The sequence below is a fragment of the Caretta caretta genome, chromosome 28 (assembly GCF_965140235.1).
Source record: "Caretta caretta isolate rCarCar2 chromosome 28, rCarCar1.hap1, whole genome shotgun sequence".
Lineage (NCBI taxonomy): Eukaryota > Metazoa > Chordata > Testudines > Cheloniidae > Caretta > Caretta caretta.
This window is the reverse complement of record NC_134233.1, coordinates 14,616,744-14,732,537: the sequence shown is the minus strand read 5'-3', so window position 1 is coordinate 14,732,537 and position 115,794 is coordinate 14,616,744. Positions and strand designations below refer to the sequence as shown.

General features: G+C 50.4%; 3 protein-coding genes across 14 annotated transcripts; 1 reads left to right on the top strand and 2 right to left on the bottom strand.

Annotated features, from left to right (window-relative positions):
* Nucleotides 1-10,844: 10,844 nt before the first annotated feature.
* Nucleotides 10,845-32,609, bottom strand: LOC142070326 (uncharacterized). Of its 7 annotated transcripts, none has more exons than XM_075124005.1 (5): nt 32,419-32,609; nt 30,695-30,751; nt 30,024-30,162; nt 29,062-29,174; nt 10,845-17,051 (listed from the first exon to the last, which is right to left on the bottom strand). In XM_075124005.1, exons 4-5 carry the CDS (start codon nt 29,093-29,095, stop codon nt 15,697-15,699), a joined length of 1,389 nt encoding a protein of 462 aa, XP_074980106.1. In that variant the 5' UTR covers nt 29,096-29,174; nt 30,024-30,162; nt 30,695-30,751; nt 32,419-32,609; the 3' UTR covers nt 10,845-15,696. The 7 variants fall into 7 exon arrangements, with proteins under 7 accessions (XP_074980106.1, XP_074980111.1, XP_074980108.1 ...); XM_075124010.1 differs by having other exon boundaries at nt 10,845-17,048; nt 32,419-32,608; XM_075124007.1 differs by lacking the exon at nt 30,024-30,162.
* Nucleotides 32,610-37,866: 5,257 nt separating this feature from the next.
* Nucleotides 37,867-62,068, top strand: LOC142068415 (uncharacterized). Its single transcript, XM_075124016.1, has 10 exons — nt 37,867-37,911; nt 39,580-39,666; nt 40,178-40,396; nt 41,020-41,042; nt 42,727-42,842; nt 43,144-43,176; nt 50,280-50,359; nt 51,025-51,151; nt 59,544-59,657; nt 61,861-62,068. The coding sequence occupies exons 1-10, from the start codon at nt 37,882-37,884 to the stop codon at nt 61,863-61,865; spliced, it is 834 nt and encodes a 277-aa protein (XP_074980117.1). The 5' UTR covers nt 37,867-37,881; the 3' UTR covers nt 61,866-62,068.
* A 2,040-nt stretch (nt 62,069-64,108) lies between these two features.
* On the bottom strand, nt 64,109-112,882 carry LOC142070325 (uncharacterized). 6 transcript variants are annotated; one of them, XM_075123992.1, is made up of 7 exons: nt 112,081-112,274; nt 110,354-110,410; nt 109,684-109,822; nt 108,722-108,834; nt 95,398-96,711; nt 66,951-66,965; nt 64,109-66,373 (listed from the first exon to the last, which is right to left on the bottom strand). In XM_075123992.1, the coding sequence occupies exons 4-7, from the start codon at nt 108,753-108,755 to the stop codon at nt 65,355-65,357; spliced, it is 2,382 nt and encodes a 793-aa protein (XP_074980093.1). In that variant the 5' UTR covers nt 108,756-108,834; nt 109,684-109,822; nt 110,354-110,410; nt 112,081-112,274; the 3' UTR covers nt 64,109-65,354. The 6 variants fall into 6 exon arrangements, with proteins under 6 accessions (XP_074980093.1, XP_074980088.1, XP_074980089.1 ...); XM_075123988.1 differs by lacking the exons at nt 64,109-66,373; nt 66,951-66,965 and having other exon boundaries at nt 90,504-96,708; nt 112,081-112,272; XM_075123990.1 differs by lacking the exons at nt 64,109-66,373; nt 66,951-66,965; nt 109,684-109,822 and having other exon boundaries at nt 90,504-96,708; nt 112,081-112,272.
* Between the last annotated feature and the right edge of the window lie 2,912 nt (nt 112,883-115,794).

Below are 115,794 nucleotides of genomic sequence, written 5' to 3'. Positions count from 1 at the left end.
GCGGGTCACCAAAGGGGCTCCTAAAAACGCCGAGAAGGCCACTCTGTGTCCCCGAAAGTGAACAGTAACCAGAGGGGCAAGTGCCCCAGATCATCTCACTGAGAGTGAAGATGAAAGGCCTAGCGAGGAGGGGATCAGAGTATAAAAGGGGACAGCTCAGCTTAGTCTGGGCTGACCGGTGACGGGAGCAGATACGTGTTGCAGGTTCCCAATGGGAGGTGGCTGAAGCTCCAGGACATGGAAGCCAGCTGGGTTGAGACTCCAGCTGACCGCCCGTGGAGGCAAGACAGTGAAAGACGTCAGACTACCAGTGCTGGAAGGCAGGGTATGAAGCGGGCCAGGGAACGGGACTGGAGTATCGGGTGCCCGAGACTGATGAGAGAACCATTGGTTTCCAGGGACCCGGGGGCTGCGCAGTGGGGATGGGAGAAACGCCTGGTGGTGAAGCACTGGAATGGGTTCCCTAGGGAGGTGGTGGAATCTCCTTCCTTAGATATTTTTAAGGTCAGGCTTGACAAAGCCCTGGCTGGGATGATTTAGTTGGGGATCAGTCCTGCTTTGAGCAGGGGGTTGGACTAGATACCTCCTGAGGTCCCTTCCACCCCTGATCTTCTACGATTTTATGATTAGCAGAATATGGTTTGTCACCACCTGAATAGCCAGGAGATAAAGCCACAATAAAACAGTCACTTATCTGCCAGAGAAATGCTCCAGGCAAGCTCCACACCGGTTGATAAATTGTAACTTCATGTAAAGGTCCTATAAACCTCATTCTTGGCCATTACCTATCAGTTTATGTAATTTATTTATTTTTGCGTGCTTTTAAAAAAATGGCTAAAACAGTATTTCACTGGCCCTGGCTTACCACTGCATAAGAGACCAATTACTTGGATCAGCTGGCAGAAATGTTCTTACGTTGAGGTTAGTCACTGGGTCAACATAACACTGTCCCTCAACGACAACTGTGCTCCCAATTCAGAAGGAAGAGCAGGTGTGAAGCATTAAGTGTCAGCCTGAAGGAGTGAGCCTTTCCCATTTACCGACGGCAAAGGAACCGGCTCTAGGTAAGACGAATAAAGTTAAGACAAATTCTGATGCTAAACGAGTGTATTTCGGTGGAGCGCCCCTTGGGAAAACGACGGGGTCTGATTGTTCCCGCGTGAAACCCTCATTAGGGTGAACGTCAGCTGTGCGTACACTTTTGTTGAAATTTACCCAGGAACATAAATGGCCACAGAAAGTCCCCCAGGGCCGCAGAACCATCACGGTTACATGACGTGAATGGGTACAGTGTGCCAGAATCACAGGGTCTGGGACAGCAACTGCAAAGAGGGTACGTATCTGCTCTGGCCACGGGTTGGGGTGTTTATTCTGTACACACACCCCCGCACCATGCCTCAGTTTCCCCATTTCCCAGATGGAAATAATGACCTTGACCTTCTTCTGTAAAACACTTTGAGATTTATAAATAAGCACTAAATATGGCTGGCTTTTTGAGTTGTGTGTTAAAAGGAAATTAGCCAAACTAGGACGAACGGAAACGTTTTTGTGACCGGTGTGGTCTGACTTCCAATGGCAACAATTCCCTGCTGTGCATTTGAACCTCCCCACACGGTGTTTGCAAAAGCTTTTTGAGGGCAGAGGGACCTATCTAGGGGCCTATCTATGGAGCGGTTATGCGAGTGGCCTTCTGGAAAGAAGCCCGGGGGGGACGGGGACGTCAAGCCAAATGAAGGTTTGCCTGAGCCCATGTGTTTGTAAAGTCTGCCCAGCGTGGGCAGTGAACCACACAATGACGGGGTCCAAATTAACTGTTACCGCTCAAGAAAGAGATCGCGGGGCCGTTGTGGCGAGTTCTCTGCAAACATCCATTCGACGTGCCGCGGCCGTCAAAAAGCGAACAGAAAGTTGGAAATCATTAAGAAAGGGATAGAAAATAGGACAGAAAATATCCTATTGCCTCTATATAAATCCATGGTACCCCTACATCTTGAATACTGCGTGCCGATCTGGTCGCCCCACCTCAAAAGAGATATATTGGAATTGGGAAAGGTTCAGGGAAAGGGCGACAAAAATGATGAGGGGTCTGGAACAGCTTCCGTATGTGGAAAGATTAATAAGACTGGGACTTTTCAGCTTGGAAAAGAGACGGCTAAGGGGAGATACGATAGAGGTCTATAAAATCATGACTGGTGTGGAGACAGTAGATAAGGCAGTGTTGTTTGCTACTTCTCATAACACAAGAACAAGGGGTCACCCAATGAAATTATTAGGCAGCAGGTTTAAAACAAAGAAAAGGAAGCATTTCTTCACACAACGCACACTCAACCTGGGGAACTCCTTGCCAGAGGATGTTGTGAAGGCCAAGACCATAACAGGGTTCAAAAAAGAACTAGATAAATTCATGGAGGTTAGGTCCATCAATGGCTATTAGCCGGGATGGGCAGGGATGGTGTCCCTAGCCTCTGTTTGCCAGAAGCTGGGAATGGGAGAGAGAGGACGGATCACTTGATGATTCCCTGTTCTGTCCATTCCCTCTGGGGCAACTGGCCCTGGCCACTGTCAGAAGACACTGGGCTAGCTGGGCCTTTGGTCTGACCCAGTAGGGCCGTTCTTCTGTTCTTAATGGATCATTGTATGTGTGCGTGAGACTCTGAAGGGGAACTGGACAGACCTACCTTAATTATCCAAGCCGATCCAGTGAAAAAATATAAACAACATGAAGGTTGAATAATCTATAGGATTTTCAAAGTGCTTTGTACTGTTAATACAAGAGGACGGGAAGATGAGTGTTTTTTAAAACTACCGTGAGCCTTAGTGTCCTGATTTAAAAAGAAACACTGACTTTGATTTCGAAATTGCGGTGTTATATTTACAGTCAGATGAGACCGTCACAGATGCAGCCCTGTCTGAACATTAAATCACTCAAGCATTTGGCATAAGAGGAAAAGATTCTTCCTATCCAAAATTCCCCTGCTCTTTCCAAAGAGGTGGCTGCATTTCCGCAGTGCATTTATACGTAGCGTGTGCGAAAGCAAAGTGCACTGATCCTGGCGGAAGGAGGGAGCGGGAATGAACCGCTAAGTCCTGCGGAGGTCACCTGAAGACAGACCTTCTCTGGGAGCCGTAGGAGGCTGGGAGCTCTTGGCGGGGTCCCGCTGGTTGGGGTCCGGCCAGTGAGATGGAGCCGCGGAGAGGTGTTCTGGAAGCGATGGTTCCCCCACTGCCCGGCCACCCACATGGGCAGGGGAAGCGAAGGGCAGGCAGTGAAGCCCAAAGTTCGTGTGGGCCCAGCAGCAGGGGTGGGGAGCTGCCTTGGGCAGCTGGGGGGAAGCCTAGACTGGGTGACCGGGGGCTGGTCAGTCTACGTAGGGGGAGCACGGCCCTCTTTTCCCCCTCCTGTGCCCCTGCCCTGTTGCTGGCAGAGAACGGGCACGCCTTCCCCACCCCAGAAGCAGCCGCACCCCACAACTGCCTTGCTATTTAGCGAAGGAGTGGGCGCACCGATTGGCCACCTAAACCGGGGTGTGTGTGTGTGTGTGTGTGTGTGTGTGTGTGTGTGTGTGCGGGGGGGAGGGAGGGGAACACACTTGCAGATCTTTTGTCGATTTGAAAGGGCCAGTGCAGAGAAACCGGAGGCAAATCTGGGGCAGGCTGGCGAGGGAAAGGCGGGGAATAGACACGGAGTTTATAGCTTTCATGGGGAAGAAAAAGGCCAAAACTTGGGGGGGGGGGGTGTTCAGAGAAGACAGGCAAGATCTGCTGGAACTTGACCCCCCCTTTACAGGCAAATCCCCTGCAATTCACAGTCTCCCCCCCCCCCTCTCCACCGGAGTGTTTATCTCTCCCCTTCCAGACACAGACACGGGGTGGGGGGGACCCCCCCCCCCTCCATACCTCACTTTCCTACGGTCACTTTCCCACGGTCTCTGTCTCACTTTCCCTCTGGCTCCGGGCTGGTCCCAGCGGGAGAAAGTCCCCGGCCGGGCAGGGAGGGGTTAATGAGGGGATTCCCCCCCCCCCCCCCAGCACGGACCCCGGGGGGAGCCGCAGCTGCTCGCCCAGCGTCTGATGATCTTGTTCTTTGTTCTCCCTGATTCCTGCCTCCTTCCTCCCGGCACCCACCGCTCCCGGCTGCTCCAGCCCCTTCCTGTGCCCGGCAAACCCCCGCCCCGTCCCGGGCTGGGGGGTGTCTGCGGGGGCTGGGGTCTGCCCTCGGGGACCGGGACAGGGGGAAAGAGGAGAGAGAGCGAGACCCTGGGCAAGGGCCTGCAGCTGCAGAGGGCATCAGTGGGGAGAGAGATTCCCGCCTCCCCACATCTGCCCCTCCCCTCCATTTGCTGCCCCATCCCTGGGCTGAGGACAAGTACCCCCCCCCCGCCCCCCAGCGCCGAGGGCCTCAGAGATCCCCCCTCTCCCTCCAGGACGTGCCCTGTGAGCCCAGACCCTTGCCTCGCTGAATAATAATTGCATGAATTCATAGCCTCATAGATTAGGGTTCATAGAAGATCAGGGTTGGAAGGGACCCCAGGAGGTATCTAGTCCAACCCCCTGCTCGAAGCAGGACCGATCCCCAATTAAATCATCCCAGCCAGGACTTTGTCAAGCCAGGTCTTAAAAACCTCTAAGGAAGGAGATTCCACCACCTCCCTAGGGAACCCATCCCAGTGTTTCACCCCCCTCCTTGTGAGATAAACGCTCTTGCAAGCTGTTAAATAATAACCTCTGCTGCCACTCTTGTTATTATATTACCTTACTGAGGCCAGTGTGGCCCCACGGCTGAGCGAGAGATGTCCTGGGCCTTGCACCTTTGGAGGAGAAATAGCGAGCAGACTCTAGGCTAATTCTAAGTATGATTTGTTGTTGTTCAAATACACCTGCCTTGGAGCGGAGAAACAGCCCAGGGGAAGCCTGCTCCTCCAGAAATCTCAGCCCATCCCGACGCCTGGTTCCCAGGTTGTTGCTTTGGGTGACAAATTGCCTCTGAATTCAGAGAACAAAGCCGGAGCCAACTCGGCTGTCTGCCATGACTTCTCTCCAAGGACAACTGATGCCCTAAATACACCGGGACACATTGTCTCCCAAAGGCTAAACATTTGCTCGCGTGCTCAGGAAAAGAACCTGGGGTCAGCCTGGATAGCAAGCAGAGCCACCTGTTACCTCCCACCATAACAGTTCCTGGTGGAAAGGAGCCACAAGGTCTATCCAATTCATAGAATATCAGGGTTGGAAGGTGAGGCGATCACCTAGTCCAACCCCCTTGCTCAAAGCAGGACCAATCCCCAGTTTTTGACCCAGATCCCTAAATGGCCCCCTTGAGGATTGAACTCACAACCCTGGGTTTAGCAGGCCAATGCTCAAACCAGTCTAGTCGGGTAGGAGGGGAATTCAGCCTTGTGATGTCTCAGAGCTCTGAGACCAGATGGGGTGGGGCCTTCCTCAGTGTTGTCAACTCTCATGACGATTATTGTTTTCCGTAAAGCCCCAGCTCCTGGAGTCAAGTGGACATTTTTTCGCTCTGAAAGAAAAAAGTAAGTTTCTAGCCCTCGTGGCTACAGAGAAAGCTTCAAAATGTGACCCCCGTGCGCCCTGAAGACTCAGAAAGCAGAAGGCAAATAAAAAGAAGCCCAAATGTCTTTTGACACAGTCACATAATTGTAAAGACATGTTCATGATTTTGGGTGAGCCTGCCTCAGGGTTTCTGAGCCTTTGGGGTTGGCAATTCAGCAGAACACCGGAGTGACGAACACGCTGGGAACGGAGGACGTTCGTACCTCTGAACGAAACGTTCTGGTTGTTCTTTCCAAAGTTTACACCTGAACATGGCTGGGGGGCTCTGAAACTTTACTATGCAGAAGAAAATGGCTGCTATCCCTTTATTTTCTGTCAAATACATTTCACGCAATACTGTACTGTGTCTGAATTTGGATTTTTTGGTCTTTGCGGCTGCTGGATCACGTATGTCCGGTTCCAGAGGAGGTGTGTGGTTGACTGGTCAGTTTGTAACTCTGGTGTTTGGATCTCTGAGGTTCTCCAAAGCCTCTCAATACTTGAGGATTTAGATGTGGCATCTGTAAGTGTCCTGCCCCTTCCCACCACTCCCCGGCAGGGAAGCATGACAGGGTTTCTGAAGTCAAGTGACTTAGGGAGAAGGTTTTTCCTTCTATTGAGGCCCTGAGTTGACGTGAAACCACTCAGTGAGAACGGGGGATGGAGAAGCTAACACCCTTGCTGTCTAGGGTGACCGTATTTCCCAAAGGCTGGGGCTTGCATCTCTGCTCGCCCATGCCCTGCCTCCCCCCTGCTTTGGACTGGCATCACCACTCAGCGACAAATGCCCACTTTGGCCAAAAAAGTCGGGATGGCCGGGACAGGGCTGAAGAAAGGGATTGCCCTGCTGTCTCTCTGATGCCTGGCCAGGGATCCTGGCGTTGCCACAGTGGTCCGTATACAGAACTTTTCCCCCAGTGGCATGCACCAGGTTGAGTGGGGCTGGGACTGGGGGAGGGAGAGGGAAGATCCCACAAATCCGCCAGAATCCAGACGTCACGTTCAATGCTAGGCGTGTCTGGAGAACGTCCTGGAGTTTGCACCCTGCGGAGCTCAGAGACCAAGCCTCTGTTCCTCAGCATCCCTGCCCGCAACCCTCCCACCCAGAGAGACCACGGCTGGTGACACTGGCATGAGCAGGAACGGCTGGGCCCATCGCAGGGTCACTGAGGCACGAATGAGCTTTGGTAGAGCTAACATTCCTCATCCCGCTCTCCGGGTGCAGATGCTGATCCGCTGGGCTTAAACCATGTCACGCCTAGGGTGATGGTCGGGTAACGGCCCCACTCAGATCGCGCTCTGCTGTCTGAAGTGAGGGACCCATCTCCCCTTTCCTGAGCCAGTAACTGTCTCTGGAAATTTCTTTCCCCAGCTCTCTGGCCGTGCCCAGATTTGTCAGAAATCTCCCAACCCGGGTCAGTGAGAGAGGAGAAGGGGGTCACCCTGAACGGCAGGGGGGGTTTACCCTGAAGAGCTGAGTGTGGCCTGGCTCCGGAGGGGCTGGGAGCTGGGGTAGCTGTCACCCTACAGCACTCTCCGGAGTATACGAATCCTGTTCTGTTTCAGGGTGGGTGTGTTTGGCATGGAAGCGCCTCGGGGCAGGGTCCCCTTTCGCTGCACCTGCCGAGCAGTCAGAGGTGTGAAGTTCTGGCATGGCCTTCCAAGGGGAGCAGTGGGGGGCAAAAAAACGAACTGGCTTCAAGACTGAGCTGGATACATTTACGGAGGGGATGGGATGAGGAGACTGCCTACAATGGCCTGTGGCCCATCGGCGACTGCCCATAGCAAAACTCCGCAACGGCCGGAGACGGGGCATTAGATGGGGAGGGCTCTGAGTTACTACAGAGATTTCTTTCCCTGGTATCTGCCTGGCAGGTCTTGCCCACATGCTCAGAGTCTACTTGATCGCCTTATTTGGGGTTGGAAAGGAATTTTCCACCAGGATAGATTGGCAGAGACCCCGGGGTTTTTTCCACCTACCTCTGCAGTGTGGGGCATAGGTCACTTGCGGGTTTAAACTAGCATAAACGGTGGGTTCTCTGTAACTCGGAAGTCTTTAAACCAGTGGTTCTGAGCCTTTCCAGACTATTGTACCCCTTCCAGGAGTCTGATCTGTCTTGTGTATCCCCCGCAAGCTTCACCTCACTTAAAAACGACTTGCTTACAAAATTAGACAGCAACGTACAGAAGTGTCACGGCGCGCACTTACTGAAAAATTGCTTCCTTTCCATTTTTACCAGCTCATTATAAATCAATTGGAATATCAATATTGCACTTACATTTCAGTGTGTCATCTATCGAGAGGCATAAACAAGTCATTGTCTGTATGAAATTGTCGTTTTGTCCTGACTTTGGCAGTGCTTTTTGTGTTACCCGTTGTAAAACTAGACAAATATCGAGATGAGTTGATGGACCCCTCGTGGAAGACCTCTGTGTACCCCAGGGGTACGTGTACCCTTGGTCGAGAACCACTGCTTTAAACCTTGATTTGAGGACTTCCCTAACTCAGCCAGTGGTTAGGGGGTCTATTACAGGAGTGGGTGAGTGAGGTTCTGTGGCCTGTGACGTGCAGGAAATCGGACTAGATGGTCATGATGGTCTTTTCTGACCTTAAGGCCTAGGAGTAGTCAAGTTGAAGGAATAGGAAGGGGACACTTTCTTGAACCCCCCCCCCCCCACACACACACACGCTGGGACAAAACCACACGTCCTTTCTGCAGACACTTGCCCAGGCCATGCTTGGCTGTGACCCTGAGACTATTATTGTCCTGGAAGGGGGTTTCAACGGCAATGTAGATTAGGTTTTGGACAGGAACCATGAGGAGCCACACGCTCCATCAGCCGGGGGACTGTATTGTCTCCTGCAGACCTTTGGATTAGTAGCTGTCTGGCAGTTCTCCCATCCCACTGCTAGGCAGTACCCTTGCCTGAAGGCTACTCCCAACCAGGTCTTAGGGGCTATCATTTTTATACCACGAAGGCAAGTGTGAATATATTTGTTCAGTCTTCTAGGTCTCCCAGAAACAACGAGGAGTCTGGTGGCACCTTAAAGACTAACAGATTTATTTGGGCATAAGCTTTTGTGGGTAAAAAACCCCACTTCTTCAGATGTATGAAGTGAAAATTACAGATACATGGCTGGGATGATTTAGATGGGGTTGGTCCTGCTTTGAGCAGGGGATTGGACTGGATGACCTCCTGAGGTCTCTTCTAACCCTGATAGTCTATGATTCTATGAAATATACTGGCACATGAAGAGAGGGAAGTCACCTTACCAGTGGAGAACCAGTGATGTCCAGGCCAATTCAGTCAGGGTGGATGTGGTCCACTCCCAATAATTGTTTAGGAGGTGTCAATACCAAGAGAGGAAAAATTGCTTTTGTAGTGAGCCAGCCACTCCCAGTCCCTACTCAAGCCCAAATTAACAAACCCCGTTGCCTACTCTGTCCCATATCTACTCTAGTGACACCATCAGAGGACCCAACCACATCAGCCACACCATCAGAGGCTCGTTCACCTGCACGTCTACCAATGTGATATATGCCATCATGTGCCAACAATGCCCCGCTGCCATGTACATTCGCCAAACCGGACAGTCTCTATGCAAAAGGTGAAATGGACACAAATCGGACATCGGGAATGGTAAGATACAAAAGCCAGTCGGAGAACACTTCAATCGCCCTGGACACTCAATTACAGATTGAAAAGTAGCTATCCTTCAACAAAAAACTTCAAAAACAGACTTCAAAGAGAAACTGCAGAGCTCCAATTCATTTGCAAATTTAACACCCTCAATTTGGGCTTGAACAGGGACTGGGCGTGGCTGGCTCACTACAAAAGAAAAGACGACTGAAGTGATCCTGATAACAGTCTTCAAATATGTTACGGTCTGTTATCAAGAGGACAGTGATCAATTGTTCGCCACGGAGCAGCAGGATAGTACAAGCAATAATAGGCTGGATCAGCAGCCAGGGAGGTTTAGGATGGATATTAGGAAAACCTTTCCAACTATAGGGATAGATAATTACTGGACTAGGTTACCAAGGCCTTGTCTACATGGGAAAGTCGATCTAAGCTAGGCAATTTGAGTTACATGAATAGCATAACTCAAGTCAACGTAGCTTAGATCAACTTACCGCGGGGTCCACGCTACGCTGGGTCATTGGGAGACGCTCTCCCGTGGACTCCCCTTACTCTTCTCATTCTGGTGGAGTACAGAAGTTGACGGGAAAGTGATCTGTGGTTGATTTAGTGGGACTTCACTAGATCCGCTAAATCCACCACCACTGCATCGATCCCCCGGTAAGTGTAGACAAGCCCCAAGAGAGGTTGTGGAATAGCGATCACTGGAGGTGTTTAAATAAATACCCGTGAGGGATGTTACATTCGATTCTGCCTCAGGATGGACCAGCTGACTTTGTGAGATTTATTTTAGTCCTATTTTTGTATGATTTTAGGGTTCATTGTCCTAGTCCTTCACTTTGACCATGTCTCCCTGTGGAGAATGTGGGAATTTTTGTAATCTCATAACACAAGAACGAGGGGTCACCCAATGAAATTAATAGGCAGCAGGTTTAAAACAAATGAAAGGAAGTATTTCTTCACACAACACACAGTCAACCTGTGGAACTCATTGCCAGAGAATGGTGTGAAGTCCAAGACTATAACAGGGTTCAAAAAAGAACTAGATAAGTTCATGGAGGATCGGTCCATCAATGGCTATTAGCCAGGATGGGCAGGGAGGGTGTCCCTAGCCTCTGTTTTCCCGAAGCTGGGAATAGGTGACAGGAGATAGATCATCTGATGATGACCTGTTCTGTTCATTCCTGCTGAAGCACCTGGCATTGGTCACTGTCGGAAGACAGGACACTGGGCTAGATGGACCTTTGGTCTGACCCAGTATGGCCGTTGTTTTAATTTTTTTAAAGAAACATGCATCACTCCATTTCCCCTCTCACTTTGCATTGGGAACTACTGGGTGTGAGGAAGTTAATTCCTTCTCTGGAACAGGGGAAGTCATGGTTCTTGGTGTACCATTGTCCCATCCAGGCTGGCATGGATACACCGTCAAGAACGGTCCACATACAAATGGAGCCCCCTGGTCAGGCAATGGAAGATCCATCTGTCACAGTTCAGGGCAACTGGACCTGCGTTTCCTTCAGTGGCCCAGCAAAGGCTTTGGGGGAGACATGCCTCTGTCTACCTTCTGATGGGGGTATTTTCAGAATGGATAGTGACTTCCCTTTGTAATTCCCAGCACAGACAGGTTGCTATGGATAGACGTTACCACAGAGTTCCTTCTAAGCAAACCGACTTTATTCTTAAGGTAAAAACCATGGGAGAAAAAACATATCACAAACAATAGAAGCTACACACATGCTAAGACGCTTACCAGGGTTCATCCCAGCTCTCACACGGGCTCTGAGAAGTGCAGTCTTTTATGACCCATCTGTAGGAGCACCCTCGTCATAATAAGTTCATTAGCACTTCTGCTCAGAACAAACACAGTCTTACGAAGCCCCCATGGGCCAATCCACCCCTAAGGACAGGGGCCCTCTGTAGACCAGGGAATCCACCACAATGCTTGGTGAATTGTTCCCGTGGTGAATTACCCTCACTATTTAAAAACATACACCCGATTAACACTCTTCATTTTTTAGCTTTAACCCTCAGTCCCTGGATCCAGTTAGACCTTCCTCGGCTGGATTCAAGAGACCTTTAAGATTTGTTCCCCACGAGATACTTATGGACTGTAATCAAGGCACCCCTTAACTGTCTCTTTGTTCACCTAAATAGATTGAACTCCTTGACTCTACCACTGCAAGACAAGTTTTCTAATCCTTTAATCATTCTTATGGCTCTTCTCCGACTCCTCTCCAATTTATCAACATCCTTCTTGAATGGTGGGCATCAGAATTGGACACGGTATTCCAGCAGTGGTTTCACGAGAAGTAAAATAATCACCCTATTACTACTCAAGAGTCCCCTATTTATGCAATGCACATTCACATTATAAAGTTCGCGGACGATACCTCGCCGAGAAGGGTTGCAAGTGCTTTGGAGGACCGGATTAAAATTCAAAATGATCTGGACAAACTGGAGAAATGGTCTGAAGCCAATAGGATGAAATTCAATAAGGACAAATGCACAATACTCCACTTAGGAAGGAACAACCAATTGCACACATACAAAATGGGAAATGACAGCCTAGGAAGGAGCACTGCAGAAAGGGATCTGGGGGTCATAGTGGATCACAAGCTAAATATGAGTCAACGGTGTAATGCTGTTGCAAAAAAAAAGCGAACCTCATTCTGGGAGGTATTAGCAGGAGTGTTGTAAGCAAGACACGAGAAGTAATTCTTCCGCTCCACTCCACGCTGATTAGGCCTCAACTGGAGGATTGTGTCCAGTTCTGGGCGTCACATTTCAGGAAACATGTGGACAAACTGGAGAGAGTCCAGAGAAGAGCAACAAAAACGATTGAAGGTCTAGAAACCATGACCTAGGAGGGAAGATTGAAAAAACTGGGTTTGTTTAGTCTGGAAAAGAAAAGATTGAGAGGGGCCAGGATAACAGTTTTCAAGTACATAAAAGGCTGTTACAAGGAGGAGGGAGAAAAATTGTTCTTCTTAACCTCTGTGGATAGGACAAGACGCAATGGACTTAAATTGCAGGAAAGGCGGTTTAGTTTGGACATTAGGAAAAACTTCCTAACTGTCAGGGTAGTTAAGCACCGAAATAAATTGCCTAGTGAGGTTGTGGAATCTCCGTCATTTTGAGATTTTTAAGAGCAGGTTGGACAAACACCTGTCAGGGATGGTCTAGATAATACTTCGTCCTGTCTTGTGTGCAGGGGACTGGACTAGATGTCCTCTCGAGGTCCCTTCCAGTTCTATAATTCTATCATTAGCTCTTTTGGCCATGGCATCACACCACGACCCCCAAATCTCTTCCAGAATCACTGCTTCCCAGGATAGAGTCCCTCATTCTGTATGTATGGCCTACATTCACATGTAGCTGTATTAAAACACACATTGTTTGCTTGGGCCCTGTTTACTCAGTAATCCAGATCGCTCTGAATCAGGGACCTGTCCTTTTCAGTATTTACCACTCCCCCCTATTCTTTGTCATCGGCAAACTTCATCGTGATGATTCTCTGTTTTCTTCCAGCTCACTGATAAAAATGTTAATCAGTATTCAGCCGACAAGACATCCATGTTGGGCCCCTTTGGAAACAGACCCAATTGATGGCGATTCCCCTTTTACAATGACATGTTGGGACCTATCTGTTAGCTTGTTTTTAATCCATGTAATACGTGCCTGTGACATTATTGACATAATCTCTACCTGTATAGATCACTGTTGCAACCACTGTTATATATTTGCAGCAAATACAGTACACAGGTTGTCGTTTAAAGTGTCTATGGAAAGGTGATGGTTTGCTGGTTATGATTCTGCTATCTGGATGCATGTATCATTTTTGTAGTTGAAGTTAGGAATATTGGCTCTGTACTGTCTGTAATTCAAACTTGTGCTGTGCTTCTGGGGGACACCCCAGACAAGTTGGTGTCATCTCTGCCTAGCCTGCTGGATGGCCCATTAAGGACCATCAGCAATACAATTGAGAGAAGGCAAGGGATACACCTTGTGACTCAGCAAAGTGTGCAGGGACTTGCCCATGTGGCTCCAAACTCCATTTTGCTGGAATTTTCCACAGTAAGAACAAAGAGGGGTTCTTACACCTGGAAAAGACTATAAAAGGCTGATGCCTCATCTCCACCTTGTCTTCAGTCCTGCTTCTTGCTTCTGGAGGGACTTTACTATAAACTGAAGTTCTGAACAAAGGACTGAAAGACCCATCCCAGCTGGGGATGTTCTCCAGAGACTGGATTTGAACCTGCAGTTTATTCCACCACTGCTACAAGAACTTGGCCATGACTGGATGGAATTGAGTCCATGTAACCAATTCTGGCTCTCATCTCTATCTTTTTCCTTTTATGAATGAACCTTTAGATTTTAGATTCTAAAGGATTGGCCAGAGCGTGATTTGTGGGTAAGATCTGATTTGTATATTGACCTGGGTCTGGGGCTTGGTCCTTTGGGATCGAGGGAACCTTTTTTCTTTTACTGGGATATTGGTTTTCATAACCATTTGTCCCCATGACGAGTGGCCCTGGTGGAGATACGGGGAAACTGGAGTGTCTAAGGGAATTGCTAGTGTGACTTGTGGTTAGCCAGTGGGTTAAAATCAAAGTCTTCTCTGTCTGGCTGGTTGGGTTTGCCTTGGTGTGCACAGAAACCCCAGCCTTGGGCTGTGACTGCCCTGCTTGAAGCAATGTGTCTTGAACTGTCACTCTCAGTGGGGTCCCACCAGAACCAGTCTCATTACAATGCCATGTTCATTTTATAGCATTCTAGTTTTTTAATCAAAATACCTTGTGGTATCAAGTCAAATGCCCTATAGAAGTTAAGTAGTTTATATTAATACTATTATCTTCATCAATCAAACTTGTAACCTCAACAAAAAAGATACCAAGTTTCATAGAATCATAGAAGATCAGGGTTGGAAGGGCCCTCAGGAGGTCATCTAGTCCAACCCCCTGCTCAAAGCAGGACAAGTTTGTTTGACAGGATCTATTTTCCATAAACTCACGCTGATTGGCATTAATGACAACCATGTTACTCAATTATCTTGAACTGTGGACTGAATTGCACTTGAGCTTCTTCCATATCATCATGAAGGAGCAGGGGAAAAGCAAAAATAAAGTAAGAAACGACAATTTTAGTACATGGTTCTTTGTCTCAAGGTCCCCAAATCTGAGCTACATCCTGGCAACCAAAACTAACATACAGTTACGTGACTGAATGGGCTTCAGGCAGGAGAGAAAAATCCACATCACAGACAAATGTGCTGGAGTTCACATAAAATGAAATTCCAAAGCAGGTTACCTATGTGAACTCCAGAATCAGGAGAACAGATTCCTGCACTGCATTCTCCTCTCACCCATTCAAACCTGCTTCAGTCCGCCCCACTTCATTATTATTGAGTCAAGTTATTTACAAAAGGTTTTCCCCGTTTCGATGATGCTAGAACATCCAGTCTTCTCATCTGGAAACAATCCCAGCTCAGCAGCAAAAAGCCCAGGAAAAGCTTTGCCAATAGATGGAGAAAGGGATGAAAACACTGAACCATCACGGAGTGGTTTTGTGATCCTCTCAACTCCCCCTCCAGGCCTCTGACACGTTCATCTCCAGCCCTAGTGAGTCTGATTTAAGATCCAGTTGTGATTCCTAAGCACGGAGAGCTGAGAAGACTGGATCATGTCGCACTTTGGGAGGCGGAAGGATAAAATGGGGAGAGGGTAAGCTCCATTGCGGCTCCCACAGACGCTAACTCTGCTGGGTTGAGGGGGGGTTGAACGGTGATGGAAAAGGAGGGAATCCATCAAGCTCACCCTATTGCCTTCCGGTGTCAATGGTGGCTGAAAGGACACTTTAATCCCATCCCTGCTCCAGATGTTCGTTATATTTAAGTATATTTTTAAATGAGAAAAATGGTAGGAACTATAGCTTCTGTTTAATACAACCCAGAACAGCCGGGAGCGAGACAATCTCTCACCAAAGGGGGAACTCAGTGACTCCGCCAATCACCCGGCTAATGGGAGTAAAAAGTAGAAATGTGGTGCTCAGAGTTTTGTCTAGACTAGAAAAGGCGTGTAGATTAGGACAGGTCAAGGGGCAATGTGTTCGTTAACCCTGACCATTATACCTGTGAGAGGGCAGTACTGCAAATATACTTGTCTTTTTACATGAGGATCGCTACCTCAAGCTAGCTAGCCCCTGGGAAAATCCCAGGGGAGACGAGGTAGATTTTACCTCAGTGTAGCAAGGTGATGGCATCCCATCTCCCCTACCTGGGGCTGATGGACATTCCCGGTAGGAGGGACCTACATTCTCATGACTCAGGACAAAGGAGCGGATAGAAAGGACCAAAGAAGAGCAAGCTGCAAAAATCAACAGTGTGCTACTCATCTGGGGTGGGGGGAGTTGCGGGACCCACAGTGAGGCAAACACCGCAAAGAGCCTTAAAGGTCACGATGTGGGAATTAGAAAAGCATCCAAAAACTTTTTTTTTTTTTGACAGCCTTAGACAAGCTTTTTGTGGTGTTGCTCTCCCTTGTGGAGACTCTGATGTCTAACCAGGTGTGAGCTCTGATTAAAGCTTCTCCCACACTCCGAGCATCGATAGGGTCTTTCCCCCGTGTGGATTCGCTGATGTATGATAAGGGTTGAGCTCACACTGAAGCTTTTCCCGCACTCGGAGCATTCATAGGGTCTCTCCCCCGTGTGGAGTCTCTGATGCGCAACAAGGGCAGAGCTCACGCTGAAGTGTTTCCCGCACTCACAGCATTCATAGGGTCGCTCTCCTGTGTGGATCCTCTGATGTGCAATAAGAGCCGAGCTCTGAGGGAAGCTTTTCCCACACTCAGAGCATCTATAGGGGGTCTCTCCCATGTGTATTCTCTGATGCTGAGTAAGGTTGGAACGGTCAGTGAAACTTTTCCCGCAGTCGGAACACGTAAAGGGTCTATGTCCCGTGTGAATTCTCCAGTGTGTGATAAGGTTTGAGCTCACGCTGAAGTTTTTCCCGCATTCGCAGCACTTATAGGGCGTCTCTCCCGTGTGGATCCTCTGATGTCGAATAAGGGTTGAGCTCCGACTAAAGCTTTTCCCGCACTCGCGGCATTCATAGGGTCTCTCTCCCGTGTGGGTTCGCTGATGCCGGATAAGATCGGAGCTGTCCGTGAAGCTTTTCCCGCACTCACAGCACTCATAGGGTCTCTCCCCCGTGTGGGTTCGCTGATGCCTGGTAAGGTTTGAGCTGTCCGTGAAGCTTTTCCCGCATTCTGAGCACGTAAAGGGCTTATTTCCCATGTGAATTCTCCAGTGCGTAATAAGGTTTGAGTGTCGATTGAAGCTCTTCCCACACTCAGAGCACGAAAAGGGTCGATTTCCTGTGTGGATGGTCTGATGTGCGATCAGGTTGGAGCTCACGCTGAAGCTTTCCCCACATTCCAAGCACTTAAACGGTCGGTTTCCTGTGTGGATTCTCTGATGCCGAATAAGGTGCGAGTTCCGATGGAAGGTTTTCCCACATTCACCGCATTCATAGGGTGGCTCTCCAGCGCGGATTCTCTCCGGCTGAAGAAGAGCCGAATGGCTACTGATGTTTTCTCCCCACTCAGGGCACGTGGGCTCTCTCTCACTTGTGGGGATGCTCTGCTGGGCTGTGGTTTCCTTGAGGTCCTCGTGACAATGACCCACTTTCTCCCTTGGCTCATTTCCCCGCTCCCGCTCTGGCCTGTGCTGACTCTCACAACCTTTTCCCTGCTTCCAGCTCCTGGACACATCCCCTTTAGATCTTTGTGATAACGCCACATGTGATTCCCCGTGCTCAGCATCTTCCTGCTCCTCATTCTCACTCACCGTCCCATCACCTGCTGGGACAGAGAGAGAAACCTCAGAAACAGGAGTGGAAAAAGGGGAGAGGGTGACGCTAAGCACCCGTGTCTTTTAATGCAATGATATTAGTGCAATAATATGTGTTGTTCATTTTCAAATGATATCCCAGTATATGCCTTGTGGGGTATCATTTGAAAATGACCACCCCACGACGAACACACATTATTGCAAACTAAGCGGCAGTTCTGCAGAAAGGGGCCTGGGGGTGACAGTGGATGAGAAGCTGGATACGAGTCAGCAGTGTGCCCTTGTTGCCAAGAAGGTTGGAGGGAAAAGGGAAGAAGGAGGATCCTGGGAACTACAGGCCAGTCAGCCTCACCTCTGTCCCTGGAAAAATCATGGAGCAGGTCCTCAAAGAATCAATCCTGATGCACTTGCATGAGAGGAAAGTGATCAGGAACAGCCAGCATGGATTCACCAAGGGAAGGTCGTGCCTGACTAATCTAATCGCCTTTTATGATGAGATTACTGGCTCTGTGGATGAAGGGAAAGCAGTGGATGTATTGTTTCTTGACTTTAGCAAAGCTTTTGACGCGGTCTCCCACAGTATTCTTGTCAGCAAGTTAAGGAAGTATGGGCTGGATGAATGCACTACAAGGTGGGTAGAAAGCTGGCTAGATTGTCGGGCTCAACGGGTAGTGATCAATGGCTCCATGTCTAGTTGGCAGCCGGTATCAAGTGGAGTGCCCCAGGGGTCAGTCCTGGGGCCGGTTTTGTTCAATATCTTCATAAATGATCTGGAGGATGGTGTGGATTGCACTCTCAGCAAATTTGCGGATGATGCTAAACTGGGAGGAGTGGTAGATATGCTGGAGGGGAGGGATAGGATACAGAAGGACCTAGACAAATTGGAGGATTGGGCCAAGAGAAATCTGATGAGGTTCAATAAGGATAAGTGCAGGGTCTTGCACTTAGGACGGAAGAACCCAATGCACAGCTACAGACTAGGGACCGAATGGCTAGGCAGCAGTTCTGCGGAAAAGGACCTAGGGGTGACAGTGGACGAGAAGCTGGATATGAGCCAGCAGTGTGCCCTTGTTGCCAAGAAGGCCAATGGCATTTTGGGATGTATAAGTAGGGGCATAGCGAGCAGATCGAGGGACGTGATCGTTCCCCTCTATTCGACACTGGTGAGGCCTCATCTGGAGTACTGTGTCCAGTTTTGGGCCCCACACTACAAGAAGGATGTGGATAAATTGGAGAGAGTCCAGCGAAGGGCAACAAAAATGATTAGGGGTCTGGAACACATGAGTTATGAGGAGAGGCTGAGGGAGCTGGGATTGTTTAGCCTGCAGAAGAGAAGAATGAGGGGGGATTTGATAGCTGCTTTCAACTACCTGAAAGGGGGTTCCAAAGAGGATGGCTCTAGACTGTTCTCAGTGGTAGCGGATGACAGAACAAGGAGTAATGGTCTCCAATTGCAGTGGGGGAGATTTAGGTTGGATATCAGGAAAAACTTTTTCACGAGGAGGGTGGTGACGCACTGGAATGGGTTCCCTAGGGAGGTGGTGGAATCTCCTTCCTTAGAAGTTTTTAAGGCCCGGCTTGACAAAGCCCTGGCTGGGATGATTTAGTTGGGGTTGGTCCTGCTTTGAGCAGGGGGTTGGACTAGATAGCTCCTGAGGTCCCTTCCAAGCCTCATCTTCTATGATAATAATGCAGCATGTGAAATTATACACACTCCCAAAATTTGTGCTTTGAAGTCTATGACGAACAGGCATTTAAACTAGGCATGTCAGTGTGAACGGATCTCTCAGAGTAGGGTTATTGGGTTGTAATTTAAAATACATCCAAAGGTCACCCCCTCTCCAACCCTGCTGCCAAGACTTAGTAACGTTTCAGCACGGCGGTGGCGGTGGAATGTTTCTGGTAGGGGCGTGTTACACTGGGGTAAAAGATTATTTAAGGGTAGCTGAGATAGGACAACTTGTTGTCCAAAACAATACCATGGGGATTTTATTTAAACTAGAATAAATGGAACTTGATTCTACAGTAACGTTAAATAGATGAATATATATAATAAAAAGGTACACACACACTATAAAACTTACTACTGAGTGTACTTAACTATAACCCTCTAAATAAAGAAACAGATCTCTCTCGGTATGCACAGGTTATTAACTCTTAGGTCGTGGTGGTTTATCTCACAGGTGGTGGTGGTGGTGATTATTTTAGTTCAACGTAGTTATTTCCCCAAATATCTCACTGGGTGCTGTATGACACCCAAGTCAGTCTTTGAGCCTCGAGTGCCCCTTGTGACTTCCTGAAGGGATAGACTCAACTCGGAGGGGTGAACACTATTTATCTCTCTCCGTTCTGAGAACTGACCATTTATTCCTACCCTTTGTTTCCTATCAGTCCAGGAGAGCCCCTTCCCTCTTATCCCACGACAGCTTACTTTGCTTAAGAGTCCTTGGTGCTTAAGACCTCTCCCTCTTTTGTGGCACCCCACGAGCACCAGCTCCCCATCATCTTCTTGCCTCCCACTGCTCCCTGCCCTCCCTTCTCCCAAGGACTCCTGGAGAGGAACCTCACACGGTCTCCTGTCAGTGGATGGCCCCACCTGACTGTCACACCCTCCATGCACTTGGGGGGTTGTTATAGCAGATGACCAGTTCTGTTATAGTTCGGCTTGGAAAGATGAAATTTTTACCAGTACATGCTGATGAACACTGACCGCACCGTACATTCACATACGGATGGGAAAATATTTCTATCGATAGCCATCTGTATTTCCAGATAGGCAAAATAAGAAAAATACTGCTTGAGAACTTATTAGGGTTGGATGTCAGGTGACTTACTTGGTATATTTTGACGTGTGACGTTGACGACTTGTGTTTTAACCGTTATAAAGCATTCACTTTTTCAACGTCGACATCTGGGGTCATAAAATAATTGTCTGGCCTCTCCCCGCCCCTGCATAATTTCCTGAAACTGTGAACATTTAAATCATAAAAGATCAGGGTTGGAAGGGACCTCAGGAGGTCATCTAGTCCAACCCCCTGCTCAAAGCAGGACCAATCCCCAACTAAATCATCCCAGCCAGGGCTTCGTCAAGCCTTAAAAACCTCTAAGGAAGGAGATTCCACCACCTCCCTAGGGAACCATTTAAAATCATTTAAAGTCCTGGACCTCCATGGCAGTATTCTCTGAAATGGTTCCTCTGTTCCATGCGCAGGGCTGGTAAGAGAGCAGAACTGAAAGCTCTTGATGTGCGGGTGAGGCGACGGTGTAGGGAGGAGGGATTTCAGTTTATTAGCAACTGGGGAAGAACTCCAACGAAACCAGAACGGAACCAGATTGCTGCCACACAAAATTCAGAGAAGATAGTAGAGGGTTTTTTTTTTGTTTGTTTTTGTTTTTGGTTTTTTTTTACAAGTATGGGGTGAGGGAAAGCCAAGAGGTGTGGAGGCGCACATGGTTCAGACAAAGACATCTCTTAGGGATGAGTTTAATTAAAGGGGGACGTCTATATCTCAGTAAAGAAGACAGGAAAGAAGTCCAGATAGGAGGTAGTGAGGAACAGTCAAATGAAACAGAATCCCATTTAAATAGAACACATGAAGGAAAGCACTGACAAAATTTAGAAAGACTGGTATACAAACACAAGAAGTAGAAATAATACAATGGTTGAAACGGAGTGCCTGACATGCCATGAGGGTATTGATAGAATAGGCATCATGGAAACTTGGTGGAGAGAGACTAATCAGTGGGACATGGTAATACAATGTTTTGTTCAATATCTTCATAAATGATCTGGAGGATGGTGTGGATTGCACCCTCAGCAAGTTTGCAGATGACACTAAACTGGGAGGAGAGGTAGATACGCTGGAGGGCAGGGATAGGATACAGAGGGACCTAGATAAATTGGAGGATTGCGGCCAAAAGAAATCTGATGAGGTAACAAGGACAAGTGCAGAGCCCTGCACTTAGGACGGAAGAACCCAATGCACCGCTACAGACTAGGGACCGAATGGCTCGGCAGCAGTTCTGCGGAAAAGGACCTAGGGGTGACAGTGGACGAGAAGCTGGAGATGAGTCAGCAGTGTGCCCTTGTTGCCAAGAAGGCCAATGGCATTTTGGGATGTATAAGTAGGGGCATAGCGAGCAGATCGAGGGACGTGATTGTTCCCCTCTATTCGACATTGGTGAGGCCTCATCTGGAGTACTGTGTCCAGTTTTGGGCCCCACACTACAAGAAGGATGTGGAAAAATTGGAAAGAGTCCAATGGAGGGCAACAAAAATGATGAGGGGACTGGAACACATGACTTACGAGGAGAGGCTGAGGGAACTGGGGATGTTTAGTCTGCGGAAGAGAAGAATGAGGGGGGATTTGATAGCTGCTTTCAACTACCTGAGAGGGGGTTCCAAAGAGGATGGATCTAGACTGTTCTCAGTGGTAGCAGATGACAGAACAAGGAGAGTGGGGGAGATTTAGGTTGGATATTAGGAAAAACTTTTTCACTAGGAGGGTGGTGAAACACTGGAATGGGTTCCCTAGGGAGGTGGTGGAATCTCCTTCCTTAGAGGTTTTTAAGGTCCGGCTTGACAAAGCCCTGGCTGGGATGATTTAATTGGGGATTGGTCCTGGTTTGAGCAGGGGGTTGGACTTGATACCCCCTGGGGTCCCTTCCAACCCTGATATTCTATTCTAATACCAGGGTACAAAATATAAAGGAACGACAAAGTAGGTCATACTGGTTGGGGAGTGGCACCATCTGGTAAAGAAAGCAGAGAGTCAAATAAAATAAAATAAAAAATTAGATGAAACAAGCTGCACCGTAGAATATCTATGGATAGAAATTCCGAGCTTGAATAAAAAGAATACAGCAGTAGGGATATAACACCACCCACCAGATCAGGACTGTGAAACGCTGCAGAAGTTTACAGAGTCTACAAAACCAGAAAGAACAAATAATACTGATGTGAACTACCCTCATGTTGACTGGGTAAATGTCACCTCAGGGGGTGAGCAGAGGTGAAACTTTTAGATGCCATTCATAGCTTCTTCTTGGAGCAGCTGGTTCTGGAACCCACCCGGGGAGAGGCGATTCTTGATTTCGTCCTAAGTGGACACGGGATTCGGTCCGCACAGCCCAGTAAGTGTGACCATAATGTAATTAAATTTAACGTCTTTGTGGGGAGGGGACAATACCGTGGTAACCTTTAGCTTTAAAAAGGGGAACTACACCAAAATGAGACGGAAATTTAAAAGAGCGGTCACAAGGGTTAAACGCCTGAAAGCAGTACGGGGAACATCGAAAACTGCCCCAGTATGGGTTCAGACTAACTGTATAACCCAAATTGGAAAAGGCAAGAGAGTGTCTCAAACTGGGGGTTCCTGACCCAAAAGGGGGGTGATGGTATGGCCACCCATATTTCTGCACTGCCTTCAGAGCTGGGCAGCCGGAGAGCAATGACTGCTGGCCGGGCACCCAGCTCTGAAGGCAGCATCGCCACCAGCAGCCGTGCAGAAGTCAGGGTGGCATGGAGGGGAGGGGGGACGATCATCACAGCACGAAGTATTTTCGAAGCTGGTCCCAGCAAAAACAAACAAACAAACAAAAAACTTGAGAACCTCTACAGTAAGAGGACCAAAACAAGGCCACTATAGCTAAACAACAGAGCTACGGAGGCCATTCAAGGTATGCTGTAAAATCTGGACGTTAAATGCTGGTGAAGTGAATAGGAACACGCACAAACTCTGATACGCTGATGCAGGGCAAGAAGGGAATTTGAGAAGCCACTTGCTAAAGATGCAAAAACGAACAGATTTATTTTTAAGTATACTGGAAGCAGAAGGCCTGCCAGATAGCCAGTGGAGACACAAGACAACCAAGGCGTTGAAGAGCTCCGTTTAAGCTTGAAAGCTGGTGTCTCTCACCAACAGATATTGGTCCAACAACCAAAATACCACCTCACCCACCGCATCTCTCTAATATCCTGAGACCAATTTGACTAGAACACCACGGTCTAAAATGGAGCACTCAAGGAAGACAAGGCCATTTTGGAGAAGCTAAATGAACGCTTCCCACCAGTCGGCACTGCAGCGGATGTGGGAGAAATAGCTCTGGTGGTGGGGGGGGGTCGTTTTTGGGTGAGAGATCTGAAGTCCTGTTCCACACTGACGTGTAAACAGAAGAGGCTTTCGAATAAACTGATACATTTAACAGTACTAAGTCACCAGGACCAGAGGGTATTCGCCCAAGGGTTCAGGAGGAACTCAAAGGTGAAATTGCAGAACTACTAACCATGGTCTGTAATCTATCACTGAAGCAAGCCTCTGTTCCGGACTATTGGAAGATCGCTAATGTTTAAGGCTACGTTCTAGTCGCGGGTATTTTTAATAGTCATGGACAGGTCACGGGCGGTAAACATGTCAAACCCCCACCCCGAGGTAAATCATCCCCCCTGACTGCCTCCCACACACCCGAATGGCTGCTGTTTCAGAACTCACGGAAAGTCATGGAATCTGTGACCGATTTTTAACCTTCCTGATGTCACCCCAAGTTTTAAAAAGTATCCCAGGAGCGACCCTGAGAATTACAGGCTGGTGAGCTTCACTTCCCTTCTGGGCAAATTGGTAACAATGGCAGTAAAGAACAGAATGATCAGACGCAGAGATAAACACGATTTGTTGGGGAAGAGCCAATTCTGCTTTTGTGAAGGGAAATCAGGCCTCACCAATCTATTAGAACTCTTTGAGGGTGTCAACAAGCATGTGAATAAGGATGATCCAGAGAATATAGGGCACTTGGACTTTCAGAAAGCCTTTGACAAGGTCCCTTACCAAAGGCTCTTAAGCAAAGTAAGCAGCCATGGGATAAGAGGGAAGGTCCTCTTGTGGATTGGTAACTGGTTAAAAGACAGAAAATCAAAGGGTAGAAATAAATAGATTTCACAATGGGGAGAGTTAAATGGTGGGGTTCCCCAAGGATCTGCACGAGCTGTTCAACATATCCATAAATGATCTGGGAAAAGGGGTACACAGTGAGGTGGCAGATACAAAATGACCCAAAGCAGACAGCAAAGAGTTACAAAGGGATCTCACAAACCTGGGTGACTGGGCAACAAAATGGCAGATGAAATTCAAAATTGGTAAGTGCCAAGTGATGCACGTTGAAAACAATAATCCCAGCTCTACATATACAGTGATGGGGTCTAAGTTAGCTGTTACCACCCAAGAAGGAGATCTTGGAGTCATGGTGGCTAGTTCTCTGAAATCATCCACTCCATGTGCAGCGGCCGTCAAAAAACCGAACAGAACATTGGGAACCGTTCGGAAAGGGATAGATAATAAGACAGAAAACATCATATTGCCTCTCTATAAATCCATGGCATGCCCACATCTTGAATACTGCACGCAGATGGGGTCACCCCATCTCAAAAGAGAGATCTTGGAACTGGGAAAGGTTCAGAAAAGGGCAACAAAGATGATCAAGGGCATAGAAAAGCTTCTGTAGGAGGGGAAACTAAAATATATATTTCTGAGCTGTTCGGTTTAGGGCTGGTCTACACAAATTTAAGGCCAGCTTAATGACGTCACTGAAGCCTGTGAAAATATCACACCCCGTGCAATGTAATTAAGCTGACTTAAGCCCCAGTGTAGACACTGCTGGGTCTATGGAAGAATTCTTTCAACTAAGATACCACTTCTCCATCACTGTAGTGTGTGCAAAAATAACGCCTACCCTTAAAGAAGAGAGGTGACTAAGGGGGGATATGATAGAGGTCTATGCAACCATGAATGGTGTGGAGAAAGTGAACAGGGAAGCTCCATCACTGGGGATTTTTAAGAGCAGGTTAGACAAACCATATCTAGTTGGCAGCCGGTATCAAGTGGAGTACCCCAAGGGTCGGTCCTGGGGCCGGTTTTGTTCAATATCTTCATAAATGATCTGGAGGATGGTGTGGATTGCACTCTCAGCAAATTTGCGGATGATACTAAACTGGGAGGAGTGGTAGATACGCTGGAGGGGAGGGATAGGATACAGAAAGACCTAGACAAATTGGAGGATTGGGCCAAAAGAAATCTGATGAGGTTCAATAAGGATAAGTGCAGGGTCCTGCACTTAGGACGGAAGAACCCAATGCACAGCTACAGACTAGGGACTGAATGGCTCGGCAGCAGTTCTGCGGAAAAGGACCTAGGGGTGACAGTGGACGAGAAGCTGGATATGAGTCAGCAGTGTGCCCTTGCTGCCAAGAAGGCCAATGGCATTTTGGGATGTATAAGTAGGGGCATAGCGAGCAGATCGAGGGACGTGATCGTTCCCCTCTATTCGACATTGGTGAGGCCTCATCTGGAGTACTGTGTCCAGTTTTGGGCCCCACACTTCAGGAAGGATGTGGATAAATTGGAGAGAGTCCAGCGAAGGGCAACAAAAATGATTAGGGGACTGGAACACATGAGTTATGAGGAGAGGCTGAGGGAGCTGGGATTGTTTAGCCTGCAGAAGAGAAGAATGAGGGGGGATTTGATAGCTGCTTTCAACTACCTGAAAGGGGGTTCCAAAGAGGATGGCTCTAGACTGTTCTCAATGGTAGCAGATGACAGAACGAGGAGTAATGGTCTCAAGTTGCAGTGGGGGAGGTTTAAATTGGATATTAGGAAAAACTTTTTCACTAAGAGGGTGGTGAAACACTGGAATGCGTTACCTAGGGAGGTGGTAGAATCTCCTTCCTTAGAGGTTTTTAAGGTCAGGCTTGACAAAGCCCTGGCTGGGATGATTTAACTGGGAATTGGTCCTGCTTTGAGCAGGGGGTTGGACTAGATGACCTTCCGGGGTCCCTTCCAACCCTGATATTCTATGATTCTAAACACCTGTCAGGGCCAGTCTAGATAATACCTAGTCCTGCCATGAGTGCAGGGGACGGGCCTCGATGAGCTCTCGAGGTCCCTTCCAGTCCTATGAGTCTAAGTGTTATTTACCCTTTCCTGCAATACCAAAACCAGAGGTCACCTGATGAAATGAATAGGAAGCAGGTTTAATACAAACAAAAGTATTCTTTTCCCCCCCACACAATTAACCTGTGGAGCTCGTTGTTGTAGGATGTTGAGTTGGCCAAAAGTATAACTGGCTTTAAAAAAGAACTAGATAAGTTCATGGAGGATAGGTCCATCAATGGCTATTCCACAAGATGGTCAGCGATACAACCCCATGCAGGAAGCAACCCTAAACTTCTGACTGGCAGAAGCCAGGAGGGGAAGATGTGTCGATCACTCCAACTGTCCTGTACACTCCCTCTCAAGCTCTGGTACAGGCCACAGTTGGCAGACAGGATACTGGGCTAGATGGGCCATGGGTCTGACCGGTAAGGCTGTTCTTATGATAAAAACGGCACACACCAAAAACGCTTAAAACCCACCGTTTTGAGCAACTGTGAAACATTACATTGATAAAAATCGGGGGGAAAAGAAGCTTAAAAACAAACATGGATATTATCCATCAAAAGTATAAAAATAAAATAAAAATCGAATTCTGCCTAGCCTAGCTATAGTTATTTACGTTCAGCATTACTTTCTGTTTAAAAGTCAAATATTCTAACAACTCTCAAATCCAGATGCTTACTCAGATTGTCTTGAAATTCTTCGGGATAGCAGCGTTGAAAGAGTTTGTAACTGTACAGATTGAACTTTCAGACTGACGAGGAAACGTGAGGCATCAAAAGGACGGACACGCCCATGAAGTGCGGCGAGATTAAGGCTCTGTTAATAGCCAGAGGTTTCCGGCAATCCACTGTCACAAAGACTGGCTTGCTCAAGGGAGTATGCTGTAAAGTCTGAGCCATACCACTGTCAACTTCCAGACAATATGTGATATGCAGGAGTTTCTTCTTGACGTTTTGCCCCAACTTCGAAATTTCCAGATTAAAAGCAATACTTTAAAGTTCTCTGAAACCCACATGCAGACCCACACCCCTAACCGATGCAGGTATGCCGGCCGATCTCTCGTATAGACACAGTTAACAGGGGCAAGACCATTAAAAACCCTAAATGCCCATACCTGCATTAATGCAGAGTTAAGGTTGCCGAATGCTACCGTAACCCACACGCCCACGTAGTGGCGCCGAGACCACTTAAAGAGGGAGATTAAGGAATTTCCTCTACAGCCTTAGCTAACAGCCAGTTGGCTTTCAGCTCATGCACTAAGCTCCAGAGGTTCCCGGTTCGATCCCACCCACCAACAACTGGGGTCCCGCGTGTGGACGGTGGCTGAACGAAAACCAGGAGATGAAAAGTACACAACACCTCTTCCATGCAACCTTAACTCTGCCCCCACCCACTAGCACTGCAGCTGGCAAGAGCTACTCAGAAGAGTTCAGTAAGGGCGGTGCAAAGGTTAACAAACTACCAGGGAAGAAGAGATGGATTCTCCAGCTATTGAAATCTTCAGGACGATTTAGTCCGTGTCATAAATATAAAGGGAAGGGTAAACCCCTTTAAAATCCCTCCTGGCCAGAGGAAAAATCCTCTCACCTGTAAAGGGTTAAGAAGCTAAAGGCAACCTTGCTGGCACCTGACCAAAATGACCAATGAGGAGACAAGATACTTTCAAAAGCTGGGAGGAGGGAGAGAAACAAAGGGTCTGTGTCTGTCTGTACGCTGCTTTTGCCGGGGATAGACCAGGAATGGAGTCTTAGAACTTTTAGTAAGTAATCTAGCTAGGTATGTGTTAGATTATGATTTCTTTAAATGGCTGAGAAAAGAACTGTGCTGAATAGAATGACTATTTCTGTCTGTGTGTCTTTTTTGTAACTTAAGGTTTTGCCTAGAGGGATTCTGTATGTTTTGAATCTAATTACCCTGTAACATATCTACCATCCTGATTTTTCAGAGGTGATTTCTTTACTTCTATTTCTATTAAAAGTCTTCTTGTAAGAAAACTGATGCTTTTTCATTGTTCTCAGATCGAAGGGTTTGGGTCTGTGGTCACCTATGCAAATTGGTGAGGATTTTTACCAAACCTTTCCCAGGAAGTGGGGTGCAAGGGTTGGGAGGATTTTGGGGGGAAAGACGTGTCCAAACTACGTTTCCCAGTAAACCCAGTTAGAGTTTGGTGGTGGCAGTGGATATTCCAAGGACAAAGGATAAAATTAATTTGTACCTTGGGGAAGTTTTAACCTAAGCTGGTAAAAGTAAGCTCAGGAGGTTTTCATGCAGGTCCCCACATCTGTACCCTAGAGTTCAGAGCGGGGGAGGAACCTTGACAGTCCGACACAAGGTATTCAGCTGAATGCTGCCGTAACTGGACAAAATTCGAAGGCCTGTGTTACCCAGGAGACCAGACTATATGACCTCATCCCTTCAGGCTTTAAATTCCATGAATCTGTCATAAATATGAGGACGGACTAAGAGAACATGTCACCATCTGTCTTGTGCTCTACAGACGGGAATCCCAGCATTTATCGGCATGCCCTCCGGCTGCGTGCACTGGGTCAGCTGTAATCAGATGGGGGAGGGATCAGTTGGAGCAGCTTGGCGGAGCTGTGACTGTGACATGAAGGGACGCGCACATGAAACTTGAGGGACTGAGTCTGCCCCATTTCAGGGTTGTAGGTTGTGTCACCAGGGGGAGTTCTGGCCAGGGGGATCGTCAGCAGTGTGGTGGCATACGGGCTTGGTGGTCTCGAGGGCTAAGTGACGGCAACGACTCACCTGAGGCTGACGGGCTCCGTACCATTTTGCAAGTCTGGGACAGCCTGTGTGCGGTAGATTACAGGCCAGGGGTAGGAAGTTTCTATTCACGACCCTTGCACCTAAGCCTACGTTTTGCCTTAGCAAAGAGAAGACGTTCGACTTTGCCCTGTACTGTTCCCGGGCTCTGTTCCCCGCAGCGTTCTGCAACAGGAGAGGGCAGAGCCCTCGAGCGTGTGACAGTGGCACGTTGCTGAAACAGGGCAGAGTTAAGGTTACATGATGGGGGTGACGTGAACCTTAACTCTGCACTTCCCCTTCCAAGAACCGAGGGGACGGGAATCCTTACCCAGCGAGGTCACATTCTCGTAGTTCTCCTGCATGACGTCTCTGAGCGGGGTCCAGCAGAGCCCACTCTTCCCTGGTGAAATACACAGCCACCTCCTCGAAGGTCACCGGCCCCTGAAAGAGCAAGAGTCCAACCCTCAGGACCTGCTGCCCCACTCACAGCCCCACCATTCGTGGGGCAGAGGAGCCAATCAAGTGGAAGCTCCGGGAGGCTCCCGGTGAACAAAGCCCCACTCCCACCCTGCGGAGATCAGGCGTGGGGAGAAAGAGAGAGCCCCTGGTCTCTCCCAGCAGAGAAACAGGGGCAAACCCACTAGCCTCCTACAGTGGCTAGAGGCCCCAGCAGAGTCCACGGAAAGCCCCCTGGTACGAATTCCACTGTCAGCAGCTGGATATGAGGGGAGGGGGAATCTCCCCTAAGCCTCACTGCTGGGTGCCCCCTTCATATCTCACAGCAGCTGCTGGTTAGTCGGGTCAGGCTCCAGCATGGGCAGCCTGGTCCGTTTTCCCTACCGAGTCCAGGGGTCCTGTTTCCTCTTCCACAAATTAGGGACTATTTCCCCTGACACTGTCCCCAGGGCAGTGCACCACACACCCCCAGCAGCGGGGGACAGGGAGAACCAGGGACTGGCTTTTCCCCTCTCTCTGCTCCACACCTTGTTCACAGAAGGCGGATCTGCCCAGGGAGGCTGTAAGAAGTGTGTCTGGGCAGGCCAGTCGGCCAACCGCTCTCCCCACTTATTTCTCCCACTGCCCCCCTTCAGTCTCCCTCCTCTTTCCCCATCGCGCTCCCTCTGGCCGGGAAAGTCCCGTTTTGGAGTTGTCTGCTCTCCCGTGGCTGGATCGGCTCCCGCAATCGCTAATGGGAGGAGAGACGAGAGGCCGTTGGGGCAGACCCAGGACTTTCCCTGAGGTCTCTCTGGTTCAGGAGTTAGGAGCAACGGGGCTGGAGAATGTCCTCACCTTGGCTGGCGCAGAGGGGGCTTTACTGAAGGTCTCTCCTCGGCACCGATCCCACTTGGGGAGCAGCAGCTGCTCAGCCTGGTCTCCCACATCACAGTGGAGGCTGCAGGGTCTGACCAGGAAGCTGAACCCCCATATCCTGAGCAGAGGGGGGCAGAGGGTCTGAGCCGCCTTCCCTCCTTTAGGTACAACCGGAGCTCCGTGGTGCGGGCAGCTAATGACAACACCTCCCCACAGGGACAGGTGCTGATCTCATTTATCCCGTGTTAATCTGGAGTCACTCTTTGTCCTTCCTAGCAGTAACTCTGGATTAACACGTGTCTGAAGGTTCGTCTACACCCCACCAATTTATGTAGGTTATTGGAGACTGCGGGGGGGGGGGGGCTCTTGGAAGTCCAGGAGCTCTGGGCTGTCGGTCCCGTGCTGCCCGGGGTCCCTCGGGACAGCTCTGTCCGACATTAGGGATTTTTTTCCCCCCCGAGAACCCCCTGAAACATTTCGCGAACCCCCAGGGCACCCTGTCACCACAGCGACTGTCACTCAGGGAGCGGGGAGTACCTACGCCACCAGGAGAAACACCTGGCGTTCCTACAGTTTTGAAGGGGGAAGAGAAGCAAAAACGGTGGCGATTTCATATCAGACTTTGTAAGTGGATAGAAAGTTATCCTCACCCCTTGCAGGCCATTCATACAGGCAGAGAGAGCGTCTTTAACAGGAGAATGGAAGGCCTGGAGGAACCAAAAAATATTTAAGAAATTTCCATGTCCCGTCACTGGCCAAGAATGGCCACCAGGCAACCACCCCAGAAGTGGCTGCATCTCGGTGCTGGGGGAAGGAACCCCCGAGGGGAGACCGTTCATCACCTGGCGGGTGGGGGTACCTCTGGTGAAAATGGTGAGGAGAACGTGAGGGTAGCTTGGAGATGCTCGGGCACTGGATGGGGCCGCAAGGACCCAGTTACACCCAGGGCAGCCCACTGAGGAGCAAACTCCTCGGCTTGTGCCATCTGGGGAAAAGCAGAGGATGCAGCCCACGGTCTGGTTAGCAGCTGGGAGACCCTGATCCCCTTTCCAAGAGGGGCAGCCCCTGGCTTTAATGCCTATTACATATGGGGCCAGTCTCTTTCATCGACCCTTTTAAATGATTCTCCAATGAGAAGCAAGTTGATCAGGGGACAATTTAACCCCCTGCATCCGGAAACTGTCTCAGGGCGACAGAAAAGGAGGACTTGTGGCACCTTAGAGACGAACAAATTTATTCGAGCATAAGCTTTCGTGAGCTGCAGCCCACTTCATCGGATGCATGCAGTGGAAAATACAAAGTGGGGAGATTTTATGTACACAGAGAACATGAAACAATGGGTGTTACCCTACACACTGTAACCAGAGTGATCAGGTAAGGTGAGCAATTACCAGCAGGAGAGAAAAAAACCTTTTCTAGTGATAATCAAGGTGGGCCATTTCCAGCAGTTGACAAGCACCTCTGAGGAACAGCGGCGGGGGAAGGTGGGGGAATAAACATGGGGAAATAGTTTTACTTTGTGTAATGACCCATCCACTCCCAGTCTCTATTCAAGCCTAAGTTAACTGGATCCAGTTTGCAAATTAATTCCAATTCAGCCCTCTCTCGTTGGAGTCTGTGAGGTTTTTGATAAAATGCTGATGACGCCAGAGGGAAAACCACCAAAATCGGAGGGGATTTTATATCCAGATTAAAGGGGGGGGGGGAAGTGGGCTCCTTTGAAGGGATTTTTAGATGAATGTTCAGTAAACGGTCCTGGATTCCCCCCCCCCCATATGGGCAGCAAGGTGCCCTTTGAAAAGCCGCTTTAAGAGGGCAGCCAGAGGGGTTGGAGCACGAAGGGCTACCTGAGGGCAGGGATGGGGTGGCAACAGGTGACTGGCAGCTGGCGGGGGGGGTGGGGGGGGGACTTGAGACTACAGCAGCTGTGACTGGGTCACCTGGGGCTAGGCACATGGAGGGGGGGGGACACTTGCTCCTCCCTTTCCCTCCTGTGCCCCTTCCCTGCCCTGTTGCTGGCAGAGAACAGCCCCCTCGTCTCCACCCCAGAGCCAGCCGCAAAGCTGCGCCCACTAAGCCCCTTCTCATTTGGGGAATGACTCAGGGCAAGAGTTTCCCACCTAAGCCAGGTCAATGAGCATTGAGAAGGTGGAGGGGAGGGGGGGGAACCCTCCCCCCCAATTTTGAGATGTTAAATTGATATTTGAGAACTAGGGGACCTCTTTCCCCACCAGGAGCAGATCCTGCCCCACAACTTCATTAGCCGCAAGGGAGCAGATTCGGGGCGGGGGGGGGAGATTTAATGCCCCCAGGTCCCCTTGGGCAGAGGGTCTCACTTTCCCACGGTCACTTTCCCACGGTCTCTGTCAATTACCTGCCGTCTCTGGCTCCCGGCTGGCCCCAGCTGGAGAAAGCGCCCCCCGGCCGGGCAGGGAGGGGTTAATGGGGGGATTCCCTCCCCCCCCCCCAGCACGGACCCCGGGGGGAGCAGCAGCTGCTCGCCCAGCGTCTGATGCTCTCGGGGCTTTGTTCTCCCGGATTCCTGCCTCCTTCCTCCCGGCTGCTCCAGCCCCTTCCTGTGCCCTGCAAATCCCGTCCCGCGGCTGCAGCGCTGGCTGGGGGGGGGCTGGCCCCAGGGGTGCTCGCCCCCCTCAGCCCGGGCAGGGGCTGGGGCTGGGGCTAGCCCGGGATGCCCGGAGCTCCTCTCCGCACCGCGGAGTTTTGTCCGGCGAGATCCAAACCCTGCAGGGCTCGGGCGCCGCCGGAGCGTGTCCACACCTGGTGCCCTGGCGCGGAGCGTGAGCGCAGGGCACGGGGCGGGGGGCGCTACACAGGCCCCGGCGTCCCTGGGGGTGCTCAAGCCCCGCACCCCCGCTCTGCCCCCAAACCATCCAACCTCTTTCCCCCCCCCCCCCACGCGACCCCTTCCCACCTCTTCTGCCCCACCCCACCCGAGCCCTTCCCACCCCTGCTCTGCGCCCACCCCAGCACATCTCTGCCCTTACAGGAGGGGACTGTCCCTGGCTTTATCCCTTCATTTAATGACTGTGAAAAAGCAAACAGCAAGAGAAGGAGTTCCTGTTTCCCAGCTGGCCGAAAGGAAGGCAGGCTGAGTGATTTCCAGGGCAGTGGGCAATAAAAGCCAAGCTAGCAGAGGATGGTTTCGATCCATCGACCTCTGGGTTATGGGCCCAGCACGCTTCTGCTGCGCCACTCTGCTGGGTGATTTTGTCCCTCTGCCACGCTGGGCAGACTGCTCCTTGTGGGGCCGAGCGTGTGACTTGGGCGCTGGGGAGAGGGAGCAGGCACAAGGGACTGTTACAGTCATTGAAGAAGCTCATTTTGCCCGTGTCCTTTTCAACTATAAAAGAACGAACTGAAATCTGAGCGCTGCATTCTTCTCCGCTGTTCGCCTTGGGGTAAGAATTGGGCAAAAACATCCTCTCCCCCTCCACCCCCCGGCTTTTTTTCAGTCCGTTTGCTGAAAACCTGGTGCTGAAAACGTTAATAGTTTTGATGTCATTTATTATGACCCATTTAACATTTGTTCTCCATCTCACATGTATTAGAACCAACTCTAGCTTCTAAAAATGAATTCCAAAATCCAGTCTGCCCTCAAAACTTGGTGGCCAAATTTCCAAACCTCTCTGAGCAAGAGAGATCCGAGCACTTTACATAGGCCCGTATATTTTTCAAAGGCAGTTTTGTTCAGTGAAATGCAGGCCCGGAGAGTCTATTAAACTGAGAGGGGAATGGAGCTCACTGCTTATTTTATTTGTTTCCCAATGGGCAATGCCAGGTTTCTAAATCAGCTGGAATATTTTAAGATTGCGAATAATTTAGGGCAGGGTCCTGGCTCCCTGGAAGGTCGGGGAAGATGTGAGCTTCGTTAGCCAGTGAAATCTGCAGCGTGCCTATCACAATCGGCCAGTGCGGCGTGGTCCCGGGAGGTTGAGGACTGTATTTATTCGCCTCCCTTTTAAGAACGGGTGGAAGGGCGAGCGGTGTCTCACAGATCCTGCACCCCCCCAGGGAGCTGGGGTGGGGGGCAAGCAAGGGGCAATACCAAGCGGTCCGTGCGTCCACGTCACTTTCCCCACCTGGGCTGGGCAGCTTCTTGCTCACCCCTCTGGGGGTGCGGAGGAACGTGGGGTGAGGGGACGGACGGGGAAGCAAGCCCCAGGTCAGTTTCCCCATGGGGGCGTGGGAGGGGGGGTGCAGGGCTTAGGAGCCCGGGAAGAGACTGCAGCACGCAGTAAGTGTGGCAATATACACCTCTTCAATCCAGATTAAACACTGTGGGGAGGCAGTGTTGCCCTGGGGGGGGTGGGGAGCCCGCGGGAGCCAGGGGCAATGCGGGGTCAGGGGCCACCATGCGGGCTCCAAAATACAACTTTGCCCAGGGCTCCATTTCCCCTAAGACCAGCCCTGGTTGAGATGGTGGCAGAGGGCAAAACCCCGGCACCGGGAGGGGCAGACGGGATAAAAGTTACCCTGGATGGGCTGAACCCTGGTTGCAAAAAGTGGGGGGGAGTGAAGGGGCTTTTCCGTTTCCCCCACTCGCCGGAGAGGATGTCTCAAGCCCTGCGTCCCAGGGCTGGGTCTGGAAAGGCACCAGGCATCCCCATGCCGAGGCCAGTTTTCATTTGCGGACCCCTAAAAAATTGTGAAGGTAGGCGCGGAGCCCTTTGGAAAGCTTAGACCTTGTCGGCAGATCCCCTGCAGACCACAGGTTGAAAACCGTGGTAACGACAACCTTCGGTGGACCCTTCCAAGGTAGTCTGGAGACCCCCAGGACAAAGCAGCTCTTCCCTATCTATGGCCAGCTGTACTCTGCAAAGCGTCTTCACGAAAGGGTTGTGTCCCTGTCTCCTCCAGAAGGCCGCTTCCGGTGAAGGAAGCCGCCTTCTCCACCGAGGTAATCATTCCATATCCACAAGAGACGTCCAAACTCTCAAAACCGACTTAACTACCCCCCGGGTTTGTTTACCAAAACCATCCCTCGGGCTTCCGAGTCTTTCATCCAAAAATGCATCCTGAAGGAAAAATCTATGCCTCAAAGAGAACATCCTAATGGCTGAGCTGTACAAACCAGAACTGTTCACGATAGCAGCCCTGTTCCGCAAGGGAGTCGAAATCCTACATCTTTCCGTAAACTCACTCTTTCACAATAGGAGATGTGGGCTATGTCGATGAGGAGCGATTGCACGGGTGTAATGCTGAATTAAAAATGGTTACCCATGCCGCAACGCTCGCAGGCCTTTGTGTTAACAACCCGTGTGGTTAACGTTCTTAAATGTTTACATCAGACGCGTTCGTTAAAATGTGTAAACGTGTGTTTACGTACTATGGTGTAATTTTAAGCATATAACAGGCTAGTCTATCCATTCTTTACGTGGATTTTCCCCTATTAAAAAAATAGAGAAAATAACAGGTTTAAGACATCTTAAAACACGCAACACTCCTTAACTCTTGGTTTTGCAGAGGTCTCAGGTCAGGACGGGAGAAGACCTATCGTATGTGTTGCAATAGTTAAGGGTAACAGGTCCAGTTTAAGAAAAGAGTGGGGGACAAGGGAAAAATGGTGAACGCTGATTTTCAATTGTGCGATTCCATTCTGAATCTCCATGATTGGGGAGTTTTAAGAGCAGGCTGGACAAACCTGTCAGGGACGGTGTAGATAACACCTAGTCCCACTGTGAGTGCAGGGGACTGGAGTCGATGGCCCCGCGATGTCCCTTCCAGTCCTGCGGTTGTACGGGAGTGGAGTCCTAGGACGGAGGGGACCGTCTGTGGCTTTGTCCCTTGGTTTCATGACGGTGAAAAGTGAAATAGCCAGAGAAGGAGTTCCTGTTCTGGACGTGGCTGAAAGGAAGGCAGGCTGAGTGATTTCCAGGGCAGTCGGCAATAAAAGCCAAGCTAGCAGAGGATGGTTTCGATCCATCGACCTCTGGGTTATGGGCCCAGCACGCTTCCGCTGCGCCACTCTGCTGGGTGATTTTGTCCCTCTGCCACGCTGGGCAGACTGCTCCTTGTGGGGCCGAGCGTGTGACTTGGGCGCTGGGGAGAGGGAGCGGGCACAAGGGACTGTTACAGTCATTGAAGAAGCTCATTTTGCCTGTGTCCTTTTCAACTATAAAAGAACGAACTGAAATCTGAGCGCTGCATTCTTCTCCGCTGTTCGCCTTGGGGTAAGAATTGGGCAAAAACATCCTCTCCCCCTCCACCCCCCGGCTTTTTTTCAGTCCGTTTGCTGAAAACCTGGTGCTGAAAACGTTAATAGTTTTGATGTCATTTATTATGACCCATTTAACATTTGTTCTCCATCTCACATGTATTAGAACCAACTCTAGCTTCTAAAAATGAATTCCAAAATCCAGTCTGCCCTCAAAACTTGGTGGCCAAATTTCCAAACCTCTCTGAGCAAGAGAGATCCGAGCACTTTACATAGGCCCGTATATTTTTCAAAGGCAGTTTTGTTCAGTGAAATGCAGGCCCAGAGAGTCTATTAAACTGAGAGGGGAATGGAGCTCACTGCTTATTTTATTTGTTTCCCAATGGGCAATGCCAGGTTTCTAAATCAGCTGGAATATTTTAAGATTGCGAATAATTTAGGGCAGGGTCCTGGCTCCCTGGAAGGTCGGGGAAGATGTGAGCTTCGTTAGCCAGTGAAATCTGCAGCGTGCCTATCACAATCGGCCAGTGCGGCGTGGTCCCGGGAGGTTGAGGACTGTATTTATTCGCCTCCCTTTTCTGAAAACCTGGATTGAAAAGCAGAGGTGCACACTGTGAGGGGAGTGTCCGTTCCCGATGTTGATTGCAATATCAAACGTCTCTCTCGTTGACGAAGCCACCCTCTTGCAATAAAGCCAGGGCTGGGTAAGGATCAGACTTGAAAGCGAGTATAAATGTCCGTGGAAAGAAAGGAGAAGGGGGACGGGGGACGAGAAGAAGTCCATTATTGTTGTGGTCAGGGTCCGGGTTCCAGAGAACCATCTTTCGCCCCGCAAACGTCCCTGTTCGACAAACACAAACCCGCCCAGGGCCTCCTGGTTACACTTTTTGCCCGTGACGTGAAAAATCAAACCAAACCGCCGTCTCACCGGAACATGGCCTCCCAGCAAGATGTAATAAATGACATCGAAGGCCACGTCTACACATGGCCGCGCCCTGCTGTCCACTCCGGGGCTTTGGTTGGTATAACTAGGGCGACTAGACGGCAAGTGTGAAAAATCGGGACGGGGGGGGGGTGTAATTGGCACTGATATAAGCAAAAGCCCCAAATATCGGGAATGTCCCTATAAAATCGGGACATCTGGTCACTTTACGCTTTACGTCTTCCCAGGAACAACCCCCCCCCCCCCGCCCCACACATGTGCATTCAGCCAAAGAACCGTGACTCGCCAAGGGGGTTAAAGCCCCGGGCATGGGGGGCTGGAAATGTCACTTCATACGGGGGTAGAAATGGAAAATAAAAATCCCTGCAAAGCATGGATCATTCACAGACCCCCCGCAGCACCGGTGGGGAAAAGCGACGGCCAGGTCCTCGGCCGGACAAGGGCCTTGGAGGGGGTTCAGGGGAGGCAAGACCCCCCCCCCATGGCTTCTCACCCTTCTCCCCAGCTGCCCCCCACAACTCCCCCACTGCAGCTGCCCCCCCCCCATTGCATCCCGGCCTGATCCTGCAGGCTCGGGGGGGGGGGGTTCCCCGATTCCCCGCGTGTCCCAAACACCCTTCGTGGGGCCCGGAGGGGCAGGGCCAGGCCCGGGCAGGAGCCGCCCCTTCCTGCCCCCCCCCGGGCCCGGGAGCCCTGTGTGAGTCCGCCGCGGCGGGGCCATGGCCGGGGCCGGGGCCGGGAGCGGCGCGGTGGGGCCGGGGGCGGCGCGGAGCGGGCGGGGACACGCGTGGGGCGGACACGCTCCTGCCGGGGGGGGCCCGGAGCCCGGCTCGGCCCGGGAGCGCGGGGGGCGGGGCGGGGGAGGGTGTATCGGGGGGGGGGCTGCTGGGGATGGGGGGCTGTTTGGAGCGGGGAGTTTGGGGGTGTCAGTGGGGAGGGAAGAGCGGGGAGTTTGGGGGGGTGTCCGTGGGGGAGGGAAGAGCGGGGAGTTTCGGGGGATGTCAGTGGGGGGAAGAGCGGGGAGTTTGGGGGGGTGTCAGTGGGGGGGAAGAGCGGGGAGTTTGGGGGGGTGTCAGTGGGGGGGAAGAGCGGGGAGTTTGGGGGGGTGTCAGTGGGGGGGAAGAGCAGGGAGTTTGGGGGGGTGTCAGTGGGGGGGAAGAGCGGGGAGTTTGGGGGGGTGTCCGTGGGGGGAGGGAAGAGAGGGGAGTTTGGGGGTGTCTGGGGGGAAGAGCGGGGAGTTTGGGGGGGTGTCCGTGGGGGGAGGGAAGAGAGGGGAGTTTGGGGGGTGTCCGTGGGGGGAGGTAAGAGAGGGGAGTTTGGGGGTGTCCGTGGGGGAGGGAAGAGCGGGGAGTTTGGGGGGGTGTCCGTGGGGGGAGGGAAGAGAGGGGAGTTTGGGGGGGTGTCAGTGGGGGGGAAAGAGTGGTGAGTTTGGGGGAGTGTCAGTGGGGGGAAGAGCAGGGAGTTTGGGGGGGTGTCCGTGGGGGGAGGGAAGAGCAGGGAGTTTGGGGGGTGTCAGTGGGGGGGGAAGAATGGGGAGTTTGGGGATGTCAGTGGGGGGGAAAGAGTGGTGAGTTTGGGGGAGTGTCAGTGGGGGGAAGAGCAGGGAGTTTGGGGGGGTGTCCGTGGGGGGAGGGAAGAGCAGGGAGTTTGGGGGGTGTCAGTGGGGGGGGAAGAATGGGGAGTTTGGGGATGTCAGTGGGGGGGAAAGAGTGGTTAGTTTGGGGGAGTGTCAGTAAGGGGGAAGAGCAGGGAGTTTGGGGGGGTGTCCGTGGGGGGAGGGAAGAGAGGGGAGTTTGGGGGGATGTCAGTGGGGGGAAGAGCGGGGAGTTTCAGGGGGTGTCCGTGGGGGGAGGGAAGAGAGGGGAGTTTGGGGGGGTGTCAGTGGGGGGGAAGAGCGGGGAGTTTGGGGGGGTTTCCGTGGGGGGAGGGAAGAGTGGGGAGTTTGGGGATGTCAGTGGGGGGGAAGAGCGGCGAGTTTGGGGGGTGTCAGTGGGCAGGGGGCAGACGGGGAGTTTGGGGATGTCAGAGGGAGGGGAAGAGCGGCGAGTTTGGGGGGGTACTCGATGGGGGGGCTTCATGTTCAGATCGGCACTTGGGGGCTGCGTGGGGGGGTTGGAATTGGGGGAATGTCTGAAGTTGTTGCTTAGGGTGTGGGTAGAGTCACCTGATATTCAAAGCTGGGGGGGCGGGCGGGGGGAGTGGGGGTTGGGCTGCCCCCTGTCACTTCAGCATGGGGTTCTGTGTTCCCCCCCCCCTTCACCATCTCCTCCCCCGTCACCCTCGCTGAGGTTGAACGAGGCCGGGGGAAAAAGTCTCCTTGAGTCCCAGGGGCTCGGCAGGGCAGGACGGGCCCTGAAATCGGGCCGTTGTGAGGCCGTTTGCAGCGGTTTGTAACCCCCCTCCCCTGCTTCTTCCAGGAGCCCCCCCGAGAGCGTCGGGCCCCTCTGGGAAAAGAGAGAGAAGCCGCCGAAGCCGAGGAGCCGCGGCAAAGCCAGGAGCTGCTGGTAGGTGCCCAGGGCCCAGGTTCGCCAGGGATCCCGGTGCCCCGAGTGACGGCGAATGCAGGGCCCGGCCTGCCAGCCTCAGCCAGGGACCCGTCCCCACCGGAGCCCAGGGTCCGACACGGGGGTGGCATGGTGCCCGTAGGGTGCGGGAGGCTGCTGGGCAGGAGCGGGTCAGTCTGTGTGAGCCCAGAGCCCCTGCCCACGGGCTGTCTGCGTGTCACAGTGACCGGGGAGCCTTTCCCGCACCTGGGGGAATGGGGAGGAAATGCCGGCTGCAGAGATGGAGGGTTTGGCCCAGGGCAATTGGATGAGGTTTTGGGGAGAACAGTCCCCCCCCATGAGCGATGTACAGCTCACTCCTGCCCTGATCCGTCCCCCTTGCTGGGGTAAATAACCTTCCCGTCCCCCAGCGCAAGAGATCCCGCGCTCTGGGAAATAACTCCCCCACCCGCCGGGAGGGGCATTTATGGGTCTCCCCCGGTACCCACCCGCCCTCTCCCTGTGGCTGCAGAGCCGGACGGCAGCCGAGAGGCAGAAGATGGTCTGGGAGTGGCGGGATCTGCGAGGGTTTCTGGCGGAGCAGGAGCAGCGGCTGCTGTCCCGGCTGGAAGAGCTAGAGAGAGCCATTGCCCAGAGAAGGGATGCGGGCGTCTGCCGAGTGTCCCGGGAGATTTCCCTGCTCGGGGAGCGGGGAGGAGAGAAGGGGCAGCTGCTGAGCCCACCCCTGCAGGTCAGGCTGTCGTTGCAATGATCACACGCAGCGTTCCTGTAGGAGCGTCTGCCCCAGACCCCAAAGCACTTTACAAAGGGGGGACAGGGGTAATTATCACCCTATGGGAGAAAGGGGGAAACTGAGGCACAGAGAGGGGCAGAGCGCTGCCCGAGGTCACATACTGAGTCTGTGGCAGCACCAGGGATGGGTCCTGGGTGCTGCAACCCCGAGACCTTCTCTCCTCCGCTGTAAATGTCTGTAAATCCCCTCCCCCGTGCAGAGGTCCCGAGCCAGGCCTAAAATCCCACTCTCACCAGGTTAATGGGTTACTGGGGCCAGAGGGCTTGCGGGGCTCTCGGCACTGGGAGGAATTTGACTCTCAAGGCAGAGAAACATTTTCTGCCTCTAAAGTGGCCGGGGAGAAACTTTCCACCTCCCAGCAGGGATTGCTGGGGCTGCTGAGAGCAACCGTCCCTGCTGGTGGGGACGGGGGGGAGACGGCAGCTGGTCTCTGAACCAGAACCTGAGGGTCTGAAATTCCCCTAAATACCAGAGGCTCCCATGGTGATTCCCTGCGGAGCAGGAGGCTTCCCCAGCCTGGGACACCCCCTCTGACGGCCTCTCCTTTCTCTCCTCTCCAGGGTGCTGGGAGCTCTGGGGGCAGGTAAGTCCTGGGCTCTGTCTCCCTCCCCCCATGGCGTGTTAGGTCTGCTAACCGCACTGAATACAGGGCGTCCCCCTGCCCCGGCAGCGTGACACGCCGGCTTAGAGCCTGTGATTCTGTGTCCCCTCGTGGCTGCCTCAGCAAGGGGAAGAGCCTGTTAGTCTCTGACGGCTGATACGTCCCACCAGGGCTGTGAGACATATGGGCCAGGGGCCAGACCCAGGCTGTCTGACGTATTTATGGGGCCACGTCACGTATTCAGAGTGTGCAGAATCTCAGCTTTCGATTTTTTTTTTTAAAGTAAGTTTCTAGTTCCAAAGAAACCCTCCCAAATGGACACGGAGACAATGTTGCCTTCCTGAGTCTGCAGACAGCCTGAAACAGCGGCTCAGAGGGGTGTGAATGCCCTTGGCCTGTGTCAGCATAGACACTGACTTCCTTTATTCCCCTTGGGGTGCTTGATCCTGGAGTCTCCCCTTTGTGCCTGGGTGTCCCACTGAAAGCCGTTGGTGTCCTGCTGTGAATGGAGGTGGGGTGCAGAGTCTTAAATTGATGCCCTGCCTCACTGACCGTACCGGAAAGTGGAAGACAGCCCTGTCTGCCAAATGAGTTGGACACCCTAGGGTTACTGGTTTAGCTGAAGGGCTCAGGGCTTTTGGTGTTAAGGGCCCACGTTCATTCCCTGCTGAAGACCTGGGCTCTGTCTGTGTCCACAGTGACATGTGGGAACACACCCACTCTTCGGTCTGTGTCTCCTCCCTTTCCACGTAATCCCAGTGCTGGTGCCCCTTGTTACTGGAATTTCCCAATGTGGGAGGTGGCTGTGAACATAACAACGGCCACACTGGGTCAGACCAAACTGTCCATCTAGCCCAGTGTCCTGTCTTCTGGCAGTGACCAATGCCAGGTGCCCCAGAGGGAATGAACAGAACAGGGAATCATCAAGTGATCCATCCCCTGTCGCCCATTCCCAGCTTCTGGCAAACAGAGGCTAGAGACGCCATCCTTGCCCATCCTGGCTAATAGCCACTGTTGGACCTATCCTCCATGTGCTTCTCTAGTTCTTTTTTGAACCCTGTTGTAGTCTTGGCCTTCACAACATCCTCTGGCAAGGAGTTCCACAGGTTGTGTGAAGAAATATTTTCTTTTTTTTTAAACTTGCTGCTTATTCATTTCATTGGGTGACCCCTAGTTCTTGTGTTATGTGAAGGAGTAAAAGACACTTTTTTACTTACTTTCTGCACGCCAGTCATGCTTTTATAGACCTCTATGATATTCCCCCTTAGTCGTCTTTTCCAAGCTGAAAAGTCCCAATCTTATTAATCTCTCCTCATATGGAAGCTGTTCCAGACCCCTCATCATTTCTGTGGCCCTTTTCTGTATTTTTTCCAATTCTAATATATATTTTTTTGAGATGGGGCAACCACATCTGGACATATAGAACCCATAGAACCAGGGCGTCTCAGAGAAAGCTCCTAAACTTGTCTTTGTTCCTTGCCCCAGTGTTTCCCCGTGTCCCACCTCTCTGGGCCCGTGGCCGGCACAGGGCTGAAGGCAGGTGACTCACTAGAACAGTGCCCATCCCGGGCTGCAAAACACAGATCCAGGTTTGCTGGAGTTTGGGGGTTGCTGGGCTCAGGATCTGGGGATCCAGGCCCATTTCTCACCCCCCCTCTTTCCCCAGCAGGGAGGACGGGACGTTTCGGAAGCCGGAGCCGGGGTTTGCGGAGCTGGAGAGGAGGCTCAGCGATTTCTCTCTGACAAGTGCCGTCCTGCAGCAGGTCCTGCGGGGATTCAAAGGTGAGTGGGAGTCTGGGGGTGGCGTCTCCTCTGGTTAGAGCGACCCTGGCCCTGGGGAGGAGTCGGGGACTCTCGAGATGTCACTGACCCCAGGCTCCATCTCGCAGCCCCAGCTCCGCGAGTCGCCCTTCCCCATGAGAGTCGCCCTGTGGGGCTGGCTCTGTCTGCAGCAACTGCATTGTGGGCCTCGGTCTGTGTCACCATCCCGTAGTTTAGAGCAGTTACATTAATAACCAATGGGGATTTCTCTATGAACGCGAGGGACTGAATCCTCCTCTCTCCCGTCCTCTCCTTCCCCTAGAGACGCTGCGACGGGAGCTGGGGAGTGACACAGGTACGTGTCTGTCTCTGATGGACCGGGGGGAGATTTCAGACCAATAACCATGTTCGCGACAGGGCTTCACGGCCTCCAGCCCCGATGTGCACCTGGGAAGGGTGGAACAATGGGAAGCCGGGTGAGCCCCCTGACTGATTCCCTCCTGATGTGATGTCTGATGGACCCTGTTACGGTCTTGGCCTTCACAACATCCTCTGGCAAGGAGTTCCCCAGGTTGACTGTGCATTGTGTGAAGAAATGACACTTTCTTTCTGACTTTCTGCATGCCAGTCATGCTTTCATAGACCTCTATGATATCCCTTCTTAGTCGTCTGTTTTCCAAGCTGAAAAGTCCCAGTCTTATTAATCTCTCCTCATATGGAAGATGTTCCATACCCCTTATCATTTTTGTGGCCCTTTTCTGTACTTTTTCCAATTCCAATATATCTTTTTTGAGATGGGGCGACCACATCCGCACACAGTCAGAATCCACAGAACCAGGGCGTCGCAGAGAAAGCTCCTAAACTTGTCTCTGTTCCGTGCCCCAGCATTTCCGCATTTTATTTCTGAAAATCTAAGTACACTATATCTACTGGATCCCCCTTGTCCACATACTTGTTGACCCCCTCAAGGAATTCTAGTAGATTGGTGAGGCATGATTTCCGTTGACAAAAACCATGTTGACTTTTTCCCAACAAATTATGTTCATCTCTGTGTCTGACAATTCTATGCTTTACTATAATTTCAACCAGTTTGCCCGGTATTGAAGTCAGGTTTACTGGGACCTTTAATTGCTGGGATCACCTCTGGAGCCCTTTTTAAAAATTGGCGTTCTCCGTTTGGTACAGAAGCTGATTTAAATGGTAGGTTACCGACTCGTTAGTAGTTCTGCAGTTTCATATCGGAGTTCCTTCCGAACTCTTGGGTGAATCCCATCTGGTCCTGGTGAGTTATTACTGTTTAATGTATCAGTTTGTTCCAAAACCAACTCTAATGACACCTCAGTCTGGGACAGTTCCTCACATTTGTCACCTAAAAAGAATGGCTCAGGTTTGGGACTCTCCCTCACGTCCTCAGCCGTGAAGAACGATGCAAAGAATTCATTTAGTTTCTCCTCAATGGCCTTATCGTCCTTGAGGGCTCCTTCAGCATCCTTCAGTGGCCCCACTGGTGGTTTGGCCGGCTTCCTGCTTCTGATGTATTTAAACAAAAAAAATTGCTCTTTCTCTTTGAGTCTTTGGCTGACTGTTCTTCAAAATTATTTTTTGGCCTTCCTAATTATATTTGTACACTTCATTTGCCAGAGTTTATGCTCCTTTCTATTTTCCTCACTAGGGTTTAACTTCCACTTTGTAAAGGATGCCTTTTTGCCTCTCACTGCTTCTTTTATTTTGTTGTTTAGCCACAATGGCTCTTTTCTTCGGTTCTCTTACTATGGTTTTTAATTTGGGGTATACATTTAAATGGAGTTTGCAGGGATTTCACTTTTGGCGCTGTACCTTTCAATTTCTGCTCAACTCACGTCCTCATTTCTGTGTCGTCCCCCTTTCTGAAATTAAATGCCACAGTGTTTGGCTGCTGTGGTGTTTTCCCTGCCACGGGGACGTTAAATTTAGTGATATTATGGCCACTATTACCAAGCGGTCCAGCTCTATGCACCTCTTGGACCTGATCCTGTGCCCCACTTCGGACTAAATCAGGAATTGCCTCCCCTCTGGTGGGTTCCAGGACCAGCTGCTCCAAGAAGCCGTCATTTAAGGTGTCAAGAAACTTTATCTCTGCATCCCGTCCTGAGGTGACATGTACCCAGTCAATATTGGGATGGTTGAAACCCCCCCCTTATTATGGAGTTTTTTTCATGTAATGGTCTTTCTAATCTCTCTGAGCATTTCACAGTCACTATCCCCATCCTGGTCAGGTGGTCGGTAATAGATCCCTCCTGCTACGTTCTTCTTATTAGCGCATGGAATTACTACTGTCCATGGAGAGTCTATGGCACAGTTTGGTTCAGTTCAGATTTTTACTTCATTGGATTCGACGCTTTCTGTCCCATATAGTGCCACTCCCCCACCAGCATGACCTGTTCTGTCCTTCCGATATATTTTGTGCCCTGGTGTTACTGTCTCCCATTGATTAGCCTCATTCCACCAAGTTTCTGTGATGCCTATTATATCAATAGCCTCATTTAATACGTGGCACTCTAGTTCACCCATCTTTTTATTTAGACTTCCAGCACTGGTATATAAGCACTTTAAAACGTGTCACTTTTTAGCTGTCTGCCATTATATGATGCAATTGAAGGGGACTCTTTTTTTCATTTGACTCTCTCTCATCAGATCTTACCTGTATTTTATTACCTTCCATCCTCTCCTCCTTACTAGGACATAGAGAATCTCTAGTAGAACTTCCCCTAAGGGATGTCTCTGTCCAAACCACGTGCACCTGTCGGCTTCCCCCCCAGCCCTTAGTTTCAAAACTCCTCTGTGACCTTTTTAATTTTAATATCAGGAACAGCATCCTAAAAAACTGGAACCTGGATTGGGGTCCCCTCCGTTACCCCTCTCTCTATCCCCGAGAGGTCAGCTGTGTGACTGCTCCACTCTGGAAGGGCAGTTGGAAAGTTCCCTCTCAAAGCCTGGGTGCCCAGATGCTGAATCAGCCATCCTGTCCTGGGCATCCTCTCCCAAGTGACCAGTGAGGAGACATTCCTGTACGCCCACTATTCCTTCCCCAGTTTCTTCCTCTGGGCCCTCCTCTCTAGAGTGAGATCTGTCCCTTGTTCAGCTGCAAAACTCTGCCAGCTAACAACTGGGACAGTTCTCTCACTGACATCAGGCAATAATTTCTCCCTCCCTCCCTGAGCAGACGCTGCAGAGCAGGAGCTGGTCTCAACCGCCTTCACCCCTGGAAGCACGCGGCTTCCCCCTGCTGCACAGTAATCAAGGAGGCTGTCTCCTATTCCGTCAGTAATTCCTGGGACTTTACCCTTTCCCTCTGGGGTCCCAGCATAATACTCCTTGTTGCAGGTAAACCCCTTAATAGCCTGAGCTACAAGGAAAAAATCACGTCCAATTAACATGTCAACGGGATTATCGTCCACCACCCCCACTGTTAATAAACTTTCTAAACCACCAGTTTCTATGCACATTTTTGCCAAAGGCACAAGAATCCTGTCACCTCCTGCTCATAAAAGCTCCGCCGTCTGACCTGGCCGTATGTCACCTTGAATTATCCTCCACTTGATCACAGAGATTTCTGCACCTCTGTCTTCCCACCTGAGGTATTCCCTGCCACTAATCCTGACAAAATGTGCTTCGTGTCTGGCTCTGCAGAGGCTACTCCCTCAAAAACAAGGTGATAAGTCTCAATCGCTTGAGAGGTTTCTGTGTTGAGGGCCGCAGAACTAACATGAGCAATTTGTTGCCTGCTTCTTCCCAGCAGAGGGCATTTATTCCTCAGGTGATCAGTGGAATTACAGGTTTCAAAGGGGTAGCCGTGTTAGTCTGTATCAGCAAAAAGAACGAGGAGTCCTTGTGGCACCTTAGAGACGAACAAATTTATTTGGGCATAAGCTTTATCTAACAATGTGATACCCAGCAATGCCCCTCTGCCACGTACATTGGCCAAACCGGACAGTCTCTATGCAAAAGAATAAATGGACAAAAATCAGACATCAAGAATTGTAACATTCAAAAACCAGTCAGAGAGAACTTCAATCTCCCTGGACACTCAATAATAGACTTAAAAGTGGCCATTCTTCAACAAACAAACTTCAAAACCAGACTTCAACTAGAAACTGCAGAACTGGAATTAATTTGCAAACTGGACACCATCAAATTAGGTCTGAATAAAGACTGGGAGTGGATGGGTTACTACAAAAAGTAATTTTCCCTCTGCTGATACTCACACCTTCTCGTCAACTGTTGGGAATGGGCCACATCCACCTTAGAATCATAGAATTCTAGAATCATAGAATATCGGGGTTGGAAGGGACCTCAGGAGGTATCTAGTCCAACCCCCTGCTCAAAGCAGGACCGATCCCCAACTAAATCATCCCAGCCAGGGCTTTGTCAAGCCGGGCCTTAAAAACTTCTAAGGAAGGAGATTCCACCACCTCCCTAGGTAACGCATTCCAGTGCTTCACCACCCTCCTAGTGAAAAAGTTTTTCCTAATATCCAACCTAGACCTCCCCCATTGGAACTTGAGACCATGACTCCTCGTCCTGTCCTCTGCTCCCACTGAGAACAGTCTAAAGCCATCCTCTTTGGAACCCCCTTTCAGGTAGTTGAAAGCAGCTATCAAATCCCCCCTCATTCTTCTCTTCCGCAGACTAAACAATCCCAGTTCCCTCAGCCTCTCCTCGTAAGTCATGTGTTCCTTGATTGAACCTTGATTGCACTGGCCTTTTTAGCACTACAAAAGGAATTTTCTCTCTCTTGATATTCACCCCTTCTTGTCAACCGTTGAGACTAGGCCACGTCCACATTAATTGAAATGGCCTCGTTAGCACTGACCCCCGCCCCCACTTGGTAAGGCAATTCCCATCTTTTCATGTGCTGTAATATATATTCGGCCTACTGTATTTTCCACTCCATGTATCTGATGAAGTGGGTTTTAGCCCCCAAAAGCTTCTGCCCAAATAAATGTGTTAGTCTTTAAGGTGCCACAAGGACTCCTTGTTGTTTTTAGTGGAATTACAGAGATCGCACCTTTTGGGCTCTTCTGGTTTCCCAGGGGATTTGGGATGGGGATTAGAGGAATGGTTTTGGGGAGGTGCGTGCCCAGCATCCCAGCCACCCTTTTTCTTCTCCAGGAGGGAAACAGTAACCCTGCTTCCCACCAGGTTTAAACCCCTCTTTCTCTGGTTTATTCACAATAGATGCCTAGGTCTGCTGAAAGACACCAGCCGCTAGAGAAGCCATCTCTTCCACAGTCGTTACATGTTTATCCCATGAACACTGCTTTACACCATCTTTACGTATATTTAAGGACTGTTCTTGAGCAAACATTTGTTCAAAACTTTCCACCCCTTTGCCGCTCACCCACTTGCCCAGTCAATCTTTCATTCTGTATAAATATTCACTCAAACCAGCACCCCTCTTAAAATTTCTAAATTTCACTCTTTATGTATCAGGGGTAATTTGAAACCATTGCAAACCAGTTTGTTTGTTTGTTTTTTTAAAATTTAAATGTCCAGGAGTCTAAAGCATCTTCAATTTGTATTCCATTGAATACAGTTTCAGCTTTACCAGTTAGTTTTGCAATCAGGGTCGGAACTTTCTTGGCATCTGGGATTTCATGCACTGCACATAGCCTTTCAAGTGTGGAAAGAGATTCAGTAGTATCATCTGTCTTGTTGGATGCAGGACATGGGTGGTCCCAATTGTGGATTTTTGCAGAGATGAGACTCGGAGGTGTGTGTAGGAGGGTGATGGTTCTCCTTTTCTAGCAGTTCCAGTTGGTGTTTCCGCTCTCTTTCCTCGGATTCCTTGTGCCATGGCCTCTATCTGTTTGAGGTCTAAGGTTCGCTGAGGTGCTTCTTTTTTCCCTTTTATCTCCAGTTCTTCCATTCTCAGCGGATGCTCATAGTCTCTCTTTTTCTGCCGCCTCCAACTTTTCAATTGCTTCACTGCTTTCACTCATCTTTAAGCTTCCCTTTCCCGAAATAAGCAAATAGAAAACAACAAACCGGTAACCTGCTCTCAGCCACCACACTTCAAATCTTTACCCCAATGTCTGAAGTGCAAATCTCCCTCAGAACAACAAGCGGTGCATTTCATCCTGCTTGCTGCACCACTGTGATGGGATCCCCAGTGTACACCCTGGAACTGGGGTACCACAGTGACCCATTAACCCTCCAGCCTAGGTTGACTCTCACAATGCTTTGCTAGTGGCAAGCAGCAAACCCCTCCAGGTGCTGTTACCACTCAGCACAACAGCATGTGGAGCCCCCCACCCAGCTAGATTGCATGAATGCTCCCAAAGCCTCTCATGAATTGCAAAAAGAAAGGCACCAGCCAATTGCCCCCAGTGCCCCAGCCTTGCACCCCAGAGCTGTACCGTCTTGCCCTGGTCAGAAGCCTGACCAGTGTAAGTTTGTTACCCAATCTCCCCTTCCTTAATGTGGAGAGGGCATGCAGCAGCCTTTGTAAACCGAGTTGAGATTTCCCAAGCACTTTAAGCAAAATACACGGTTTTAGGGAAAGTATAAAACAGATTTATTAACTACAGAAAGATAGGTTATAAGTGGGAGGCATAAAAGGTCAGAGATAGTTATCAAAGAAAATAAAAGATAAGTGCACAATCTAAATCGTAAACCTTATTACACTAGGCAGTATTTCAATCAAGCAATTTTCTCACCCCACTGGATGTTACAGTTCTTAATACACAGACTTCTCCCTTAAGCCTGGGACCAGTCCCCTCAGATGAAGTTTTTGTGTTCTCAACGTTCTTGTTGCTTCTGGCATAGGTGGGGGAGGAGAAAGGTCAAGGCATGATGCCACTGTCCTGTATTTTCTACCCTCAGTCCATGTGCCTGGAAAATACTAGCCCAGACATGTCCGGGTGGGCTTTGCTGGGTCACAGGGTTGAGCAATCCCCCCCGGTGTGGTCTTGAGCAACTGAGTCATAGAGCGGTGCAGTCCCCATTGAGTGGTGCTCCTTGACTCCTAATCCCTTGATGACAGCTCTCCTGCTGATTAATGGTCACTGAGCACCCGCCTGGGCGGAGATCACTACCCTTTATAGCAGAGATGCTGAAACTTACGACGTTTTTCTGTAACAAAATCTCATAACTTCCTACACACTAACAATATATCTATTTGGACAGGACAGCGTGTTTCAGCAGATCATGAACTTTCATATGATAACTTACATGGCCTGCTTTGTATGAAATATCACAGCCATATATGAATTGTGAATCTGGGGTTTACAGGGTGCGACTTTGAGGTACAGTGTGTGTCAGTGGGTTTAATCCTAGTAGGAGGGGATGGGTCTGCACTGCACTGAGCATTTTCCCATCATGAGAGTCGATGTCTATACAGAGGAAAAGCCAGTGAGAATGTGAAATGACCTAAAGACTGGTCTGAATTCCCCCCAATAACCCTTCTGTCCCTGACAGGCTGCAGAACATCCCCGGGTGACTCCAGATTCTCCCAGCCTGCCTGGAGAAGGGAAATGGGCATGGCAGAGCTGGCTCAGGTAGGGATGCTGAGGAAATGCTGGAGGGTTCCTGCAGGAGCCGGTGGGACAGTGAATACACAGGAAGGGGGGGGTTGATCTAGGGGTGGGAGGGTGCAGGAAGGGCACAGGGTGGAGAAAGGGAGGGGGGCAAGGTGCGATGAACCTGCTGGGACTCGATAAATCGGGGTCTCGGTTGTAGGAATAGAGCCATGGGGGTTGGGTGTGGAAATTCCCCTCTTTGTGGAACAGGAAACAAACTCGCTTGGGCTGGGAAAACTTCCCAGACTCCCAGTGTTGGAGCGTGAACCCACTAACCAGCGGTTGCTATGCTATGAAGGAGGCTCCCACCACTGAGGCTTAGGGAAGATGCCCCATCCCCTGACCTCCAGCTGCTGACAGTGGGGAGGGTGTTGGGATTCCTACAAGGAGGGTCTTTATCTCCAGTTCAGCCTCTGGGAAGTTGTTGAGTGGGATGAAAGGGAAGACCCTTCCCCCTCTATCTGCTGGGAAGGACGAGGGGATCTCTCTATCTCCCGTCTCCACAATGCCTCCTGGATGCACCGAGCAGGTGGTGGGTGGGACTCCTCCGACTCTGTATCCGTTTGATTGGCCCTGCTACCCCATGAATAGTGGGGCCGTGAGTGGGGCAGCAGGTCCTGAGTGTGCGGCTCTGGCTCTTTCAGGGGCCGGTGACCTTCGAGGAGGTGGCTGTGTATTTCACCAGGGAAGAGTGGGCCCTGCTGGACCCCGCTCAGAGAGCCCTCTACAGAGACGTCATGCAGGAGAACTACGAGAACGTGACCTCGCTGGGTAAGGATTCCCGTCCCCGTGGTTCTGAGAAGGGGAAATGCAGAGATAAGGTTCACGTCTCCCCCCACAATGCCACTTCTCCTCTGTCCTGATTCAGCATCACCCCGACATGCAGATGACACACCACTAGGGCTCTGCCCTCTTCACTACACAACACTCGGGGAACAGAGCACAGGGGCAGTATACCACAAAGTCTGCAATCTTCTCTTGGCTATGGTAAAACTTGGGTTTCGGTCCAGCCTAACGAAGAGAAGCTTCCAACGCCTGGCCAGCCCTCAGATGGAGCCTACGCCACACAAACCATCACAGACTTGCAAAATATTACCATGCTTTTGCCCTCTCCTAGAGGATTCCTTCTGAGTCGTTGCCCTCACTTGCCCCTCTCTAAGCCCAGGAGACATCTAGCGTGTGTGCCACCAGAGTCCCGACAATGCTCATGGCAAAAACACACCCTTGTGCACGTTTATCGTCCACTAATCCCTCCACCCTCTCTTATGGACCGCAGCCTTGTCGCGGTGGGGAGTCTTGCGTAGGCTTAAAGACCCTCAGAGCTACATCGTTCTGAGCTTTCATACTCCTTGTAGGATCCCCCTTGGCAAGCAGGTCTGAGACGAGGCTCCTGACTAACTGTGGTCCAAACTTCGCAAGACCCCAATGGTGGGTCGGGCCCATATAGAAGATCTTCTTGTACTCTGTGGCTGTGAAGGCGGATGAGGGCTGCAGCAGCAGGGAGGCCGCTGGTTCATAGAATCATAGAATATAAGGGTTGGAAGGGACCCCAGAAGGTCATCTAGTCCAACCCCCTGCTCGAAGCAGGACCAATTCCCAGTTAAATCATCCCAGCCAGGGCTTTGTCAAGCCTGACCTTAAAAACCTCTAAGGAAGGAGATTCTACCACCTCCCTAGGTAACGCATTCCAGTGTTTCACCACCCTCTTAGTGAAAAAGTTTTTCCTAATATCCAATCTAAACCTGTCTGGGTTGTCTGGGATCTCCTTGCCACTGCATCAGGGTTTTCCTCCTGTCAAGTCTCGTGTGGTTTTTGTGGGATTAGCATCTGCATGAGCCGTGATCTCTGGCAGTCTTTAGTCACAAATCTGCTTGCCGGCGACAATGGCCGTCTTGCGCTTGGATGAGACAGAAGTGTCTTTCGGCACCGGTGGCTCTGACAGAGCAGGCCTCTTTTAGGATCTCTTCTGCTCGCCCCAAACGGGGAGGGGGGCTAGAAAAGGTGCCCCAAACATAGGCTGTCTCACACACTTCCAACTGGAAGGCCGCATCCAGTGGGATCACTCAGCTCCGAGGCCAAAACAAGAGATAGAAGACAATGAATTTTGTCACCTGGAACGTCCGCACCCTTATGGACTCTCAAGCACAGTGAATGCCCAGGAAGAAGAACTCCCAGACTTGCCAGAGAAGGGGCAAGACTCACCGTTGACATGGAGGCTCTTCGTGAGACCCGCCGGGCTGATGAGGGCCAATTAAAAGGGGATGGAGGTGGCTACACCTTCTTTTGGAAAGGAAAGCCACCTGAAGGGAGTCACGGGATTGGCTTTGCCATCAAAAATAAGATCGCCAGTCAGCAACCAGTGGGGATCAATGAGCATCTCATGACTCTTCGGCTCAAGCTCAGCGACAACCAATATGCCACCGTCATCCGCGCTTACGCCCGAACACTCGATGGTAAGGAGGACAACAAGGAGGAGTTTTATAGCGCTCGCGATGCGGTCCTCACAGCCACACCTAAGGTAGGCAAACTCATCCTCCTGGGAGATTTCAATGCCAGAGTCGGGTGGGACTGCCAGCTCTGGAGAGGCACGATAGGCAAAGAAGTGGTGGGAAATGTGAACCCCAATGGTATTCTCCTCCTCAGCAAATGTGTGGCGCGTGACCTGCTCATCACAAATACCACCTTCAGGCAGAGTAACAAATTTAAGACCATCAGGAAACATCCTCAGTCCAAAAACTGGCACCCCCTTGACTATGTTATAGTCAGAGCCCGAGAATACGCCGACGTCCGTGTAATATGAGACACGAGAGGTACGGATCACTGTTGGACAGACCATCGATTAGTGAGGTCAGTCATGTACCTGCAGCTTGCTCCGTGACGCCGCGAACACCCAAAGACTAAGCGAAAGTGGTAGAACGTCAGAGCACTTAACGACCAAGCCAGCTGCGAGATGTTGCAGTAACGCCTGTCAGGAATTCTCTAACTTGCTTGATAACACCATTGACATGGAAGAGCACTGGGATCAACTTAAAAATACCGTCCACAATGCATGTGCTGAAACCATAGGGTATGCCGCTCATCGGCACCGAGACTGGTTTGACGAAAACAATGAGGACATCCTAGCATTCGTTCAACAGAAAAGAAATGCATTCTGTAACTGGCAAAATGACTTCTCTAACCAGTGAAAATATGAGGTTTATCACCCGCTCAAAGCGGGGTCCTGGGGAAGCCAGAGGGTCCTGCCCCCAAACTCCGCAGTCAGACGGGACTCTCAGCCAACCAGTAGCACAGAAGGTTTATTAGACGACAGGAACATGGTCTAAAACAGAGTTTGTAGGCACAGAGAACAGGACCCTCAGCCGGGTCCATTTTGGGGGGCAGTGAGCCAGACAACCACGTCTGCCCTTCACTCCATGTCCCCAGCCAGACCCAAACTGAAACTCCCTCCAGCCCCTCCTCCTCTGGGCTTTGTCCCTCTCCCGGGCCAGGAGGTCACCGGATCCCTTTGTTCTCCAACTCTTCAGCTCTCACCTTGCAGGGGGGAAGGGCCCAGGCCATCAGTGGCCAGGAAACAGGGTGTTGGCCATTCTCTGTATCCAGACCCCTGCACACACCTGCCCTCTAGGGCTCTGCAACGATCATACACCTTTATCCCCCCACTTAGATACTTAAGAACTGCCTAGGGGAAACTGAGGCACCTCCACAATATTCAGAGGAAACATTAAGAACAGTCCCACTTTGTGTCACAGCCCAGAATGATGTTCGTTTCTTTTGCAACAGTGTTACACTGTTGACTCATATTTAGCTTGTGATCCACTATGACCCCCAGATCCCTTTCCGCAGTGCTCCTTCCTAGGCAGTCATTGCCCATTTTGTATGTGTGCAACTGATTGTTCCTTCCGAAGTGGAGTACTTTGCAATTGTCCTTATTGAATTTCATCCTGTTTACTTCAGACCATATCTCCAGTTTGTCCAGATCATTTTGAATTTTAATCCTATCCCCCAAAGCACTTGCAACCCCTCCCAGCTTGGTATCGTCCACAAACTTTAAAAGTGTACTCTCTATGGGATTATCTAAATCATTGATGAAGATACTGAACAGAACCGGACCCAGAACCGATCCCTGCGGGACCCCACTTGTTATGCCCTTCCAGCATGACTGTGAACCACTGATAACTGTTCTCTGGGATCGTTTTTCCAACCAGTTTTGCACCCACCTTTTAGTAGCTCCGTCAAGGTTGCATTTCCCTAGTTTGTTCATGAGAAGGTCAGGAGAAGGGCAACCCTCAGTTTGGCCACTTTTGCTAGTGGCTCAAACCTGCCGTTCACTCAGCTAACCTCATCACTGGCTAGCATGGGGAAAAGGAAGGAGAACAATCCCCGCAGTCTCTGCTGGTCCACCTAGTAGGTCAGGGGACAGGCCAGGGACCTTCCCCTCTGGTGGGACCCACAGTCCAGGTCAACTCCTCCTGTATCCAATAGGGAGTTGTGGGAATGGGGGGAACCCAGGCCTGCCCTCTACTCCAGGTTGCAGCCCAGCACTCTGTGGATCACAGCTGTTCACAGTGTTTCGTGTAACACCTGTGTGACAGCTACAACTCCCTGGGCTACTTCCCCATGGCCTCCTCCCAACACCTTCTGTATCGTCACCACAGGACCTTCCTCCTGATGCCAGATAGCGTCTGTACTCCTCAGTCTTCCAGCAGCACGCCCTCTCACTCTCAGCTCCTTGCACGCCCCTCACTGACAGAAGTGAGCTCCTTTTTAAACCAGGTGCCCTGATTAGCCTGCCTTAATTGATTCTAGCAGCTTCTTAATTGGCTTCAGGTGTCCTAATTAGTCTGTCTGCCCTAATTTGTTCCAGCAAGTTCCTGATTATTCTGGAACTGCCCCTGTTACCTTACCCAGGGAAAAGGGACCTGCTTAACCTGGGGCTAATATATCTGCCTTCTATCACTCTCCTGTAGCCATCTGGCCCAACCCTGTCACATACCTTCTCCCCGCCCCCCAACTCAACACCATGGGGTTTGGCAACTTGGGACATCAGGCAGTGTACCTGTGACAAGCCATCTGCATTGCCATGGTGGCTTCCAGCCCGGTGTTGTATGGTGAATTGGAAAGGTGGTAGGGACAGGAACCATCTGGTCACCCTTGCATTCTTCTCTTTATTTAGCTGCATCCACTGGAGAGGTGCATGGTCGGTCACAGGGGTAAACCGTCGTCCCAGCAGGTAAAAACGTAAACCGTCGTCCCAGCAGGTAAAAACCTACATGGCCCATTTCGCAGCAAGGCACTCTCTCTCAACAACGGCATACTTCTACTCTCTCAGGAGGAGTTTCCTGCTGAGGTAGAGGATTGCGTGTTCTTTGTCTCTGACCATCTGCGATAGGACCGCTCCCAATCCTACTTCAGACGCATCTGTCTGTAAAATGAATTCTTTGTTGAAGTCTGGGGCTATAAGCATGGGGTTACTACAGAGGGCTGTCTGTAGATCCATGACTGCTTTCTCTGCGGCATCTGTCCACTTCACCATGGAGTGGTGTCTGGAGTCTGGACCCCGGGCTTTTATCAGGTCTGTCAGGGGACTCACTCTGGTAGCAAAATGGGGAATAAATCGTCGGTAGTACCCCACCACACCCAGGAATGCCCGGACTTGCTTTTTCTGATTCGTCCGGGGCCAATTTTGGATAGCCTCCAGTTTGTTTAGTTGGGGCTTGACCATGCCCCTTCCTACAATGTAGCCAAGGTATTTAGCCTCGGCTAGCTCTATAGCACACTTGGCTGGGTTGGCTGTGAGCCCAGCCCGTCTTAGCGTGTCCAGAACCGCTTCCACCTTTCCTAAGTGGGTTTCCCAGTCGGGGGTGTGAATAATCACATCATCCAGGTATGCCGCTGCATAACTGGTATGGGGCCATAGGAGCTTGTCCATAAGACGCTGGAAGGTGGCAGGTGCCCCATGCAGTCCAAAAGGAAGAATGGGATATTGAAACAGACTCTCTGGTGTAGAGAATGCCGTCTTTTCTTTCACCTCTTTGGCAAGGGGAATCTGCCAGGATCCCTTTGTTAAATCAAGGGTGGTCAAAAATTGGGCATTACCCAGGCGGTCAACTAACTCATCGATACGGGGTATGGGGTATTCATCAAATTTGGATCTCTCATTCAGCCAGCGAAAGTCATTACAAAACCTAGTGGTGCCATCGGGTTTGGGCACCAACACAATCGGGCTTGACCACTGACTGTGGGACTCCTCAATGACTCCCAGCTCCAACATCCTTTTTACCTCTGCCTTGATCTCCTCCCTTTTTGCCGCTGGGACCCAGTAGGGCCTTTGCCCCAGGGTCTGTGACAATGTGGTGATATGCTTCGGTGGTCCGGCCTGGTTTGGTTGAAAACACGTCCTGGTACCGGTTGATCATCTCAGTTGCCTCCTTCTTCTGGTTCGGTGTCAGATCAGGGGACATCCTGATCTGCTCCTGCAGGTTATTTCCCTGGATCGGGGCCTCTTGGGCCACCACACATGCCTCTCACTGGTGCCAAGGTTTTAAGAGGTTAATGTGATAAATCTGTTCTTGTTTCCAGCATCCTGGTTGCCGCACCTTATAGGTTACTTCCCCCACGGGTTCAACCACCTCATAGGGCCCCTGCCATTGGGCCAGAAGCTTGCTTTCTGCCGTGGGTACCAACACCATCACCCGATCCCCTGGTTGGAACTGTCGGACTTTTGCCTGGCGATTGTAATGGGTTCGCTGGGCCTCCTGTGCCTTTTCCAAATGTTCCCATACAATAGGGGTGACCCGGGCTATCCATTCTCGCATCTGCAATACATGTTCAATTATATTTCTCCCCTCATTGGGTTCCTCTTCCCAGATACCTAGTAAGCCACGGGGGTGGTGTCCGTATAATAACTCAAAGGGGGAAAACCCAGTTGAGGCCTGAGGTACCTCCCGGATAGCAAACATAAGGTAAGGTAGTACGGTGTCCCAATCTTTCTCATCCCGACTTACCACCTTCCATATCATAGCCTTGAGGGTTCAGTTAAACCTTTCTACCAGCCCATCGGTCTGTGGATGATAGACTGAAGTTCTCAGGGTATGGATATGGAGCAGCATACAGAGGTCCTTCATTAGCTTTGATATAAACGGGGTTCCTTGGTTTGTTAATATCTCCTTTGGTAGCCCCACTCAGGCAAAGATCCCCACCAGCTCTTTGGCTATCATTTTAGAGGCTGTCTTCCGCAGGGGGACGGCTTCTGGGTAGCGAGTAGCATAGTCCAAAACAACGAGTATATATTGGTGGCCCCAAGCCGTCTTCTCCAGGAGTCCCACTAGGTCCATGGCTATTCGCTCGAAGGGGACCTCTATGGTGGGAAGGGGTACTAAAGGTACCCTCAAGTGGGGATGGGGCCTGTGCAGCTGACACTCCGGGCAGGACGCACAGTACCTCCGCAGTTCTTCATGTACCCTGGGCCAGAAGAACCATTGTAGGTCCCGTGCCAGGGTCTTCTCTACCCCCAAATGCCTCCCAAAAAGATGACTATGGGCAAGACTTAATTCAGCATTCTTCCGCCGGCCCACTTCTTGGATCCCAATGGGATCACTGTCCTGTAGCCATCTGGCCCGAGCTTGTCACACCCCCTATCCACAAGGCTTGTTACCCTGTCAAAGAAAGCTATCAGGTTGGTTTGACATTATTTGTTCTTCACAAATCCATGCTGACTGTTACTTATCACCTTTTTATCTTCTAGGTGTTTGCAAATTGATTGCTTAATTATTTGCTCCATTGTCTTTCCGGGTACGGAAGTTAAGCTGACTGGTCTGTAATTCCCTGGGTTGTCCTTATTTTCCTTTTTATAGATTGGCACTGTATTTGCTCTTTTCCAGTCTTCTGCAATCTCTCTTTTGAGATGCTGAAGGAGCCCTCAAGGGGGATCAGGCCATTGCAGTGTATCTGAACTAATTCTTTGCATCGGTATTCATGGCTGAGGATGAGAGGGAGATTCCCCAACCAGAGCCATTCTTTTTCGGTGACAAATCTGAGGAACTGTCTGAGACTGAGCTGTCATTAGAGGAGGTTTTGGAACAAATTTATACATTAAACAGTAACAAGTCACCACGACCAGATGGTATCACCCAAGAGTTCTGAAGGAACTCAAATGTGAAATTGCAGAACTATTAAGTGTGGTATGTAACCTATCATTTAAATCAGTTTCTATACCAGATGACTAGAGGGTAGCTAATGTGATGCCAATTTTTAGAAAAGGCTCCAGAAGTGATTCCGGCAATCACAGGACAGTAAGGCTAATTTCAGTACCAGGCAAATTGGTTGAAACTCTAGTAAACAACAGAATTAAGAATGGTTAGACACAGAGATGAACATGATTTGTTGGGGAAGAGTCAACATGGTTTTTGTAAAGGGAAATCAGGCCTCACCAATCTAGTAGAATTCTTTGAGGGGGTCAACAAGCATGTGGACAAGGGGGATCCAGTGGATATGGTGTACTTAGATTTTCAGAAAGCCTTTGACAAGGTCCCTCACCAAAGGCTCTTAAACAAAGTAAACTGTCATGGGATAAGGGGGAAGGTCCTTTCATGGAGCAGGAAACAAAAGCTAGGAAACAAAGAGTAGGAATAAATGGTCAGTTTTCAGAATGGAGAGAGGTAAATAGTGGTGTCTATACTGGGCCCAGTCCTATTCAACATATTCATAAATGATCTGGGAAAAGGGGTAAACAGTGAGGTGGCAAAATTTGCAGATGATACAAAGCTACTCAAGATAGTTTAATCCCAATCAGACTGCGAAGAGTTACAAAGGACCACACAAAACTGGGTGACTGGGCAACAAAATGGCAGATGAAATTCATTGTTGGTAAATGCAAAGTAATGCACAGTGGAAAACGAATCCCAACTCTAAACATATAAAATGACGGGGTCTAAATTAGCTGTTACCACTCAAGAGAGAGATCTTGGAGTCATTGTGGCTAGTTCTCTAAAAACATCCACTCGACGTGCAGTGGCAGTCAACAAAAATTTTAAGCAGAATGTTCTACACATTCGAACATCCGGGGAGCTAGCCTCAGCCTACACCAAAATGGGTTGGGGTTAAAATAATAAAAAAATTGTGAGAAATCTCCTATGCACCCCCCTGATTTCCTTTCCCTGTGCAGAGTTTCCAGTTTTCTCACCTGATGTGATCTCCCATCTGGAACAAGACAAAGAGCCGTGGCTCCCAGATCTCCTTGATTCAGAGGAAGGAGGCACCCTGAGAGGTGCCTGCACAGGTGAGGAATCATGAAATCAATTCAAAACCTGTCCGTGTCTGAAGGACACAGCTGGGATTCCCGACCGAGACCTTGTGAGTTCTCTGAGATCAGAATTGTCCCCAGCAGGTTTGTATCCTCAGGGCAGATGTCGTTCATGACTTCCTACCCATCCTGAGTGACACCTGGCAGTAGCTCCCTCCTTGACCTCCCTTCCCCCTGAGGGATTTACAGGCAGAATTGATCCCCTTATGTCTGCTGGACAGAATTTGGGGAAGTTCAGTCCCTGATTTATGTCCATCTCTCCAACACTTATTTAGTTGACCGTGACTGTGAAATGCTCAGGGAGATTAGAGAGGCTATAGAAATAAAAAACTCAGTAATAATGGGGGATTTCAAGTATCCCCAGATAGATCAGGTACATGTCACCTCAGGACAGGATGCAGAGATCAAGTTTCTTGACACCATAAATGACGGCTTCTTGGAGCAGCTAGTCCTGGAACCCACCAGAGGGGAGGCAATTCCTGATTTAGTCCTAAATGGAGCATGGGATCTGGTCCAAGAAGTGACTCTAGGTGTATCTCTTGGTAATAGTGACCATAATATAATTAAATTTAACATCCCTGTGGAAGGGGGAAAACACTAAAGAAGCCCACCATAGTTGCATTTAATTTCAGAAAGGGGACCTACACCCAAATGAGGACGTTAATTCAACAGGAATTAAAAGGTACAATCTCAAAAGTGAAATGCCTGCAAGCTGCATGGCAACTTAAAAACAAGACAGTGGAAGCTCAAATTAAATGTATATCCTAAATTAAAAAAACGTAGTAAGAAGACCAAGAAAGTGCCTCCGTGTCTAAACTTCTAAAAGAAGCTGTTAGAGGCAAAAAGGCATCCTTTAAAAATTGTAAATTAAATCCTACTGAGGAAAATAGAAAGGAACATAAACTGTGGAAAGCCCCTGTAACCATTCCTTTGTGGGTCACAACTGAGAATACCCAAATTCAAGACAAACTGCTGAGAAAGAGGGCAGAACATAAGCTGGAGAAAGTGTAAAAGTACAATCAGGCAGGTCAAAAAAGAATTTGAAGAGCAACTTGCCAAAGACTCAAAAAGTAACCGGGAAAAAAAATTTTGAAGTAGCGCGAAGCTTGCTAAACAACCGGTGGGGCCACGGGACGATCAAGTTGCTGAAGGAGCACTCAAGGGCGATAAGGCCGTTGCAGAGAAACTAAATGAATTCTTTGCGTCAGTCCTCGCAGCAGAGGATGTGAGGGAGATTCCCAAACTGGAGCCATTCTCTTTTAGGTGAGAAATCTGAGGAACTGTCCCAGATTGAGGTGTCATTAGAAGAGACTTGGAACAAACTGATAAATTCAACATCAATAAATCACCAGGACCAGATGGGATTCACCCAAGGGTTCTGAAGGAACTTAAATGTGAAATTGCAGAGCTACTAACTATGGTTTGTAAGCTATCATTTAAATCAGTTTCTGGACCAGATGACTGGATAGCTAATGTGACACCAGTATTTATAAAAGGCTCCAGAAGCGATCTTGACATTTACAAGCCGGTAAGCCTAACTTCAGTAAAAGGCAAATTGTCTGAAAATCTAGTAAAGAACAGAATTGTCAGACACAGGGATGAACACGATTTGGATCAGTACCAATAGTGAAAAATTGATGATCATACGTGTTGCTAACAGCAGCCAAAACTTGTGGGCCTTTTTGAGGGAGTGCAGCTTAGCAGAGAATCATACAATCATAGAATATCAGGGTTGGAAGGGACTTCAGGAGGTATCTAGTCCAACCCCCTGCTCAAAGCAGGACCAACCTCAACTAAATCATCCCAGCCAGGGCTTTGTCAAGCCTGACCTTAAAAACCTCAAAGGAAGTAGATTCCACCACCTCCCTAGGGAACCCATTCCATGCATGACAAAGCCAGGAAGGAAGGGAGCCTCTGGCTCAAACTTTGCCTGCACCTACGTCCCTCCCTGATGAAATCGCTGTTGGATGTGCTGGGGCCTATGTTTTAGGAGAAAAGCAAGAGGCCTGTCTACATTTGCCCTCTCAGAGGTGTCCGTCAGGGCCTCAAGACATGCAAAATTTACAGGAACACATCTGGCTAATTAGCAAGCAGAGAAAACCTCTCACTTAGCTTTTGAAATGGCTTACCGAACATGGTTTGGTTTTTTTTGCTTGATATGTCATTGTCTACCAACAAGGATAAAGAAGCGGTGAGAGGTTTGGACTCTTCGGGATCTCTTCATGGATACAATTTAGGATTCCCAAGGGCAGCTGAAAGATGGGCCAATGCACCGCTTGAGAGCCACACCACACTTTGGTAACTATCGAGGGTTGGGGGTGTTTTCCTCGCATGTTGCAGATGTGTGTAAGTGCTTGAGACTCAATAAAATAAAGCTTTAACTGAGACCCCTCTTGTATTGTATTGTTTGTGCCAGCAAGTTATTGGTTGGGTGGCCATGTCTCCACGGATTTATTTCCTGACACCACCTGGCACAGAATAAAGTTACCTAGAGCTTTGGGTTGAAAGAACCCCGGGTTATAATACTCTGTTTTTGATCCATTTGAATTCCCCTTTGAAACTTTCATCAACTTCAAGCATATAAAAGGTTGTTTGAATGAGGAGGGAGAAAAATTCTTCTTCTTAACCTCTGAGGACAGGACAAGAAGCAATGGGCTTAAATTGCAGCAAGGACAGTTCAGGGTGGACATGAGGAAAAACTTCCTAACTGTTAAGCACTGGAATAAACTGCCGAGGGAGGTTGTGGAATCTGCACCATTGGAGATTTTTAAGAGCAGGTTAGACAAACACCTGTCAGGGATGGTCTAGATAATACTTAGTCCTGCCATGAGTGCAGGGGACTGGACTAGAGGGACCTCTTGAGGTCCCTTCCAGTTCTATGAATCTATGATCTCCCGCCCTAGTGACACTGAGCAGCCCTCAAGTGGTGAAAGAGCAGGTTAAGAACTATTTAGAAAAGCTGGACATGCAGAAGCCCATGGGTCTGGATCTAATGCATGCAAGGGTGCTGAGGGAGTTGGCTCATGTGATTGCAGAGCTATTGAGCACGATCTTTGAAAACTCGTGGCAATCGGGGAGGTCCCGGATGATTGGAAAAAGAGAAATATAGTGCCCATCTTTAAAAAATAGAAGAACAACAATCTGGGGAACTACAGACCAGTCAGCCTCACCTCAGTCCCTGGAAAAATCATGGAGCAGGTCCTCAAGGAAACCATTTGGAAACACTTGGAGGAGAGGAAAGTGATCAGGAACAGTCAGCATGGATTCACCAAGGGCAAGTCATGCCTGACCAACCTGATTGCCTTCTGTGGTGAGATAACTGGCTCTGTGGATATGGGAAAAATGGTGGACATGATAGATCTTGACTTTAGCAAAGCTTTTGATACGGTCTCCCACAGTATTCTTGCCAGCAAGTTAAAAAAGTATGGATTGGATGAATGGACTATAAGGTGGACAGAAAGCTGGCTAAATCGTCGGGCTCAACGGGTAGTGATCAATGACTCCATGTTTAGTTTGCAGCCAGTATCAAGCGGAGTGCCCCAGGGGTCAGTTTTGTTCAACATCTTCGTTAATGATCTGGAGGATGGTGTGGATTGCAAGTTCGCAGATGACACTAAGCTGGGGGAGAGGTAGATACGCTGGAGGGTAGGGATAGGGTCCAGAGTAACCTAGACAAATTGGAGGATTGGGCTAAAAGAAATCTGAGGAGGTCCAACAAGGACAAGTGCAGAGTCCTGCCCTTAGGAAGGAAGAATCCCATGCACTGCTACAGACTAGGGACCGAATGGCTCGGCAGCAGTTCTGCAGAAAAGGACCTAGGGGTTAAAGTGGACGAGAAGCTGGATATGAGTCAACAGTGTGCCCTTGTTGCCAAGAAGGCTAATGGCCTATTGGGCTGCATTAGTAGGAGCACTGCCAGCCGATCGAAGGCAGTGATTATTTCACTCTATTTGGCACTGGTGAGGCCACATCTGGAGTATTGCATCCAATTTTGGTCCCCCCGCTACAGATGGGATGTGGACAAATTGGACAGAGTCCAGCAGAGGGCAATGAAAATGATTAGGGGGCTGGGGCACTTGGCTTATGAGGAGAGGCTGAGGGAACTGGGCCTATTTAGTCTGTGGAAGAGAAGAGTGAGGGGGGATTTGATAGCAGCCTTCAACTACCTGAAGAGGGGCTCCGAAGAGGAGGGAGCTCGGCTGTTCTCAGTGGTGGCAGATGACAGAACGAGGAGTAATGGTCTCAAGTTGCAGTGGGGAGGTCTAGGTTGGATAATAGGAAACACTATTTCACTAGGAGGGTGATGAAGCACTGGAATGCGTTACCTAGGGAGGTGTTGGAATCTCCTTCCTGAGCAGTTTTTACGGCCCGGCTTGACAAAGCCCTGGCTGGGATGATTTAGTTGGGGTTGGTCCTGCTTTGAGCAGGGGGTTGGACTAGATGACCTCCTGAGGTCTCTTCCAACCCTAATCTTCTATGATTGTATGATTCCATAAAGAAGATAACCTCTGCATGGCTGAGATGGAAGGTTAGAGTTCTGGAGTGATGGGGAAGGAGGGGATCCCTCCGACACATCCCATATCCTTTTCTTCCCACCCCGTTCCTGCTTTTTGTTCTATTAACATTTATTTTAAATGAGAAAAATGGAAGGAAAAACAACTACAGTTCAGCGCAACCCTGGGCATTGTGAGGACGGGGAATGAGACAATCTCTCCTCAGAGGGGTACACGGTGACTCGAACAACAACTTTGCAGTGGTAGGAAGAGTAAAAATGTGATTCTCCAGGTTTGTTTAGACTAGGAAATGTGATGGAGGTTAGGTCAGGTGAGGAGGAAATGTTCTAGATCACCCCAGCCAGTATACATGGCTTTACAGGAAAAATTGTTGTTTTTTTTTTACATAAGAAAAGCGAAGGCAAACTAGCTAACTCCATGGAAATCATGGTGATCGGGGTCAAGTAAATTTTACCTCCATTTAGCTAGCTGAGGTCATACCTATGTCCTCCACCTGAGGAGACAGACATTCCTGGACATTCCTGATAGGAAGGACACATACTTCTAAGAGTCATAGGACAATGGGGTTGATAGAAAGGACCATGGGATTCAACCCAAAAGAAGAGAAGGAGTACTTGTGGCACCTTAGAGACTAACCAATTTATTTGAGCATAAACTTTCGTGAGCTAGCTTATGCTCAAATAAATTGGTTAGTCTCAAAGGTGCCACAAGTCCTCCTTTTCTTTTTGAGGATACAGACTAAAACGGCTGCTCCTCTGAAACCCAAAGAAGGTTGAGCTGCAAGAGGCAAAAGTGGGCCACTCACCTGGCGGAGCTGAGGGACTATGGTGACGCAAACGGTGCAAGCTGCATTGCATGTCGGAAACAGCAAAAGACTTAAAAAAAAAAAAGTTTGACAGTTCTAGACAAGGGTTTCATGGTGTTGTTCCCCCTTACAGTTTCTCTGATGACAGATGCGTTCTGAATGAAGCTTTTCCCACACTCATAACTCTCATAGGGTCTCTCTCATATGTGGATTCTCTGATGCGTAGTAAGGTCTGAGCTCTGTGTGAATCTTTTCCCGCACTCACAGCACTGCGAGGATCTCTCTCTGGTGAGGACTTTCTTATGATAAAAAAGGGCTGAACCCTGAGTAAAGCCATTCCCACACCCACAGCATTCATAAATGCTCTCCTTTATGGGTTCTTTGATGTCTAATAAGGTATGAGCTCTGAGTGAAGCTTTTCCCACACTCGCAGCATTCATAGGGTCTCTCTCCCACATGGATTCTCTGGTGTGTAATAAGGCTTGAGATTTGAGTGAAGCTTTTCCCGCACTCGCAGCATTCATAAGGTCTCTCCCCCGTGTGGATTCTCTCATGTCTAATAAGGTCTGAGCTCTGAATAAAGGTTTTCCCGCACTTACAGCATTCATAGGGTCTCTCCCCTGTGTGGGTTCTCTGATGTGTGACCAGTTTTGAGCTCTGAGTGAAGGTTTTCCCGCACTCATAGCATTCATAAGGTCTCTCTCCTGTGTGGATTCTCTGATGTTTAAGAAGGGCTGAGCTGTCAATGAAGTTTGTCCCACACTCACAACATTCATAGGGTCTCTCCCCTGTATGTATTCTCTGATGAGTAATAAGGTTTGAGCTCCGTGTGAAGCTTTTCCCGCACTCACAGCATACGTAGGGTCTCTCTCCTGTGTGGATTCTTTGATGTTTAAGAAGGGCTGAGCTGTCAGTGAAGTTTTTCCCACACTCACGGCATTCATAGGGTCTCTCCCCTGTGTGGGTTCTCTGATGCGTAATAAGGTTTGAGCGCCTAGTAAAACTTTTCCTGCACTCAGAGCATGCATAGGGTCTCTCCCCTGTATGGATTCTCTGATGTGTAAGAAGGCTTGCTTGCTGAGTGAAGCTTTTCCCGCACTCACAGCATTCATAGGGTCTCTCTCCCACGTGGATCCTTTGATGTTTAAGAAGGGCTGAACTGTCAGTGAAGTTTGTCCCACACTCACTGCATTCATAGGGTCTCTCTCCTGTGTGGATTCTCTGATGCGTAAAAAGGTTTGATCTCCGAGTGAAGCGTTTCCCACACTCGCAGCATTCATAGGGTCTCTCCCCTGTGTGAATTCTCTGGTGCGTAATAAGTTTTAAGCTCTGAGTGAAACTTTTCCCACATTCACTGCATTCGTAGGGTCTCTCTTTCATGTGAATTATCTCATGTCTAACAAGGCCTGAGTGGTAACTGAAATGTTTCCCGCACTCAGTGCATGTATTTTTTCTCTTTTCTGTGAGTATTTTCTGCTGGGTTACTGTTTCTTTGAGGTCCTTCTGAGTTCCCCACCCATTCATCGGTTTACATACATTCTCCCCTTTCTGGTTTCCCCGTTCGCTCTCCGGCGTCTCCTGACTCTGACAGGCTTTTCGCTGCTCATTACTCCTGAACACTTTCCCTTTGGATCTTTGTGATAATACCCCATTTGGTTCCACTTGCTCAGCATCTTCATGCTGGGGTTTCTGCTCCTTGTTCTTCCTCACCGTCCCATCACCTGTTGGGATGCAGAGAGAAGCCTCAGGAAAAGGGAGGGGCAAACCCAAATAAGAGCTAGAGTGAGAGAAAATAAAAATCGGGATCTGAATTCCCCCAAACTCTTCCCTTCTATGGGAGAGAGGAAGGGATCAATTCTGCCGCAAGATCCCACCCAAGCTCTCAATGGGAAGGTGTCAGTCAGAATCAGTAGGAGGGCATGAGTGATATGTACCCTGAAGTTACAACACCTCCTGAGGAGACTCCTGAACTTAGAAAGCTCTCATGGTCTTTGTGTGGAATCCCAGCTCTTTCCTCCGGACACTTACAGATTCTGAGTTTGTTTAATGTCTCCTCACCAGTATAGTGAACTCTAAGAATCTCTCTTTCCTTTGACCTCTGGGGCCCAAAACTCTTCCCTTTGTTCCAGGTGGGAAATGATATCAAGTTTGTAAATTGGAAAGAAAGGGGAGATCAGCTGAATGTATAGGTTTATATATTAGTTCAACCACAGTCCACGGTAGACCAGTAAAATCCCAGGGTCAGCTCACCAGGTACCCAAAGGTATACAACACTCTGCAGGGACGGAGCCGGTAGGAAGCCTCACCAACCCCCCCTAGTAACAGCAGCCCCCACTTCCCTAGCCCCCGGACTGGCCCCCCAGCCAAGTTTTTGTCACGGCGGGTATTTTTAGTAAATGACATGGACAGGTCACGGGCCTGTGAATTTTTGTTTAGGGCCCGTGACCGGTGCAGAACTTTTACTAAAACGGAGCCTTAGTTATTATCAAAGAGGCTACTAAAACATAAAGAAGGTAAAACCATGTGCCGGAAAGTGAAGATGCCAGAGAGAGGGCAAGTCCCCCTGGCACTGCTCCTTGCTGACCGAGCGGTCCAGAGACAATGTGAGAGTCCTGGGGAAGCGGGGAACAGCCAGCATGGGCTGGTGGGGTTCGGTGGAGTCAGGAATAGGAAGGGCAGGGAGATCACTGAATGCAGGATCTCAGCAGCATTAGGTGTCAGGAAATCACATTTTGCAGAATTAGGGAATCTAGTGAGTTGGATGTAATGGGTGGGGGTATGAACATCCCTGGGTGTGGAGATGTGACGGGGTGTACAGGCCCCGCACTGGACAAGAAGGGGTTAACCCCACACGCTGGGCAGAGAAAGCCACGCCCCCTCGCCCCTGCTGGGCATGCTCCAAGTGCTGTCTCAGTATAAAAGGGAGACACCCAGCTCATTCCAGACTGACCGTGGGAGAGGCGGGACACACGCTGCTGGCTCCCAGCCCAGGGAACAGCCAAAGCCCCAGACTGCAGGACCTGGAGACACTGAGACCTAGGCAGACACCTGGATACCTGCGGATGCCCCTGTGGAGGCCAGAGTCACCAGGGGTAGCGAGACCCTGAAGACGTCACGGACACGGCATCAGGGGATACAGGAGGAAGAAGCCCAGGGGAGCCAGGATGTGGACCCAGTTAGTGACCCAGCTTTTGTGTTTCAGCTGGATCCCTGCCAACTCCGTGGCACAGATGCTTGCCACTACCAGGGCCTTGGACGGGGACCCGGTGGAAAGCGAGAGCCCTGGTCCCCCTACCCTGGCCACCACCCCCTCCTTGGTGGTGGCCCACTTCCCTGACTCTGGCCAATAAGCTGCATTGTCCTGCTGAGGGGGGCTGTTTTATGGACTCTGACCACCAGGCCATACAGCCCAAGGGAGAGGGAAATTGAATTGATTCTGGCCACTAGGCCCTCGAGTCTGAGTGAGAGGGTGCCCATATTGACTCTGGCCATTGGGCCGTACTGCCCTGAGGCTAAGGGCAGGCAGGCGGACTTAACTGGGGGGCAGCGGCACCCTCACCCCGCCCCCAAAGATGGATGGGGTGTACAGGGCCTGCGACGCATAATGGAGAACGCGGGCGCCGGTCGGCTCCCACTGAAAGGCCCCGTAGGCGAGACAGCTGACGAGTTGACGACCCCTCTGTCCTGACTAGCAGTCACTCTGACCCGAGAAGGAGATGGGCAAGTTCCTGAAACGGCTGCTGGAAAACCCCCAGCAGCAGGTGACCAACTGCAGCAGCCCAGCAATAACAGATGATACAAGAGCTGGCCGCACAACACCGGGTGCGACAAGAACAGTTGGTCCAGCAGGTGCAACCAACAAGATCACCTTCCCCTGCCACAGCTGGGCTGCCAGAAGGGACCCCACCTGTCGGCCTCCCAATAAACCTCACAAAGGTGGGGCCTGGCAATGACCTGGAGGCGTTTCTAGTGACTTTTGAGCAGGTGGCTACCGTGGCCCCTGGGCCACCCTCCTGGCCTTATACCTGATGGGACCAGCCCACGCGGCATCCCGGAATCTGGACCGGAAGACGTTCTGAGCTACGAGAAGGTGAAAGCAGCCATCTTGGATCAAACCGGCATCAACCCCGAAACTTTCCGCCGAGAACCATAGCCCACGAAACGGTCCGGGGCCCAGGTGGCAGAAGCCGTCACTTTAGAAGAGTTCACCCAAATCCTCCCCGGTGTGCGTGGGGGAAGGAGGGGATGCAGCGACGTCGGCCAGCGACATTGGCTGAGACCGTCAAGTTGATGGAAGACTATTTGGCAGCCTAGGGGGGCAAAACCGTGACCCTGTACACCCGAGAGCCTGGGCAAGAGGGATGGCCCAGCAGGGAGTTGAGGGGGGACGCAGTCGCCCCAACCAGGGGACCCACAACGCATGCCCCTGATGCTACCTGCTAATCTGAACCCCAACCGAAGATGGCCAGCCAGCCAGCCGACCTACAGCCCAGAGAGAGGAGGATCTGTTAGGGGGGCCAGCCCTGACAAAAGGCAGACCTGGGGACCAAGAGGAACCAAGACCGCTGCTATGAGTGTGGCCAGGAGGGGCACTTTTGGCGAGACTGCCCCTATATGGACTGTAGTTATGGGCAGGTGTGCATAGCCAGCCCTTGGGCCCGGAAAAGTGGTCCAGAGAAACTCCTGACCCCCATACGAGTCGACGGGATCTCCACAAGAGCCTTGGTAGACTGGTTGCAGCCAGATGCTTATCCGGGCCGGCCCAGTACCAAACCTAGACTGGCAGGGACTGAGACACATCTCTAGTATATCCACGGGGACATATGGCCATATCCGACCGCGTGGGCCAGTCTGGAAACTAGCCACCATGACTAGGTTCTCCAGGTGGGTGCAGCCCCCAAAATTGGCCGACCCTGTGGTCCTGGGACAGGACTGGCTGGGGATCCAGGAGATCCTACGTGAATACAGTTGTCGAGCCGCAGAAGAGGGGAAGAAAGGGCTAGCAAGCTGGGGATTACTTGGGCACCGATCAGAGCCTGACTCAGGAGAGTGGCCATCCAACCCCACCGAGACTTCAGGTGACCCATACCCTGATGCGGAGACCCCCCAAGAAGGATGCCCACGCAGAGCTGGAGCACGACAGGGACTCATCAGGGAACAGAGGGAGGACCCCACCTTGAGCCGAGCCTGGGAGCAGGTTATGAACCCAAACCGACGGGCGAGTGGAGAGGTTTAACGGACCCCACAAGGTGATGCTGCGTAAGTTGGTGGGAAAATGACTCTGGGCACTGGGACACGTCACTCCCAGCCTGGCTGTTTGCCATATGGGCTGTTCTCCAAGCCTCGACTGGGTTCTCCCCTTCCAACGTCTCTATGGGAGGCAACCCCTTTTTCCTTCTCCAAAATAAACACAGCTAGGGTTTGAAGATGCCTGTTTTGTCACTCTACAACACTGACCCCAGACGGACGAAGGTATCTGCACTCAGCCTGATTTGTTGGGCAAGTGAGGTTCATACGTAAGTTACTGTCGCCCAGGGCCCGGTGTCGGTCACGGTAAAATTGCAGAATTCCACTGCAGGAGAGGGAAAAGCCTGCGGCCTGACAGCTGAGGGGGGCACTCAGAGAGACCCGGAAGGGGACAGGGTGCAGCTAGCCCGGTCACTCGTTATGAGACCCACTCCCCTTCCTCCCACTGGTCTCACCCCTCTCCACCTCCTGGGTCTCCAGAAGCAATTGCTCCCGGTGTTCTCGCTTCCGCTCTCAGTCCCTGCAGGCCTCTTCGCTACCTGTTCCCCAAAATTTCCTGTTTCCCAACCACTTTCCCCCACTGTCCTGAGCGATCTCTGCTTCAGACTCCAACAGGGCAGAAGTAAGTATGGCAATACACCAGATACCAGACCACCCTTTGTTCGGGGCTGCCGATGGGGGCAGCGCGGCCTTCAGAGCTGGTCTCCCGGCCAGCAGCCGCCATTCTCTGGACGCCCGGATCTGAAGGCAAAAACCAGAGAGAACGGCCAAGTTACAAGAAATTTGTCACATCCTGTGATTTGGGCAAAAAAAAAAAAAAATTAACTTTGAAATGCTTTAAAGAAGAACCGATCTGTCTGCACATTGTAAAAGATGCCACTTGATAGAGCAGAGAAGTTCTATCGGGCTGGTTTAATATGATGCCATGAGAGAGGATCCTTTATAGGTCAGCTTTTCTTCGGGCTGGTCTGTTACTGCTTTCAAATAACTCTGCAAACACACAGAATAAAAGCTTAGTTCACCCATTTCGTTTTTGTATTTGTAAATTAAAAAAAAACAAACAAACCAGGAGTAAGTCATTTAAAAGAGAAGTACGCTCTTTCACATATTCCAGGAAAACGTGATGGACACTGCGTCATCTGCTCCTGGAATTTCCACTGTCCATAACTGTAAAAATTGGAGTCTCACGAGATGAAGGCTTAAAAAACCCGTCAAACAGAACACAGACCACACTGAGCTTGCTTCGGCGGGGGTTCTGTTGTTATAACTGCATAACTTAGCAACTTCTACGTCAGCTACAGAATAAAAAGAATATAAATATATAAACAAGTGCAAAATTCTGGACTTAGAAAACACGGTTAAATCGCGGACAACGTCTTTACAAGAATCATCACTTGATTAGGCTAATCGAAGCGGCGAAAGTTGATGCCAGAGCTTATTCTGAAAAAAAAGTTCCCTGTATTAGGAATTAATTTGTCAGGAACCCGTACGTTCTAGCTTTAACACACGTAGAAGATCAGGGTTGGAAGAGACCTCAGGAGGCCATCTATTTGCGGATGATACTAAACTGGGAGGAGTGGTAGATACGCTGGAGGGGAGGGATAGGATACAGAAGGACCTAGACAAATTGGAGGATTGGGCCAAAAGAAATCTGATGAGGTTCAATAAGGATAAGTGCAGGGTCCTGCACTTAGGACGGAAGAACCCAATGCACAGCTACAGACTAGGGACCGAATGGCGAGGCAGCAGTTCTGCGGAAAAGGACCTAGGGGTGACAGTGGACGAGAAGCTGGATATGAGTCAGCAGTGTGCCCTTGTTGCCAAGAAGGCCAATGGCATTTTGGGATGTATAAGTAGGGGCATAGCGAGCAGATCGAGGGACGTGATCGTTCCCCTCTATTCGACATTGGTGAGGCCTCATCTGGAGTACTGTGTCCAGTTTTGGGCCCCACACTTCAAGAAGGATGTGGATAAATTGGAGAGAGTCCAGCGAAGGGCAACAAAAATGATTAGGGGTCTGGAACACATGAGTTATGAGGAGAGGCTGAGGGAGCTGGGATTGTTTAGCCTGCAGAAGAGAAGAATGAGGGGGGATTTGATAGCTGCTTTCAACTACCTGAAAGGGGGTTCCAAAGAGGATGGCTCTAGACTGTTCTCAATGGTAGCAGATGACAGAACGAGGAGTAATGGTCTCAAGCTGCAGTGGGGGAGGTTTAGACTGGATATGAGGAAAAACTTTTTCACGAGGAGGGTGGTGAAACACTGGAATGCGTTACCTAGGGAGGTGGTAGAATCTCCTTCCTTAGAGGTTTTTAAGGTCAGGCTTGACAAAGCCCTGGCTGGGATGATTTAACTGGGAATTGGTCCTGCTTCGAGCAGGGGGTTGGACTAGATGACCTTCTGGGGTCCCTTCCAACCCTTATATTCTATGATTCTATGATTCTATGATCTAGTCCAACCCCCTGCTCAAAGCAGGACCAAGCCCCCACTAAATCAACCCATCTGCAACATCTGTCTCAGAACTGGCAAGAAACCACGCTTTCTCTCTCACAATACGTGCGGTGTATAGACAACAGGAGCCTGGCCTGGTGATTTTACTTCAGGATACAGAGACTGAAGTATGGAAGAACATAGAAGTGTTCTTTATTCATCCCGACAGCAGCAAATCTTGGAAAGGTTGGCAGACAAATCTACACCAATGTAGAGCGGCTCCAAAACTCTGAACTGCCAAACCACAGCAGGAGCGGGGGACGGATCCTTGCAACCTTCATGAGTTCAAAGCGGCTATTGTGGCCGGTCAAGTTTCCCGTGGGGGCCCCCCCCCCCCCGGACCCTCCCCAGCGCGCTGTGGCCCTAGCCTACCTCCAGGCCAGGGGTGGCCAAACTATGGCCCCGGGGCCGGATCCGGCACCTCAGGGCTTTGGATCCAGCCTGCAGATTTGCCAACCCCATGGTGCTGAGGGCCCCACACTGCCCTCGCGGCCCCCGGGGGGAAGGGGAGCAGAGAACTCCATGAACGGGGACCCGCGGCCAGTGGGAGCTTCGGGGGAGGTACCCATAGGCAAGAACAGCTCATGGAGTGCTCTGCTCCCCATCCCCCTGGGGCCACATGGACAGGGTGCCCACCGCTTCCCGGAGCACAGGGGGCCGGGGCCAGGGCATGCAGGGAGCCTACCCTGGCCCCAGTGCGCACCCCTGCCTCCCCGGAGCCGCTCAAGGTAAGCGGCGCAGGGCCGGAAACCGAACCCCTCCTGCAGCCCGCACCCCAACTCCCTGCCCTGAGCCCCCTGCCGCACCCCAAACCCCTGCCGCATCCCGCACTCCCTTCTGCACCCCAACTCCCTGCCCTGAGCCCCCTGCCGCACCCCAAACCCCTGCCGCATCCCGCACTCCCTTCTGCACCCCAACCCCCTGCCCTGAGCCCCCTGCTGCACCCCGCACTCCTTCCTGCACCCCAACCCCCTGCCCTGAGCCCCCTGCTGCACCCTGCACTCCTTCCTGCACCCTAACCCCCTGCCCTGAGCCCCCTGCTGCACCCCAACCCCCTGCCGCATCCCGCACTCCCTTCTGCACCCCAACTCCCTGCCCTGAGCCCCCTGCTGCACCCCAAACCCCTGCCGCATCCCGCACTCCCTCCTGCACCCCAACCCCCTGCCCTGAGCCCCCTGCTGCTCCCGGCGGGCAGGGGCAGAGTGGGGGCTGGGAGGAGGGGTGTGATGCAGCCCTCGTACGAGTCCTCATGTGGCCCTCCTGGTGATTCGAGTTTGAGACCCCTGCCTTACATGGATCAAATCTTTGGCTCCTGCAGTCAGGTTTCTGCATGCTCCCAAAAATAACGTAAGGGAAGGCGCGAACCCTGGCAGACGGAAGGGGAGATGGACCCCATCTCGGGCTAGCGCAGAGAAGCAGAGAGTGGAGCCACTGATAAAACTGAGGGTGATTTTCAGCTGAGACGTATGTCTGAAATTATTTGTAAAAGACAAAATAATAATCATGAATAATCCCGTCTGAGCCCCCGAACCCCTTCTGCACCCACATGGGGAAACTGCCCTAGATGCATGGAGCACCTGGCGTTGCTGCTTGCCCCCCCCCACCCCCCCAAGCCCCCCAGAGCTCCCTAGGAGGGCACAGAGGAATGTTTGGGGGCGGGGGGATGCACTCTGCGCATCACTGCTCACCCCTCTAACGTTCCTCCATGCGGACAAAGCAGGGAGAAATCCGGGCGCCTCCCCATGCATCACCTCTGTGAGTTTGGGGGGGGGGGCACACCCCTTATGTCCCCCCAACTCTGCCCATTCACTGCACTCCCCACTGTCACTCACTGCTCTGGGCGCCCCTCTGCCCATTGGCATCATGCCCCTCTTCTACCACCCGGGCGGGCACCCGTGTCGCCAACACCTAAAGCCGGCCCTACCTGGGCAGGAGCTAACTGGAAGCCCTGTTTGTTTATAACCTAGTCCCTCTGTCCCGAGATGGTCCCTTGGCTCACAGTCATCACAAACCGATGCCCGGTCGTTGTGTCTCTCCAGGGCACTCCATTCATATATGGACAGTTCCTTATAGCGTATCCCTGCCAACCTGGGCAGGCCTACCTTACTCCAACAGACGTTAATTCCCCGGTCCCAGAGGAGGAATTAACGCCTTCACCCCCAGTGGGTAACAAAGCAAAACGAGAGAGGAAACTGAGTCATACATATTGTTCATGACAAAAGAATATTAATTAAGAATGCCCACATTCTCCACAGGGCGATACGGGCAAAGTGAAGGGCTAGGATGATAAATCGTAAAATCCGGTCTGAAAAGGACATCAAGAGGGCATCTTGTCCGACAACCCTGAGGCAAGGTGAGGATGTAGTTCCCCGGATTCTCCTCCTTCCCTTTTCCCCCTAAAATACAACCCCCGCCCCTTCAAAAAGTTCTAAAAAACTTTGAACTACGGTTCTAATTATCTGACTGATCTCAGTCACTTGCCACGTCTCTCAGCTAGTACCCGCCACCCCACTGCCGCGACGGGGAAGCAGCGTCGCAAAAGTGACTAACTGAGGAGTTTGGCACGCGGAAAAGCGAGGAGCCGGCGATTGAAAGGCACGCGACGTGTGCATGAAAAGCCGCGAGGCCGAGGCTTCTCTGATTAGCCACAATATTTCCAGTCATCTACAATCACAATAATGGTTTGGACCGAGAGAACAGACTGGGGCCATTGAACCTGGCACCCATGCACTTGGGGATAGACATTTCAGCCCTGCCACTGATACCTTTCAGGCACTGTGCATTCGGCATTTCGCTTGCGTCCCGCAGGAGTTCCTCTTGGAAGTTTTTGCCCTCGGATACCAACATTTCTGGGTTCAGAGCAATATTTTAAAAGTCCTTGAAAACACACGCGCAGACTCTGACATGGTCTGCTCTCATCCCTCTGTTGATAAGGGCTGTGGAAAATCCCCCTTCCCCCATCCAACATGTCTATTCTGGCAAAAGCTCGAGTGTAGACACTGGTATAGTATCGAAAGCATCAATTAAAAAAAAAATCAAGGAAATTAAATGCCCATAAACTACGTTCAAGGAAAGTCAAGTTGCCCAGTGTGGTCTCATGCCTTTCACCATAGGGACAAGGCTAAACGTAGACTTCGGGAAACCAGAAAATGAAGAGCTCAAGTACATACCACCCTCACAGTGTAACCTTAACTCTGACCCCCCCCCCCCCCCGCTCCCGCCCACACACACACAACTCCTGAGAGTAAGAGCCACTGGGAATGGTTTAGTAAGGTTTTGCAAAGGTTAACTAATGACCACAAGAACTGGAGACTTCTTTTCCTGAAGGATGTCAAGATGGGAAGATAATTTAGTCATACACAAGGTAGTCAGTTCAGTATAGTCGTGACCGGGTGAAATTCGATGGCCTGTTATACAGGTCAGACTAGATGCCCGATCGTCTCTTCCAGCACTCAAATCTATCAATCTACAATAGATACGAGGAAGGACTAAGAGAACATGCCACTGTTTGTGTTGTGTTCACAGACGGGAATCCCAGCATTTATTGGCATGCCCTCCGGCTGCGTGCACGGGGTCAGCCGTAGCTGTAATCGGATGGGGGAGGGAGCAGTTGGGGCGGCTTGGCAGAGCTGGGACTGTGGTATGGAGGGAGGTGCGGGTGACCCCGGAGGGACCGGGTCTGCCCCATGGCCATGCTGAGTTTAGTAGATTGTGTCAGGATAGGTCTAGGGGCACGCATGCTCGTGCTCTGCAGTGCGAGGGGTAAGTGAAGATGACGACTCCGGAGGATTCCTGCCGGAGAGGATAAAGGGGTGGCCTCATTCTGCACGCCTGAGCCGGTTCCCGTGGAGTAGAGTCAGGGTTTGAGTGCAGGCCAGGGGCAGGCAGCTTCTGTTTGCTAGGACAGAAAGAAACCCAAATATCATCGGAGCAAAAGGAAAGGGTTAGACTTTGTGCGGTACTGCTCCTGGGCTCCGTTCCCGGAACGGTTGGTAGCAGGGGAGGGCAGAGGGCGAGTGTGTGTGTCCCTGGCAGGTCGGGGCGATGCTGAAACTGGGCAGAGTTAAGGTGGCACTGTGAGGACGACGTGAACCTTAACCCTGCATTTCCCCTGCCAAGAACCGAGGGGACGGGAACCCTTACCCAGCGAGGTCACGTTCTCACAGGTCTCCTGCATGGCGTCTCTGGAGAGGGCTCTCTGAGCGGGGTCCAGCAGAGCCCCCTCTTCCCTGGTGAAATATACAGCCACCTCCTCGAAGGTCACCGGCCCCTGAAAGAGCAAGAGTCCAAAACTCAGGACCTGCTGCCCCAGTCATAGCCCCACTATTCGTGGGGGAGAGGAGCCAATCAAACGGAAACTCTGGGTGGTTCGTTATCAACAGAGTCCCACCCCCACCCCGCTCAGAGCATCCAGGAAACACCAGGGTGAGGGGCGAAGAGACACCCCTCGTCTCTCCCAGCAGATCCATCACACACCTACTAGCCACAGACGGATACAGGAGATGGAGCCCCTAGCAGGGTCCCAGGGCGAGCTGCCTGGTAGGAAGCCCAACCTCTTCCTCATTGAGAGCAGCTGGATGTGAGGGGCCAAGGCAGCTTCCCTAAGCCTCCCTGGAGGGTGCCCCCTTCAGATCTTGCAGCAGCCAGGGGGTTTGTTTCCCGTTTCACAAATCCCACTAAAACCCCCAGGGTCTGTTCACAGAATCTAAGCCTCAAACTAAACCAGTCCCAGCCTGTCCCCCTCCCTTTCTCCACCTTGTAGGTTTCCTCCCCTTCCCACCTCCAGACACAACTGCCCAGAAGCGCCCCCCTCCCACGTATTCACTGCCCCTCTCCTTCCAGCAGGAACCGCCCCCCCCCCCCATTCTCCTGGGGATCCCTTCCTTCCCTGGCTTTGCTGCGGCCCTTTCTCGTCCCTGATCCTTGGTCGCATGGAGCGAAACATTAACCTTACTCTGCAGCACTAAACCCACAGAGACATTTCTAATCCCTCCCAGGGACAGGGTCTGAATCCAACGCTAGGAAAGAGCAGAACCAAAGGAGCCCCCCGGGGGGATTCCCCCTGACACTATCCCCAGGGCAGCACGCAGGGGGAACAGGGAGAGTCAGGGGCTGGTTTTTCCTCTCTCTGCTCCTCACCTTGTTCACAGGAACATGATTGTGCCCAGGGATGGTGCAGCAGGTGTGTCTGGGAGTCTGGCAATCCCCCTCACTCATTTCTCCTCTTCAGTCCCTTTCTCTCCCCCACTTTCCTCTCTCCTTCCACCCTCTAGATGGGAGGCGTGGTCACCATCCCATTCTCGGGGGCTTTCTCTCTCCCGCCGCTGGCCCCGCTCTGCGTGTGCTGGGAAGGGGGATCCCAGGCAGGAAGACGTGTTACCAAAAGCAAGTTATTGGACGCAGTACAGGGTGCGTGAGAGAAATGGAAGGGCCTGGGTGAAGCAGGTCAGACGAGATGACCTAATGATCCTTTCTGGCCTTAATGGTGGGAGCAGCTCTGGGGCTCACAGACATATAGGGAGTGGAGAGGTCTCTCTCAATCCCTTGGGAGTTTCTGGGTCAGGAGTTCCCATCAGCAGCACCTGGGGCTAGTCCCAGCTGGAGAACGTCCCCACCTTGGTGGGGCTTAGGGGGAGCTTTAATGAAGGTCTCTCCCCAGCAAAAGCGTGGTGGACAGCTATTCTCCACTAGCACAATGGAAATCTCTATGATTAGGGTAAAGCTCATTAATACTTAGCCCTGCCATGAGTGCAGGGGACTGGACTAGATGACCTGTCAAGGTCCCTTCCCGTCTTACGATTGTATAAGACACAAGAATAGTGACACGGGTCAGACCAAGGGTCCATCTAGCCCAGTATCCCGTCTTTTGACAGTGGCCGGCTTCAGGGGCAATGAACAGAACAGGACAATGAATGAGTGATCCATCCCCTATCATCCAGCCCCAGCTTCTGGCAATCAGATGGTTAGGGAGACCCAGAACATGGGGTTGCCTCCCTGACCATCTTGGCTAATGGCCACCGAGGGACCTATCCTGCGTGAAATGACGTCATTCGTTGTTCGACCCAGTTATACGTTTGGCCTTCAGAACGGCCCCCTAAAAGCCAGTTCCAAAGGTTGACTCTGCATTGTGTGAAGAAGTAACTCCAATTTTCCTTCTTTTCCACTTGCTGCCTCTTAATGTCATCCAACCCCTGCTTCTTGTGTGATGAGGAGGGGTAAACGACACGTCCTTATTTACTTTCTCCACACCAGTCATGACTTTATAGCCCTCTATCATATCGCCCCTTAGCCGTCTCTTTTCCAAGCTGAAAAGTCCCCGTCTTATTAATCTCTCCTCATATGGAAGCCGTTCCAGACCCCTCATCATTTCTGCGACCCTTCTCTGTTCTTTTTCCAGTTCTAACTTTTTTCCAAGGCGGGGCATGCAGCGTTCAAGGTATTCAAGCTCATTTCTAAGCAGTAAAATCCCAGAGCCAGCTGCTTTAAGCTGCAGGACACTCTGGGATATTTAACTATTCCCAGCTCTGCTGGGAACACACAGCCATGCGCAGGTCACCAAAGGGGCTCCTAAAAACGCCGAGAAGGCCACTCTGTGTCCCCGAAAGTGAACAGTAACCAGAGGGGCAAGTGCCCCGGATCATCTCACTGAGATGGATCTATGCAGGAAATAGCCCGACTTGATTATGTAAAGAGTTGTCACTTTGGATGGGCTAGCACCAGCAGGAGAGTGAATTTGTGTGGGGGGGTGGAGGGTGAGAAAACCTGGATTTGTGCTGGAAATGGCCCACCTGTTGATCACTTTAGATAAGCTATTACCAGCAGGACAGTGGGGTGGGAGGAGGTATTGTTTCATATTCTCTGTGTGTATATAAAGTCTGCTGCAGTTTCCACGGTAAACATCTGATGAAGTGAGCTGTAGCTCACGAAAGCTCATGCTCAAATAAATTGGTTAGTCTCTAAGGTGCCACAAGTCCCCCTTTTCTTTTTGCGAATACAGACTAACACGGCTGTTCCTCTGAAACCTGTCACTGAGAGTGAAGATGAAAGGCCTAGCGAGGAGGGGATCAGAGTATAAAAGGGGACAGCTCAGCTTAGTCTGGGCTGACCGGTGACGGGAGCAGATACGTGTTGCAGGTTCCCAATGGGAGGTGGCTGAAGCTCCAGGACATGGAAGCCAGCTGGGTTGAGACTCCAGCTGACCGCCCGTGGAGGCAAGACAGTGAAAGACGTCAGACTACCAGTGCTGGAAGGCAGGGTATGAAGCGGGCCAGGGAACGGGACTGGAGTATCGGGTGCCCGAGACTGATGAGAGAACCATTGGTTTCCAGGGACCCGGGGGCTGCGCAGTGGGGATGGGAGAAACGCCTGGTGGTGAAACACTGGAATGGGTTCCCTAGGGAGGTGGTGGAATCTCCTTCCTTAGATATTTTTAAGGTCAGGCTTGACAAAGCCCTGGCTGGGATGATTTAGTTGGGGATCAGTCCTGCTTTGAGCAGGGGGTTGGACTAGATACCTCCTGAGGTCCCTTCCACCCCTGATCTTCTACGATTTTATGATTAGCAGAATATGGTTTGTCACCACCTGAATAGCCAGGAGATAAAGCCACAATAAAACAGTCACTTATCTGCCAGAGAAATGCTCCAGGCAAGCTCCACACCGGTTGATAAATTGTAACTTCATGTAAAGGTCCTATAAACCTCATTCTTGGCCATTACCTATCAGTTTATGTAATTTATTTATTTTTGCGTGCTTTTAAAAAAATGGCTAAAACAGTATTTCACTGGCCCTGGCTTACCACTGCATAAGAGACCAATTACTTGGATCAGCTGGCAGAAATGTTCTTACGTTGAGGTTAGTCACTGGGTCAACATAACACTGTCCCTCAACGACAACTGTGCTCCCAGTTCAGAAGGAAGAGCAGGTGTGAAGCATTAAGTGTCAGCCTGAAGGAGTGAGCCTTTCCCATTTACCGACGGCAAAGGAACCGGCTCTAGGTAAGACGAATAAAGTTAAGACAAATTCTGATGCTAAACGAGTGTATTTCGGTGGAGCGCCCCTTGGGAAAACGACGGGGTCTGATTGTTCCCGCGTGAAACCCTCATTAGGGTGAACGTCAGCTGTGCGTACACTTTTGTTGAAATTTACCCAGGAACATAAATGGCCACAGAAAGTCCCCCAGGGCCGCAGAACCATCACGGTTACATGACGTGAATGGGTACAGTGTGCCAGAATCACAGGGTCTGGGACAGCAACTGCAAAGAGGGTACGTATCTGCTCTGGCCACGGGTTGGGGTGTTTATTCTGTACACACACCCCCGCACCATGCCTCAGTTTCCCCATTTCCCAGATGGAAATAATGACCTTGACCTTCCTCTGTAAAACACTTTGAGATTTATAAATAAGCACTAAATATGGCTGGCTTTTTGAGTTGTGTGTTAAAAGGAAATTAGCCAAACTAGGACGAACGGAAACGTTTTTGTGACCGGTGTGGTCTGACTTCCAATGGCAACAATTCCCTGCTGTGCATTTGAACCTCCCCACACGGTGTTTGCAAAAGCTTTTTGAGGGCAGAGGGACCTATCTAGGGGCCTATCTATGGAGCGGTTATGCGAGTGGCCTTCTGGAAAGAAGCCCGGGGGGGGGGGACGTCAAGCCAAATGAAGGTTTGCCTGAGCCCATGTATTTGTAAAGTCTGCCCAGCGTGGGCAGTGAACCACACAATGACGGGGTCCAAATTAACTGTTACCGCTCAAGAAAGAGATCGCGGGGCCGTTGTGGCGAGTTCTCTGCAAACATCCATTCGACGTGCCGTGGCCGTCAAAAAGCGAACAGAAAGTTGGAAATCATTAAGAAAGGGATAGAAAATAGGACAGAAAATATCCTATTGCCTCTATATAAATCCATGGTACCCCTACATCTTGAATACTGCGTGCCGATCTGGTCGCCCCACCTCAAAAGAGATATATTGGAATTGGGAAAGGTTCAGGGAAAGGGCGACAAAAATGATGAGGGGTCTGGAACAGCTTCCGTATGTGGAAAGATTAATAAGACTGGGACTTTTCAGCTTGGAAAAGAGACGGCTAAGGGGAGATACGATAGAGGTCTATAAAATCATGACTGGTGTGGAGACAGTAGATAAGGCAGTGTTGTTTGCTACTTTTCATAACACAAGAACAAGGGGTCACCCAATGAAATTATTAGGCAGCAGGTTTAAAACAAAGAAAAGGAAGCATTTCTTCACACAACGCACAGTCAACCTGGGGAACTCCTTGCCAGAGGATGTTGTGAAGGCCAAGACCATAACAGGGTTCAAAAAAGAACTAGATAAATTCATGGAGGTTAGGTCCATCAATGGCTATTAGCCGGGATGGGCAGGGATGGTGTCCCTAGCCTCTGTTTGCCAGAAGCTGGGAATGGGAGAGAGAGGACGGATCACTTGATGATTCCCTGTTCTGTCCATTCCCTCTGGGGCAACTGGCCCTGGCCACTGTCAGAAGACACTGGGCTAGCTGGGCCTTTGGTCTGACCCAGTAGGGCCGTTCTTCTGTTCTTAATGGATCATTGTATGTGTGCGTGAGACTCTGAAGGGGAACTGGACAGACCTACCTTAATTATCCAAGCCGATCCAGTGAAAAAATATAAACAACATGAAGGTTGAATAATCTATAGGATTTTCAAAGTGCTTTGTACTGTTAATACAAGAGGACGGGAAGATGAGTGTTTTTTCAAACTACCGTGAGCCTTAGTGTCCTGATTTAAAAAGAAACACTGACTTTGATTTCGAAATTGCGGTGTTATATTTTACAGTCAGATGAGACCGTCACAGATGCAGCCCTGTCTGAACATTAAATCACTCAAGCATTTGGCATAAGAGGAAAAGATTCTTCCTATCCAAAATTCCCCTGCTCTTTCCAAAGAGGTGGCTGCATTTCCGCAGTGCATTTATACGTAGCGTGTGCGAAAGCAAAGTGCACTGATCCTGGCGGAAGGAGGGAGCGGGAATGAACCGCTAAGTCCTGCGGAGGTCACCTGAAGACAGACCTTCTCTGGGAGCCGTAGGAGGCTGGGAGCTCTTGGCGGGGTCCCGCTGGTTGGGGTCCGGCCAGTGAGATGGAGCCGCGGAGAGGTGTTCTGGAAGCGATGGTTCCCCCACTGCCCGGCCACCCACATGGGCAGGGGAAGCGAAGGGCAGGCAGTGAAGCCCAAAGTTCGTGTGGGCCCAGCAGCAGGGGTGGGGAGCTGCCTTGGGCAGCTGGGGGGAAGCCTAGACTGGGTGACCGGGGGCTGGTCAGTCTACGTAGGGGGAGCACGGCCCTCTTTTCCCCCTCCTGTGCCCCTGCCCTGTTGCTGGCAGAGAACGGGCACGCCTTCCCCACCCCAGAAGCAGCCGCACCCCACAACTGCCTTGCTATTTAGCGAAGGAGTGGGCGCACCGATTGGCCACCTAAACCGGGGTGTGTGTGTGTGTGTGTGTGTGTGTGTGTGTGCGGGGGGGAGGGAGGGGAACACACTTGCAGATCTTTTGTCGATTTAAAAGGGCCAGTGCAGAGAAACCGGAGGCAAATCTGGGGCAGGCTGGCGAGGGAAAGGCGGGGAATAGACACGGAGTTTATAGCTTTCATGGGGAAGAAAAAGGCCAAAACTTGGGGGGGGGGGGTGTTCAGAGAAGACAGGCAAGATCTGCTGGAACTTGACCCCCCCTTTACAGGCAAATCCCCTGCAATTCACAGTCTCCCCCCCCCCTCTCCACCGGAGTGTTTATCTCTCCCCTTCCAGACACAGACACGGGGTGGGGGTGGGGGGACCCCCCCCCTCCATACCTCACTTTCCCACGGTCACTTTCCCACGGTCTCTGTCTCACTTTCCCTCTGGCTCCGGGCTGGTCCCAGCGGGAGAAAGTCCCCGGCCGGGCAGGGAGGGGTTAATGAGGGGATTCCCCCCCCCCCCAGCACGGACCCCGGGGGGAGCCGCAGCTGCTCGCCCAGCGTCTGATGATCTTGTTCTTTGTTCTCCCTGATTCCTGCCTCCTTCCTCCCGGCACCCACCGCTCCCGGCTGCTCCAGCCCCTTCCTGTGCCCGGCAAACCCCCGCCCCGTCCCGGGCTGGGGGGTGTCTGCGGGGGCTGGGGTCTGCCCTCGGGGACCGGGACAGGGGGAAAGAGGAGAGAGCGCGAGACCCTGGGCAAGGGCCTGCAGCTGCAGGGGGCATCAGTGGGGAGAGAGATTCCCGCCTCCCCACATCTGCCCCTCCCCTCCATTTGCTGCCCCATCCCTGGGCTGAGGACAAGTACCCCCCCCCTCGCCCCCCAGCGCCGAGGGCCTCAGAGATCCCCCCTCTCCCTCCAGGACGTGCCCTGTCAGCCCAGACCCTTGCCTCGCTGAATAATAATTGCATGAATTCATAGCCTCATAGATTAGGGTTCATAGAAGATCAGGGTTGGAAGGGACCCCAGGAGGTATCTAGTCCAACCCCCTGCTCGAAGCAGGACCGATCCCCAATTAAATCATCCCAGCCAGGGCTTTGTCAAGCCAGGTCTTAAAAACCTCTAAGGAAGGAGATTCCACCACCTCCCTAGGGAACCCATCCCAGTGTTTCACCCCCCTCCTTGTGAGATAAATGCTCTTGCAAGCTGTTAAATAATAACCTCTGCTGCCACTCTTGTTATTATATTACCTTACTGAGGCCAGTGTGGCCCCACGGCTGAGCGAGAGATGTCCTGGGCCTTGCACCTTTGGAGGAGAAATAGCGAGCAGACTCTAGGCTAATTCTAAGTATGATTTGTTGTTGTTCAAATACACCTGCCTTGGAGCGGAGAAACAGCCCAGGGGAAGCCTGCTCCTCCAGAAATCTCAGCCCATCCCGACGCCTGGTTCCCAGGTTGTTGCTTTGGGTGACAAATTGCCTCTGAATTCAGAGAACAAAGCCGGAGCCAACTCGGCTGTCTGCCACGACTTCTCTCCAAGGACAACTGATGCCCTAAATACACCGGGACACATTGTCTCCCAAAGGCTAAACATTTGCTCGCGTGCTCAGGAAAAGAACCTGGGGTCAGCCTGGATAGCAAGCAGAGCCACCTGTTACCTCCCACCATAACAGTTCCTGGTGGAAAGGAGCCACAAGGTCTATCCAATTCATAGAATATCAGGGTTGGAAGGTGAGGCGATCACCTAGTCCAACCCCCTTGCTCAAAGCAGGACCAATCCCCAGTTTTTGACCCAGATCCCTAAATGGCCCCCTTGAGGATTGAACTCACAACCCTGGGTTTAGCAGGCCAATGCTCAAACCAGTCTAGTCGGGTAGGAGGGGAATTCAGCCTTGTGATGTCTCAGAGCTCTGAGACCAGATGGGGTGGGGCCTTCCTCAGTGTTGTCAACTCTCATGACGATTATTGTTTTCCGTAAAGCCCCAGCTCCTGGAGTCAAGTGGACATTTTTTCGCTCTTAAAGAAAAAAGTAAGTTTCTAGCCCTCGTGGCTACAGAGAAAGCTTCAAAATGTGACCCCCGTGCGCCCTGAAGACTCAGAAAGCAGAAGGCAAATAAAAAGAAGCCCAAATGTCTTTTGACACAGTCACATGATTGTAAAGACATGTTCATGATTTTGGGTGAGCCTGCCTCAGGGTTTCTGAGCCTTTGGGGTTGGCAATTCAGCAGAACACCGGAGTGACGAACACGCTGGGAACGGAGGACGTTCGTACCTCTGAACGAAACGTTCTGGTTGTTCTTTCCAAAGTTTACACCTGAACATGGCTGGGGGGCTCTGAAACTTTACTATGCAGAAGAAAATGGCTGCTATCCCTTTATTTTCTGTCAAATACATTTCACGCAATACTGTACTGTGTCTGAATTTGGATTTTTTGGTCTTTGCGGCTGCTGGATCACGTATGTCCGGTTCCAGAGGAGGTGTGTGGTTGACTGGTCAGTTTGTAACTCTGGTGTTTGGATCTCTGAGGTTCTCCAAAGCCTCTCAATACTTGAGGATTTAGATGTGGCATCTGTAAGCGTCCTGCCCCTTCCCACCACTCCCCGGCAGGGAAGCATGACAGGGTTTCTGAAGTCAAGTGACTTAGGGAGAAGGTTTTTCCTTCTATTGAGGCCCTGAGTTGACGTGAAACCACTCAGTGAGAACGGGGGATGGAGAAGCTAACACCCTTGCTGTCTAGGGTGACCGTATTTCCCAAAGGCTGGGGCTTGCATCTCTGCTCGCCCATGCCCTGCCTCCCCCCTGCTTTGGACTGGCATCACCACTCAGCGACAAATGCCCACTTTGGCCAAAAAAGTCGGGATGGCCGGGACAGGGCTGAAGAAAGGGATTGCCCTGCTGTCTCTCTGATGCCTGGCCAGGGATCCTGGCGTTGCCACAGTGGTCCGTATACAGAACTTTTCCCCCAGTGGCATGCACCAGGTTGAGTGGGGCTGGGACTGGGGGAGGGAGAGGGAAGATCCCACAAATCCGCCAGAATCCAGACGTCACGTTCAATGCTAGGCGTGTCTGGAGAACGTCCTGGAGTTTGCACCCTGCGGAGCTCAGAGACCAAGCCTCTGTTCCTCAGCATCCCTGCCCGCAACCCTCCCACCCAGAGAGACCACGGCTGGTGACACTGGCATGAGCAGGAACGGCTGGGCCCATCGCAGGGTCACTGAGGCACGAATGAGCTTTGGTAGAGCTAACATTCCTCATCCCGCTCTCTGGGTGCAGATGCTGATCCGCTGGGCTTAAACCATGTCACGCCTAGGGTGATGGTCGGGTAACGGCCCCACTCAGATCGCGCTCTGCTGTCTGAAGTGAGGGACCCATCTCCCCTTTCCTGAGCCAGTAACTGTCTCTGGATATTTCTTTCCCCAGCTCTCTGGCCGTGCCCAGATTTGTCAGAAATCTCCCAACCCGGGTCAGTGAGAGAGGAGAAGGGGGTCACCCTGAACGGCAGGGGGGGTTTACCCTGAAGAGCTGAGTGTGGCCTGGCTCCGGAGGGACTGGGAGCTGGGGTAGCTGTCACCCTACAGCACTCTCCGGAGTATACGAATCCTGTTCTGTTTCAGGGTGGGTGTGTTTGGCATGGAAGCGCCTCGGGGCAGGGTCCCCTTTTGCTGCACCTGCCGAGCAGTCAGAGGTGTGAAGTTCTGGCATGGCCTTCCAAGGGGAGCAGTGGGGGGCAAAAAAACGAACTGGCTTCAAGACTGAGCTGGATACATTTACGGAGGGGATGGGATGAGGAGACTGCCTACAATGGCCTGTGGCCCATCGGCGACTGCCCATAGCAAAACTCCGCAACGGCCGGAGACGGGGCATTAGATGGGGAGGGCTCTGAGTTACTACAGAGATTTCTTTCCCCGGTATCTGCCTGGCAGGTCTTGCCCACATGCTCAGAGTCTACTTGATCGCCTTATTTGGGGTTGGAAAGGAATTTTCCACCAGGACAGATTGGCAGAGACCCCGGGGTTTTTTCCACCTACCTCTGCAGTGTGGGGCATAGGTCACTTGCGGGTTTAAACTAGCATAAACGGTGGGTTCTCTGTAACTCGGAAGTCTTTAAACCAGTGGTTCTGAGCCTTTCCAGACTATTGTACCCCTTCCAGGAGTCTGATCTGTCTTGTGTATCCCCCGCAAGCTTCACCTCACTTAAAAACGACTTGCTTACAAAATTAGACAGCAACGTACAGAAGTGTCACGGTGCGCACTTACTGAAAAATTGCTTCCTTTCCATTTTTACCAGCTCATTATAAATCAATTGGAATATCAATATTGCACTTACATTTCAGTGTGTCATCTATCGAGAGGCATAAACAAGTCATTGTCTGTATGAAATTGTCGTTTTGTCCTGACTTTGGCAGTGCTTTTTGTGTTACCCGTAATAAAACTAGACAAATATCGAGATGAGTTGATGGACCCCTCGTGGAAGACCTCTGTGTACCCCAGGGGTACGTGTACCCTTGGTCGAGAACCACTGCTTTAAACCTTGATTTGAGGACTTCCCTAACTCAGCCAGTGGTTAGGGGGTCTATTACAGGAGTGGGTGAGTGAGGTTCTGTGGCCTGTGACGTGCAGGAAATCGGACTAGATGGTCATGATGGTCTTTTCTGACTTTAAGGCCTAGGAGTAGTCAAGTTGAAGGAATAGGAAGGGGACGCTTTCTTGAACCCCCCCCCCCCGCACACACACACACGCTGGGACAAAACCACACATCCTTTCTGCAGACACTTGCCCAGGCCATGCTTGGCTGTGACCCTGAGACTATTATTGTCCTGGAAGGGGGTTTCAACGGCAATGTAGATTAGGTTTTGGACAGGAACCATGAGGAGCCACACGCTCCATCAGCCGGGGGACTGTATTGTCTCCTGCAGACCTTTGGATTAGTAGCTGTCTGGCAGTTCTCCCATCCCACTGCTAGGCAGTACCCTTGCCTGAAGGCTACTCCCAACCAGGTCTTAGGGGCTATCATTTTTATACCACGAAGGCAAGTGTGAATATATTTGTTCAGTCTTCTAGGTCTCCCAGAAACAACGAGGAGTCTGGTGGCACCTTAAAGACTAACAGATTTATTTGGGCATAAGCTTTTGTGGGTAAAAAACCCCACTTCTTCAGATGTATGAAGTGAAAATTACAGATACATGGCTGGGATGATTTAGATGGGGTTGGTCCTGCTTTGAGCAGGGGATTGGACTGGATGACCTCCTGAGGTCTCTTCTAACCCTGATAGTCTATGATTCTATGAAATATACTGGCATATGAAGAGAGGGAAGTCACCTTACCAGTGGAGAACCAGTGATGTCCAGGCCAATTCAGTCAGGGTGGATGTGGTCCACTCCCAATAATTGTTTAGGAGGTGTCAATACCAAGAGAGGAAAAATTGCTTTTGTAGTGAGCCAGCCACTCCCAGTCCCTACTCAAGCCCAAATTAACAAACCCCGTTGCCTACTCTGTCCCATATCTACTCTAGTGACACCATCAGAGGACCCAACCACATCAGCCACACCATCAGAGGCTCGTTCACCTGCACGTCTACCAATGTGATATATGCCATCATGTGCCAACAATGCCCCTCTGCCATGTACATTCGCCAAACCGGACAGTCTCTATGCAAAAGGTGAAATGGACACAAATCGGACATCGGGAATGGTAAGATACAAAAGCCAGTCGGAGAACACTTCAATCGCCCTGGACACTCAATTACAGATTGAAAAGTAGCTATCCTTCAACAAAAAACTTCAAAAACAGACTTCAAAGAGAAACTGCAGAGCTCCAATTCATTTGCAAATTTAACACCCTCAATTTGGGCTTGAACAGGGACTGGGCGTGGCTGACTCACTACAAAAGAAAAGACGACTGAAGTGATCCTGATAACAGTCTTCAAATATGTTACGGTCTGTTATCAAGAGGACAGTGATCAATTGTTCGCCACGGAGCAGCAGGATAGTACAAGCAATAATAGGCTGGATCAGCAGCCAGGGAGGTTTAGGATGGATATTAGGAAAACCTTTCCAACTATAGGGATAGATAATTACTGGACTAGGTTACCAAGGCCTTGTCTACATGGGAAAGTCGATCTAAGCTAGGCAATTTGAGTTACATGAATAGCATAACTCAAGTCAACGTAGCTTAGATCAACTTACCGCGGGGTCCACGCTACGCTGGGTCATTGGGAGACGCTCTCCCGTGGACTCCCCTTACTCTTCTCATTCTGGTGGAGTACAGAAGTTGACGGGAAAGTGATCTGTGGTTGATTTAGTGGGACTTCACTAGATCCGCTAAATCCACCACCACTGCATCGATCCCCCGGTAAGTGTAGACAAGCCCCAAGAGAGGTTGTGGAATAGCAATCCCTGGAGGTGTTTAAATAAATACCCGTGAGGGATGTTATATTCGATTCTGCCTCAGGATGGACCAGCTGACTTTGTGAGGTTTATTTTAGTCCTATTTTTGTATGATTTTAGGGTTCATTGTCCTAGTCCTTCACTTTGACCATGTCTCCCTGTGGAGAATGTGGGAATTTTTGTAATCTCATAACACAAGAACGAGGGGTCACCCAATGAAATTAATAGGCAGCAGGTTTAAAACAAATGAAAGGAAGTATTTCTTCACACAACACACAGTCAACCTGTGGAACTCATTGCCAGAGAATGGTGTGAAGTCCAAGACTATAACAGGGTTCAAAAAAGAACTAGATAAGTTCATGGAGGATCGGTCCATCAATGGCTATTAGCCAGGATGGGCAGGGAGGGTGTCCCTAGCCTCTGTTTTCCCGAAGCTGGGAATAGGTGACAGGGGATAGATCATCTGATGATGACCTGTTCTGTTCATTCCTGCTGAAGCACCTGGCATTGGTCACTGTCGGAAGACAGGACACTGGGCTAGATGGACCTTTGGTCTGACCCAGTATGGCCGTTGTTTTAATTTTTTTAAAGAAACATGCATCACTCCATTTCCCCTCTCACTTTGCATTGGGAACTACTGGGTGTGAGGAAGTTAATTCCTTCTCTGGAACAGGGGAAGTCATGGTTCTTGGTGTACCATTGTCCCATCCAGGCTGGCATGGATACACCGTCAAGAACGGTCCACATACAAATGGAGCCCCCTGGTCAGGCAATGGAAGATCCATCTGTCACAGTTCAGGGCAACTGGATCTGCGTTTCCTTCAGTGGCCCAGCAAAGGCTTTGGGGGAGACATGCCTCTGTCTACCTTCTGATGGGGGTATTTTCAGAATGGATAGTGACTTCCCTTTGTAATTCCCAGCACAGACAGGTTGCTATGGATAGACGTTACCACAGAGTTCCTTCTAAGCAAACCGACTTTATTCTTAAGGTAAAAACCATGGGAGAAAAAACATATCACAAACAATAGAAGCTACACACATGCTAAGACGCTTACCAGGGTTCATCCCAGCTCTCACACGGGCTCTGAGAAGTGCAGTCTTTTATGACCCATCTGTAGGAGCACCCTCGTCATAATAAGTTCATTAGCACTTCTGCTCAGAACAAAAACAGTCTTACGAAGCCCCCATGGGCCAATCCACCCCTAAGGACAGGGGCCCTCTGTAGACCAGGGAATCCACCACAATGCTTGGTGAATTGTTCCCGTGGTGAATTACCCTCACTATTTAAAAACATACACCCGATTAACACTCTTCATTTTTTAGCTTTAACCCTCAGTCCCTGGATCCAGTTAGACCTTCCTCGGCTGGATTCAAGAGACCTTTAAGATTTGTTCCCCACGAGATACTTATGGACTGTAATCAAGGCACCCCTTAACTGTCTCTTTGTTCACCTAAATAGATTGAACTCCTTGACTCTACCACTGCAAGACAAGTTTTCTAATCCTTTAATCATTCTTGTGGCTCTTCTCCGACTCCTCTCCAATTTATCAACATCCTTCTTGAATGGTGGGCATCAGAATTGGACACGGTATTCCAGTAGTGGTTTCACGAGAAGTAAAATAATCACCCTATTACTACTCAAGAGTCCCCTATTTATGCAATGCACATTCACATTATAAAGTTTGCGGACGATACCTCGCCGGGAGGGGTTGCAAGTGCTTTGGAGGACCGGATTAAAATTCAAAATGATCTGGACAAACTGGAGAAATGGTCTGAAGCCAATAGGATGAAATTCAATAAGGACAAATGCACAGTACTCCACTTAGGAAGGAACAACCAATTGCACACATACAAAATGGGAAATGACAGCCTAGGAAGGAGCACTGCGGAAAGGGATCTGGGGGTCATAGTGGATCACAAGCTAAATATGAGTCAACGGTGTAATGCAGTTGCAAAAAAAAAGCGAACCTCATTCTGGGAGGTATTAGCAGGAGTGTTGTAAGCAAGACACGAGAAGTAATTCTTCCGCTCCACTCCACGCTGATTAGGCCTCAACTGGAGGATTGTGTCCAGTTCTGGGCGTCACATTTCAGGAAACATGTGGACAAACTGGAGAGAGTCCAGAGAAGAGCAACAAAAACGATTGAAGGTCTAGAAACCATGACCTAGGAGGGAAGATTGAAAAAACTGGGTTTGTTTAGTCTGGAAAAGAAAAGATTGAGAGGGGCCAGGATAACAGTTTTCAAGTACATAAAAGGTTGTTACAAGGAGGAAGGAGAAAAATTGTTCTTCTTAACCTCTGTGGATAGGACAAGACGTAATGGACTTAAATTGCAGGAAAGGCGGTTTAGGTTGGACATTAGGAAAAACTTCCTAACTGTCAGGGTAGTTAAGCACCGAAATAAATTGCCTAGTGAGGTTGTGGAATCTCCGTCATTTTGAGATTTTTAAGAGCAGGTTGGACAAACACCTGTCAGGGATGGTCTAGATAATACTTCGTCCTGTCTTGTGTGCAGGGGACTGGACTAGATGTCCTCTCGAGGTCCCTTCCAGTTCTATAATACTATCATTAGCTCTTTTGGCCACAGCATCACACCACGACCCCCAAATCTCTTCCAGAATCACTGCTTCCCAGGATAGAGTCCCTCATTCTGTATGTATGGCCTACATTCACATGTAGCTGTATTAAAACACACATTGTTTGCTTGGGCCCTGTTTACTCAGTAATCCAGATCGCTCTGAATCAGGGACCTGTCCTTTTCAGTATTTACCACTCCCCCCTATTCTTTGTCATTGGCAAACTTCATCGTGATGATTCTCTGTTTTCTTCCAGCTCACTGATAAAAATGTTAATCAGTATTCAGCCGACAAGACATCCATGTTGGGCCCCTTTGGAAACAGACCCAATTGATGGCGATTCCCCTTTTACAATGACATGTTGGGACCTATCTGTTAGTTTGTTTTTAATCCATGTAATACGTGCCTGTGACATTATTGACATAATCTCTACCTGTATAGATCACTGTTGCAACCACTGTTATATATTTGCAGCAAATACAGTACACAGGTTGTCGTTTAAAGTGTCTATGGAAAGGTGATGGTTTGCTGGTTATGATTCTGCTATCTGGATGCATGTATCATTTTTGTAGTTGAAGTTAGGAATATTGGCTCTGTACTGTCTGTAATTCAAACTTGTGCTGTGCTTCTGGGGGACACCCCAGACAAGTTGGTGTCATCTCTGCCTAGCCTGCTGGATGGCCCATTAAGGACCATCAGCAATACAATTGAGAGAAGGCAAGGGATACACCTTGTGACTCAGCAAAGTGTGCAGGGACTTGCCCATGTGGCTCCAAACTCCATTTTGCTGGAATTTTCCACAGTAAGAACAAAGAGGGGTTCTTACACCTGGAAAAGACTATAAAAGGCTGATGCCTCATCTCCACCTTGTCTTCAGTCCTGCTTCTTGCTTCTGGAGGGACTTTACTATAAACTGAAGTTCTGAACAAAGGACTGAAAGACCCATCCCAGCTGGGGATGTTCTCCAGAGACTGGATTTGAACCTGCAGTTTATTCCACCACTGCTACAAGAACTTGGCCATGACTGGATGGAATTGAGTCCATGTAACCAATTCTGGCTCTCATCTCTATCTTTTTCCTTTTATGAATGAACCTTTAGATTTTAGATTCTAAAGGATTGGCCACAGCGTGATTTGTGGGTAAGATCTGATTTGTATATTGACCTGGGTCTGGGGCTTGGTCCTTTGGGATCGAGGGAACCTTTTTTCTTTTACTGGGATATTGGTTTTCATAACCATTTGTCCCCATGACGAGTGGCCCTGGTGGAGATACGGGGAAACTGGAGTGTCTAAGGGAATTGCTAGTGTGACTTGTGGTTAGCCAGTGGGGTAAAATCAAAGTCTTCTCTGTCTGGCTGGTTGGGTTTGCCTTGGTGTGCACAGAAACCCCAGCCTTGGGCTGTGACTGCCCTGCTTGAAGCAATGTGTCTTGAACTGTCACTCTCAGTGGGGTCCCACCAGAACCAGTCTCATTACAATGCCATGTTCATTTTATAGCATTCTAGTTTTTTAATCAAAATACCTTGTGGTATCAAGTCAAATGCCCTATAGAAGTTAAGTAGTTTATATTAATACTATTATCTTCATCAATCAAACTTGTAACCTCAACAAAAAAGATACCAAGTTTCATAGAATCATAGAAGATCAGGGTTGGAAGGGCCCTCAGGAGGTCATCTAGTCCAACCCCCTGCTCAAAGCAGGACAAGTTTGTTTGACAGGATCTATTTTCCATAAACTCACGCTGATTGGCATTAATGACAACCATGTTACTCAATTATCTTGAACTGTGGACTGAATTGCACTTGAGCTTCTTCCATATCATCATGAAGGAGCAGGGGAAAAGCAAAAATAAAGTAAGAAACGACAATTTTAGTACATGGTTCTTTGTCTCAAGGTCCCCAAATCTGAGCTACATCCTGGCAACCAAAACTAACATACAGTTACGTGACTGAATGGGCTTCAGGCAGGAGAGAAAAATCCACATCACAGACAAATGTGCTGGAGTTCACATAAAATGAAATTCCAAAGCAGGTTACCTATGTGAACTCCAGAATCAGGAGAACAGATTCCTGCACTGCATTCTCCTCTCACCCATTCAAACCTGCTTCAGTCCGCCCCACTTCATTATTATTGAGTCAAGTTATTTACAAAAGGTTTTCCCCGTTTCGATGATGCTAGAACATCCAGTCTTCTCATCTGGAAACAATCCCAGCTCAGCAGCAAAAAGCCCAGGAAAAGCTTTGCCAATAGATGGAGAAAGGGATGAAAACACTGAACCATCACGGAGTGGTTTTGTGATCCTCTCAACTCCCCCTCCAGGCCTCTGACACGTTCATCTCCAGCCCTAGTGAGTCTGATTTAAGATCCAGTTGTGATTCCTAAGCACGGAGAGCTGAGAAGACTGGATCATGTCGCACTTTGGGAGGCGGAAGGATAAAATGGGGAGAGGGTAAGCTCCATTGCGGCTCCCACAGACGCTAACTCTGCTGGGTTGAGGGGGGGGTTGAACGGTGATGGAAAAGGAGGGAATCCATCAAGCTCACCCTATTGCCTTCCGGTGTCAATGGTGGCTGAAAGGACACTTTAATCCCATCCCTGCTCCAGATGTTCGTTATATTTAAGTATATTTTTAAATGAGAAAAATGGTAGGAACTATAGCTTCTGTTTAATACAACCCAGAACAGCCGGGAGCGAGACAATCTCTCACCAAAGGGGGAACTCAGTGACTCCGCCAATCACCCGGCTAATGGGAGTAAAAAGTAGAAATGTGGTGCTCAGAGTTTTGTCTAGACTAGAAAAGGCGTGTAGATTAGGACAGGTCAAGGGGCAATGTGTTCGTTAACCCTGACCATTATACCTGTGAGAGGGCAGTACTGCAAATATACTTGTCTTTTTACATGAGGATCGCTACCTCAAGCTAGCTAGCCCCTGGGAAAATCCCAGGGGAGACGAGGTAGATTTTACCTCAGTGTAGCAAGGTGATGGCATCCCATCTCCCCTACCTGGGGCTGATGGACATTCCCGGTAGGAGGGACCTACATTCTCATGACTCAGGACAAAGGAGCGGATAGAAAGGACCAAAGAAGAGCAAGCTGCAAAAATCAACAGTGTGCTACTCATCTGGGGTGGGGGGAGTTGCGGGACCCACAGTGAGGCAAACACCGCAAAGAGCCTTAAAGGTCACGATGTGGGAATTAGAAAAGCATCCAAAACCTTTTTTTTTTTTTGACAGCCTTAGACAAGCTTTTTGTGGTGTTGCTCTCCCTTGTGGAGACTCTGATGTCTAACCAGGTGTGAGCTCTGATTAAAGCTTCTCCCACACTCCGAGCATCGATAGGGTCTTTCCCCCGTGTGGATTCGCTGATGTATGATAAGGGTTGAGCTCACACTGAAGCTTTTCCCGCACTCGGAGCATTCATAGGGTCTCTCCCCCGTGTGGAGTCTCTGATGCGCAACAAGGGCAGAGCTCACGCTGAAGTGTTTCCCGCACTCACAGCATTCATAGGGTCGCTCTCCTGTGTGGATCCTCTGATGTGCAATAAGAGCCGAGCTCTGAGGGAAGCTTTTCCCACACTCAGAGCATCTATAGGGGGTCTCTCCCATGTGTATTCTCTGATGCTGAGTAAGGTTGGAACGGTCAGTGAAACTTTTCCCGCAGTCGGAACACGTAAAGGGTCTATGTCCCGTGTGAATTCTCCAGTGTGTGATAAGGTTTGAGCTCACGCTGAAGTTTTTCCCGCATTCGCAGCACTTATAGGGCGCCTCTCCCGTGTGGATCCTCTGATGTCGAATAAGGGTTGAGCTCCGACTAAAGCTTTTCCCGCACTCGCGGCATTCATAGGGTCTCTCTCCCGTGTGGGTTCGCTGATGCCGGATAAGATCGGAGCTGTCCGTGAAGCTTTTCCCGCACTCACAGCACTCATAGGGTCTCTCCCCCGTGTGGGTTCGCTGATGCCTGGTAAGGTTTGAGCTGTCCGTGAAGCTTTTCCCGCATTCTGAGCACGTAAAGGGCTTATTTCCCATGTGAATTCTCCAGTGCGTAATAAGGTTTGAGTGTCGATTGAAGCTCTTCCCACACTCAGAGCACGAAAAGGGTCGATTTCCTGTGTGGATGGTCTGATGTGCGATCAGGTTGGAGCTCACGCTGAAGCTTTTCCCACATTCCAAGCACTTAAACGGTCGGTTTCCTGTGTGGATTCTCTGATGCCGAATAAGGTGCGAGTTCCGATGGAAGGTTTTCCCACATTCACCGCATTCATAGGGTGGCTCTCCAGCGCGGATTCTCTCCGGCTGAAGAAGAGCCGAATGGCTACTGATGTTTTCTCCCCACTCAGGGCACGTGGGCTCTCTCTCACTTGTGGGGATGCTCTGCTGGGCTGTGGTTTCCTTGAGGTCCTCGTGACAATGACCCACTTTCTCCCTTGGCTCATTTCCCCGCTCCCGCTCTGGCCTGTGCTGACTCTCACAACCTTTTCCCTGCTTCCAGCTCCTGGACACATCCCCTTTAGATCTTTGTGATAACGCCACATGTGATTCCCCGTGCTCAGCATCTTCCTGCTCCTCATTCTCACTCACCGTCCCATCACCTGCTGGGACAGAGAGAGAAACCTCAGAAACAGGAGTGGAAAAAGGGGAGAGGGTGACGCTAAGCACCCGTGTCTTTTAATGCAATGATATTAGTGCAGTAATATGTGTTGTTCATTTTCAAATGATACCCCACAAGGCATATACTGGGATATCATTTGAAAATGACCACCCCACGACGAACACACATTATTGCAAACTAAGCGGCAGTTCTGCAGAAAGGGGCCTGGGGGTGACAGTGGATGAGAAGCTGGATACGAGTCAGCAGTGTGCCCTTGTTGCCAAGAAGGTTGGAGGGAAAAGGGAAGAAGGAGGATCCTGGGAACTACAGGCCAGTCAGCCTCACCTCTGTCCCTGGAAAAATCATGGAGCAGGTCCTCAAAGAATCAATCCTGATGCACTTGCATGAGAGGAAAGTGATCAGGAACAGCCAGCATGGATTCACCAAGGGAAGGTCGTGCCTGACTAATCTAATCGCCTTTTATGATGAGATTACTGGCTCTGTGGATGAAGGGAAAGCAGTGGATGTATTGTTTCTTGACTTTAGCAAAGCTTTTGACGCGGTCTCCCACAGTATTCTTGTCAGCAAGTTAAGGAAGTATGGGCTGGATGAATGCACTACAAGGTGGGTAGAAAGCTGGCTAGATTGTCGGGCTCAACGGGTAGTGATCAATGGCTCCATGTCTAGTTGGCAGCCGGTATCAAGTGGAGTGCCCCAGGGGTCAGTCCTGGGGCCGGTTTTGTTCAATATCTTCATAAATGATCTGGAGGATGGTGTGGATTGCACTCTCAGCAAATTTGCGGATGATGCTAAACTGGGAGGAGTGGTAGATATGCTGGAGGGGAGGGATAGGATACAGAAGGACCTAGACAAATTGGAGGATTGGGCCAAGAGAAATCTGATGAGGTTCAATAAGGATAAGTGCAGGGTCTTGCACTTAGGACGGAAGAACCCAATGCACAGCTACAGACTAGGGACCGAATGGCTAGGCAGCAGTTCTGCGGAAAAGGACCTAGGGGTGACAGTGGACGAGAAGCTGGATATGAGCCAGCAGTGTGCCCTTGTTGCCAAGAAGGCCAATGGCATTTTGGGATGTATAAGTAGGGGCATAGCGAGCAGATCGAGGGACGTGATCGTTCCCCTCTATTCGACACTGGTGAGGCCTCATCTGGAGTACTGTGTCCAGTTTTGGGCCCCACACTACAAGAAGGATGTGGATAAATTGGAGAGAGTCCAGCGAAGGGCAACAAAAATGATTAGGGGTCTGGAACACATGAGTTATGAGGAGAGGCTGAGGGAGCTGGGATTGTTTAGCCTGCAGAAGAGAAGAATGAGGGGGGATTTGATAGCTGCTTTCAACTACCTGAAAGGGGGTTCCAAAGAGGATGGCTCTAGACTGTTCTCAGTGGTAGCGGATGACAGAACAAGGAGTAATGGTCTCCAATTGCAGTGGGGGAGATTTAGGTTGGATATCAGGAAAAACTTTTTCACGAGGAGGGTGGTGACGCACTGGAATGGGTTCCCTAGGGAGGTGGTGGAATCTCCTTCCTTAGAAGTTTTTAAGGCCCGGCTTGACAAAGCCCTGGCTGGGATGATTTAGTTGGGGTTGGTCCTGCTTTGAGCAGGGGGTTGGACTAGATAGCTCCTGAGGTCCCTTCCAAGCCTCATCTTCTATGATAATAATGCAGCATGTGAAATTATACACACTCCCAAAATTTGTGCTTTGAAGTCTATGACGAACAGGCATTTAAACTAGGCATGTCAGTGTGAACGGATCTCTCAGAGTAGGGTTATTGGGTTGTAATTTAAAATACATCCAAAGGTCACCCCCTCTCCAACCCTGCTGCCAAGACTTAGTAACGTTTCAGCACGGCGGTGGCGGTGGAATGTTTCTGGTAGGGGCGTGTTACACTGGGGTAAAAGATTATTTAAGGGTAGCTGAGATAGGACAACTTGTTGTCCAAAACAATACCATGGGGATTTTATTTAAACTAGAATAAATGGAACTTGATTCTACAGTAACGTTAAATAGATGAATATATATAATAAAAAGGTACACACACACTATAAAACTTACTACTGAGTGTACTTAACTATAACCCTCTAAATAAAGAAACAGATCTCTCTCGGTATGCACAGGTTATTAACTCTTAGGTCGTGGTGGTTTATCTCACAGGTGGTGGTGGTGGTGATTATTTTAGTTCAACGTAGTTATTTCCCCAAATATCTCACTGGGTGCTGTATGACACCCAAGTCAGTCTTTGAGCCTCGAGTGCCCCTTGTGACTTCCTGAAGGGATAGACTCAACTCGGAGGGGTGAACACTATTTATCTCTCTCCGTTCTGAGAACTGACCATTTATTCCTACCCTTTGTTTCCTATCAGTCCAGGAGAGCCCCTTCCCTCTTATCCCACGACAGCTTACTTTGCTTAAGAGTCCTTGGTGCTTAAGACCTCTCCCTCTTTTGTGGCACCCCACGAGCACCAGCTCCCCATCATCTTCTTGCCTCCCACTGCTCCCTGCCCTCCCTTCTCCCAAGGACTCCTGGAGAGGAACCTCACACGGTCTCCTGTCAGTGGATGGCCCCACCTGACTGTCACACCCTCCATGCACTTGGGGGGTTGTTATAGCAGATGACCAGTTCTGTTATAGTTCGGCTTGGAAAGATGAAATTTTTACCAGTACATGCTGATGAACACTGACCGCACCGTACATTCACATACGGATGGGAAAATATTTCTATCGATAGCCATCTGTATTTCCAGATAGGCAAAATAAGAAAAATACTGCTTGAGAACTTATTAGGGTTGGATGTCAGGTGACTTACTTGGTATATTTTGACGTGTGACGTTGACGACTTGTGTTTTAACCGTTATAAAGCATTCACTTTTTCAACGTCGACATCTGGGGTCATAAAATAATTGTCTGGCCTCTCCCCGCCCCTGCATAATTTCCTGAAACTGTGAACATTTAAATCATAAAAGATCAGGGTTGGAAGGGACCTCAGGAGGTCATCTAGTCCAACCCCCTGCTCAAAGCAGGACCAATCCCCAACTAAATCATCCCAGCCAGGGCTTCGTCAAGCCTTAAAAACCTCTAAGGAAGGAGATTCCACCACCTCCCTAGGGAACCATTTAAAATCATTTAAAGTCCTGGACCTCCATGGCAGTATTCTCTGAAATGGTTCCTCTGTTCCATGCGCAGGGCTGGTAAGAGAGCAGAACTGAAAGCTCTTGATGTGCGGGTGAGGCGACGGTGTAGGGAGGAGGGATTTCAGTTTATTAGCAACTGGGGAAGAACTCCAACGAAACCAGAACGGAACCAGATTGCTGCCACACAAAATTCAGAGAAGATAGTAGAGGGTTTTTTTTTTGTTTGTTTTTGTTTTTGGTTTTTTTTTACAAGTATGGGGTGAGGGAAAGCCAAGAGGTGTGGAGGCGCACATGGTTCAGACAAAGACATCTCTTAGGGATGAGTTTAATTAAAGGGGGACGTCTATATCTCAGTAAAGAAGACAGGAAAGAAGTCCAGATAGGAGGTAGTGAGGAACAGTCAAATGAAACAGAATCCCATTTAAATAGAACACATGAAGGAAAGCACTGACAAAATTTAGAAAGACTGGTATACAAACACAAGAAGTAGAAATAATACAATGGTTGAAACGGAGTGCCTGACATGCCATGAGGGTATTGATAGAATAGGCATCATGGAAACTTGGTGGAGAGAGACTAATCAGTGGGACATGGTAATACAATGTTTTGTTCAATATCTTCATAAATGATCTGGAGGATGGTGTGGATTGCACCCTCAGCAAGTTTGCAGATGACACTAAACTGGGAGGAGAGGTAGATACGCTGGAGGGCAGGGATAGGATACAGAGGGACCTAGATAAATTGGAGGATTGCGGCCAAAAGAAATCTGATGAGGTAACAAGGACAAGTGCAGAGCCCTGCACTTAGGACGGAAGAACCCAATGCACCGCTACAGACTAGGGACCGAATGGCTCGGCAGCAGTTCTGCGGAAAAGGACCTAGGGGTGACAGTGGACGAGAAGCTGGAGATGAGTCAGCAGTGTGCCCTTGTTGCCAAGAAGGCCAATGGCATTTTGGGATGTATAAGTAGGGGCATAGCGAGCAGATCGAGGGACGTGATTGTTCCCCTCTATTCGACATTGGTGAGGCCTCATCTGGAGTACTGTGTCCAGTTTTGGGCCCCACACTACAAGAAGGATGTGGAAAAATTGGAAAGAGTCCAATGGAGGGCAACAAAAATGATGAGGGGACTGGAACACATGACTTACGAGGAGAGGCTGAGGGAACTGGGGATGTTTAGTCTGCGGAAGAGAAGAATGAGGGGGGATTTGATAGCTGCTTTCAACTACCTGAGAGGGGGTTCCAAAGAGGATGGATCTAGACTGTTCTCAGTGGTAGCAGATGACAGAACAAGGAGAGTGGGGGAGATTTAGGTTGGATATTAGGAAAAACTTTTTCACTAGGAGGGTGGTGAAACACTGGAATGGGTTCCCTAGGGAGGTGGTGGAATCTCCTTCCTTAGAGGTTTTTAAGGTCCGGCTTGACAAAGCCCTGGCTGGGATGATTTAATTGGGGATTGGTCCTGGTTTGAGCAGGGGGTTGGACTTGATACCCCCTGGGGTCCCTTCCAACCCTGATATTCTATTCTAATACCAGGGTACAAAATATAAAGGAACGACAAAGTAGGTCATACTGGTTGGGGAGTGGCACCATCTGGTAAAGAAAGCAGAGAGTCAAATAAAATAAAATAAAAAATTAGATGAAACAAGCTGCACCGTAGAATATCTATGGATAGAAATTCCGAGCTTGAATAAAAAGAATACAGCAGTAGGGATATAACACCACCCACCAGATCAGGACTGTGAAACGCTGCAGAAGTTTACAGAGTCTACAAAACCAGAAAGAACAAATAATACTGATGTGAACTACCCTCATGTTGACTGGGTAAATGTCACCTCAGGGGGTGAGCAGAGGTGAAACTTTTAGATGCCATTCATAGCTTCTTCTTGGAGCAGCTGGTTCTGGAACCCACCCGGGGAGAGGCGATTCTTGATTTCGTCCTAAGTGGACACGGGATTCGGTCCGCACAGCCCAGTAAGTGTGACCATAATGTAATTAAATTTAACGTCTTTGTGGGGGGGGGACAATACCGTGGTAACCTTTAGCTTTAAAAAGGGGAACTACACCAAAATGAGACGGAAATTTAAAAGAGCGGTCACAAGGGTTAAACGCCTGAAAGCAGTACGGGGAACATCGAAAACTGCCCCAGTATGGGTTCAGACTAACTGTATAACCCAAAGTGGAAAAGGCAAGAGAGTGTCTCAAACTGGGGGTTCCTGACCCAAAAGGGGGGTGATGGTATGGCCACCCATATTTCTGCACTGCCTTCAGAGCTGGGCAGCCGGAGAGCAATGACTGCTGGCCGGGCACCCAGCTCTGAAGGCAGCATCGCCACCAGCAGCCGTGCAGAAGTCAGGGTGGCATGGAGGGGAGGGGGGACGATCATCACAGCACGAAGTATTTTCGAAGCTGGTCCCAGCAAAAACAAACAAACAAACAAAAAACTTGAGAACCTCTACAGTAAGAGGACCAAAACAAGGCCACTATAGCTAAACAACAGAGCTACGGAGGCCATTCAAGGTATGCTGTAAAATCTGGACGTTAAATGCTGGTGAAGTGAATAGGAACACGCACAAACTCTGATACGCTGATGCAGGGCAAGAAGGGAATTTGAGAAGCCACTTGCTAAAGATGCAAAAACGAACAGATTTATTTTTAAGTATACTGGAAGCAGAAGGCCTGCCAGATAGCCAGTGGAGACACAAGACAACCAAGGCGTTGAAGAGCTCCGTTTAAGCTTGAAAGCTGGTGTCTCTCACCAACAGATATTGGTCCAACAACCAAAATACCACCTCACCCACCGCATCTCTCTAATATCCTGAGACCAATTTGACTAGAACACCACGGTCTAAAATGGAGCACTCAAGGAAGACAAGGCCATTTTGGAGAAGCTAAATGAACGCTTCCCACCAGTCGGCACTGCAGCGGATGTGGGAGAAATAGCTCTGGTGGTGGGGGGGGGTCGTTTTTGGGTGAGAGATCTGAAGTCCTGTTCCACACTGACGTGTAAACAGAAGAGGCTTTCGAATAAACTGATACATTTAACAGTACTAAGTCACCAGGACCAGAGGGTATTCGCCCAAGGGTTCAGGAGGAACTCAAAGGTGAAATTGCAGAACTACTAACCATGGTCTGTAATCTATCACTGAAGCAAGCCTCTGTTCCGGACTATTGGAAGATCGCTAATGTTTAAGGCTACGTTCTAGTCGCGGGTATTTTTAATAGTCATGGACAGGTCACGGGCGGTAAACATGTCAAACCCCCACCCCGAGGTAAATCATCCCCCCTGACTGCCTCCCACACACCCGAATGGCTGCTGTTTCAGAACTCACGGAAAGTCATGGAATCTGTGACCGATTTTTAACCTTCCTGATGTCACCCCAAGTTTTAAAAAGTATCCCAGGAGCGACCCTGAGAATTACAGGCTGGTGAGCTTCACTTCCCTTCTGGGCAAATTGGTAACAATGGCAGTAAAGAACAGAATGATCAGACGCAGAGATAAACACGATTTGTTGGGGAAGAGCCAATTCTGCTTTTGTGAAGGGAAATCAGGCCTCACCAATCTATTAGAACTCTTTGAGGGTGTCAACAAGCATGTGAATAAGGATGATCCAGAGAATATAGGGCACTTGGACTTTCAGAAAGCCTTTGACAAGGTCCCTTACCAAAGGCTCTTAAGCAAAGTAAGCAGCCATGGGATAAGAGGGAAGGTCCTCTTGTGGATTGGTAACTGGTTAAAAGACAGAAAATCAAAGGGTAGAAATAAATAGATTTCACAATGGGGAGAGTTAAATGGTGGGGTTCCCCAAGGATCTGCACGAGCTGTTCAACATATCCATAAATGATCTGGGAAAAGGGGTACACAGTGAGGTGGCAGATACAAAATGACCCAAAGCAGACAGCAAAGAGTTACAAAGGGATCTCACAAACCTGGGTGACTGGGCAACAAAATGGCAGATGAAATTCAAAATTGGTAAGTGCCAAGTGATGCACGTTGAAAACAATAATCCCAGCTCTACATATACAGTGATGGGGTCTAAGTTAGCTGTTACCACCCAAGAAGGAGATCTTGGAGTCATGGTGGCTAGTTCTCTGAAATCATCCACTCCATGTGCAGCGGCCGTCAAAAAACCGAACAGAACATTGGGAACCGTTCGGAAAGGGATAGATAATAAGACAGAAAACATCATATTGCCTCTCTATAAATCCATGGCATGCCCACATCTTGAATACTGCACGCAGATGGGGTCACCCCATCTCAAAAGAGAGATCTTGGAACTGGGAAAGGTTCAGAAAAGGGCAACAAAGATGATCAAGGGCATAGAAAAGCTTCTGTAGGAGGGGAAACTAAAATATATATTTCTGAGCTGTTCGGTTTAGGGCTGGTCTACACAAATTTAAGGCCAGCTTAATGACGTCACTGAAGCCTGTGAAAATATCACACCCCGTGCAATGTAATTAAGCTGACTTAAGCCCCAGTGTAGACACTGCTGGGTCTATGGAAGAATTCTTTCAACTAAGATACCACTTCTCCATCACTGTAGTGTGTGCAAAAATAACGCCTACCCTTAAAGAAGAGAGGTGACTAAGGGGGGATATGATAGAGGTCTATGCAACCATGAATGGTGTGGAGAAAGTGAACAGGGAAGCTCCATCACTGGGGATTTTTAAGAGCAGGTTAGACAAACCATATCTAGTTGGCAGCCGGTATCAAGTGGAGTACCCCAAGGGTCGGTCCTGGGGCCGGTTTTGTTCAATATCTTCATAAATGATCTGGAGGATGGTGTGGATTGCACTCTCAGCAAATTTGCGGATGATACTAAACTGGGAGGAGTGGTAGATACGCTGGAGGGGAGGGATAGGATACAGAAAGACCTAGACAAATTGGAGGATTGGGCCAAAAGAAATCTGATGAGGTTCAATAAGGATAAGTGCAGGGTCCTGCACTTAGGACGGAAGAACCCAATGCACAGCTACAGACTAGGGACTGAATGGCTCGGCAGCAGTTCTGCGGAAAAGGACCTAGGGGTGACAGTGGACGAGAAGCTGGATATGAGTCAGCAGTGTGCCCTTGCTGCCAAGAAGGCCAATGGCATTTTGGGATGTATAAGTAGGGGCATAGCGAGCAGATCGAGGGACGTGATCGTTCCCCTCTATTCGACATTGGTGAGGCCTCATCTGGAGTACTGTGTCCAGTTTTGGGCCCCACACTTCAGGAAGGATGTGGATAAATTGGAGAGAGTCCAGCGAAGGGCAACAAAAATGATTAGGGGACTGGAACACATGAGTTATGAGGAGAGGCTGAGGGAGCTGGGATTGTTTAGCCTGCAGAAGAGAAGAATGAGGGGGGATTTGATAGCTGCTTTCAACTACCTGAAAGGGGGTTCCAAAGAGGATGGCTCTAGACTGTTCTCAATGGTAGCAGATGACAGAACGAGGAGTAATGGTCTCAAGTTGCAGTGGGGGAGGTTTAAATTGGATATTAGGAAAAACTTTTTCACTAAGAGGGTGGTGAAACACTGGAATGCGTTACCTAGGGAGGTGGTAGAATCTCCTTCCTTAGAGGTTTTTAAGGTCAGGCTTGACAAAGCCCTGGCTGGGATGATTTAACTGGGAATTGGTCCTGCTTTGAGCAGGGGGTTGGACTAGATGACCTTCCGGGGTCCCTTCCAACCCTGATATTCTATGATTCTAAACACCTGTCAGGGCCAGTCTAGATAATACCTAGTCCTGCCATGAGTGCAGGGGACGGGCCTCGATGAGCTCTCGAGGTCCCTTCCAGTCCTATGAGTCTAAGTGTTATTTACCCTTTCCTGCAATACCAAAACCAGAGGTCACCTGATGAAATGAATAGGAAGCAGGTTTAATACAAACAAAAGTATTCTTTTCCCCCCCACACAATTAACCTGTGGAGCTCGTTGTTGTAGGATGTTGAGTTGGCCAAAAGTATAACTGGCTTTAAAAAAGAACTAGATAAGTTCATGGAGGATAGGTCCATCAATGGCTATTCCACAAGATGGTCAGCGATACAACCCCATGCAGGAAGCAACCCTAAACTTCTGACTGGCAGAAGCCAGGAGGGGAAGATGTGTCGATCACTCCAACTGTCCTGTACACTCCCTCTCAAGCTCTGGTACAGGCCACAGTTGGCAGACAGGATACTGGGCTAGATGGGCCATGGGTCTGACCGGTAAGGCTGTTCTTATGATAAAAACGGCACACACCAAAAACGCTTAAAACCCACCGTTTTGAGCAACTGTGAAACATTACATTGATAAAAATCGGGGGGAAAAGAAGCTTAAAAACAAACATGGATATTATCCATCAAAAGTATAAAAATAAAATAAAAATCGAATTCTGCCTAGCCTAGCTATAGTTATTTACGTTCAGCATTACTTTCTGTTTAAAAGTCAAATATTCTAACAACTCTCAAATCCAGATGCTTACTCAGATTGTCTTGAAATTCTTCGGGATAGCAGCGTTGAAAGAGTTTGTAACTGTACAGATTGAACTTTCAGACTGACGAGGAAACGTGAGGCATCAAAAGGACGGACACGCCCATGAAGTGCGGCGAGATTAAGGCTCTGTTAATAGCCAGAGGTTTCCGGCAATCCACTGTCACAAAGACTGGCTTGCTCAAGGGAGTATGCTGTAAAGTCTGAGCCATACCACTGTCAACTTCCAGACAATATGTGATATGCAGGAGTTTCTTCTTGACGTTTTGCCCCAACTTCGAAATTTCCAGATTAAAAGCAATACTTTAAAGTTCTCTGAAACCCACATGCAGACCCACACCCCTAACCGATGCAGGTATGCCGGCCGATCTCTCGTATAGACACAGTTAACAGGGGCAAGACCATTAAAAACCCTAAATGCCCATACCTGCATTAATGCAGAGTTAAGGTTGCCGAATGCTACCGTAACCCACACGCCCACGTAGTGGCGCCGAGACCACTTAAAGAGGGAGATTAAGGAATTTCCTCTACAGCCTTAGCTAACAGCCAGTTGGCTTTCAGCTCATGCACTAAGCTCCAGAGGTTCCCGGTTCGATCCCACCCACCAACAACTGGGGTCCCGCGTGTGGACGGTGGCTGAACGAAAACCAGGAGATGAAAAGTACACAACACCTCTTCCATGCAACCTTAACTCTGCCCCCACCCACTAGCACTGCAGCTGGCAAGAGCTACTCAGAAGAGTTCAGTAAGGGCGGTGCAAAGGTTAACAAACTACCAGGGAAGAAGAGATGGATTCTCCAGCTATTGAAATCTTCAGGACGATTTAGTCCGTGTCATAAATATAAAGGGAAGGGTAAACCCCTTTAAAATCCCTCCTGGCCAGAGGAAAAATCCTCTCACCTGTAAAGGGTTAAGAAGCTAAAGGCAACCTTGCTGGCACCTGACCAAAATGACCAATGAGGAGACAAGATACTTTCAAAAGCTGGGAGGAGGGAGAGAAACAAAGGGTCTGGGTCTGTCTGTACGCTGCTTTTGCTGGGGATAGACCAGGAATGGAGTCTTAGAACTTTTAGTAAGTAATCTAGCTAGGTATGTGTTAGATTATGATTTCTTTAAATGGCTGAGAAAAGAACTGTGCTGAATAGAAAGACTATTTCTGTCTGTGTGTCTTTTTTGTAACTTAAGGTTTTGCCTAGAGGGGTTCTCTATGTTTTGAATCTAATTACCCTGTAACATATCTACCATCCTGATTTTTCAGAGGTGATTTCTTTACTTCTATTTCTATTAAAAGTCTTCTTGTAAGAAAACTGATGCTTTTTCATTGTTCTCAGATCGAAGGGTTTGGGTCTGTGGTCACCTATGCAAATTGGTGAGGATTTTTACCAAACCTTTCCCAGGAAGTGGGGTGCAAGGGTTGGGAGGATTTTGGGGGGAAAGACGTGTCCAAACTACGTTTCCCAGTAAACCCAGTTAGAGTTTGGTGGTGGCAGTGGATATTCCAAGGACAAAGGATAAAATTAATTTGTACCTTGGGGAAGTTTTAACCTAAGCTGGTAAAAGTAAGCTTAGGAGGTTTTCATGCAGGTCCCCACATCTGTACCCTAGGGTTCAGGGTGGGGGAGGAACCTTGACAGTCCGACACAAGGTATTCAGCTGAATGCTGCCGTAACTGGACAAAATTCGAAGGCCTGTGTTACCCAGGAGACCAGACTATATGACCTCATCCCTTCAGGCTTTAAATTCCATGAATCTGTCATAAATATGAGGACGGACTAAGAGAACATGTCACCATCTGTCTTGTGCTCTACAGACGGAAATCCCAGCATTTATCGGCATGCCCTCCGGCTGCGTGCACTGGGTCAGCTGTAATCAGATGGGGGAGGGATCAGTTGGAGCAGCTTGGCGGAGCTGTGACTGTGACATGAAGGGACGCGCACATGAAACTTGAGGGACTGAGTCTGCCCCATTTCAGGGTTGTAGGTTGTGTCACCAGGGGGAGTTCTGGCCAGGGGGATCGTCAGCAGTGTGGTGGCATACGGGCTTGGTGGTCTCGAGGGCTAAGTGACGGCAACGACTAACCTGAGGCTGACGGGCTCCGTACCATTTTGCAAGTCTGGGACAGCCTGTGTGCGGTAGATTACAGGCCAGGGGTAGGAAGTTTCTATTCACGACCCTTGCACCTAAGCCTACGTTTTGCCTTAGCAAAGAGAAGACGTTCGACTTTGCCCTGTACTGTTCCCGGGCTCTGTTCCCCGCAGCGTTCTGCAACAGGAGAGGGCAGAGCCCTCGAGCGTGTGACAGTGGCACGTTGCTGAAACAGGGCAGAGTTAAGGTTACATGATGGGGGTGACGTGAACCTTAACTCTGCACTTCCCCTTCCAAGAACCGAGGGGACGGGAATCCTTACCCAGCGAGGTCACATTCTCGTAGTTCTCCTGCATGACGTCTCTGAGCGGGGTCCAGCAGAGCCCACTCTTCCCTGGTGAAATACACAGCCACCTCCTCGAAGGTCACCGGCCCCTGAAAGAGCAAGAGTCCAACCCTCAGGACCTGCTGCCCCACTCACAGCCCCACCATTCGTGGGGCAGAGGAGCCAATCAAGTGGAAGCTCCGGGAGGCTCCCGGTGAACAAAGCCCCACTCCCACCCTGCGGAGATCAGGCGTGGGGAGAAAGAGAGAGCCCCTGGTCTCTCCCAGCAGAGAAACAGGGGCAAACCCACTAGCCTCCTACAGTGGCTAGAGGCCCCAGCAGAGTCCACGGAAAGCCCCCTGGTACGAATTCCACTGTCAGCAGCTGGATATGAGGGGAGGGGGAATCTCCCCTAAGCCTCACTGCTGGGTGCTCCCTTCATATCTCACAGCAGCTGCTGGTTAGTCGGGTCAGGCTCCAGCATGGGCAGCCTGGTCCGTTTTCCCTACCGAGTCCAGGGGTCCTGTTTCCTCTTCCACAAATTAGGGACTATTTCCCCTGACACTGTCCCCAGGGCAGTGCACCACACACCCCCAGCAGCGGGGGACAGGGAGAACCAGGGACTGGCTTTTCCCCTCTCTCTGCTCCACACCTTGTTCACAGAAGGCGGATCTGCCCAGGGAGGCTGTAAGAAGTGTGTCTGGGCAGGCCAGTCGGCCAACCGCTCTCCCCACTTATTTCTCCCACTGCCCCCCTTCAGTCTCCCTCCTCTTTCCCCATCGCGCTCCCTCTGGCCGGGAAAGTCCCGTTTTGGAGTTGTCTGCTCTCCCGTGGCTGGATCGGCTCCCGCAATCGCTAATGGGAGGAGAGACGAGAGGCCGTTGGGGCAGACCCAGGACTTTCCCTGAGGTCTCTCTGGTTCAGGAGTTAGGAGCAACGGGGCTGGAGAATGTCCTCACCTTGGCTGGCGCAGAGGGGGCTTTACTGAAGGTCTCTCCTCGGCACCGATCCCACTTGGGGAGCAGCAGCTGCTCAGCCTGGTCTCCCACATCACAGTGGAGGCTGCAGGGTCTGACCAGGAAGCTGAACCCCCATATCCTGAGCAGAGGGGGGCAGAGGGTCTGAGCCGCCTTCCCTCCTTTAGGTACAACCGGAGCTCCGTGGTGCGGGCAGCTAATGACAACACCTCCCCACAGGGACAGGTGCTGATCTCATTTATCCCGTGTTAATCTGGAGTCACTCTTTGTCCTTCCTAGCAGTAACTCTGGATTAACACGTGTCTGAAGGTTCGTCTACACCCCACCAATTTATGTAGGTTATTGGAGACTGCGGGGGGGGGGGGCTCTTGGAAGTCCAGGAGCTCTGGGCTGTCGGTCCCGTGCTGCCCGGGGTCCCTCGGGACAGCTCTGTCCGACATTAGGGATTTTTTTCCCCCCCGAGAACCCCCTGAAACATTTCGCGAACCCCCAGGGCACCCTGTCACCACAGCGACTGTCACTCAGGGAGCGGGGAGTACCTACGCCACCAGGAGAAACACCTGGCGTTCCTACAGTTTTGAAGGGGGAAGAGAAGCAAAAACGGTGGCGATTTCATATCAGACTTTGTAAGTGGATAGAAAGTTATCCTCACCCCTTGCAGGCCATTCATACAGGCAGAGAGAGCGTCTTTAACAGGAGAATGGAAGGCCTGGAGGAACCAAAAAATATTTAAGAAATTTCCATGTCCCGTCACTGGCCAAGAATGGCCACCAGGCAACCACCCCAGAAGTGGCTGCATCTCGGTGCTGGGGGAAGGAACCCCCGAGGGGAGACCGTTCATCACCTGGCGGGTGGGGGTACCTCTGGTGAAAATGGTGAGGAGAACGTGAGGGTAGCTTGGAGATGCTCGGGCACTGGATGGGGCCGCAAGGACCCAGTTACACCCAGGGCAGCCCACTGAGGAGCAAACTCCTCGGCTTGTGCCATCTGGGGAAAAGCAGAGGATGCAGCCCACGGTCTGGTTAGCAGCTGGGAGACCCTGATCCCCTTTCCAAGAGGGGCAGCCCCTGGCTTTAATGCCTATTACATATGGGGCCAGTCTCTTTCATCGACCCTTTTAAATGATTCTCCAATGAGAAGCAAGTTGATCAGGGGACAATTTAACCCCCTGCATCCGGAAACTGTCTCAGGGCGACAGAAAAGGAGGACTTGTGGCACCTTAGAGACGAACAAATTTATTCGAGCATAAGCTTTCGTGAGCTGCAGCCCACTTCATCGGATGCATGCAGTGGAAAATACAAAGTGGGGAGATTTTATGTACACAGAGAACATGAAACAATGGGTGTTACCCTACACACTGTAACCAGAGTGATCAGGTAAGGTGAGCAATTACCAGCAGGAGAGAAAAAAACCTTTTCTAGTGATAATCAAGGTGGGCCATTTCCAGCAGTTGACAAGCACCTCTGAGGAACAGCGGCGGGGGAAGGTGGGGGAATAAACATGGGGAAATAGTTTTACTTTGTGTAATGACCCATCCACTCCCAGTCTCTATTCAAGCCTAAGTTAACTGGATCCAGTTTGCAAATTAATTCCAATTCAGCCCTCTCTCATTGGAGTCTGTGAGGTTTTTGATAAAATGCTGATGACGCCAGAGGGAAAACCACCAAAATCGGAGGGGATTTTATATCCAGATTAAAGGGGGGGGGGGAAGTGGGCTCCTTTGAAGGGATTTTTAGATGAATGTTCAGTAAACGGTCCTGGATTCCCCCCCCCCCCCCATATGGGCAGCAAGGTGCCCTTTGAAAAGCCGCTTTAAGAGGGCAGCCAGAGGGGTTGGAGCACGAAGGGCTACCTGAGGGCAGGGATGGGGTGGCAACAGGTGACTGGCAGCTGGCGGGGGGGGTGGGGGGGGACTTGAGACTACAGCAGCTGTGACTGGGTCACCTGGGGCTAGGCACATGGAGGGGGGGGGACACTTGCTCCTCCCTTTCCCTCCTGTGCCCCTTCCCTGCCCTGTTGCTGGCAGAGAACAGCCCCCTCGTCTCCACCCCAGAGCCAGCCGCAAAGCTGCGCCCACTAAGCCCCTTCTCATTTGGGGAATGACTCAGGGCAAGAGTTTCCCACCTAAGCCAGGTCAATGAGCATTGAGAAGGTGGAGGGGAGGGGGGGGAACCCTCCCCCCCAATTTTGAGATGTTAAATTGATATTTGAGAACTAGGGGACCTCTTTCCCCACCAGGAGCAGATCCTGCCCCACAACTTCATTAGCCGCAAGGGAGCAGATTCGGGGCGGGGGGGGGGAGATTTAATGCCCCCAGGTCCCCTTGGGCAGAGGGTCTCACTTTCCCACGGTCACTTTCCCACGGTCTCTGTCAATTACCTGCCGTCTCTGGCTCCCGGCTGGCCCCAGCTGGAGAAAGCGCCCCCCGGCCGGGCAGGGAGGGGTTAATGGGGGGATTCCCTCCCCCCCCCCCAGCACGGACCCCGGGGGGAGCAGCAGCTGCTCGCCCAGCGTCTGATGCTCTCGGGGCTTTGTTCTCCCGGATTCCTGCCTCCTTCCTCCCGGCTGCTCCAGCCCCTTCCTGTGCCCTGCAAATCCCGTCCCGCGGCTGCAGCGCTGGCTGGGGGGGGGCTGGCCCCAGGGGTGCTCGCCCCCCTCAGCCCGGGCAGGGGCTGGGGCTGGGGCTAGCCCGGGATGCCCGGAGCTCCTCTCCGCACCGCGGAGTTTTGTCCGGCGAGATCCAAACCCTGCAGGGCTCGGGCGCCGCCGGAGCGTGTCCACACCTGGTGCCCTGGCGCGGAGCGTGAGCGCAGGGCACGGGGCGGGGGGCGCTACACAGGCCCCGGCGTCCCTGGGGGTGCTCAAGCCCCGCACCCCCGCTCTGCCCCCAAACCATCCAACCTCTTTCCCCCCCCCCCCCACGCGACCCCTTCCCACCTCTTCTGCCCCACCCCACCCGAGCCCTTCCCACCCCTGCTCTGCGCCCACCCCAGCACATCTCTGCCCTTACAGGAGGGGACTGTCCCTGGCTTTATCCCTTCATTTAATGACTGTGAAAAAGCAAACAGCAAGAGAAGGAGTTCCTGTTTCCTACCTGGCCGAAAGGAAGGCAGGCTGAGTGATTTCCAGGGCAGTCGGCAATAAAAGCCAAGCTAGCAGAGGATGGTTTCGATCCATCGACCTCTGGGTTATGGGCCCAGCACGCTTCCGCTGCGCCACTCTGCTGGGTGATTTTATCCCTCTGCCACGCTGGGCAGACTGCTCCTTGTGGGGCCGAGCGTGTGACTTGGGCGTTGGGGAGAGGGAGCGGGCACAAGGGACTGTTACAGTCATTGAAGAAGCTCATTTTGCCCGTGTCCTTTTCAACTATAAAAGAACGAACTGAAATCTGAGCGCTGCATTCTTCTCCGCTGTTCGCCTTGGGGTAAGAATTGGGCAAAAACATCCTCTCCCCCCCCACCCCCTCCGGCTTTTCTGCGGGCAGGATACAGTCCGTTTGCTGAAAACCTGGTGCTGAAAACGTTAATAGTTTTGATGTCATTTATTATGACCCATTTAACATTTGTTCTCCATCTCACATGTATTAGAACCAACTCTAGCTTCTAAAAATGAATTCCAAAATCCAGTCTGCCCTCAAAACTTGGTGGCCAAATTTCCAAACCTCTCTGAGCAAGAGAGATCCGAGCACTTTACATAGGCCCGTATATTTTTCAAAGGCAGTTTTGTTCAGTGAAATGCAGGCCCGGAGAGTCTATTAAACTGAGAGGGGAATGGAGCTCACTGCTTATTTTATTTGTTTCCCAATGGGCAATGCCAGGTTTCTAAATCAGCTGGAATATTTTAAGATTGCGAATAATTTAGGGCAGGGTCCTGGCTCCCTGGAAGGTCGGGGAAGATGTGAGCTTCGTTAGCCAGTGAAATCTGCAGCGTGCCTATCACAATCGGCCAGTGCGGCGTGGTCCCGGGAGGTTGAGGACTGTATTTATTCGCCTCCCTTTTAAGAACGGGTGGAAGGGCGAGCGGTGTCTCACAGATCCTGCACCCCCCCAGGGAGCTGGGGTGGGGGGCAAGCAAGGGGCAATACCAAGCGGTCCGTGCGTCCACGTCACTTTTCCCACCTGGGCTGGGCAGCTTCTTGCTCACCCCTCTGGGGGTGCGGAGGAACGTGGGGTGAGGGGACGGACGGGGAAGCAAGCCCCAGGTCAGTTTCCCCATGGGGGCATGGGAGGGGGGGTGCAGGGCTTAGGAGCCGGGGAAGAGACTGCAGCACGCAGTAAGTGTGGCAATATACACCTCTTCAATCCAGATTAAACACTGTGGGGAGGCAGTGTTGCCCTGGGGGGGGGGGGGGGAGCCCGCGGGAGCCAGGGGCAATGCGGGGTCAGGGGCCACCATGCGGGCTCCAAAATACATCTTTGCCCAGGGCTCCATTTCCCCTAAGACCAGCCCTGGTTGAGATGGTGGCAGAGGGCAAAACCCCGGCACCGGGAGGGGCAGACGGGATAAAAGTTACCCCGGATGGGCTGAACCCTGGTTGCAAAAACTGGGGGGGAGTGAAGGGGCTTTTCCGTTTCCCCCACTCGCCGGAGAGGATGTCTCAAGCCCTGCGTCCCAGGGCTGGGTCTGGAAAGGCACCAGGCATCCCCATGCCGAGGCCAGTTTGCATTTGCGGACCCCTAAAAAATTGTGAAGGTAGGCGCGGAGCCCTTTGGAAAGCTTAGACCTTGTCGGCAGATCCCCTGCAGACCACAGGTTGAAAACCGTGGTAACGACAACCTTCGGTGGGCCCTTCCAAGGTAGTCTGGAGACCCCCAGGACAAAGCAGCTCTTCCCTATCTATGGCCAGCTGTACTCTGCAAAGCGTCTTCACGAAAGGGTTGTGTCCCTGTCTCCTCCAGAAGGCCGCTTCCGGTGAAGGAAGCCGCCTTCTCCACCGAGGTAATCATTCCATATCCACAAGAGACGTCCAAACTCTCAAAACCGACTTAACTACCCCCCGGGTTTGTTTACCAAAACCATCCCTCGGGCTTCCGAGTCTTTCATCCAAAAATGCATCCTGAAGGAAAAATCTATGCCTCAAAGAGAACATCCTAATGGCTGAGCTGTACAAACCAGAACTGTTCACGATAGCAGCCCTGTTCCGCAAGGGAGTCGAAATCCTACATCTTTCCGTAAACTCACTCTTTCACAATAGGAGATGTGGGCTATGTCGATGAGGAGCGATTGCACGGGTGTAATGCTGAATTAAAAATGGTTACCCATGCCGCAACGCTCGCAGGCCTTTGTGTTAACAACCCGTGTGGTTAACGTTCTTAAATGTTTACATCAGACGCGTTTGTTAAAATGTGTAAACGTGTGCTTACGTACTATGGTGTAATTTTAAGCATATAACAGGCTAGTCTATCCATTCTTTACGTGGATTTTCCCCTATTAAAAAAATAGAGAAAATAACAGGTTTAAGACATCTTAAAACACGCAACACTCCTTAACTCTTGGTTTTGCAGAGGTCTCAGGTCAGGACGGGAGAAGACCTATCGTATGTGTTGCAATAGTTAAGGGTAACAGGTCCAGTTTAAGAAAAGAGTGGGGGACAAGGGAAAAATGGTGAACGCTGATTTTCAATTGTGCGATTCCATTCTGAATCTCCATGATTGGGGAGTTTTAAGAGCAGGCTGGACAAACCTGTCAGGGACGGTGTAGATAACACCTAGTCCCACTGTGAGTGCAGGGGACTGGAGTCGATGGCCCCGCGATGTCCCTTCCAGTCCTGCGGTTGTACGGGAGTGGAGTCCTAGGACGGAGGGGACTGTCCCTGGCTTTATCCCTTCATTTAATGACTGTGAAAAAGCAAACAGCAAGAGAAGGAGTTCCTGTTTCCTACCTGGCCGAAAGGAAGGCAGGCTGAGTGATTTCCAGGGCAGTGGGCAATAAAAGCCCAGCTAGCAGAGGATGGTTTCGATCCATCGACCTCTGGGTTATGGGCCCAGCACGCTTCCGCTGCGCCACTCTGCTGGGTGATTTTGTCCCTCTGCCATGCTGGGTAGACTGCTCCTTGTGGGGCCGAGCGTGTGACTTGGGCGCTGGGGAGAGGGA

Coding starts and splice junctions, on each gene's coding strand:
- LOC142070326 (XM_075124005.1), bottom strand. CDS start 29,095: ATGCAGGAGAACTACGAGAATGTGACCTCGCTGG. Junction 17,052..29,061: donor CGAGAATGTGACCTCGCTGG/GTAAGGATTCCC, acceptor TCTCTGTCCCAG/CAGGTGATGGGACGGTGAGT.
- LOC142068415 (XM_075124016.1), top strand. CDS start 37,882: ATGGCCGGGGCCGGGGCCGGGAGCGGCGCG. Junction 37,912..39,579: donor CCGGGGCCGGGAGCGGCGCG/GTGGGGCCGGGG, acceptor TGCTTCTTCCAG/GAGCCCCCCCGAGAGCGTCG. Junction 40,397..41,019: donor TGCTGAGCCCACCCCTGCAG/GTCAGGCTGTCG, acceptor TCTCCTCTCCAG/GGTGCTGGGAGCTCTGGGGG.
- LOC142070325 (XM_075123992.1), bottom strand. CDS start 108,755: ATGCAGGAGAACTACGAGAATGTGACCTCGCTGG. Junction 96,712..108,721: donor CGAGAATGTGACCTCGCTGG/GTAAGGATTCCC, acceptor TCTCTGTCCCAG/CAGGTGATGGGACGGTGAGT.